Genomic DNA, 144179 nt, shown 5'->3' on the forward strand with positions numbered 1-144179 from the left:
GCCAATCACGCTAACCATCAAAGGAAAACAATACATCGGTGACTTTTCTCAACATAACCTAAGCGAAACACCGAAATTAAGCTATGGTGAGAAACTGATGCATTCGGATGACCACCTAGAAGAGTGAAACCAAAAGACGCGGTGAAGAAGCCGTGAATCACCAATGACACCAACCAAACAATGAAAACCATTCGGGCCATCCCACCACCAAAAATCCCTTATGTCAACCAAACATCAATATACCCTAAATCTATCAAAAAGAAACCTCGAACCTGTGACCAAATCAATTTAAACATGTCCCCAATACCTTACGGTGCTCGCCTCATAAAATGCAACCCAAGCAAACCAACTACTAAACCCGAAGTAGTGCTTACCTGTAATTATGAGCAACCCTGACGGAAAGGAGCATCTAGCCCAAATTCTAAAACCGTCATACCACGGTGACTGAAACTTGAAAAAGCCCATCGGTCTAAGGGATAAGACAAAGCTACAAATAGGAAGACCAGCATAATGAAGAGTTCGTAGGAGCTCATGTTATGTTGAAGCCTCTAAAGGAAGAAGGAAAAACCACATCGAAGATGCTGACAATCATTACGGGAAAGCGAAGGAAAGGCCGGAGATGTAGACAGTGACACTGGAGAAGATAACAAAGTAGATACGTCAAGAAAGGAAGAAGGAGAAGAACAATCGAACGAAAGAAAGCCTCGGCAAAGCAGCTAAAGACGACCATCAGACCAAAAGCAAAAACAAACAAAAAAAATTAAAATAAAAAATAAAAATACCGGAGTCTAATCACAACGAGAACAAAAGCTGGCAAGATGAAGAACTAGCTTATTAATTATTAGTGATTTATTAATTTATTAAGTTTAAGATAAGGCCTAACACACTTTACAGTTATACATAAATACAAAAGTTTTAAGGTTTTTTCTGTTCGGGTTACTCGGGAGGGCAAGTAATCCAACCTCATACTCTATTGTACGCAGCCAATGAGGATTACTCCTTGGTTATTTTCAAACCTTTCCTGACCATCACAAGATTCGAGCTTGAGACCTCTTGTAAGGATGTCAGGACCCTAACTACTGGGCTACCTTGTGATGTTTATAATTTCTAGGGGTTTTTCTCTTTGGGTTACCCAGGAGGGCAAGTAACCCAACCCCATACTCTACTGTCTGCGATCCATCATGATTACTCCATTGCCATTTCCAATCATTCGGTGACCACCCAAAAATTCGAACATGATTCGGTTAAAGTTCTAAGATTTTTTCAAGTTCAGGTTATACATAAATAGTTGAGAAACTAAGATTTTGATGTTATGTATGCTAGTATATAGATTTACTCAATAAGTGTAGTTTGCATGTTGAGTACAACCAAGGAAAAAAAACTAAGTGTAGTTTCCTTTGCTCTTTTTCTTATTGCCGTTATTTTCGTTATGTTGTAGTGTTATCGTTATGTTGAAGTAGTGAACTCTCGTTTTGGAATTTTTTATAGTTGGGCTCGAGTGTTTCGGTGTTTTGTATGTTTCAGGACTTATTTTTTGATAAAGTTTCCCTCATGGTTAACCTAAGCAAAAAAAGCTTGTATTCCACATTAAGAAATACTAAAAAAGGAAAACAAATGAATAAAAGTTGATGAAGGTTTAAAAAAGAAAGTGACGTTATTTAAAAAAATTATATCGCGTCGGCATGATGTTGGCATGACATGTTGAACATGGCCGTCTCAACAATTTAGAAGGCACTTGACGAAAATAAAAATGGACCATTATACATGTTAAATTTTGTTAATTCAGATTAAAATATTATATTAAATTTGAACAATACGAAAGAAATTTTTCAAGACAGCCGTATCAAATTGTTTTATAATCAAATATTTATTAGACAATTTTTTATTTAATTTACTTAACTATTCGGCAATTGTTTATTATCAAATAAAAATTCAAAATTTTCGACCATTCTAAATTTTTAGGGCTTGAGCGGTTGCTCATATTACTCATATCCAAAGACGCCTCTGATGTTGAAAAGTCAAAAAATATAAAATATTCATGCCGGCCTATTTGTTTGTGTAATACAACAGATAGCAACAATATATAAAACAATAGAAAAGAGGTAAAACTTAACTACTCTTCTCAAACCTATGAGACTTCAAATGAAAAATATCCATATATAATAATATAAAGCCCATCTTTCCATTCTTGATCAAAAGCTCAAAACACCAAAAAGTAGCCAACCTATTATCGCATCTCATGATGGAGCTAAGTCTAAGCTGGACCATAATATGTGGTGTATGGATGGTTGTGATGATCTATGCATTGAAGTTATTGGATTGGGTTTGGTTGAAACCAAAGAAGATAGAAAAGTGTCTAAGAGATCAAGGACTAAAGGGAACTACTTACAGGTTGTTATATGGAGATGTAAAGGATATGGTGAAAATGATAACGGAATCAAACGTTATACCAATAAATTTGACAGATGATATCGTGCCACGTGTTTTATCGTTCGCTCATGTTATGGTTACTACTCATGGTATGTACGTTTGATCCCATCTTATATTTTTTTGGAAACGTCCACTGACAAAGTAATTGTGTGAGTAACGGGTGGTTATTATCTTATCCTATACTAAAAGTCATGAGCTTTTGTGACAAGGCAAAAATTTGGTCAAAAAACGTTATTGACCAAAACTTGCATCCAAAATCTTCAAAAAAAAAACCCCTCAGCTATAAACAGTTTACAAAAACTACCCCAAACTCCAGTGGTGTAAACTGTCAATTTTCTAAATTAAAATACAAACTCCACCCAACCCCTTCAACAGTCCGTATCTTCCTCCTCGAGCAGAATTAAATTTCACCGACCATACCGTTAAACTCGAAATAATTTTGCGAACAAAACAAAACTAGGTACGTTCGAAACGGACACTTTTTAAAAATGCTAAACACAACGACAACCCGTATCTTCCCGCTCGCCGCGAATTAAATTTTTCCGACAGCAGCGTCTTACTCGAAATAATTTTATGAACAAAAAGATAAAAAGTACGTTCGAAACGGACACTTTTTAAAAAAACGCTAAACGCAACGACAACATGTATCTTTCTGCTCGCCGCGAGTTAAATTTTTCCCCAGCACCGTTAGACTCGAAATAATTTTCTCAACAAAACGAAATAACTACGTTCAAACCGGACCAAGAGCTCCCGCCGCATCGTGCGGGCCGGACCCGAACTAATATATATGAATTATACAATTAATAATAAATAACACAAAAAGAAGAAACAAGTTATACCTCTTTATGAAGACCCCATATTTGGTAGAGAATAATTTAATTATCAAAATTTGATGGAGATAAATCTACGATTAAGAATACGGCTAACTCTAAAATTGATCCACACTAATACACTAATAGGATGCTAGTATAAACAACAGTAATAAAATTAATCATCCATTGATTAATTAATGAAACTTAAATACTCAGTACCTAGTACCTAATATTGCTATGATTGTAAGATGTATAAAATTAAAATTATTTTGTTTTTATCGGTATTGTATCGGTTTGTTTCTCTCGCCAACGATCAGAAAAAAAAAAAAAAAAAAAAAAAAAAAAAAAAAAAAAATCCATATTCACCTTTATGGGTTTTTAGTTGTTGACTATATCCCTTGACCAGGATTTGATAAATATTTATTTAGGTTCCGATGTTCATTCAAAGTGAGGGTTTTATCATACATACATACATACATACATACATACATACATACATACATACATACAAGGGCGGATCTTAGAATAACTCAAAGAGGGTACCCGTCCCACCTGGATTTAACGGATAAAAAAAATTTACACTACATTTTTATTTTTTTTACTAAAATAAGGTTTTTATTAGTGTTTACCCCCGCTGAAAATGAAAAATTTATTAAATCTTTGCATCCGCCCCATCTGTCTTTTCCGCCACTACGTACATACACACACACACACACTCACACACACACTCACACACACACACACACACACACACACACACACACATATATATATATATATATATATATATATATATAGTCAAAACTTCAAACAAACAAAAAAAAAAGACGAAACTGCGAGAACCATTAAATTACAAGGACTTTTACATGTGAATATGTTAAATTACATATAAATGTTGATGAATAATAAGATTTTTTTGGTAAAGAATTTTCCCGATGAATATTATTAAAAAATAATAAAGAATTAGTTACAAGTGAAGCACAATGGCAACAGGAAAGCCCTGAAGCCCTCAAAAAACAACCAACGACAACAAGCGACAACACCCACGCAAACCTAACGACCTAAAACACAGCCGAAAGATTTACAAAACATGAAGTTTCCAAGTATCTCTAATTCCAGCCACAGTAGGAGACTGTTTGAACAGAATCGTAATAAGCTTTAACCGAACATTGGAAACAATAGCATCGAACACCTGTTTTTCCGTCCTAAACACCTTTTTGAAAATCCTGCAATTTCGGTCTTGCCACAAACCATAAATTGTTGCGGCTAAACACAACTTAAACACCAAAATATGAGCCAGGTTACGAGATGCCAACGGAGAAATATGATCCACTATCACATGCCAGTCATTACTACGAACATTCAGCAAAGCCATCTGTTGCATCATGTTCCAGACCGAAGCAGAGAATGGGCAAATAAAAGATAAATGTGAATCCGAGTCCGGGCACCCCTTACAAAAAGCACATAACGGGTTTGATCCATCTCTAACATCCCATGGTTTCAATTTGTCCTGCGTTTTTAATCTCTCACCCATAACAAGCCATAATAAAAATGAGTGTTTAGGGATACCTTGCGAAAATCACACCACATCATACCACGACACCTTTGAAATGTCCCGTTCTTATTGATTAAAAACGTTCCATATTAATTGATTTCGTTGCGAGGTTTTGACCTCTATATGAGACGTTTTTCAAAGACTGCATTCATTTTTAAAACAAACCATAACCTTTATTTCATAAATAAAGGTTTAAAAAGCTTTACGTAGATTATCAAATAATGATAATCTAAAATATCCTGTTTACACACGACCATTACATAATGGTTTACAATACAAATATGATACATCGAAATCAGTTTCTTGAATGCAGTTTTTACACAATATCATACAAACATGGACTCCAAATCTTGTCCTTATTTTAGTATGCAACAGCGGAAGCTCTTAGTATTCGCCTGAGAATAAACATGCTTTAAACGTCAACAAAAATGTTGGTGAGTTATAGGTTTAACCTATATATATCAAATCGTAACAATAGACCACAAGATTTCATATTTCAATACACATCCCATACATAGAGATAAAAATCATTCATATGGTGAACACCTGGTAACCGACATTAACAAGATGTATATATATAAGAATATCCCCATCATTCCGGGACACCCTTCGGATATGATATAAATTTCGAAGTACTAAAGCATCCGGTACTTTAGATGGGGTTTGTTAGGCCCAATAGATCTATCTTTAGGATTCGCGTCAATTAGGGTGTCTGTTCCCTAATTCTTAGATTACCAGACTTAATAAAAAGGGGCATATTCGATTTCGATAATTCAACCATAGAATGTAGTTTCACGTACTTGTGTCTATTTTGTAAATCATTTATAAAACCTGCATGTATTCTCATCCCAAAAATATTAGATTTTAAAAGTGGGACTATAACTCACTTTCACAGATTTTTACTTCGTCGGGAAGTAAGACTTGGCCACTGGTTGATTCACGAACCTATAACAATATATACATATATATCAAAGTATGTTCAAAATATATTTACAACACTTTTAATATATTTTGATGTTTTAAGTTTATTAAGTCAGCTGTCCTTGTTAGTAACCTACAACTAGTTGTCCACAGTTAGATATACAGAAATAAATCGATAAATATTATCTTGAATCAATCCACGACCCAGTGTATACGTATCTCAGTATTGATCACAACTCAAACTATACATATTTTGGAATCAACCTCAACCCTGTATAGCTAACTCCAACATTCACATATAGAGTGTCTATGGTTGTTCCGAAATATATATAGATGTGTCGACATGATAGGTCGAAACATTGTATACGTGTCTATGGTATCTCAAGATTACATAATATACAATACAAGTTGATTAAGTTATGGTTGGAATAGATTTGTTACCAATTTTCACGTAGCTAAAATGAGAAAAATTATCCAATCTTGTTTTACCCATAACTTCTTCATTTTAAATCCGTTTTGAGTGAATCAAATTGCTATGGTTTCATATTGAACTCTATTTTATGAATCTAAACAGAAAAAGTATAGGTTTATAGTCGGAAAAATAAGTTACAAGTCGTTTTTGTAAAGGTAGTCATTTCAGTCGAAAGAACGATGTCTAGATGACCATTTTAGAAAACATACTTCCACTTTGAGTTTAACCATAATTTTTGGATATAGTTTCATGTTCATAATAAAAATCATTTTCTCAGAATAACAACTTTTAAATCAAAGTTTATCATAGTTTTTAATTAACTAACCCAAAACAGCCCGCGGTGTTACTAGGACGGCGTAAATCCGGTTTTACGGTGTTTTTCGTGTTTCCATGTTTTAAATCATTAAGTTAGCATATCATATAGATATAGAACATGTGTTTAGTTAATTTTAAAAGTCAAGTTAGAAGGATTAACTTTTGTTTGCGAACAAGTTTAGAATTAACTAAACTATGTTCTAGTGATTACGAGTTTAAACCTTCGAATAAGATAGTTTTATATATATGAATCGAATGATGCTATGAACATCATTACTACCTCAAGTTTAGTAGGTAAACCTACTGGAAGTGACAAGAAATGATCTAGCTTCAAAGGATCTTGGATGGCTTGAAAGTTCTTGAAGTAGGATCATGACACAAAAACAAGTTCAAGTAAGATTTTTACTCGAATTAAGATAGTTTATAGTTATAGAAATTGAATCAAAGTTTGAATATGAATATTATCTTGAATAAGAAAGATAACCTACTGTATATAACAAAGGTTTCTTGATCTTAGATGATTACTTGGAATGGATTAGAAAGCTTGGAAGTAAATTAGTAAACTTGAAGGGATTTTTGAAGTGTTCTTGAAGTGTTCTTCCTATGATGATTATAGCTTGATTCTTGAAGTGATTTTTGATGAAGATGATAATTAACTACTGGAAAAATACGTTCATAATAGTGTGTGTGTGTTGAGAGAGAATTAGAAGTGAAATGGAGTGAATGATGAGTGGTAATTGGTGAGTGGTGAGTGGGGTTAAAAGGAGTTCTAGTTAGTTGACTAGCTCATGGTAGAAGTTAAAATTGATTAGTCATACATGACATAATCAAGAGTGGAATCCCATGCTAGTTCCTATTGGTATATACCCATAGTAAGTACGTTTTGAAGCTGTGTATAATACGGGTAAGAATACGACTAGAATTCTTGATGAAAGAAAAGAATGGGAAAGTAACTGTAACCATTTTCGTTAAGTATGAGTGTTTTGATATATGTCTTGAAGTCTTCCAAAAGTATTTTAATACATCTAAATACACTACATGTATATACATTTTAACTGAGTCGTTAAGTCATCGTTAGTCGTTACATGTAAGTGTTGTTTTGAAACGTTTAAGTTAACGATCTCAATTAATGTTGTTAACCCATTGTTTATTATATCTAATGAGATGTTAAATTATTATATTATCATGATATTATGATATATTAATATATCTTAATATGATATATATACATTTAAATGTCGTTACAACGATAATCGTTACATATATGTCTCGTTTCGAAATCCTTAAGTTAGTAGTCTTGTTTATATGTATATAACTCATTGTTAATATACTTATGGAGATACTTACTTATCATAATCTCATGTTAACCATATGTATATCCATATATATATCGTCATGTCATTTTTACAAGTTTTAACGTTCGTGAATCGCCGGTCAACTTGGGTGGTCAATTGTCTATATGAAACATATTTCAATTAATCAAGTCTTAACAAGTTTGATTGCTTAACATGTTGGAAACATTTAATCATGTAATTATCAATCTCAATTAATATATATAAACATGGAAAAGTTCGGGTCACTACAGTACCTACCCGTTAAATAAATTTCGTCCCGAAATTTTAAGCTGTTGAAGGTGTTGACGAATCTTCTGGAAATAGATGCGAGTATTTCTTCTTCATCTGATCTTCACGCTCCCAGGTGAACTCGGGTCCTCTACGAGCATTCCATCGAACCTTAACAATTGGTATCTTGTTTTGTTTAAGTCTTTTAACCTCACGATCCATTATTTCGACGGGTTCTTCGATGAATTGAAGTTTTTCGTTGATTTGGATTTCATCTAACGGAATAGTGAGATCTTCTTTAGCAAAACATTTCTTCAAATTCGAGACGTGGAAAGTGTTATGTACAGCCGCGAGTTGTTGAGGTAACTCAAGTCGGTAAGCTACTGGTCCAACACGATCAATAATCTTGAATGGTCCAATATACCTTGGATTTAATTTCCCTCGTTTACCAAATCGAACAACGCCTTTCCAAGGTGCAACTTTAAGCATGACCATCTCTCCAATTTCAAATTCTATATCTTTTCTTTTAATGTCAGCGTAGCTCTTTTGTCGACTTTGGGCGGTTTTCAACCGTTGTTGAATTTGGATGATCTTCTCGGTAGTTTCTTGTATAATCTCTGGACCCGTAATCTGTCTATCCCCCACTTCACTCCAACAAATCGGAGACCTGCACTTTCTACCATAAAGTGCTTCAAACGGCGCCATCTCAATGCTTGAATGGTAGCTGTTGTTGTAGGAAAATTCTGCTAACGGTAGATGTCGATCCCAACTGTTTCCGAAATCAATAACACATGCTCGTAGCATGTCTTCAAGCGTTTGTATCATCCTTTCGTTCTGCCCATCAGTTTGTGGATGATAGGCAGTACTCATGTCTAGACGAGTTCCTAATGCTTGCTGTAATGTTTGCCAGAATCTTGAAATAAATCTGCCATCCCTATCAGAGATAATAGAGATTGGTATTCCATGTCTGGAGACGACTTCCTTCAAATACAGTCGTGCTAACTTCTCCATCTTGTCATCTTCTCTTATTGGTAGGAAGTGTGCTGATTTGGTGAGACGATCAACTATTACCCAAATAGTATCAAAACCACTTGCAGTCCTTGGCAATTTAGTGATGAAATCCATGGTAATGTTTTCCCATTTCCATTCCGGGATTTCGGGTTGTTGAAGTAGACCTGATGGTTTCTGATGCTCAGCTTTGACCTTAGAACACGTCAAACATTCTCCTACGTATTTAGCAACATCGGCTTTCATACCCGGCCACCAAAAATGTTTCTTGAGATCCTTGTACATCTTCCCCGTTCCAGGATGTATTGAGTATCTGGTTTTATGAGCTTCTCTAAGTACCATTTCTCTCATATCTCCAAATTTTGGTACTCAAATCCTTTCAGCCCTATACCGGGTTCCGTCTTCCCGAATATTAAGATGCTTCTCCGATCCTTTGGGTATTTCATCCTTTAAATTTCCCTCTTTTAAAACTCCTTGTTGTGCCTCCTTTATTTGAGTAGTAATGTTATTATGAATCATTATATTCATAGATTTTACTCGAATGAGTTCTCTGTCCTTCCTGCTCAAGGCATCGGCTACCACATTTGCCTTCTCCGGGTGGTAACGAATCTCAAAGTCGTAATCATTCAATAATTCAATCCACCTACGCTGCCTCATATTCAGTTGTTTCTGATTAAATATGTGTTGAAGACTTTTGTGGTCGGTATATATAATACTTTTGACCCCATATAAGTAGTGCCTCCAAGTCTTTAATGAAAAAACAACCGCGCCTAATTCCAAATCATGCGTCGTATAATTTTGTTCGTGAATCTTCAATTGTCTAGACGCATAAGCAATCACCTTTGTTCGTTGCATTAATACACAACCGAGACCTTGCTTTGATGCATCACAATAAATCACAAAATCATCATTCCCTTCAGGCAATGACAATATAGGTGCCGTAGTTAGCTTTTTCTTCAATAACTGAAACGCTTTCTCTTGTTCATCATTCCATTCAAATTTCTTCCCTTTATGCGTTAATGCAGTCATGGGTTTTGCTATTCTGGAAAAGTCTTGGATGAACCTTTTGTAGTAACCAGCTAGTCCTAAAAACTGGCGTATGTGTTTCGGAGTTTTCGGGGTTTCCCACTTTTCAACAGTTTCTATCTTTGCCGGATCCACCTTAATACCTTATTTGTTCACTATGTGACCGAGGAATTGAACTTCTTCCAACCAGAATGCACACTTTGAAAACTTAGCGTACAATTCTTCCTTCCTCAATACTTCTAACACCTTTCTCAAATGTTCACCGTGTTCTTGGTCATTCTTTGAGTAAATAAGTATGTCATCAATGAAAACAATGACAAACTTGTCAAGGTATGGTCCACACACTCGGTTCATAAGGTCCATGAACACAGCTGGTGCATTAGTTAAACCAAACGGCATGACCATAAACTCGTAATGACCGTAACGTGTTCTGAAAGCAGTCTTTGGAATATCATCTTCTTTCACCCGCATTTGATGATACCCGAAACGTAAGTCAATCTTTGAATAAATAGACGAGCCTTGTAGTTGATCAAATAAGTCGTCGATTCTCGGTAGTGGGTAGCGGTTCTTGATGGTAAGTTTGTTCAACTCTCGGTAGTCGATACACAACCTGAATGTACCATCTTTCTTCTTGACAAACAAAACAGGAGCTCCCCACGGTGATGTGCTTGGTCGAATGAAACCACGCTCTAAAAGTTCTTGTAATTGGCTTTGCAGTTCTTTCATCTCACTGGGTGCGAGTCTGTAAGGAGCATGAGCTATTGGTGCAGCTCCTGGTACAAGATCTATTTGAAATTCAACGGATCGATGTGGGGGTAATCCCGGTAATTCTTTCGGAAATACATCGGGAAATTCTTTTGCAATGGGAACATCATTGATGCTCTTTTCTTCAGTTTGTACTTTTTCGACGTGTGCTAGAACAGCATAGCAACCTTTTCTTATTAGTTTTTGTGCCTTCAAATTACTAATAAGATGTAGCTTCGTGTTGCCCTTTTCTCCCTACACCATTAAGGGTTTTCCTTTTTCTCGTATAATGCGAATTGCATTTTTGTAACAAACGATCTCTGCTTTCACTTCTTTCAACCAGTCCATACCGATTATCACATCAAAACTCCCTAACTCTACAGGTATCAAATCAATCTTAAATGTTTCGCTAACCAGTTTAATTTCTCGATTCCGACATATATTATCTGCTGAAATTAATTTACCATTTGCTAATTCGAGTAAAAATTTACTATCCAAAGGCGTGAATGGACAACTTAATTTAGCACAAAAATCTCTACTCATATAGCTTCTATCCGCACCCGAATCAAATAAAACGTAAGCAGATTTATTGTCAATAAGAAACGTACCCGAAACAAGCTCCGGGTCTTCCTGTGCCTCTGCCGCATTAATATTGAAAACTCTTCCGCGGCCTTGTCCATTCGTGTTCTCCTGGTTCGGGCAATTTCTAATAATGTGGCCCGGTTTTCCACATTTATAACAAACTACATTGGCATAACTTGCTCCGACACTACTTGCTCCGCCATTACTCGTTCCGACTCCATTTGTTCCTTTCGTTCTATTAACCCCTGGTCCGTAGACCTCACACTTCGCCGCGCTATGACCATTTCTTTTACACTTGTTGCAAAATTTGGTGCAGAACCCCGAGTGATACTTTTCACACCTTTGGCATAGCTGCTTCTGATTGTTGTTGTTGTTGCGGTTATTATTGTTGTTGGGATGATTGTTGTAGTTGCTGTTGTTGTTGTTGTTGTTGTTGGGCCGTATGTTGTAGTTGCGATTGATGTTGCGATTGTTGGGATAATTGTTGCGATTATTGTTGTAATTGCTGTTGTTGTTGTATTGGTGATTCTTATCACCGTTTTCCTCCCACTTTCTTTTGACTTGCTTCACATTGGCCTCTTCAGCAGTCTGTTCTTTAACTCTTTCTTCAATCTGGTTCACTAGTTTGTGAGCCATTCTACATGCCTGTTGTATGGAGGCGGGCTCGTGTGAACTTATATCTTCTTGGATTCTTTCCGGTAATCCTTTCACAAACGCGTCGATCTTCTCTTCCTCATCTTCGAATGCTCCCGGACACAATAGGCACAATTCTGTGAATCGTCTTTCGTACGTGGTAATATCAAATCCTTGGGTTCGTAACCCTCTAAGTTCTGTCTTGAGCTTATTGACCTCGGTTCTGGGACGGTACTTCTCGTTCATCAAGTGCTTGAATACTGACCACGGTAGTGCGTACGCATCGTCTTGTCCCACCTGCTCTAGATAGGTATTCCACCATGTTAACGCAGAACCTGTGAAGGTATGCGTAGCGTACTTCACTTTGTCCTCTTCAGTACACTTACTTATGGCAAACACCGATTCGACCTTCTCGGTCCACTGTTTCAATCCGATCGGTCCTTCGGTTCCATCAAATTCCAAAGGTTTGCACGCAATGAATTCTTTGTAGGTGCATCCTACACAATTTCCTGTACTGCTAGATCCAAGGTTATTGTTGGTATGTAGTGCAGCCTGTACTGCGGCTATGTTTGAAGCTAGAAAAGTACGAAATTCCTCTTCATTCATATTCACGGTGTGTCGAGTAGTCGGTGCCATTTCCTTCAAAATAGTCAAATAGTACAAGTTAATCATACAGAATATTAAGAGTAGTTAATAGTATTTCGTAGCATAATATGAACTCATTTATAAAAGCTTTTTCTTCATATTAGCATTTTATAAGTTTAAATTCGGGTAGTACCTACCCGTTAAGTTCATACTTAGTAGCTAATATACAATTCAACTACTACAATTCTATATGAAAAATTGATTATAATAATATTTCGCGTTCAAACTTTTACACAATATTTTACAAACTTACAATACCGCTTATTTTAGATATAGCATGAAATATAGCACACAATAAATTTGATACAAGATGGTTGTGAAGATAATTCTAGCTAGTACACAAGTCGTTCAGCAAAGGCAATAAAGACACGTAATTCATACGTCCAGAAACAAGTCATGCATTCTGGTTTTACTAGGATTACTTCCCATCCTTGGTCTTGTGGAACATAACCGTTATGGCCGTTGATAAGACAGCGTGTTGTAACGTCGTCAAAGGGACGAGGGTTAGGTAATGTCTAACAGTCCCGTAACAATCTAAAAACCTCATTTCTTACCCCAATTACCGACTCCGTCACTGATAATGCTAAAAACGAACATATATTTCATAGCATTATTTCTCAAGAAAGACAAGCTTTTAGTTGCAATTGTTCTATTTACAAGTGATATTCGTTTAAATAATAAAAGGTGAAGAAAAAAGACAGATTCGACGAATTGAAGACGCAAACGACCAAAAAGCTCAAAAGTACAAAAGACAATCAAAAAGGTTCCAATTATTGATAAGAAACGTCTCGAAATTACAAGAGTACAAGATTCAAAACGCAAAGTACAAGATATTAAATTGTACGCAAGGACATTCGAAAATCCGGAACCGGGACCAGAGTCAACTCTTAACGCTCGACGCAACGGACTAAAAATTACAAGTTAACTATGTATATAAATATAATATAATATATAATTAATTATATTAATTATATATATATTATATTTATAAATAAAAACCGTCGGCAGAGAAAGACTCCAAGGGACTGAGCTGTAATTTCATTCTCCGCGACTCGCGGAGTTTGAAGGCAAAAATGCCGCGAGTCGCGGAGCCCCAAAAGTCGACTTTTCCTATAAAAGCAACCGAATTCTGATCGCAAAATATAATCTTTTTCTTCTTCTCTCATATATACGTAAAATATATATATATAATTTATATTTTAATTTTAATTTTAATTATAATTCTAATAATAAGGGTATGTTAGCGAATGTTGTAAGGGTGTAAGTCGAAATTTTGTCCGTGTAACGCTACGCTATTTTTAATCATTGTAAGTTATGTTCAACTTTTTACATTAATGTCTCGTAGCTAAGTTATTATTATGCTTATTTAAAACGAAGTAATCATGATGTTGGGCTAATTACTAAAATTGGGTAATTGGGCTTTGTACCATAATTGGGGTTTGGACAAAAGAACGACACTTGTGGAAATTAGACTATGGGCTATTAATGGGATTTATATTTGTTTAACTAAATGATAGTTTGTTAATGTTAATATAAAGATTTACAATTGGGCGTCCCTATAAATTACCATATACACTCGATCGGACACGATGGGCGGGGTATTTATATGTACGAATAATCGTTCATTTAACCGGACACGGAAATGGATTAATAGTTAATAAACTTGTTGAAACAGGGGTGAATTACATTCAAGGGTAATTGGTGTAATTGTTAACAAAGTAGTAAAACCTTGGTTTACACGCAGTCGATAACCTGGTGTATTCATTAAACAAAGTATTAAAACCTTGTTACAATTCGAATCCCCAATTAGTTGGAATATTTAACTTCGGGTATAAGGATAATTTGACGAGGACACTCGCATTTTATATTTATGACTGATGGACTGTTATGGACAAAAACCAGACGGACATATTAAATAATCCAGGACAAAGGACAATTAACCCATGAGCATAAAACTAAAATCAACACGTCAACACATCATGATTACGGAAGTTTAAATAAGCATAATTCTTTTATTTCATATTTAATTTCCTTTATTTTATATTTAATTGCACTTCTAATTATCGCATTTTTATTGTTATTTTATTTAATTGCATTTTTAATTATCGTATTTTTTAATTATCGCAAGTTTATTTTATCGCACTTTTATTATTCGCAATTTCATTATCGTTATTTACTTTATGCTTTAATTTAAGTCTTGTATTTATTTTTAATATTTTACATTTGGTTTTAACTGCGACTAAAGTTTTAAAATCGACAAACCGGTCATTAAACGGTAAAACCCCCCCTTTATAATAATAATATTACTTATATATATATATTTGTATTTTTATATAGCGTTAAGCTTTGTTTAAAGATTTCCCTGTGGAACGAACCGGACTTACTAAAAACTACACTACTTTACGATTAGGTACACTGCCTATAAGTGTTGTAGCAAGGTTTAAGTATATCCATTCTATAAATAAATAAATATCTTGTGTAAAAATGTATCGTATTTAATAGTATTTCTTGCAAAAATTTAATACTATTTTGTATACACCCCCTACGACATCAAGTATTTTTGGCGCCGCTGCCGGGGACACTCTTAAACGCCGGAAGCGCAACGCTAATATAAAAAAAGAAAATTTTTTTTTTACTTTTATTAAAATTCGTTTTTATAAAAATACGTTTTAAATATTTGAAAATATAAAAAGAAAAATTTATATATTTTTAAAATTTTGTTAAATATTTAAGTTTTAGAAAGTTTCTTTATTTTTATTTTATAAGTTTTATTTAAGTATTTTTAAAACATAAAATCAAAAACCGAAAAAAAAAAAATATATATAATTCTAGTTTTACGATTTTTATTTATAAAATTATAAAATATTTCTATTTTAGTTTTTAGATATAAGTTTTTATTATATAAATACTTTGATTAAAACAGAAAACTAAAAACAGAAATTAAAAAAAAAAAAAAACGCGTAATTTTTAAACTGTTTCAGATCTGAAATTCTGAACCCCGCGACTCGCGGGGTTTGCTGCATCAATTATCGCGACTCGCGGAGTAAACCTGACACACGAACAGGAAGCCCTAATCCTGCATTTATTACGGATTATTATTAATTATTATTATTATTAACCCTAATTATTATTATTATTATTAAGTTTATTTTTAATTTAAGTTTTATTTAATTTATATTTAGTTTAATTAGTTTAATTAAATTATAAAATTAGTAGTTTTAATAAATAAATAATATAAAAATTATATTTTTATAAAAATTGTACTTTTTACAACTTTTTGTATATTTTTATATTTTGTCCCTTTTTAATCGTTGTAGCGTAATATTTGTATTTTTTCGCTCATATTTAATTTTAAACTTAGTCTTTGCCAAAGTCATTTTTACTCCTAGATTTTTAGGCTTTGCCGTAGAATTCCTTAAGTGCTTTTTCTTTAGACTAAGATTTAGGTACTTTAGAATTTTGCGACGCCTTTTTAAGTTTTAGTTTCTTTTTAAGTTATTTCCATTTGGGATATAGTTTTTCCTGTAAGCTTTAATATTTTTAGACACTTTTTACTATGTATCAATTATCATTCCAATTAGTAATATCAATTTGCGATTATAATTTTAAGTTAGTTGTAGTAATAAGGTTAGGTTAGTCAAGTATTTTTAAGTTTTATAAGTTTCTTTTATTTTTTCGTCACCTTTTATTTTTCAACCATTTTTCTTTTTCGACCTTTTTCGACGAACTCTTTTTCTTTCTTATTTCTCGCTATTCTAGTTTTTTGGACATAGATTTTTATTCTACTTCTTATCTAAATTTCTTAAAATTACGAAAATTTATTTTAAGTAGTTAAATTGATAGACATCAAATTTTTCTGGTTCGTAGTAATAGTTGGATTTGTACGTGGACCGGGTTATTGGAGCCAAACAGTCCTCAATTATATTGAGACCAAACGAATCCTGCCCCTCTGCTGCATCTTTTGGCTATTCGAAACGTGGGCAAAATCAGAAAAGTCTATTGATTGGATAACTTATTATAATTTTTCTTTCCTTTTAAAAACTAATAGGATATTCAGTGAATGCACCGAGCAAGACGTTCACCACCTTTTGTACGTTCACCACCTGTAACTAGATCAAGACATTTAGCAAATATAACCGCCGTTGATTTTTCTTTAGAATCGTCATCCAGTCGACCAAGTACTTCAGTTCAAATTTCAGATAATCCATTTTTTGAACCCGACCTCACAATTGAGAATCCGGAAAATATTCAGGAACGGTTCGTAGATCCTGAACCATTAAACTTTCCTCCGGAGCCACCAATCATTCAAACAAAGATTGTTGAGGAACGAACCATTAAATCAGAATCATCTAGTGATACCGATTCAACAAATTCAATTATGGAGAATCTGGAACCTTTAAGTATGGAAGACCGAATGAGAGCTAAACGCACTGGCCAAGGTCACGCAATTACTCATCCAGACATTAATGCACCAGATTATGAAATCAAAGGACAAATTCTACACATGGTGACTAATCAATGCCAATTTAGTGGTGCGCCGAAGGAAGATCCAAATGAACATCTACGTACCTTTAATAGGATCTGCACACTATTTAAAATCCGAGAAGTGGAGGATGAACAGATATATCTCATGTTATTTCCCTGGACTTTAAAGGGAGAAGCCAAAGATTGGTTGGAATCGTTACCTGAAGGGGCGATCGATACATGGGATGTTTTAGTTGACAAATTTCTTAAACAATTCTTTCCTGCATCTAAAGCCGTAAGACTTCAAGCAGAAATTGTTACGTTCACACAAAAACCAAATGAAACTCTATATGAGGCGTGGACTAGATATGGAAAGTTGTTAAGAGGATGTCCGCAACATGGTTTAGACACCTGTCAAATAGTACAAATATTCTACCAAGGATGCGACATCACTACAAGGAAAGACATAGATATAGCAGCTGGTGGTTCTATTATGAAGAAAACCGAAACTGATGCTTACAAAATTATTGATAACACTGCTTCCCACTCACATGAGTGGCACCAAGAAAAAGATATCATTAGATCATCTAAAGCAGCTAGAGCCGATTCTAGCCATGACTTAGATTCCATTTCCGCAAAGATAGATGCTGTGGAGAGACGAATAGAAAAGATGACTAAAGATATTCACTCAATACGAATTAGTTGTGAGCAGTGTGGAGGACCACATTTGACAAAAGATTGTCTCAGTATTGAATTAACAATGGAACAAAGAGAGAATATTTCATACATAAACCAAAGGCCTGAAAATAATTATCAGAATAATTATCAACCGCCAAGACCGATTTACAATCAAAACCAGAATTATAACAGAAATATTCCATACAACAACCAACAAGGTCCTAGCAATCAACAAGTATCCAATAATACTTATAATCAGCAAAGACCTAATTTTCAAAACAAACCACCACAACAAACCGATGATAAAAAACCGAATTTAGAAGATATGATGACGAAGCTAGTTGAAACTCAAACACAGTTTTTCACATCTCAGAAACAAACCAATGAATAAAATGCTCAAGCATTTAGAAATCAACAAGCTTCTATTCAAAATCTAGAACAAGAAGTAAGTAACCTAGCAAGGTTAATAGGTGAAAGAAAACCGGGAAGTCTACCTAGTGATACAAATTCTAACCCCCGGAATGAAACAGCTAAAGCCATTACCACAAGAAGTGGTACAACACTTAAACCACCTGAAATACCTGTAACTTCTGATGAAGCCATTCCTACTCCACAAGAACCACAACCTGATCAAGATAAGGAAAAAGAACCGGTAGTTGAAAAGGTTAATGAAGATAACACAGTTAAGGATAAACCTTATGTTAAACCATATCAACCACCACTTCCTTACCCGAGTAAAATGAAGAAAGAGAAACTTGAAGCCGAGCAATCCAAATTCTTGGATATGTTTAAACAGATAAATGTAAATCTTCCTTTCATTGATGTGATTTCAGGAATGCCTAGATATGCTAAATTCTTGAAAGATCTAATCTCAAATAGAAAGAAAATGGAAGAACTCTCGGCTGTTACTATGAATGCTAATTGTTCAGCAGTGCTGTTGAATAAGATACCAGAAAAATTATCTGATCCAGGAAGTTTCACAATTCCATGTTTTCTGGGTAGTCTTAGTTCAATAGAAGCATTGGCAGACTTAGGTGCTAGTATAAATCTAATGCCGTATTCACTATACACTAAACTAGACCTTGGAGAATTGAAACTAACCAGAATAAGCATACAACTAGCCGATAGATCAATAAAATATCCTAGAGGGATAATGGAGAACATGCTAGTTAAAGTTGGTACTTTAGTATTTCCAGTAGATTTTGTTGTTTTGGACATGGAAGAAGATTCTCAAGTTCCTCTCATATTAGGAAGACCATTCTTAAACACGGCTAAAGCAATGATAGACGTGTTCGGTAAGAAATTGACCCTAAGTATAGAGGATGAGAGTGTTACCTTTTCAGTTGATAGAGCAATGCAACAACCACAATCTGCAGATGATACATGTTATTATATTCAAACTATAGATGCACATGCAGAATTATTAGAAGAATTTCCAAAATTACAAGGAACAGGAGAATGTTCTTTAGGAGAAGGTAATGAACCAATTGATGAAGCTGAAATGTTAGCTACACTTATAGCTAATGGATATGAACCAACAACAGAAGAAATTCAAATGCTAAAAGAAGAAGACAGATATCGATACAAATCATCGATAGAAGAACCTCCGAAATTAGAGTTAAAGCCACTTCCAAACCATTTGGAATACGCTTATTTACATGGTGAATCTGAATTACCTGTAATAATATCGTCTTCTCTTACTGAAAATGAGAAATCACAACTCATTTCTGTGTTGAAAGCTCATAAACCAGCCATTGCATGGAAGATTCATGATATTAAAGGAATAAGTCCTTCGTATTGCACACATAAAATCCTTATGGAAGAAGGTCATAAAACGTATGTGCAACGCCAACGAAGACTAAATCCTAATATGCAAGATGTAGTTAAGAAAGAGATTATTAAACTGCTAGATGCAGGTTTAATTTATCCAATCTCTGATAGTCCATGGGTAAGCCCAGTTCAATGCGTGCCTAAGAAGGGTGGCATGACTGTCATTACAAATGAGAAAAATGAGCTTATTCCTACTAGGACTGTAACAGGATGGCGTGTATGTATTGATTATAGAAAATTAAATGACGCCACCAGAAAAGATCACTTTCCCTTACCTTTCATAGATCAAATGTTGGAAAGATTACCCGGAAATAGTTACTATTGTTTTCTAGATGGATTTTCCGGATATTTTCAAATTCCAATAGTACCCGAAGATCAAGAGAAAACCACATTCACGTGCCCTTATGGTACTTTTGCTTACAAACACATGCCATTTGGACTTTGCAACGCCCCTGCAACCTTTCAAAGGTGTATGATGGCGATTTTTCACGACATGATAGAAGAATGCATGGAAGTATTCATGGATGACTTTTCAGTCTTCGGTGATACATTTGAATCATGTCTAGTTAATCTGGAACGAATGCTAATTAGATGTGAAAAATCAAATCTAGTACTTAATTGGGAGAAATGCCATTTCATGGTTAAAGAAGGCATCGTTCTTGGACATAAAATTTCAAAAGAAGGAATTGAAGTGGATAGAGCTAAAGTAGATGTAATTGCTAAACTTCCACATCCCACCAATGTTAGAGGAGTTAGGAGTTTTCTAGGGCATGCCGGTTTTTACCGACGTTTCATAAAAGATTTTTCTAAAATTGCCACTCCTATGAATAAACTCCTAGAAAAGGATGCGCCATTCATCTTTTCAGATGAGTGTATCAAATCTTTTAATATTCTTAAAGAGAAACTCACTAATGCGCCGATCATGATAACACCAAATTGGAATCTACCATTTGAACTAATGTGCGATGCAAGTGATTTTGCAATGGGAGCCGTTTTAGGACAAAGGATTGAAAAATGATTTCAACCTATATATTATGCTTGTAAGACGTTACAAGGAGCACAAACGAACTATACAACTACTGAAAAAGAACTCCTTGCTATTGTCTTTGCTTTTGACAAATTTCGATCATATCTCGTTCTAGCAAAAACGATGGTCTATACCGACCATTCTGCTCTTAGATACCTATTTTCAAAACAAGATGCTAAACCAAGATTAATCCGTTGGATCTTACTCTTACAAGAGTTTGATATTGAAATCCGAGATAAAAGAGGAGCAGAAAATCTCGCCGCTGATCATCTTTCTCGTCTTGAAAATCCTGAATTAGAAGTTCTAAATGAATCGGCCATACAAGACAATTTTCCTGATGAATATCTATTGAAGATAGATTATAAAGAAATCCCATGGTTTGCAGACTATGCAAACTACTTAGTTTGTGGATTCCTTGAAAAAGGATTATCGTACCAAAGACGAAAGAAATTCTTCAGTGATATAAAACACTATTTCTGGGAAGATCCACATCTGTTTAAAAGTTGTCCCGATGGAATAATACGCCGATGTGTATTTGGAGATGAAGCTAGTAAAATATTAAACCATTGTCACACAGGACCAACAGGAGGGCATTATGGGCCTCAACTAACAGCAAGAAAAGTTTATGAAGCTGGATTCTATTGGCCTACAATTTACAAAGACGCACACCTTCTTTGCAAATCCTGTGATGCATGTCAAAGGGCCGGAAAAATAAGTCAACGTGATGAAATGCCACAAAATATCATCCAAGTATGTGAAGTATTTGACATTTGGGGTATTGACTTTATGGGTCCATTTCCAAAATCTCATAATAATCTATATATACTCGTAGCCATTGATTATGTATCTAAATGGGCGGAAGCACAAGCTCTCCCAACTAACGATGCACGAGTTGTAGTCAATTTTTTAAAACGTCTTTTTGCAAGGTTTGGAACACCGAAAGCTTTAATAAGTGATCGGGGTACTCATTTCTGTAATAAACAACTTGAGAAAGTTCTTAAAAGATATGGAGTAACTCATAAAATCTCCACCGCATATCATCCACAAACAAGTGGACAAGTTGAAAATACTAACCGAGCTTTAAAACGTATTCTAGAGAAAACCGTAGGATCAAATCCGAAGGAATGGTCCATTAAATTGGAGGATGCACTCTGGGCTTTTAGAACAGCCTACAAAACTCCAATTGGAACCACACCTTTTAGACTTGTTTATGGAAAAGCATGTCATCTTCCAGTAGAAATTGAACACAAAGCATTTTGGGCTTTGAAGACATGTAATCTTGATTTACATGAAGCCGGACGTCTACGATTAAGTCAACTAAACGAATTAGAAGAATTAAGACATGAAGCATACGATAATTCGTTAATCTATAAAGAAAGAACGAAGAAATGGCATGATAAAAGAATCAGAAGTTCAAAAGAATTTAAAGAAGGAGACAGAGTTCTTCTTTTCAATTCACGATTCAAGCTATTTCCTGGAAAATTGAAATCAAGATGGTCTGGACCATTCATAGTCAAAAGAGTTTTCCCATACGGAACGATAGAATTAATAAATTCAAATGGGATTGAATTTAAAGTTAATGGTCACAGACTTAAACATTACATACATGGTCCGATGGAAGTCGACAACGAAGTTAATCACAATTTCGATACCACAGCTAACTAAGTGTGGGGAGAATCAAGTCTTTAAAGGATAATATGTATTTCTGTTAGAGTTAGATTGTCTGTTTTCATGTAGTTCTCGAAAATGGAACCCGAATGGTCTTTCCCTAGCAGACCTTAAAGAACTAGTCTTCTCCCCCCATTCTGAATTTTTATTTTTTTTTAGGTTTTTACAAAATGATGACTGCCTGTGAACTAAACCATGGTCTAATGCTACACGCTTTGATCACTAAAAGAAATAATGACATACTACCGAGTGAATTAGTATCAGTAATCAGAGAAAGAATGGACGGAGTTAGAAAAGAATCCAGATGCGAAGATAATAAGTTTCAATTTGGTAAAGGAAACTCAAAATCCGCAGCAAAAAGAAGAGCACGACACCTAGAAAGATGTCACAAATGCGGAAAATGGTCACATGGAGGTAAATGTTCAAATAATCAAACCTATTCAAATACCGAATTTGTTACTTTATGCAGAGACGGACCGTTCATATGTTTAGAAGAAAAGACACTGAATGCTCGAGGTTACGCCTATGTAGCCATGGAAAACTAATTAAACCGACTATCTTATGAATGGGATAGATCATATAACTAAGAAATGTATTTCACAGGTATGTCTGTACAGTTTTTATTTTTATTTTTAACCTTTTGATAATAAACGCTAATTTGTTCGCTAAAAAGTATTAAATTGGTATTGAATAAAATTAGGTTTGGCGACCGAAATTATTGATATCATTCAAAAATTTATTACATCACTGCGAAATTTAACGTTTATTCTTAAGGTATAAATATCTTTAATCAATCAACACAAAATATTTCAAAAATTCGTCATGAGTTAAATTAGGTCTTGGAACCGAAATTACTTTACCGAAAAGAGGGGCGCATATTTTTGATAATATTTGATTGATTAAAGTGGGATAAAAAGACAAAAAGATTTTTAATTTTATTTTTACCATGTTTTTAAAATTAATATTTAAATCTTAAATTAATATTGTAAACTTTGTAAAAACAATATATTTAAAATTGTAAATATTTGAAAAATTAATATAAGTTTGGTGTGAATTTATAATATGAATTTTTAAATTAAGTTTGGTGTGAATTTTTAAAATATAAAATTTTAATTTTATGAATTTTAAATTTTAAGTTTAGTGTGAATTTTTATTATTAATTTTGAATTTTATATTTAAGTTGTGTGAATTTAAAAACAAAAATTTACTTTATCTCATTAAGTTAAGAATATGATTTTTAAAATTCGTCGTAAGTTGAAGACTAGGTCTTTGAACCGAAATTGCTTTACCTGAGGGAGGGACGAGAACTTTTATTATCATTATTTTTAATCTTATTGAATTAAAGTATGCCAAAAACATTAAAAAACCAAAAATCTTAGCTTTTAAAACAATCGCTACAAAAAGACAAATTTTAAAATTTTGTCGAGGGACGGACTAGGACATCAATTCGAAACGACCTCGTCCTAAATAACAAGGGAAACAAAATTTTAAAATTAATTACTTAATTGTTTTAATAAGTTAAAGTTTATAAAAAAAAAATAAAAAATTACCAAACTCTGCGAGTCGCGGAGTTTGGAGGGTTAATCCCCGCGACTCGCGGGAGGACCGGATTACAGAAAAAAAATAAGAGCTGAACCAGCTCATTCCACACAAAACCCAAAGAAAAAACTGCGAACATACTGCCGCAAAAACACGAAAAACACCCCCAAAAATCACAATTTTTAACCGTTAATCACCAAATTTTTTACTAAAATTATGTTGAGAAGGATGCTATCTAGGAATTACTCAAGAAAAACGGTAAATTTCTACACCTAAACACAATTTAATCCGAAATTAGTGTTCTTGAGCCATTTTTTTTCCTAATTTGATTTGATGCTTTTTAGTGTAATTATGCTTAAATTGTTTATGTATTATGCTTGTATAACCTAGATTGATGCTGTTTAACATGATTAGAAGCCTTAAACTTCAAATTTTGAGTAATATAGGGTTTGTGTTCTTGATCAAATTTGGGGCTTTTTGATATAAACAGGTTATGGCCGATTTTTGTCATGAATTGTTGCTAAAATAAGTAGTGTAACATGTTTAAGTAGTTAAATGATCCAAACTTTGAGCCTAAATATGATTTTGAGAATTAAAGTGGACTTTTTCAAGTCTAAAATTCATGAACTTGATTTTTGAAAGATAATGCCATTTGAGACTTGTTTAATTGCTAGTAATGATTATTTTGACATGTTATTTGAGTTAAATGCTTATGAACTTGGCAAACATTTTCGTATATGCTTATTTGAAAAAGTGTAGATTTGATGAAAATGTGAAAATGAGCTTAAGTTTGATATAAATTGATCATGTCATTGTAATTATTTTGATTGATGATTTTGCTGACACTAATGCATATTTGGATGCACAAAAATTGTGTTTGATGTGTTTTGCAGACTGAAAGGGGTGAATCTTCATCCCAAGCCCGCAATGCTCCTGCTGAGAATATGGAACAACAGGAGGTGGATAACTACTACAAGCAGGATATACCTCATCCAGTCATGACCTTTTCTGATATGCACTTGGAAGAGTTGCACCCGAACCTGAGATTTGACAGACTTTGGATAGATTATCCAAAATATCAAATGGGTTTGCATACTCTTCATTCTAAGGTTGTTGAGGTACCGAGGGTCATAGAATGGGGACCCTTAGAAGCTGTAGAATTGACCGGGCCAATTAGGGAATTACTTGTACAGAGGTATGGTAATTCTTCTTTTAATGACTGGGTACATTTATTCACCATGCGTAGACCTGTATATAAAGTATGGTGTGAAGAATTGTTATGTAGTATAGAGTTGAATGATCGGGTAGCTAGTTTAACCGATCGTTCTTTTATTAGATTTTTGTTAGGCGGTTCGATGCGCCACATGTCTTTACTGGACATGGCTCAGGCTTTACGTATATATACGCCTGAGGAGTTAGCGTCTGCCGATTGTAGAGGATTGATACTAAACGGTAGAAAGATAGATGAAAATTTTGATACACACGGTGTGTGGAGTCAAATGACAAGCCATCACCGTTTCAAAGGGGGAAATTACTCTTATTTGGATATAGATAGAGCCGAATTAAGAGTGATTCATAGGTTTTTAGCCAATTCGATTACACAAAGGGGTAAGAACAAGGAAAAAGTAAATGAACAGGATTTGTTTTACCATATGTGTATTCGAGACCTACAAAGCGCTGTAAGTATACCATATTGTGTGGGTTATTATTTATCAGCTATGGTTCGGGGGATGCGACCGCATAGCATAATAGGAGGTGGTATTTTTATTACTTTGATTGGTGAATATCTCGGTGTGGATATAAGTCGGGGGGGATTATTAGTAGAAGAACTGGAACCCCGCGATACTATAGGTTTAAATGTATACCATGGTGCGAAAGTTTAGAAGAACTGTATACCATGGAACCCCGCAGTACAATACCATGGTAGACATCCACAGGTGGAGAGAAACCAACAGCAAGGTAATGTAGGAGGGGGGAATGAGATGCAAGAAATGAAAAGGTTTATAGCTTCTCAGGAATACGAAAATGCTAGACAGAGAGCATTTGAAGATTGGCAAGTTCATCAGAACCAAATCATAGCTCATTGCCAACATATAGGTAGAAACTATATTCCTACACCGAAACCCATCTTCCCTCCCTGGTCTATAGAGATGCAGCCACCGTATCCTATGTATGACCCTGCCGAAGCATTCTATAGCACCTATGGTTATGCCTGGAACCCCTATTGGTACCAGTATCATCCCTAGTATACTTATTTTTTTCTTTTTGTAATTTGTAATTATTGATACGTTTAATACTTTTGTTAATATTGTAATCATTTTTATAATTATCTAACTTTTATTCTTAGATTTTAATAATTTTTGAATGTGGGGTAATATACCAAACTTCAAAAATATGTATATATGTTTGCAGTTTATCTTATGTACACAACAGGGTAAAACAACGCATTTTCAAAGACTGGCATTAAGTTCAGCAAAAGCAACTAATTTTGACGACAAGATGCAAAATATATGTGAAATAACAACAAGACGGAATGAACAAATGATGTGCACCATTTATCATTCAGCAAACAAACGCCAATATATTTGGAAAATTTGGTAAAAATTTAATCATTTTCACACAAATCACCCTCAATAATTTAAATTGTTACTGATTTCTTGCAAATGAGGGCATTGCAAGATCTTAAGTGTGGGAAGGGGTTAAATTCTTTCGGATTTTAAAAATTTTTACTTTATACACTTGGTTACCATTAAAAATACTAGTAAAGCAGTAGTTGTATTAGAATCTAGTGCTCTCTGATAATAAAGAACAGCCCTGGTCTTATATACTGACTACCCAATTCTAGTAAAATTTTTCAAAATTTTCAATTAAATGAACTAAAAATCATGTTTATACATATTTATGAACGATAAAACTAGGTTTTAACACCGAAATTATTGTTACCTCAAAAAGGACATAAATTAAGAAACAAACCAAAATGTTAAAATTCATTTAAAATGGAATAGAGGACGATAAAAAGGAAAATAAAAGCCAAGTGTGGGAAAATTTACCAAGTTATCTTAAACATATGTCACATATATCTGTAACAAATAACTGAAAATACTTTTCCTTTGGACTAAACTAAACTGTTTTACCCGATGAAAGAAAAGAAGAGATGGATCTACACGATGAATCAATTCCATCATTAAAAGGAAGTAAAAGTCTTCCGAAAAAGACACGCGCTTCTTGATTTAGGTCATGAAGTTGTCGTCCAGACCAGCTGTAGGTTGACGAAAAATCTAGAAAAGTCATCACTAAAATCAGCAGGAAATCCACGGACCTCAGCATCAAACAGGGTCGCCAAGTGGTCAGATTTATCCTAACCATGAGAAGGATTTATCTCGTACAATGGGGGGGGGGGCACCGTTCAAATTAGCTTGCTAAGACTAATGAATCAGATCCCCAGAAAGGATAATCTCCTTAAAGATCAAAAATCAGCTTTTAAGCCTGATATTACTCAATCCTTGAGATTGACCTTAAAGATTGAGAATTACAAACTCATGGAATTCAATGATATCTAAACTCGAGCTTGAACGAGAAAATATTTTGATCAAAATTACAAACCAATTTGTTTTCTGAAAACCCTATTTTCAATGCGTTCATTACCATTGAACGTAAAATCCTAGGAATTCACCTGGAATTCATTAGGTCACCTGAACTAAATCGGGTGTCAACCGTAAGAACGGTGGTTGCATAGTGGTCAAAGACAGGACCTTGTGCCATACCGAAAAATCATAAGGGTGAACTTTACTATTGCACCTACCAAGGATAGTAATTGCGTCCGACACGTTATAGACCATAATTAAAAGCATGTCAGGGGACATTGCCTTAACAGTTGCTTGTTCAACGCTTTCCTTTACAACCGGACGGTAGTTTACCGAAAGGTAATATACGGGACAAGTAAACTGGACGTGTTGCTTTCCAAATACAAGGTTAGCAAGTGGGTGACACAAAACCGCAAGTTTTGAGCTAAAATTTTCAAATCTGAAACCCACCAAACCCACAAAAATATTTTGCAAACACCGGTAAAGGGTTATCCCGGAAAACTTATCTAGGGTAAAAACTAGATTTAATTTTCAAAAGATCAAATGTTTTCATAAAGATCCAATTTCCTTAATGGATCTAAATTTTTATAGTCATGTGGGACTGTAAACCATATCGTTACTACCATTGTTCATACCACCGTATAGAAATCACTGATGTACAAAGTGTGAAGAATAAAGAAGTGATTCTAGTATTTCAAGACGATATTGCTTGAGGACAAGTAACGCTCAAGTGTGGGAATATTTGATAATGCTAAAAACGAACATATATTTCATAGCATTATTTCTCAAGAAAGACAAGCTTTTAGTTGCAATTGTTCTATTTACAAGTGATATTCGTTTAAATAATAAAAGGTGAAGAAAAAAGACAGATTCGACGAATTGAAGACGCAAACGACCAAAAAGCTCAAAAGTACAAAAGACAATCAAAAAGGTTCCAATTATTGATAAGAAACGTCTCGAAATTACAAGAGTACAAGATTCAAAACGTAAAGTACAAGATATTAAATTGTACGCAAGGACGTTCGAAAATCCGGAACCGGGACCAGAGTCAACTCTTAACGCTCGACGCAACGGACTAAAAATTACAAGTTAACTATGTATATAAATATAATATAATATAATATAATATATAATTAATTATATTAATTATATATATATTATATTTATAAATAAAAACCGTCGGCAGAGAAAGACTCCAAGGGACTGAGCTGTAATTTCATTCTCCGCGACTCGCGGAGTTTGAAGGCAAAAATGCCGCGAGTCGCGGAGCCCCAAAAGTCGACTTTTCCTATAAAAGCAACCGAATTCTGATCGCAAAATATAATCTTTTTCTTCTTCTCTCATATATACGTAAAATATATATATATAATTTATATTTTAATTTTAATTTTAATTATAATTCTAATAATAAGGGTATGTTAGCGAATGTTGTAAGGGTGTAAGTCGAAATTCTGTCCGTGTAACGCTACGCTATTTTTAATCATTGTAAGTTATGTTCAACCTTTTTACATTAATGTCTCGTAGCTAAGTTATTATTATGCTTATTTAAAACGAAGTAATCATGATGTTGGGCTAATTACTAAAATTGGGTAATTGGGCTTTGTACCATAATTGGGGTTTGGACAAAAGAACGACACTTGTGGAAATTAGACTATGGGCTATTAATGGGATTTATATTTGTTTAACTAAATGATAGTTTGTTAATGTTAATATAAAGATTTACAATTGGGCGTCCCTATAAATTACCATATACACTCGATCGGACACGATGGGCGGGGTATTTATATGTACGAATAATCGTTCATTTAACCGGACACGGAAATGGATTAATAGTTAATAAACTTGTTGAAACAGGGGTGAATTACATTCAAGGGTAATTGGTGTAATTGTTAACAAAGTAGTAAAACCTTGGTTTACACGCAGTCGATAACCTGGTGTATTCATTAAACAAAGTATTAAAACCTTGTTACAATTCGAATCCCCAATTAGTTGGAATATTTAACTTCGGGTATAAGGATAATTTGACGAGGACACTCGCATTTTATATTTATGACTGATGGACTGTTATGGACAAAAACCAGACGGACATATTAAATAATCCAGGACAAAGGACAATTAACCCATGAGCATAAAACTAAAATCAACACGTCAACACATCATGATTACGGAAGTTTAAATAAGCATAATTCTTTTATTTCATATTTAATTTCCTTTATTTTATATTTAATTGCACTTCTAATTATCGCATTTTTATTGTTATTTTATTTAATTGCATTTTTAATTATCGTATTTTTTAATTATCGCAAGTTTATTTTATCGCACTTTTATTATTCGCAATTTCATTATCGTTATTTACTTTATGCTTTAATTTAAGTCTTGTATTTATTTTTAATATTTTACATTTGGTTTTAACTGCGACTAAAGTTTTAAAATTGACAAACCGGTCATTAAACGGTAAAAACCCCCCCTTTATAATAATAATATTACTTATATATATATATTTGTATTTTTATATAGCGTTAAGCTTTGTTTAAAGATTTCCCTGTGGAACGAACCGGACTTACTAAAAACTACACTACTTTACGATTAGGTACACTGCCTATAAGTGTTGTAGCAAGGTTTAAGTATATCCATTCTATAAATAAATAAATATCTTGTGTAAAAATGTATCGTATTTAATAGTATTTCCTGCAAAAATTTAATACTATTTTGTATACACCCCCTACGACATCAGTCACTTCTGGGAACGTTTTGTTTAATAGTTGTAGCCCGATGTTCTTGTTCTCACTTTGGTGAGATGCGAACATTACTAATCCGTAAGCATAACATGCTTCTTTATGTTGCATGTTAGCCGCTTTTTCTAAATCACGAAGTCCAATATTCGGATATATTGAGTCAAAATAATTTCTTAACCCATTGCGTAAAATAGCATTTGGGTTCCCCGCAATATATGCGTCAAAGTAAACACATCGTAACTTATGGATTTCCCAATGTGATATCCCCCATCTTTCGAACGAAAGCCTTTTATAAACCAAGGCATTCTTAGAACGTTCTTCGAATGTCTTACAAACTGATCTCGCCTTAAATAGTTGTGCCGAAGAATTCTGACCGACTCTAGACAAGATTTCATCAATCATGTCTCCGGGTAGGTCTCTTAAAATATTGGGTTGTCTATCCATTTTGTGTTTTTATACTGTAAAATAGACAAGAGTTAGATTCATAAAAAAAATACTTATTAATACAAACAATTTTTACATATATCATAAAGCATAAGCACACTATATTACTTATATTACACCACACGAATACAACTATCTTATTCCGACTCGCTTGTTTCTTCTTCTTCGGTTTTGGTTCGTTTTGCCAAGTTTCTAGGGATATATGATGTTCCCCTAATACGAGCCGTCGTTATCCACATTGGTTTAGAAAAACCTGGTGGTTTAGAGGTTCCCGGGTCATTGTTACAACTTAAGGACTTCGGGGGTTGATGATACATATAAAGTTCATCGGGGTTGGAATTAGATTTCTCTATTTTTATGCCATTTCCCTTATTATTTTCCTTTGCCTTTTTAAATTCAGTTGGGGTAATTTCTATAACATCATCGGAATTCTCGTCGGAATCCGATTCATTGGAGAATTGGTAATCCTCCCAATATTTTGCTTCCTTGGCGGAAACACCATTGACCATAATTAACCTTGGTCGGTTGGTTGAGGATTTTCTTTTACTTAACCGTTTTATTATTTCCCCTACCGGTTCTATTTCTTCATCCGGTTCCTCCTCTTCCGGTTCTGATTCTTCTTCCGGTTCCGACTCTTCTTCCGGTTCCTCTTCGGGAACTTGTGAATCAGTCCACGAATCATTCCAATTTACATTTGACTCTTCATTATTATTAGGTGAGTCAATGGGACTTGTTCTAGAGGTAGACATCTATCACATAATATTCACATGTTAAAAATATATAGTTTCCAACAAAATTTGTTAAGCAATCATTTTTCAAGTAAACACGGTCGAAGTCCAGACTCACTAATGCATCCTAACAAACTCGATAAGACACACTAATGCAAAATTCTGGTTCTCTAAGACCAACGCTCGGATACCAACTGAAATGTCCCGTTCTTATTGATTAAAAACGTTCCATATTAATTGATTTCGTTGCGAGGTTTTGACCTCTATATGAGACGTTTTTCAAAGACTGCATTCATTTTTAAAACAAACCATAACCTTTATTTCATAAATAAAGGTTTAAAAAGCTTTACGTAGATTATCAAATAATGATAATCTAAAATATCCTGTTTACACACGACCATTACATAATGGTTTACAATACAAATATGATACATCGAAATCAGTTTCTTGAATGCAGTTTTTACACAATATCATACAAACATGGACTCCAAATCTTGTCCTTATTTTAGTATGCAACAGCGGAAGCTCTTAGTATTCACCTGAGAATAAACATGCTTTAAACGTCAACAAAAATGTTGGTGAGTTATAGGTTTAACCTATATATATCAAATCGTAACAATAGACCACAAGATTTCATATTTCAATACACATCCCATACATAGAGATAAAAATCATTCATATGGTGAACACCTGGTAACCGACATTAACAAGATGCATATATATAAGAATATCCCCATCATTCCGGGATACCCTTCGGATATGATATAAATTTCGAAGTACTAAAGCATCCGGTACTTTGGATGGGGTTTGTTAGGCCCAATAGATATATCTTTAGGATTCGCGTCAATTAGGGTGTCTGTTCCCTAATTCTTAGATTACCAGACTTAATAAAAAGGGGCATATTCGATTTCGATAATTCAACCATAGAATGTAGTTTCACGTACTTGTGTCTATTTTGTAAATCATTTATAAAACCTGCATATATTCTCATCCCAAAAATATTAGATTTTAAAAGTGGGACTATAACTCACTTTCACAGATTTTTACTTCGTCGGGAAGTAAGACTTGGCCACTGGTTGATTCACGAACCTATAACAATATATACATATATATCAAAGTATGTTCAAAATATATTTACAACACTTTTAATATATTTTGATGTTTTAAGTTTATTAAGTCAGCTGTCCTTGTTAGTAACCTATAACTAGTTGTCCACAGTTAGATATACAGAAATAAATCGATAAATATTATCTTGAATCAATCCACGACTGATAATGCTAAAAACGAACATATATTTCATAGCATTATTCCTCAAGAAAGACAAGCTTTTAGTTGAAATTGTTCTATTTACAAGTGATATTCGTTTAAATAATAAAAGGTGAAGACAAAAGACAGATTCGACGAATTGAAGACGCAAACGACCAAAAAGCTCAAAAGTACAAAAGCCAATCAAAGAGGTTCCAATTATTGATAAGAAACGTCTCGAAATTACAAGAGTACAAGATTCAAAACGCAAAGTACAAGATATTAAATTGTACGCAAGGACGTTCGAAAATCCGGAACCGGGACCAGAGTCAACTCTTAACGCTCGACGCAACGGACTAAAAATTAGAAGTTAACTATGTATATAAATATAATATAATATATAATTGATTATATTAATTATATATATATATATTATATATATAAAATAAATCGTCGGCAAGAAAGACTCCAAACATGGGTGAGCTGTAAAAGTAAACTCCGCGACTCGCGGAGTTTGAAGGCAAAATTGGCCGCGAGTCGCGGAGCCCCAAAAGTCGAAAATCCCTATAAAAGCAAACGAATTCTGATCGCAAAAATCACCAAAAATCCATCCATCTCTCTATCTATATCGTATATATTTATGTTTATATTTTAATTTTAATTTTAATTTTAATTTTAATTTTAATCCTAATAATAAGGGTATGTTAGCGAATGTTATAAGGGTGTAAGTCGAAATTCTGTCCGTGTAACGCTACGCTATTTTTAATCATTGTAAGTTATGTTTAACCTTTTTATATTAATGTCTCGTAGCTAAGTTATTATTATGCTTATTTAATCCGAAGTAATCATGATGTTGGGCTAATTACTAAAATTGGGTAATTGGGCTTTGTACCATAATTGGGGTTTGGACAAAAGAACGACACTTGTGGAAATTAGACTAGGGGCTATTAATGGGTTTTATATTAACTAAACAATACCTTGTTAATTTAATATACAAACTTATAATTTGACGTATTTATATATAACCACATACGCTTGACTGGGTACGGTGGGCGGGATATCTATAAATACCGATAATTATTCATTTTACCGGATACGGAACTGGATTAATAGTTAATAAACTTGTTGAAACAGGGGTGAATTACATTCAAGGGTAATTGGTGTAATTGTTAACAAAGTAGTAAAACCTTGGTTTACACGCAGTCGATAACCTGGTGTATTCATTAAACAAAGTATTAAAACCTTGTTACAATTCGAATCCCCAATTAGTTGGAATATTTGACTTCGGGAATAAGAATAATTTGACGAAGGCTTTCGCTCTTTATATTTATGACTGATGGACTATTATGGACAAATCCGTATGGACATATTAAATAATCCAGGACAAAGGACAATTAACCCATGGGCATAAAACTAAAATCTACACGTCAAACATCATGATTACAGAAGTTTAAATAAGCATAATTCTTTTATTTCATATTTAATTTCCTTTATTTTATATTTAATTGCACTTCTAATTATCGCATTTTTATTGTTATTGTATTTAATTGCACTTTCAATTATCGTACTTTTTAATTATCGCAAGTTTTTTTCATCGCACTTTTATTATTCGCAATTTCATTATCGTTATTTACTTTATGCTTTAATTTAAGTCTTGTATTTATTTTTAATATTTTACATTTGGTTTTAACTGCGACTAAAGTTTTAAAATCGACAAACCGGTCATTAAACGGTAAAAACCCCCCTTTATAATAATAATATTACTTATATATATATATGTATTTCTATAAAAGTAAACTAATATAGCGTTAAGCTTTGTTTAAAAAAGATTCCCTGTGGAACGAACCGGACTTACTAAAAACTACACTACTGTACGATTAGGTACACTGCCTATAAGTGTTGTAGCAAGGTTTAAGTATATCCGTTCTCTAAATAAATAAATATCTTGTGTAAAATTGTATCGAATTTAATAGTATTTTCCTGCAAAAATATAAGCTATTTTATATACTACTCTGCTAAAACATCAAGTATTTTTGGCGCCGCTGCCGGGGAGTCTCTTAAAAGCCGGAAGCGCAACGCTAATATAAAAAAAAATTTATGTATTTTTAAGATTTTGTTAAATATATAAGTTTTATAAAGTTTCTTTATTTTTATTTTATAAAAACATAAATTTTATTTAAGTATTTTGTTTTTATTTAAAAACATAAAAAATATATATATATATATATATATAAATCTAGTTTTAAGCATTTTATTTATTAAAATTATAAAGTAGTTCTATTTTATTTAAGTTTTTAAAATATAAGTTTTTATTATACACATATTTTTTTTAAATATATAAACAGAAAAATTAAAAACAGAAGAAAAAAAATTAAAAAAGAAAAAAACGCGTCAAATTCAAACTGTACCAGAGTTGAATTTTTGAACCCGCGACTCGCGGGGTTTGATGCATTAAATACCGCAACTCGCGGAGAAAACCTGACACGCGACAGAAGCCCTAATCAGGCATTAATCACGGTGTAATTATTATTATTATTATTATTTAATTAAAAACCCTAAATAGGTTTTATTTATTTATTAATTAGTTTAGTTTATTAATTTAATTTGTTTTATTTGTTAAATTAGTTTAATTAAATTATAAAATTAGTAGTTTTATTAAATAAATAATATAAAAATAATATTTTTATAAAAATTGTACTTTTTACAACTTTTGGTATATTTTTATATTTTGACCCTTTTTAATCGTTTTAGCGTAATATTTGTATATTTAGCTCATATTTAGTTTTAAACTTAGTTTTTGCCATAGTTATTTTTTTACTTCTAGATTTTTAGGCTTTGCCGTAGAATTCCTTAAGTGCTTTTTCTTTAGAATAAGATTTAGGTGCTTTAGAATTTTGCGACGCTTTTTTTTAAGTTTTAGTTTCTTTTTAAGTTATTTACATTTGGGATATAGTTTTACTTGTAAGCTTTAATATTTTTAGACACCTTTTACTATGTACCAATTATCATTCCAATTAGTAATCTCAATTTGCGATTATAATTTTAAGTTAGTTGTAGTAATAAGGTTAGGTTAGTCAAGTATTTTTAATTTTTATAAGTTTCTTTTATTTTTCCGTCACCTTTTATTTTTCCGTCACCTTTTATTTTTCAACCATTTTTCTTTTTCAATTCTTTTTCGACGAACTCTTTTTCTTTCTTATTTCTCGCTATTCTAGTTTTAGGACATAGATTTTTATTCTACTTCTTATCTAAATTTTCTTAAAATTACGAAAATTTATTTTACGTGGTTAAATTGATAGACATCAAAATTTTCTGGTTCGTAGTAATAGTTGGATTTGTACGTGGACCGGGTTATTGGAGCCAAACAGTCCTCAATTATATTGAGACCAAACGAATCCTGCCCCTCTGCTGCATCTTTTGGCTATTCGAAACGTGGGCAAAATCAGAAAAGTCTATTGATTGGATAACTTATTATAATTTTTCTTTCCTTTTAAAAACTAATAGGATATTCAGTGAATGCACCGAGCAAGACGATCACCACCTTTTGTACGTTCACCACCTGTAACTAGATCAAGACATTTAGCAAATATTACTGCCGTTGATTTCTCTTTAGAATCGTCATCCAGTCAACCAAGTACTTCAGTTCAAATTTTCGATAATCCATTTTTTGAACCCGACCTCACAATTGAGAATCCGGAGAATATTCAGGAACGGTTCGTAGATCCTGAACCACTAAACTTTCCTCTGGAACCACCAATCATTCAAATAGAGATTGTTGAGGAACGAACCATTAAATCAGAATCCTCTAGTGATTCCGATTCAACAAATTCAATTATGGAGAATCTGGAACCTTTAAGTATGGAAGACCGAATGAGAGCTAAACGCACTGGCCAAGGTCACGTAATTACTCATCCAGACATTAATGCGCCAGATTATGAAATCAAAGGACAAATTCTACACATGGTGAATAATCAATGCCAATTTAGTGGTGCGCCAAAGGAAGATCCAAATGAACATCTACGTACCTTTAATAGGATCTGCACACTATTTAAAATCCGAGAAGTGGAGGATGAACAGATATATCTCATGTTATTTCCCTGGACTTTAAAGGGAGAAGCCAAAGATTGGTTGGAATCGTTACCTGAAGGGGCGATTGATACATGGGATGTTTTAGTTGACAAATTTCTTAAACAATTTTTTCCGGCATCTAAAGCCGTAAGACTTCAAGCAGAAATTGTTACGTTCACACAGAATCCGAATGAAACTCTATATGAGGCGTGGACAAGATATGGAAAGTTGTTAAGAAGATGTCCGCAACATGGTTTAGACACCTATCAAATAGTACAAATATTCTACCAAGGATGCGACATCACTACAAGGAAAGACATAGATATAGCAGCTGGTGGTTCTATTATGAAGAAAACCGAAACTGATGCTTACAAAATTATTGATAACACTGCTTCCCACTCACATGAGTGGCACCAAGAAAAAGACATCGTTAGATCATCTAAAGCAGCTAGAGCCGATTCTATCCATGACTTAGATTCCATTTCCGCAAAGATAGATGCTGTGGAGAGACCACATTTGACAAAAGATTGTCTCAGTATTGAATTAACAATGGAACAAAGAGAGAATATTTCATACATAAACCAAAGGCCTGGAAATAATTATCAGAATAATTATCAACCGCCAAGACCGATTTACAATCAAAACCAGAATTATAACCAAAATATTCCATACAACAACCAACAAGGTCCTAGCAATCAACAAGTATCCAATAATACTTACAATCAGCAAAGACCTAATTTTCAAAACAAGCCACCACAACAAACCGATGATAAAAAGCCGAATTTAGAAGATATGATGACGAAGCTAGTTGAAACTCAAACGCAGTTTTTCACATCTCAGAAACAAACCAATGAACAAAATGCTCAAGCATTTAGAAATCAACAAGCTTCTATTCAAAATCTGGAACAAGAAGTAAGTAACCTAGCAAGGTTAATAGGTGAAAGAAAACCGGGAAGTCTACCTAGTGATACAAATGCTAACCCCCGGAATGAAACAGCTAAAGCTATTACCACAAGAAGTGGTACAATGCTTAAACCACCGGAAATACCTGTAACTTCTGATGAAGCTATTCCTACTCCACAAGAACCACAACCTGATCAAGATAAGGAAAAAGAACCGGTAGTTGAAAAGGTTAATGAAGATAACACAGTTAAGGCTAAACCTTATGTTAAACCATACCAACCACCACTTCCTTACCCGAGTAAAATGAAGAAAGAGAAACTTGAAGCCGAGCAATCCAAATTCTTGGATATGTTTAAACAGATAAATGTAAATCTTCCTTTCATTGATGTGATTTCAGGAATGCCTAGATATGCTAAATTCTTGAAAGATCTAATCTCAAATAGAAAGAAAATGGAAGAACTCTCGGCTGTTACTATGAATGCTAATTGTTCAGCAGTGCTGTTGAATAAGATACCAGAAAAATTATCTGATCTAGGAAGTTTCACAATTCCATGTTTTCTGGGTAGTCTTAGTTCAATAGAAGCATTGGCAGACTTAGGCGCTAGTATAAATCTAATGCCGTATTCACTATACGCTAAACTAGACCTTGGAGAATTGAAACCAACCAGAATAAGCATACAACTAGCCGATAGATCAATAAAATATCCTAGAGGGATAATGGAGAACATGCCAGTTAAAGTTGGTACTTTAGTATTTCCAGTAGATTTTGTTGTTCTGGACATGGAAGAAGATTCTCAAGTTCCTCTCATATTAGGAAGACCATTCTTAAACACGGCTAAAGCAATGATAGACGTGTTCGGTAAGAAACTGACCCTAAGTATAGAGGATGAGAGTGTTACCTTTTCAGTTGATAGAGCAATGCAACAACCACAATCTGCAGATGATACATGTTATTATATTCAAACTATAGATGCACATGCAGAATTATTAGAAGAATTTCCAGAATTACAAGGAACAGGAGAATGTTCTTTAGGAGAAGGTAATGAACCAATTGATGAAGCTGAAATGTTAGCTACACTTATAGCTAATGGATATGAACCAACAACAGAAGAAATTCAAATGTTAAAAGAAGAAGATAGATATCGATACAAATCATCGATAGAAGAACCTCCGAAATTAGAGTTAAAGCCACTTCCAAACCATTTGGAATGCGCTTATTTACATGGTGAATCTGAATTACCTGTAATAATATCGTCTTCTCTTACTGAAAATGAGAAATCACAACTCATTTCTGTGTTGAAATCTCATAAACCAGCCATTGCATGGAAGATTCATAATATTAAAGGAATAAGTCCTTCGTATTGCACACATAAAATCCTTATGGAAGAAGGTCATAAAACATATGTGCAACGCCAACGAAGACTAAATCCTAATATGCAAGATGTAGTTAAGAAAGAGATTATTAAACTGCTAGATGCAGGTTTAATTTATCCAATTTCTGATAGTCCATGGGTAAGCCCAGTTCAATGCGTGCCTAAGAAGGGTGGCATGACTGTCATTACAAATGAGAAAAATGAGCTTATTCCTACTAGGACTGTAACAGGATGGCGTGTATGTATTGATTATAGAAAATTAAATGACGCCACCAGAAAAGATCACTTTCCCTTACCTTTCATAGATCAAATGTTGGAAAGATTAGCCGGAAATAGTTACTATTGTTTTCTAGATGAATTTTCCGGATATTTTCAAATTCCAATAGCACCCGAAGATCAAGAGAAAACCACATTCACGTGCCCTTATGGTACTTTTGCTTACAAACGCATGCCATTTGGACTTTGTAACGCCCCTGCAACCTTTCAAAGGTGTATGATGGCGATTTTTCACGACATGATAGAAGAATGCATGGAAGTATTCATGGATGACTTTTCAGTCTTCGGTGATACATTTGAAACATGTCTAGTTAATCTGGAACGAATGCTAATTAGATGCGAACAATCAAATCTAGTACTTAATTGGGAGAAATGCCATTTCATGGTTAAAGAAGGCATCGTTCTTGGACATAAAATTTCAAAAGAAGGAATTGAAGTGGATAGAGCTAAAGTAGATATAATTGCTAAACTTCCACATCCCACCAATGTTAGAGGAGTTAGGAGTTTTCTAGGGCATGCCGGTTTTTACCGACGTTTCATAAAAGACTTTTCTAAAATTGCCACTCCTATGAATAAACTCCTAGAAAAGGATGCTCCATTCATCTTTTCAGATGAGTGTATCAAATCTTTTAATATTCTTAAAGAGAAACTCACTAATGCGCCGATCATGATAACACCAAATTGGAATCTACCATTTGAACTAATGTGTGATGCAAGTGATTTTGCAATGGGAGCCGTTTTAGGACAAAGGATTGAAAAACGATTTCAACCTATATATTATGCTAGTAAGACGTTACAAGGAGCACAAACGAACTATACAACTACTGAAAAAGAACTCCTTGCTATTGTCTTTGCTTTTGACAAATTTCGATCATATCTCGTTCTAGCAAAAACGGTGGTCTATACCGACCATTCTACTCTTAGATACCTATTTTCAAAACAAGATGCTAAACCAAGATTAATCCGTTGGATCTTACTCTTACAAGAGTTTGATATTGAAATCCGAGATAAAAGAGGAGCAGAAAATCTCGCCGCTGATCATCTTTCTCGTCTTGAAAATCCCGAATTAGAAGTTCTAAATGAATCAGCCATACAAGACAACTTTCCTGATGAATATCTATTGAAGATAGATTATAAAGAAATACCATGGTTTGCAGACTATGCAAACTATTTAGTATGTGGATTCCTTGAAAAAGGATTATCATACCAAAGACGAAAGAAATTCTTCAGTAATATAAAACACTATTTTTGGGAAGATCCACATCTATTTAAAAGTTGTCCAGATGGAATAATACGCCGATGTGTATTTGGAGATGAAGCTAGTAAAATTTTAAACCATTGTCACACAGGACCAACAGGAGGGCATTATGGGCCTCAACTAACAACAAGAAAAGTTTATGATGCTGGATTCAATTGGCCTACAATTTACAAAGACGCACACCTTCTTTGCAAATCCTGTGATGCTTGTCAAAGGGCCGGAAAAATAAGTCAACGTGATGAAATGCCACAAAATGTCATCCAAGTATGTGAAGTATTTGACATTTGGGGTATTGACTTTATGGGTCCATTTCCAAAATCTCATAATAATCTATATATACTCGTAGCCATTGATTATGTATCTAAATGGGCGGAAGCACAAGCTCTCCCAACTAACGATGCACGAGTTGTAGTCAACTTTTTAAAACGACTTTTTGCAAGGTTTGGAACACCGAAAGCTTTGATAAGTGATCGGGGTACTCATTTCTGTAATAATCAACTTGAGAAAGTTCTTAAAAGATATGGAGTAACTCATAAAATCTCCACCGCATATCATCCACAAACAAGTGGACAAGTTGAAAATACCAACCGAGCTTTAAAACATATTCTAGAGAAAACCGTAGGATCAAATCCAAAGGAATGGTCCATTAAATTGGAGGATGCACTCTGGGCTTTTAGAACAGCCTACAAAACTCCAATTGGAACCACACCTTTTAGACTTGTTTATGGAAAAGCATGTCATCTTCAAGTAGAAATTGAACACAAAGCATTTTGGGCTTTGAAGACATGTAATCTTGATTTACAAGAAGCCGGACGTCTACGATTAAGTCAACTAAACGAATTAGAAGAATTAAGACATGAAGCATACGAAAATTCGTTAATCTATAAAGAAAGAATGAAGAAATGGCATGATAAAAGAATCAGAAGTTCAAAAGAATTTAAAGAAGGAGACAGAGTTCTTCTTTTCAATTCACGATTCAAGCTATTTCCTGGAAAATTGAAATCAAGATGGTCTGGACCATTCATAGTCAAAAGAGTTTTCCCATACGGAACGATAGAATTAATAAATTCAAATGGGATTGAATTTAAAGTTAATGGTCACAGAGTTAAACATTACATACATGGTCCGATGGAAGTCGACAACAAAGTTAATCACAATTTCGACACCACAGCTAACTAAGTGTGGGGAAAATCAAGTCTTTAAAGGATAATATGTATTTCTGTTAGAGTTAGATTGTTTGTTTTCGTGTAGTTCTTAAAAATGGAACCTGAATGGTCTTTCCCTAGCAGACCCTAAAGAACTAGTCTTCTCCCCCCATTCTGAATTTTTATTTTTTTAGGTTTTTACGAAATGAAGACTGCTTGTGAACTAAACCATGGTCTAATGCTACACGCTTTGATCACTAAACGTAATAATGACATACTACCGAGTGAACTAGTATCAGTAATCAGAGAAAGAATGGACGGAGTTAGAAAAGAATCCAGATGCGAAGATAATAAGTTACAATTTGGTAAAGGAAAATCAAAATCCGCAGCGAAAAGAAGAGCACGACACCTAGAAAGATGTCACAAATGCGGAAAATGGTCACATGGAGGTAAATGTTCAATTAATCAAACCTATTCAAATACCGAATTTGTTACTTTATGCAGAGACGGACCGTTCATATGTTTAGAAGAAAAGACACTGAATGCTCGAGGTTACGCCTATGTAGCTATGGAAAACCAATTAAACCGACTATCTTATGAATGGGATAGATCATATAACTAAGAAATCTATTTCACAGGTATGTCTGTACAGTTTTAATTTTTATTTTTATTTTTAACCTTTTGATAATAAACGCTAATTTGTTCGCTAAAAAGTATTAAATTGGTATTGAATAAAATTAGGTTTGGCGACCGAAATTATTGATATCATACAAAAATTTATTACATCACTGCGAAATTTAACGTTTATTCTTAAGGTATAAATATCTTTAATCAATCAACACAAAATATTTCAAAAATTCGTCATGAGTTAAATTAGGTTTTGAAACCGAAATTACTTTACCGAAAAGAGGGGCGCATATTTTTTATAATATTTGATTGATTAAAGTGAAAAAAAAGCCAAAAAGATTTTTAATTTTATTTTTTTTACCATGTTTTTAAAATTAATATATAAATTCTAAATTAATATTGTAAACTTTGTAAAAACAATATTTTTAAAATTGTAAATATTTGAAAAAAAAAATTAATATAAGTTTGGTGTGAATTTATAATATGAATTTTTAAAATTAAGTTTGGTGTGAATTTTTAATTTTTAAAATATGAATTTTTAATTTTATGCATTTCAAATTTTAAGTTTAGTGTGAATTTTTAATATTAATTTTGAATTTTATATTTAAATTGTGTGAATTTAAAAACAAAAATTTACTTTATCTCATTAAGTTAAAAATATGATTTTTAAAATTCGTCGTAAGTTGAAGACTAGGTCTTTGAACCGAAATTGCTTTACCCAAGGGAGGGACGAGAACTTTTATTATCATTATTTTTAATCTTATTGATTTAAAGTATGCCAAAAACATTAAAAAACCCAAAAATCTTAGCTTTTAAAACAATCGCTACAAAAAGACAAATTTTAAAATTTTGTCGAGGGACGGACTAGGACATCGATCCGAAACGACCTCGTCCTAAATAACAAGGGAAACAAAATTTTAAAATTAAGTACTTAATTGTTTTATAAGTTAATGATTATAAAAAAAAAAAAAAAAAAAAGCAAACTCCGCGACTCGCGGAGTTTGAAGGGTAATTCACCGCGAGTCGTGGAGGGATGAAAAATCAGAAAAAATAAAATCGAGCAGAACAGCTCAGAACACACACAAAACTAAAAAAAATACTGCGAAAACTGTCGAAAAAACCACCAAAAATACCCCCAAAATCACAATTTTTAACCGTTAATCATCAAATCTTTCACTAAAATCATGTTGAGAAGGATGCTATCAAGGAATTACTCAAGAAAAACGGTAAATTTCTACACCTAAACACCATTTAATCCGAAATTAGTGTTCTTGAGCAATTTTTTTCCCCAATTTGATTTTGATGCTTTTTAGTGTAATTAGGCTTAAATTGTTTATGTATTATGCTTGTATAACCTAGATTGATGCTATTTAACATGATTAGAAGCCTTAAACTTCAAATTTTGAGTAATCTAGGGTTTGTGTTCTTGAGCAAATTTGGGGCTTTTTGATATAAACAGGTTATGGCCGATTTTTGTCATGAATTGTTGCTAAATTAAGTAGTGTAACATGTTTAGGTAGTTAAATGATCCAAACTTTGAGCCTAAACATGATTTTGAGAATTAAAGTGGACTTTTTCAAGTCTAAAATTCATGAACTTGATTTTTGAGAGATAATGCCATTTGAAACTTGTTTAATTGCTAGTAATGATTATTTTGACATGTTATTTGAATTGAATGCTTATGAACTTGGCGAACATTTTCGTATATGCTTATTTGAAAAAGTGTAGATTTGATGAAAATATGAAAATAAGCTTAAGTTTGATATAAATTGATCATGTCATTGTAATTATTTTGATTGATGATTTTGCTGACACTAATGCATATTTGGATGCACAAAAATTGTGTTTGATGTGTTTTGCAGACTGAAAGGGGTGAATCTTCATCCCAAGCTCGCAATGCTCCTGCTGAGAATGCAGAACAACAGGAGGTGGATAACTACTACAAGCAGGATATACCGCATCCAGTCATGACCTTTTCTGATATGCACTTGGAAGAGTTGCACCCGAACCTGAGATTTGACAGACTTTGGATAGATTATCAAAATACCAAAGGGGTTTGCATACTCTTCATTCTAAGGTTGTTGAGGTACCGAGGGTCATAGAATGGGGACCCTTAGAAGCTGTAGAATTGGCCGGGCCAATTAGGGAATTACTTGTACAGAGGTATGGTAATTCTACTTTTAATGACTGGGTACGTCTATTCACCATGCGTAGACCTGTATATAAAGTATGGTGTGAAGAATTGTTGTGTAGTATAGAGTTGAATGATCGGGTAGCTAGTTTAACCGATCGTTCTTTTATTAGATTTTTGTTAGGCGGTTCGATGCGCCACATGTCTTTACTAGACATGGCTCAGGCTTTACGTATATATACGCCTGAGGAGTTAGCATCTGCCGATTGTAGAGGGTTGATACTAAACGGTAGAAAGATAGATGAAAATTTTGATACACACGGTGTGTGGAGTCAAATGATAAGCCATCACCGTTTCAAAGGGGGAAATTACTCTTATTTGGATATAGATAGAGCCGAATTAAGAGTGATTCATAGGTTTTTAGCTAATTCGATTACACAAAGAGGTAAGAACAAGGAAAAGGTAAATGAACAGGATTTGTTTTACCATATGTGTATTCGAGACCCACAAAGCACTGTAAGTATACCGTATTGTGTGGGTTATTATTTATCAGCTATGGTTCGGGGGATGCGACCGCATAGCATAATAGGAGGTGGTATTTTTATTACTTTGATTGGTGAATATCTCGGTGTGGATATAAGTCGGGGGGGGATTATTAGTAGAAGAACCAGAACCCCGCGATACTATAGGTTTAAATGTATACCATGGTGCGAAAGTTTTGAAGAGGCGAAATAACGCCGCAGTACCATACCATGGTAGACATCCACAGGTTGAGAGAAACCAACAGCAAGGTAATGTAGGAGGGGGGAAGGAGATGCAAGAAATGCAAAGGTTTATAGCTTCTCAGGAGTACGAAAATGCTAGACAGAGAGCATTTGAAGATTGGCAAGTTCATCAGAACCAAATCATAGCTCATTGCCAACATATAGGTAGAAACTATATTCCTACACCGAAACCCATCTTCCCTCCCTGGTCTATAGAGATGCAGCCACCGTATCCTACGTATAACCCTGCCGAAGCATTCTATAGCACCTATGGTTATGCCTGGAACCCCTATTGGTACCAGTATCATCCCTAGTCTACTTAGTTTTATTTATTTTGTAATTTGTAATGATTGATACGTTTAATACTTTTTTTTAAATATTGTAATAGTTTTTATAATTGTCTAACTTTTATTCTTAGATTTTAATAATTTTTGAATGTGGGGTAATATACCAAACTTCAAAAATATGTATATATGTTTGCAGTTTATCTTATGTACACAACAGGGTAAAACAACGCATTTTCAAAGACTGGCATTAAGTTCAGCAAAAGCAACTAATTTTGACGACAAGAGGCAAAATATATGTGAAATAACAACAAGACGGAATGAACAAATGATGTGCACCATTTATCATTCAGCAAACAAACGCCAATATATTTGGAAACTTTGGTAAAAATTTAATCATTTTCACACAAATCAACCTCAATAATTTAAATTATTACTGATTTCTTGCAAATGAGGACATTGCAAGATCTTAAGTGTGGGAAGGGGTTAAATTCTTTCGGATTTTAAAATTTTTTACTTTATACACTTGGTTACCATTAAAAATACTAGTAAAGCAGTAGTTGTATTAGAATCTAGTGCTCTCTGATAATAAAGAACAGCCCTAGTCTTATATACTGACTACCCAATTCTAGTAAAATTTTTCAAAATTTTCAATTAAATGAACTCAAAATCATGTTTATACATATTTATGAACGATAAAACTAGGTTTTGACACCGAAATTATTGTTACCTCGGAAAGGACATAAATTGAGAAACAAACCAAAATGTTAAAATTCATTTAAAATGGAATAAAAGACGATAAAAAGGAAAATAAAAGCCAAGTGTGGGAAAATTTACCAAGTTATCTTAAACATATGTCACATATATCTGTAACAAATAACTGAAAATACTTTTGCTTTGGACTAAACTAAACTGTTTTACCCGATGAAAGAAAAGAAGAGATGGATCTACACGATGAATCAATTCCATCATTAAAAGGAAGTAAAGTCTTCCGAAAAAGAAACGCGCTTCTTGATTTAGGTCATGAAGTTGTCGTCCAGACCAGCTGTAGGTTGACGAAAAATCTAGAAAAGTCATCATAAAATCAGCAGGAAATCCACGGACCTCAGCATTAAACAGGGTCGCCAAGTGGTTAGATTTATCCTAACCATGAGAAGGATTTATCTCGTACAATGGGGGGGCACCATGCAAATTAGCTGGATAAGACTAATGAATCAGATCCCCAGAAAGGATAATCTCCTTAAAGATTAAAAATCAGCTTTTAAGACTGATATTACTCAATCCTAGAGATTGACCTTAAAGATTGAGAATTACAAACTCATGGAATTCAATGATATCTAAACTCGAGCTTGAACGAGAAAATATTTTGATCAAAATTACAAACCGATTTGTTTTCTGAAAACCCTATTTTCAATGCGTTCATTACCATTGAACGTAAAATCCTAGGAATTCACCTGGAATTCATTAGGTCACCTGAACCAAATCGGGTGTCAACCGTAAGAACGGTGGTTGCATAGTGGTCAAAGACAGGACCTTGTGCCAGACCGAAAAATTATAAGGGTGAGCCTTACTATTGCTCCTACCAAGGATAGTAATTGCATCCGATACGTTATAGACCATAATTAAAAGCATGTCAGGGGACATTGCCTTAACAGTTGCTTGTTCAACGCTTTCCTTTACAACCGGAGTAGTTTACCGAAAAGCAATATACGGGACAAGTAAACTGGACGTGTTGTTTTCCAAATACAAGGTTAGCAAGTGGGTGACACAAAACCATAAGTTTTGAGCTAAAATTTTCAAATCTGAAATCCACCAAACCCACAAAAATATTTTTCAAACACCGGTAAAGGGTTATCCCGGAAAACTTATCTAGGGTAAAAACTAGATTTAATTTTCAAAAGATCAAATGTTTTCATAAAGATTCAATTTCCTTAATGGATCTAAATTTTTATAGTCATGTGGGACTGTAAACCATATCGTTACTACCATTGTTTATATCACCGTATAGAAATCACTGATGTACAAAGTGTGAAGAATAAAGAAGTGATTCTAGTATTTCAAGACGATATTGCTTGAGGACAAGCAACGCTTAAGTGTGGGAATATTTGATAATGCTAAAAACGAACATATATTTCATAGCATTATTCCTCAAGAAAGACAAGCTTTTAGTTGAAATTGTTCTATTTACAAGTGATATTCGTTTAAATAATAAAAGGTGAAGACAAAAGACAGATTCGACGAATTGAAGACGCAAACGACCAAAAAGCTCAAAAGTACAAAAGACAATCAAAGAGGTTCCAATTATTGATAAGAAATGTCTCGAAATTACAAGAGTACAAGATTCAAAACGCAAAGTACAAGATATTAAATTTTACGCAAGGACGTTCGAAAATCCGGAACCGGGACCATAGTCAACTCTTAACGCTCGACGCAACGGACTAAAAATTACAAGTTAACTATGTATATAAATATAATATAATATATAATTAATTATATTAATTATATATATATATTATATATATAAAATAAATCGTCGGCAAGAAAGACTCCAAACATGGGTGAGCTGTAAAAGTAAACTCCGCGACTCGCGGAGTTTGAAGGCAAAATTGGTCGCGAGTCGCGGAGCCCCAAAAGTCGAAAATCCCTATAAAAGCAAACGAATTCTGATCGCAAAAATCACCAAAAATTCATCCATCTCTCTATCTATATCGTATATATTTATATTTATATTTTAATTTTAATTTTAATTTTAATTTTAATCCTAATAATAAGGGTATGTTAGCGAATGTTATAAGGGTGTAAGTCGAAATTCTGTCCGTGTAACGCTACGCTATTTTTAATCATTGTAAGTTATGTTCAACCTTTTTATATTAATGTCTCGTAGCTAAGTTATTATTATGCTTATTTAATCCGAAGTAATCATGATGTTGGGCTAATTACTAAAATTGGGTAATTGGGCTTTGTACCATAATTGGGGTTTGGACAAAAGAACGACACTTGTGGAAATTAGACTAGGGGCTATTAATGGGTTTTATATTAACTAAACAATACTTTGTTAATTTAATATACAAACTTATAATTTGACATATTTATATATAACCACATACGCTTGACTGGGTACGGTGGGCGGGATATCTATAAATACCAATAATTATTCATTTTACCGGATACGGAACTGTATTAATAGTTAATAAACTTGTTGAAACAGGGGTGAATTACATTCAAGGGTAATTGGTGTAATTGTTAACAAAGTAGTAAAACCTTGGTTTACACGCAGTCGATAACCTGGTGTATTCATTAAACAAAGTATTAAAACCTTGTTACAATTCGAATCCCCAATTAGTTGGAATATTTGACTTCGGGAATAAGAATAATTTGACGAAGGCTTTCGTTCTTTATATTTATAACTGATGGACTATTATGGACAAATCCCTATGGACATATTAAATAATCCAGGACAAAGGACAATTAACCCATGGGCATAAAACTAAAATCAACACGTCAAACATCATGATTACAGAAGTTTAAATAAGCATAATTCTTTTATTTCATATTTAATTTCCTTTATTTTATATTTAATTGCACTTCTAATTATCGCATTTTTATTGTTATTGTATTTAATTGCACTTTCAATTATCGTACTTTTTAATTATCGCAAGTTTATTTCATCGCACTTTTATTATTCGCAATTTCATTATCGTTATTTACTTTATGCTTTATTTTAAGTCTTGTATTTATTTTTAATATTTTACATTTGGTTTTAACTGCGACTAAAGTTTTAAAATCGACAAACCGGTCATTAAACGGTAAAAACCCCCCTTTATAATAATAATATTACTTATATATATATATGTATTTCTATAAAAGTAAACTAATATAGCGTTAAGCTTTGTTTAAAAAAGATTCCCTGTGGAACGAACCGGACTTACTAAAAACTACACTACTGTACGATTAGGTACACTGCCTATAAGTGTTGTAGCAAGGTTTAAGTATATCCGTTCTCTAAATAAATAAATATCTTGTGTAAAATTGTATCGTATTTAATAGTATTTTCCTGCAAAAATATAAGCTATTTTATATACTACTCTGCTAAAACATCAACGACCCAGTGTATACGTATCTCAGTATTGATCACAACTCAAACTATACATATTTTGGAATCAACCTCAACCCTGTATAGCTAACTCCAACATTCACATATAGAGTGTCTATGGTTGTTCCGAAATATATATAGATGTGTCGACATGATAGGTCGAAACATTGTATACGTGTCTATGGTATCTCAAGATTACATAATATACAATACAAGTTGATTAAGTTATGGTTGGAATAGATTTGTTACCAATTTTCACGTAGCTAAAATGAGAAAAATTATCCAATCTTGTTTTACCCATAACTTCTTCATTTTAAATCCGTTTTGAGTGAATCAAATTGCTATGGTTTCATATTGAACTCTATTTTATAAATCTAAACAGCAAAAGTATAGGTTTATAGTCGGAAAAATAAGTTACAAGTCATTTTTGTAAAGGTAGTCATTTAAGTCGAAAGAACGACGTCTAGATGACCATTTTAGAAAACATACTTCCACTTTGAGTTTAACCATAAGTTTTGGATATAGTTTCATGTTCATAATAAAAATCATTTTCTCAGAATAACAACTTTTAAATCAAAGTTTATCATAATTTTTAATTAACTAACCCAAAACAGCCCGCGGTGTTACTACGACGGCGTAAATCCGGTTTTACGGTGTTTTTCGTGTTTCCAGGTTTTAAATCATTAAGTTAGCATATCATATAGATATAGAACATGTGTTTAGTTAATTTTAAAAGTCAAGTTAGAAGGATTAACTTTTGTTTGCGAACAAGTTTAGAATTAACTAAACTATGTTCTAGTGATTACGAGTTTAAACCTTCGAATAAGATAGTTTTATATATATGAATCGAATGATGCTATGAACATCATTACTACCTCAAGTTTAGTAGGTAAACCTACTGGAAGTGACAAGAAATGATCTAGCTTCAAAGGATCTTGGATGGCTTGAAAGTTCTTGAAGTAGGATCATGACACAAAAACAAGTTCAAGTAAGATTTTTACTCGAATTAAGATAGTTTATAGTTATAGAAATTGAATCAAAGTTTGAATATGAATATTACCTTGAATAAGAAAGATAACCTACTGTATATAACAAAGGTTTCTTGATCTTAGATGATTACTTGGAATGGATTAGAAAGCTTGGAAGTAAATTAGTAAACTTGAAGGGATTTTTGAAGTGTTCTTGAAGTGTTCTTCCTATGATGATTATAGCTTGATTCTTGAAGTGATTTTTGATGAAGATGATAATTAACTACTGGAAAAATACGTTCATAATAGTGTATGTGTGTTGAGAGAGAATTAGAAAGAGAATTGGAAGTGAAATGGAGTGAATGATGAGTGGTAATTGGTGAGTGGTGAGTGGGGTTAAAAGGAGTTCTAGTTAGTTGACTAGCTCATGGTAGAAGTTAAAATTGATTAGTCATACATGACATAATCAAGAGTGGAATCCCATGCTAGTTCCTATTGGTATATACCCATAGTAAGTACGTTTTGAAGCTGTGTATAATACGGGTAAGAATACGACTAGAATTCTTGATGAAAGAAAAGAATGGAAAAGTAACTGTAACCATTTTCGTTAAGTATGAGTGTTTTGATATATGTCTTGAAGTCTTCCAAAAGTATTTTAATACATCTAAATACACTACATGTATATACATTTTAACTGAGTCGTTAAGTCATCGTTAGTCGTTACATGTAAGTGTTGTTTTGAAACGTTTAAGTTAACGATCTCAATTAATGTTGTTAACCCATTGTTTATTATATCTAATGAGATGTTAAATTATTATATTATCATGATATTATGATATATTAATATATCTTAATATGATATATATACATTTAAATGTCGTTACAACGATAATCGTTACATATATGTCTCGTTTTGAAATCCTTAAGTTAGTAGTCTTGTTTATATGTATATAACTCATTGTTAATATACTTATGGAGATACTTACTTATCATAATCTCATGTTAACCATATGTATATCCATATATATATCGTCATGTCGTTTTTACAAGTTTTAACGTTCGTGAATCGCCGGTCAACTTGGGTGGTCAATTGTCTATATGAAACATATTTCAATTAATCAAGTCTTAACAAGTTTGATTGCTTAACATGTTGGAAACATTTAATCATGTAATTATCAATCTCAATTAATATATATAAACATGGAAAAGTTCGGGTCACTACAACCTTAACACTTCTCGGCCGAAAAGAATCCCACGCATTATGAACATAGAAACCCAACATAGCCTCATATTCTATCTTCCAGCCATACTGATTAGGCATATCACCAAGCAGTGGGAGCTGAATTGAATTAATAGCGTGGTACTTTTCATACCAATTTTTTTTTTTTTGAAAAAGACTATAATTTAACTATATAATTTCTTATTCACATGTGAAGATGTGTTTATGAACATGCACACTTTTCATATAATTCACAATTGAACATATAATTTGTGGTTATGAACATTTGTTTGTTAATGATATAAACATTAGATTACAGTTATATATAATTTTTTGAATATAAATGCATATAAACCATGTAATTTAATGGTTCTCGCAGTTGTCACCCTTTTTGTGGTTCTCGTTTGAACATGCATATATATAATTAATTAATTCAAATTAATTACAAAATGACAAGTTAACAAAACCCTTTTTGATTTATATATATGTATGTATGTATGTATGTATGTATGTATGTGTGTGTGTGTATATGTATATGTATATGTATATGTATATGTATATGTATATATATATATATATATATTCTGTTGGGTCAAACCTTGACTTAGTATGCATTTGAACGAGTTATATGGAAGTGATTTGGAGATTGCATAATAAAAGGAAATGTGGGTATAACGTGAAGTAATGCTCCACTATTTCTGTAGGGTAGTTATTTTATTTCCAGTTTAAATAGATGTAATCATTTACTCATTTAGTTAAGAGTTTTGTAATCCGTTTTTCATTCAAGAAATAAACAGAAAATTGCCCCAACTTTGTCTATTATTCTATCGTATATTTTGGTTTCTCTGCATTCCATCCTACATTTGGTATCTAGAGCACAACCTGGTTCATACCAAAATATATCCGATCAGAAGATATGTCAATTGTATCTCATACAGGAAAGGAGGGCAATGTACCGTTCCAGTGCCCAACATTAACCGCCACAAACTACACCACTTGGGCAATCCGTGTAGAAGCTATCTTGGATGCCCATGGACTTTGGGAATCCATTGAAACACCAGTCGGGGTGACGGTGGATGAGAAAAAGAGTAAGTTAGCGAGAGCCTTTCTCTTTCAAACGGTTCCTGAAGACGTTCTATTGCAGGTGGCAAAGAACAAGACGGCTAAGGAGGTGTGGGAGTCATTGAAGACGCGTTATTTGGGTGCTGATCGTGTACAAAAGGCGAGATTACATACTCTTAAAAGTGAGTTCGAAGGGCTGCGAATGAAAGACAGTGAGTCTATAGATGAGTTCGCTGGCAAGCTAAGCGGGATGCTCTCTAAATACACCAGCCTTGGAGCCACCCTTGAAGATAGTGTACTTGTAAGAAAGCTACTCGATTCTGTCCCTGATAGATATCTTCAGTTGGTGGCGTCCATAGAACAATATGCAGATGTCGATATAATGCCGTTTGAGGAAGAAATCAGTAGATTAAAGGCTTACTAAGATAGATTGAACCTTCGAAGCAGTAATAGTAATGGAGAAAACAGTCTGTTATTGGCAAAGTCAGACACGTCCACTCAAAAGAACTCAAAGAGTGACACGAGCTCAGGAGGTAGAGGTCGTGGTTCCACCAACAATGATCCGGGTGGTCGAAATGGTGGGTGTGGGAGAGGACGTGGCAGAGGTGGTAGTAACTACCAGAAACCGAAGGATAAAAGGCATATAAAGTGTTTTAATTGCGAAAATTACGGACACTACGCTTTTGAGTGCAAAACTCAGGAAGAGGAGAATGATGAGGCCAATCTAAGTGCAACACAGGAGGAAGAACATGCATTGTTGCTCAGTGTATGTGGAGAGAAATCAAATTCAATGGTTATGTTGAATGAAGAAAAGGTGTTCCCAAGCAAATATGAAAACGAAGGAGAGGCGAAGAAAGACGTTTGGTACCTAGATAACGGAGCAAGTAACCACATGACAGGTATGAAACGCGCGTTTTCTGAGCTTGATGAAAGAACAACAGGTCATGTATGTTTTGGAGACGGGTCAAGCGTTAAAATTGCTGGAAAAGGGTCTATTTTATTCCCTTGCAAGAATGGTGATCAGTTGCTTGTTATGGATGTTTATTATATCCCAGCCTTGAATAGCAATATAGTGAGCCTCGGTCAATTGACCGAACTGGGATATAAGATTGAGATGATGCATGAATTTCTCAGAATTCATGATGATGCTAACGAACTGATACTAAAAGTCAGGAGGTCTCAAAACAGATTGTACAAGATCAGTTTGAACCGACTAAACCAATTTGCTTAATGGCAAACATAGAAGAAGAAGCGTGGATATGGCACGCTAATTTGGGGCATGTCAACTTTCGTATTATTGAGTCCATGGTGCGAAAGGATATGGTGCGGGGTGTACCAAAATTGAAACATCCAACTCAAGTTTGCGAAGGATGTATGGTGGGAAAACTAGCAAGGTGTCCATTCCCTAAGGTAGCTAACTGGCATGCAAGTCGTCTACTCGAACGATTGTATGCTGATCTTTGTGGTTCGATAATACCACCGACGTTGGGAGGTAATCGACATTTACTATTAATTGTCGATGATTATAGTCGTTATATGTGGGTGTATGTGCTGAAATCAAAAGATGAGGCGTTTGAAAAATTTGTGTTGTTCAAACAGCAAGTCGAAATGGAATTGTCACTCAAACTGTCCGTGCTTCGAACTGACCGTGGAGGGGAGTTTACCTCCAAAATATTTTCTGATTTTTGTGAACAGGAGGGGATAATGAGACAACTGACAGCCCCCTACTCGCCTCAACAAAACGGTGTAGTAGAGCGAAGAAATCACACACTTGTTCGTAACCGACAACGTCCTCGTTGGTTGGAAGATTATGTTGATGGTGAAGGGTTATATGAAGACGAGCTGATGTTTATAGGTGAAGAATCAACAAATTATCTTGAGGCAGCAAATGATAACGCATGGGTGGAAGCAATGGAAGCCCAATTAAAATCGATCGAGAATAATGGCACGTGGCAACTTACTGAACTACCAAAAGGTCATAGGGCTGAAATGGGTCCTCAAAGTTAGAGAGGCAGATTGAAAGATCTTAAGGTGACAAGTCAAGTTTGAGGAGGTGATTGTTGGGTCAAACCTTGACTTAGTATGCATTTGAACGAGTTATATGGAAGTGATTTGGAGATCGCATAATAAAAGGAAACGTGGGTATAACGTGAAGTAATGCTCCACAATTTCTGTAGGGTAGTTATTTTATTTCCAGTTTAAATAGATGTAATCATTTACTCATTTAGTTAAGAGTTTTGTAATCCGTTTTTCATTCAAGAAATAAACAGAAAATTGCCCCAACTTTGTCTATTATTCTATCGTATATTTTGGTTTCTCTGCATTCCATCCTACATATTCGACATTTCTTTTCTTTTTTTGTTATTTTCTTAAAATTTACAATTTACTTTCCTCTTTTAGTTCGACTCGAGTTGCGCTTCAACGATATGATCGTTAGCCACGAAATAATTTTACAAACTAAACACAATAAAATACATTGAAAACCGAACCCCCGGCGCGAAGCGAGGGTTCGAAAACTAGTTTTATCCATTAGAAAATAAAACTCTTATTTAATTATTTAAATCATGATCTTGTGGTCGTCATATTATTTACCATCAGATTTCTTATTATTAGAATTAGAATATACTTTATATTTTAATAACCATAATAATAATAATAATAATTAATTTACTTCAAAAGTTAATTATGTTTCATTACTAGAATAATCTATACGATATGTATATATTATTAATTAACGTCTAAACGTATAAGAGTGTGATTCTAAAGACTCATATAAATTTAGCCATATAAATTATATATTGTACCATGCACTTAAATTTTTCAAGTTTGTCTAAGTTCTCGAGGCAACTATCAATGGCAGTCCTTTTTATATGTGCTCTAAGATCAATGAGAAAAATTAGTTAATAAATTTCATAGTCTAATTGAAATTTTAATCATCAATAAATGATGATGGATTATCGATAGGTAAGAATTGCTTTACATGGGTGGGACCAAAACCGATATTACACATAACAGATCCAACAATGATAAAGGAGATATTAGGAAATTACGAAGACTTTCAGAAGTTAAGAGGAGGAAACCCGTTAGCGAGGTTGCTAGCACGAGGGCTTGTGGATGTCGAAGGTGATCAATGGGTGAAACATAGAAAGATAATAAATCCCGCTTTTCACGTCGAGAAGCTTAAGGTTGTCGTTCTTTTAATATGTATGCATTAGTTAGTATTTACATGTGATATTTTTAACAAGTTGTGTCAATGTTTTGATGTTTTAACTTTGTAAAGACGCTGTCTGTTTTTGTAGCATATGGTACCTGCTTTTTATGATAGTTGTAATGAGATGATCAACAAATGGGAAGAGATATTTAAGGAAGATAGCTCATGTGAAATCGATGTGTGGCCTTATCTTCAAACCATGACTAGTGACGTAATTTCACGCACAGCGTTTGGTAGCAGCTATAAGGAAGGAAAAAAGATATTTGAACTTCAAGGGGAACAAGCTGAACTAATAATAACAGCTTCTCGATCCATCTACATTCCAGGATCACGGTCAGTACATCTTTTTAGTATTATCTTATGTATCAGTGCCTTATTTAAAGTTCAATACCACACTTTTTTTTTTTTTTTTTTTTAGAACAGCTTGGTTGGTCCCCCTCCCATTACCCCCCACTGGAAACCCACTTTCGAAACATCGCACTAACGTGAACCCGCTCGATTTTATTGTGTACTGCTCCCGCCATAGGACAAGAACACAGGACCCCCACCAACCTGACGGCTAATGGGTTTTATGCACAATATGTGGGAAAACCAGCCCCATTCGAGAATCGAACCTGTGACCAGGCGGATCTCTACTAAGGAATTGTACCACTCAGCCAGAAGCTCGGTGGTTCAATACCACACTTTTACCGTAAAGTTCATGATTCTTGGTTTATTGTTACCCTTTTTTAAGATTTCTGCCAACAAAAAGCAACAAGAGGATAAAAGCAATTTACAAAGAGGTAAAGGGTATGGTAAGTAATATTATTGACAAACGAATAAAAGAAATGAAATCGGAGAAAAGTAGCAAGGATGACCTCCTCGGAATACTATTGGATTCTAATTTTAAAGAGATGAAAAAACATGGCAACAACAAATTTGGACTTAGTATAGACGACATCATAGAAGAGTGCAAGCTATTCTACTTTGCAGGCCAAGAGACTGTATCAGATTTGCTTGTTTGGACTATGATTTTATTGAGTCAACACATAGAATGGCAAAACCGTGCAAGAGACGAAGTTTTAAAGGTCTTTGGTGATAAAAAGCCAGACATTGAAGGGTTAAGTCAGCTAAAAATCGTATGTTTTCTAACTTTTGCACTTATGTTTTCTACCTATTGCATTTGCATAAAAAATTTATTCGGCGTTTAACATTTTTGTTTTTGGTTCACAGATTAGTAATATCATCCTCGAGGTTCTTAGGCTATACCCTCCGGTGGTAGGAATGACACGAATGGTTCACAAAGAAACAAAATTAGGAAATATAACATTGCCTGCAGGAACACTCATTCAGTTGCATACAATGCTTTCACATCATGATCCTAATATATGGGGTGATGATGTGAAACAGTTTAACCCGGAGAGGTTCTCACAAGGGACGTCAAACGTAACAAAGGGACAAACCATATATTTCCCTTTTGGTGGCGGTCCACGTATATGTATTGGACAAAACTTTGCTATGTTGGAAGCAAAGTTGACGCTTAGTATGATTCTATTACGCTTCTCTTTTGAGATTTCCCCGTCATATACACATGCTCCGCGTACTATTGTCACACTCGCACCTCAATTTGGCGGACACTTAATCTTGCTTAAACGCTAATGACTTGTGATGGTTATGTTGCATTAGGTGCCATCAAGCCTCAAATCCTCTCTTAAGATCATTGCAGAATGGTTGAGTATGATACTCTCAAGATCATTGCAGCGTTGTTGGATATAATATCAAGTTGTATCGTCTTCCAAGTTTGATATGGTTTATCTTTTCATGTAAAAAATGCAATTGTTTAATAATATTTGTTTGAATAAAACTAAAGTCAGGAAACTTATATAGGCTGTCATTAAATGTGACAAAATTCAAAATTGAATTAAATGATAACTTTTCATCGTGCAAAACTTCGTGATTGATCAAACATATTTTCACAGGGTTAGGGTGAACCTACGCTTGAGTGCAATAACTAAGGTTTAAGGAAAAACAATATTCGAACCTTCGACGATAGTCGTGAATAACCCGCACCGGAGCTAGTATAATCCCGGTGGGGTGGCTGATCGTGAGTTCTCCAACAACCTAGCATACAAGGTTGAGTGACCCTGAAGACATGAAGGATTCATAGTTCGATAAACTTACCTGAAAGTCTTTAACTGATGATGAAGATCGTACAAATGTAATTCGTACGTGAGAGTATGCTTATGTTACGTAGAGTGTAACGTTTACCTCTTAGGGTTTTAGAGCCATATATTTATAGGCTAACGATTAGGGTTTGAATAGGATTCCATCCCCTTATAGTCGTGAATAGGCTAACGAATAAAGGTTGGTCTTATCGTTTAGCTTAGCGTGCAAGGTAAACATTTGACCAAGTCATTAGAGACCGCATCCATTGGTATATGTGCATAAGGAGTGCGGCTATACCTTGGTTTTGTACTTAGCGTACGTGGTTGGTGGCATCCAGTACATAGATTAGGACTTGGATGCGTATACCGCATAAGCATGTGAATATGCGTATCATTAAGTCCCCCAGTTCGATGTCATATATAGTGGCAACAAATGTATGGCATCGAATTTTTAAAATAATAAAATAGTTCATTCAAATGCGACTAAAAAAGTAAATAATACTTGGAACGAACTAGAGTTGCAATATTTTATAATTTATTACGGAACCGTATCAATCGGTGTATTTAATGTAATGTATCCACACAGTCGCAAAAACGTCCTTTCGCAATTGTCTGGGTAGCATCTAGTCAAAATTGTTAACACGGGATTGTTACACTTATACGTTCTAGATTGCAACCCGGTGAGTATTCAACCCGTATTATTGGGCTATAAATAGCATTTCTATATTTTTATTCCATACAAGCTATCAAATTCAAATTTATTCACCCATTTCTTGCTTTATTTCTGGCAACCGTTGTAATTTTCTCCCAAATTATGATTAAGACCCGTATTATCTCTTACCATTTCTTGATTTGTACTTATCATCTTACTCAATGGCGTCAGATAAACATGTAAAAGATGTCCAGTCTTCCACCACTCCCCAGTATATTCGCTACATTATTCAGTGGTAACCGCCGATTGAAAATCTAGAACCAATTGCTCCTTTTTAAGAGCAAAGGGCGAATGGCCCACCGAAAAATAAGGTTGCCGTCTATGATGACTTCATGAATCACGAAAACATATGTATTCCCCCAACTAACTTTTATATGCAAGTACTATTTCATTACAGCATTGGTATCGTATAATTGCATCCTTATGGCGCAATAAAAGTCTCTATTTTTGGTGAACATTTCTAAAATTTACAAGCATGTGCTCCTACCAATCTTCTTGGAAAGTTTCAGGATATTTCCCCGGAGGAGGATCTTTTTATTGATACGCAGGGAACTATTTTTAACCTTGCTAAGGATCTTAACCATTTGCGGGAGAAATCAAACTCCCTTGTGATTGGTGGTAAATAAGCCTACCGGGAAAACAAAGAGTTTCCCAAGCTAGAAAAAGAAAAGTAAGAGTGGAAGGATCAACTGAAATCTGCAGTTACCGCGCAATTGAATGTGGAGCAAAAAAAATTTCCTTCCTTTGTGGTGAGAACCAAAGGCTATTAAATGAAAGCAAATGGTTTGATGTGGTGCGTAAGCAGTTGGAGATGCATGTGGAAGATTTATCGTCGAATCTTGGTACTGCTCAATCTGAAGTTAACCAATTGCACGACCATGTTGACGATTGGAATGCCAAGTATGAGACTTTGTTAGCTGAACGCAATGATATCCAATCTGAATACAACACGCTAAGGAATGGTATTCCTTCCATTGTGCAACATGCCTTAGGATGTACGGCAGTTACCAAACAATTTGGTAAAGACATGCTTGCTGCTCAAGATTATCAATGCATGTTGTTTTGGGAGGTCGTTCAGGAGAATTTGCCTGTTCCAGATATCATTTCGGAGAAAATTTCAGATCAACTTATTGAGGGTGCATAATAGAAATGCCATTTGGGCGTGCGATGCATTGAAACAAATTGTTATTCCTCGTCTTGAGAAGATTGTTAAGGATGGGGACTACAACTCCGAGGAAATTGTTAATGACAAGCTCTACTGGGCTTGTCATGTGGCCTGGACTGGAGGGGTGATGGTTACCTGCTTCCAGGCTGCATCTCTTTTGGAGTGAGGGATGGGCCCGTAGTTTTAGGGTTTTTTATCCCTATACTTATATTTTATTTTCTGTTCAAAGCAGGGTGTGTGTCTGATCGCTGCGGGCGAGGATTGCACATTCTCCTTAGTGTAGGGAACCGTACCAGCCAAGCCACCCCCTTTCTTTATTTTTAGTGTAATGTAGTTATAGAAGTTTATTCTCCTAATCCCTCCCGACGAGGGTAGAATTTAACTTCTTAGGTAGTGGCACGTTCCCTATAAGTCGACGTAGGTTTTTTCTTTTTTATGCCTTTGCTTACCTATTTATAATGGTCATGCATACTTGTAAGCATTTAGACCTTAATTTATGCTGTTTGAACACTTTTAGTCATTCGTCGAATGAAATTTTGGGTATTTTGTGTTCTATCATTTTGTTATGTGTATTTGCCATGTTGTAAATCTGTCAAGACAGTTTTGACGACTCGTATTTGTATATGTAATGGCACAATAGTATGTTATATGACGGGAGCGACCCGTCTATATAAGCATAATAATTTTATTCTTGCGGCAACAAGCCAATGTTCTCCGCTTAAAAGCAAACCAGTGCTTACAAGTCGAAGGGCACTAAAGGAAGAGAATGTGAGGGATGAATCTATCAAGGGATTGAATAAGCAATTCGAAGTTAAAAGAGATGGGGCCCCATGTTTCACTGGACGAATTTGGGTACCAAGATTTTAGAAGATTGAGAAAGCTCGTGCTTGATGAAGCAAATAAGACAAGATATTCGATTCACCCAGGTGCCGACAATATGTATCATGATTTAAAAATGTTATATTGGTGTCCTGGAATGAAGGCGGATATTGCTACTTATGTCAGAGCGTGCTTGACTTGTTCTGAAGTCAAGGCCGAGCATCAAAGACCATTAGGATTATTGCAACAACCGGAGATTCCCAAGTGGAAATGGGAACGTATTACCATGGATTTCATCACAAAGTTACCAAAGACTAAGAGCGGTTATGATACAATTTGGGTGATAATTGATCATCTCACCAATCTACTCATCTCTTACCAATTAAGGACACCAACAAGATGGAGAAACTTGTGCATATATACTTGAAGGAAGTTGTGTCAAGGCATGGAGTGCCTATATTAATCATATCAGATCGTGATAGTCAATTTACATCGAGATTTTGGAAATCCTTCCAAGAAGCTTTGATGGACAAAGTGAAAGAACAATACAAATGTTGGAAGACATGTTGTGAGCATGTGTGATTGATTTTGGCAAAGGATGGGATCGATTTTTACCACTAGCTGAATTCTCCTACAATAATAGTTATCACTCAAGCATTAATGATGCAACATTTGAAGCACTTTATGGAAGAAAGTGAAGATCACCAATCTGTTGGAGTGAAGTAGGTGACCGATAACTGACTGGTCCTGAGATCATTCACGAGACTACCGAGAAGTTTGTGAAAATCACGAAAAGATGAAAGACGACCCGAAGTCGTCAAAAGAGCTATGCCGATGTCTGAAGAAATCTGTTAGAATTTCAAATCGGTGACATGGTCATGCTAAAGGTGAGATATCACCAAAATGGATGGTTTTATTTATGCGGTGTCATTAAGGTTGCAAAATGTCAGGATCATTTACCAAAAAGGAGTAATGGTTTTATTATTTATATTTAGCTGGGTTTCCTAGCTATATTTCACATACTTGTCTTCCTTTTAATGAGTAAGTGGTAAGTATAAATTAGGATCGTATTTTTGTATGTTTGCTCAGTAATGTGGGATAAAAGTGCCTATAAAGTTAACTCTAGTGACAGTGGTGATAGATTAAACTTTAACTGAGGTAGTATGAATTATAAAGTTAAAAGGGATATGTATGGAGAATAGGATACTGATGGAGAGATTTTAAAAGAGTTTAACTTCCTAGAATGAACATTAAACCGCAATCAATCAGGTTAAGAACCTAATCAATTTGTCACTAAGAGTTTAGGCTTTGAAGATTCTATCTAAGACGGATATCTCTACTCCCAACGTTTACCTTAAAGGGTTTAAACGACCTTGAGGATGGAATCCTAGGTACATGAATAAAGTGGTATATCGTTAAAGGAAAGTCTTAGCTTTTCTTAATCCTAATTGGTTTAACTACAGTAACATTCCTCCACCTAATACTAAGATATTCCTTAACATTAACAGATGTGCAATCTTAGATATCCTAAGGTACTGATAATTGGGTTAAAGGTCTCTCCTTTGCGAACACTTACTTAACTCCGGATCATCTTACAACATCTCAAGAACATTGCTTCTGACGTGAATCATGCTTTTTCATAAGCCAGTATTCACTGAACTCTATGTTTCCTACTCTAATCACAACCTAAATGGGCTGCGGATAAGTGATTAACCGTACATAGGTACTATTTCCCTATTGTGACGTTAAGCACACATAACTACTTAACTTATATCCTAGGGTTGATCAAGTCCAAATACTATATTATAGCCACGTGAGTAAATGGAAAGGATGGTCCATGAATTAGACTTCCAAACCGGTGAGAGAGTGTGAGAGAAAGTGTATTCTAGTGAGAGAGTGTGAAGAGGTGTGTAGAAAATGGATACAAAGTGGTGTTTAAACAGTGTAGTTTTGGCTGGGGCCAGCGTGGCAGGCCGGCGTCACAGGCCGGTGCCAGAAGTCGGTGCCTGGGCAGCCCGTTGTAGCCATTTCTTGTAGCCGGTGGCCAAGCCAATTAGTAATCTAGATCCATATGGCAGGCCGGTGGACAGGCCGGCGTGGCAGACAAGTTTTTCCCCTGGTCTTTGCTGTTTGCTTGGATCATTTTGCTCGTTCCCGGGATTGTAACTTGGTTTTCGGGGTCGTAACTTATCTTTCACCGTTTTTGCTCTAGAATCTTCGTTTTAGCTCCATTTCGCTTGATTGTTTTTGCATCGTCTTTATAATTACTAAATATACAAAATTAACCGACAAAGTGATTATTTTGGAGATAAAGCTTGGAACTTTATTATTTTTGGGCCCTAATATCGAGGTAAAAATGTGACTTTTGAGTCGATATCAAATATCCCACACTTAGACTTTGCTTGTCCTCAAGCAATCCTTCGGTCTTTTAGACACATAAGATTCCTATTTGTAGTGATCAAGCAATCTTTATTTCGCAAGACTCAAAAGTGAAAATTTGGTTTTATCCTTTTTGGACGTTTGGGTTGTGAAGGGTTTTTAGATAGATAGGAGTTCTTTAAGGATCAAATATGATAATATTTCAGCTTTTATCGGGAATTTCAAAATGAGCATCCTTCTTTTTAACTGCTAGGAGTACTTTTCTCGAATCTTTGGGTTCTGCTCCTTTTGTCAGAACCTATTGTTTTTTATTGGGCAAGCATCTTTTAATTTTCTCTTCGAGGTCTCCTTTTTATCGACGGTCTTCTTGATCTTGATGCGGATGCTCGCATTTTCTAATGCGGTTTTATAGAGGATTTCCTGAAAGTTATGATTTCCTCGTGATTTTATTTCTTTGTTTATGAGGTGAATGAAAAGAATGGACAGTGGTAGATGGTTTCATGGTGGATTGGAGTGAAAATGGAAATGGAAGTATGTAATGGGGGTGTTTTGTCTTCACGAGTAGCTGAGGTTTCTAACTTAGTAATTCTCATCAAAAGGGGTGATTTCGAAATACAGATCAAGAGCAAGTTCTGATTCAGAGATGCCAACACCGGCGCACTCAACAGAAGCAAAGTGAAGCACTACAAATGAGTGCTTGTTGGGCCTTATTTGTGGTACCTCACAGCTCTTATAATGGGTCGAAATATGCCTTTGGTTATGCGATGCTTTTTTCGAGTATCGGTTCGGTTTTCGCAAAAAGTTTCAACTTAGTTTTACTCTTTTGTCTATTTTGTAACAAAAACTTTTTGATCATTTATAAAATATGGAATCCTATGTGTTTTCTATAGCTCGAAAAGTTTTATATTTTATGAAAATTTCAGTTTATTAAACACTTGAGGATTTTGCGAGAATCTTTATGTGCAATATATTGCTATCCTACACTTTAAAATAACATTGTCCTCAATGTTAGGGATACAAAGTATCCCACACTTTTAGATTTGAAAAATTATTTTTGTTGTTTAAAGTTTATGTTGGTTGGGTTGCTAATCTCACACTCAGTGTTTAAAGTGGTCTAGTATATTGTGTATATTCTATTGAAAAAGCGATGAAGACGTAGTACTCCCCTATGGTTGCAAGGTGTGTATGGATGGTTCGCCTTTTGTGGTTTCTTCTAATCTTGTAGTGGCGCCATTCTTGTTTGTTGGTTGAATGTTGGTTAATGAACTAAACGACAAAGTTAAGTATGATGCTTAACCAAATAATATGTTTTGATGATGACACATACATATGCATAAGTGATGATCGACATCTTAACATAAAACACACAAGGTCACTAATCCATACTTGATCTTGCAAATGACCAAGTCAAACAAAACTTAAAGAATGAAAATAAAGGTCAGTAAAATACACGGTCATGGTACAGTCGACCGCATACCCAGTCGTAGAAGCCAAGACTGAATTGCAACGCAGTTTTGTGAAAACAAGTTGCACGGTCGCCACCACGGTCAACCGCAGTGCGACCGCAGTTTTCTCTTTCACCATTTTTTACCAAATTTAGTTTGACTAGTTCTCAACATCTATAATTCATGAAACCTTTTTCAATACGCTTAGAATAGATGTCCTTTCCATATTCAATTAAGTTTTGGTCATAAAAACACTAATATTGGTTAATTACGCTTAATTACATCTTAATGACAAATTAACCATGATTAGGCATAACATATAAGTGTTAATCAACAACTTGTGATATTAAAACTTATCTAGATATCTTTAGTATGATCACCAAGTACCAACACACTTAAGCTAATGTCACTAGAATATTAATTACAATTAAATTTGACTTAGTGATTAATTAAGGCTAAATGAAGAACAATGATTTCAAGTGTAACTAGTAAAGACTTGTAATCCTAAAATACACTTAGATACATTTAGGATGGTCACCAAGTCCCAACTAGAGATTGCTCTTCCCTTGTGCATGTGTTGGACATTAATGTGTGCTTACACATTAATCATGCAATATGTTATATTGGAAGTAAGCTTGCTAAAAGCTTAAACTATAATGTTGTGCAAATATCTATATGATTGATTTTAGAATAACTCTCTCTTTCTATGTGTGAGTATTACTTGCTACTTGCTAATATGTTTAATACTCATTAATTTGCCAACTTGATTAACATGCTTGCAATGTGCTACTAGTTAGAATACTAGGATTCAAGTAACTAGTTTACTCCAATAAATTAAGTGTAAAATGGTTCACAAAGGAATAATGGTCAATTGTCTATTTGGTCTTGTCTAAGTAACAAGTTGTGATTACTTATCCAAGTATGACTTAACATTGATGTCTTTACACACTTAATGATTATTTTAGAAAGACATCATTCATTAAATCTCTACTAAATCTTAAAATGAATATGACGTGTGATTAATTAAAACTAGGAAGTTAATGACATATTGACTAAGTCTTTAAAGTGGTGAGCAGTTCATAAATGACATCATCTAAGTTCATTAAATCTCTACTAAATCTTAAAATGAATATGACTTGGGAATTTAATGCACACAACTTGATTAACATGCTTGCTATGTGCTACTAGTTAGAATACTTAAATTCCGAATCATCTAAGTGTATTTATGAACTTGAAAACATTTATGGTAAGCATTTAACGAGCTTTCAATTTGATTTTGATTATTTTAAGTGATGATTTTGGTTGATGGAATGTGGTTAGTTGTGTTCCTTGTCAAAATACCTTTCCAACGATATAAGATACATGTTTTAGATGTTTACGGATCATAAATTGCGTTAAATTGAAGTTTGGTTCGAGACTTGTTATGTTTTAAGGCAGTTTCATTGAAACAGATACAGATGCGGTGCATCTGCCTTAGATGCAGTGCATCTGCTGCAGATGCGGTGCATCACTTGCAGATGCGGCGCATCTGAAGGCTGCTGTCCAAATTTTTTATTTTTTTTTCGTTTAATTCCCGCTATGCTATACATGTCCGATTAACATGAAACTTGGCCAACATACTTATATATGCTTATCTTTCATAGAAAAATTGTCGGATACCCGACCCGACCCCGTTGACTTTGAATTTGACTTTGACCAAGTTTGACCAAGTTTGACTTTTAATCAAATTTAACCAAATACTTATGCGATCGTTTCTAACATACTTTTATACTTGAATCTTGCATGAAACTTGACAATTTGATTCTTGAGTCGTAACGAGCCATAGGACTAACTGAACATCTTTGACCAACCGTGTTTACCGTTATTGATACAACCTACTTGTTTAGGTCAAGACTAGCAATTATCCTTGCACACGTTTACTTGTGAAGTACTTTATTACTCGTGCACTCAAGGTGAGATCATAGTCCCACTTTTACTCTTTTAAACTTACATTTGGGATGATAAAACATAAACGTTTCATTTTGCAAAGTGAACACAAGTACGAAAACAAACATTCTGCATATGAGTTAGAACAAAATTCTCAATTCGATTATCATTAGTTACACTTGCCGGGTGTAAGCGAGAACTTATGTTGTATGGCCATATGGGTTTGACAAACCCTCATTCGGACGATTCGCTACCGTTATTCGGATGAAATATATTTTCGAGAAACAGTGTATGTTCTAACACTATTGTGATGGGGTTCTTGGTACGTTAAGCCTTGATAATTGGGTGCTCGTGACAACTTTTAGAATGGTTTACTATTATTTCAAAGTTATAAATCTTGTGGTTCATTTGTACTTACTTACTTACTTAAACCTATGATTTCACCAATGTTTTCATTGACAGATTCTCTATGTTTTTCTCAGGTCTTTGAACGATATGTGATACATGCTTCCGATCATTATTTTGATACTTGCATTGGATGTCGAGTATATACGCATACATGGAGCGTCTTTTGGCTACTTTTAGATTGTGCCGCATAGGTTTCACTTGTACTTATAACTTTGTAACATAACTAATGGTTGAACCATTCTTGTAAACTTTGAAACAACCTTTACATTTGAAATGAATGCGACATAATTTGGTCAAACATTATTTTAAAGACTTATGACCACGTAACGGGACCTAAGTAGTCGGCGCCGTCAATGACGATTTTGATGGGTCGCTAGAAAGATTAGGTTTGTTGTCTACCAAAGAAGTTGAAGACTTGTAAATCGGATCTCCACCGGGTTTGGAGAAAAGTGCTTTGTGAAGCAAGAAATCCCGATTAGTGTAATCGGGGAGTGGATTAAAGTGGATTAGTTAACATCCACCCGAACCACTATAAATCCTTATGTCTATGTTCTTTACATTACTTTATTCATCGTTTTGAACATACACACCACACACATCAAGTTTGAATTGAGTTGGTTGATCATAGTTAATCGAATTTGGTGATCAATCGAAAAAGTGTTAAAAACGTATTAAGTAACTACTCAACCCCCTAGTTACTTACATCGTTCAATGCGTTCTTGCTCCAAGTCATTTTTTCATCTTGTTGTGTGGTCTCGATCGTCGTTTTTTGTGACGTTTATTCATGCATACTTATTTAACTAAAAATATCATACAAACTAAAAGGAAAATATAGTTTTGCCCAAAATTGGGCGTGCAGTAATGAAAATAATAATGTTACGACTAATGTATCACATATAATCATAAAAAGTGGTAGAGAGTAAACTCACTGTTGATCTAGAATGTTAGGAGGGATAGAGTATGATACGCTGGTCTGGGGCTGTCGTGGTGTCCTTAAGTCTGACTGGCCCTCATCAAGCATCTCCTCATCGGTAGCTAATCTTCATGCCCACTCTGAAGTGTTGGTGCCAGAGGATACCACGATACGAAATTCGTCTGATCGTATAATCAGTCCAGTAAGAGATGAGGTGCTGGTGTGAATCATCGGCCCCGTATGCCAACTCGCTCCTTCTTGCAAATATCTTCCCCATCCATGTGTCATATCCAGATCTTCAAAACCCTAGGTTACACCCTCAGTCATACCTTGGCTAACAGCCTGAAAACATGCTGAAATGTGAGCACCATCAGATGTGTCTATGTGCGTACTGACGATGGGTGTCCCGAAAATGCTGGCGGCCAACCCATCGAACCCTGTGCTCTGTTCTTGCGGTGGAGAAGGAATAACTGTATGATGCGTGTAATGATGTTGAGGAGGAGGAGGTGGTGGACGCTGATAATTGGTGCTAGCGTCTCTGGGCTCTCTGTGGGGAACAATCAAAGGATGGGGCCAAGGATATGATCTGATGTTAAAATGCTCTCCTGTGTGATGTGTGAAATGCTGAAAGTTCTGGAGCATCGCGGACTCAACATACCACTTTTTGGGCCCAGGAATATCTCCCATATGATGATGATATGGATCGTAGTATGGTGGGGCCCCATGGTGCACGGGTGAGTGTCTCTGTGCACCGCTGTCGGTGGACTCACCATGTAAAGTGGGATCATCCTCATCCCTCGGTTCCTGTGAACCCTGAGCTCTCCTCCTACCATCCCTAGTCCTAGGATAGGGCCTAAAGTCTCTAATCACCACATTAGGTACAGTCCAATCGACTGAACCTGCAACCCATGGGTTAGCTAAAACTATCAGCTGCCTATTATGTATCTGAATAAGCTGCCACGTGTGCAGCAGCTTATACCCAATCTCCTTCGACTCAGATTCCCTCCGATAACCCATTTCTTTTACGTCACCCAAAATGTGCATCCTCTTATGTAACTTCATGGCAACAGCTCCTAAAAGTGGCTCAACGGTGTATGCTGATAATTTCTTGACAGTGATTGCCTGAGCCAAAAGGTATGTAACTTGCATGTTCTGGTTTCGGAACATGGAGTGCATAAGCTCTATGTCAGAAAGTGTGATGTTCCCATGATATGGCTAAAACGGACGGTTTTATTTGTGCGATGTCGTCAGGTCACAACACGTCAGCTTTGACTATCAAAAGTGGATACTAGTTTTAAATTTATATTTAGCGGGGCCTAAATCGTACTACTCCTTATTATGAGTAAGGGAAGTATGACCTAGAGTCGTATTTTTGAGATATCAGTAGAATCGAACCTATATCTAAAACTTAAGATAATTGTAAGGTGCAGGAGTAGTGGTTGATTACCTAATTTTGGGTTTTCTAGATTAAGTAAAGCAAAGTAAATATGATAAAATTTGTAATTCAGATAAGGCTAAAACAAGTGCATGCTATGATTTCATCAGTTACTTTTCCGGTATTATGGAATGCTGACTCATGGATAGGCAGTGACCTTATATTTACTACACTGGTCCTAAACGCCCCTGTCATAAGACATGTCACTAGGTAATGCGATAGGCTTGAAGATTTTGAATAGACAGCAACGTCCCTTACCCCCGACGCCCGTGTAGTCTGACTACAGGCGTACACGTTCAGACGGCTCATCCAATTGAGCGACTCGGGTGGGTGACGTATTAACATTCCGAAATGGTCTAATTCTTAAGTATAATAGAACACATGGTTTTTCATATCCGAGAGACGCGATGTGCCTTGATGCTTTCGTTAATGATTTGTTTAAAAGATAGTTAGGCCCTTAAAAGAGTTCAACCATAAAGAACACCATGGCCAAGTCAGGCTGACTTCCATGAATACGTTCGGTTATCCTAACGGTCCAATCCTTTATGTGTTTGAACAAACAGTTCCTTAATTAACTAAGAATCCCTCAAGTGGGGTGCAATGCTTGAGACCGCATTATGGTGAAGTGTACTAGTCAACACTAACCGTGTTCCATGGCCTTACTTAGCAGAGGTACAGCTTACAACAACCATTGTGCTTCAGCGTGCACGTACAAAGTTTATATGCTTGGTGACTACACTAGCATGGTCTAGGACCGACAATGTACTAGGGGTCTAGTTAGATGTTTCACTATGAAAGAGTCCTTAGTCGAAATCCAAGGCTCGGTGGACTTACTACAACCGGTGTGCCTCAGTCAAACTCACGTTGTATCTGATAAACTTCTCTTACCAAGGGGTGACACAGATAGTGTACTCTGAATTGGGGTTGACGACTTTCCAATAACAGAGCCAATAACTACGTTCTATTAGTTGGAAAAGCAATTGAGTTCAAAGCATAATCGGAAAACATTTACAAACCATAATATAGTTTTGGCATTATAACTGATTACGTCATATCATACACTAAAGATAACTACTCACTAATCATGGCAACAGTATCACAAAGCATAATAATGGAAGACATTATATAAAGACAAGGGGATAGAAGTACCAGTAGATTAACCGAGTTCTGAATACAAAAGTGACAACTTAAAGACTCCAGACCGCTCCTAATACAATCTTCGGCGTTCTTCTCCAGGTACTAGGTTTCCCGCACGGAGTCGAAGACCTTAAAGGTATGACTAATATTGTACAAGAGAGAGAAAGAAGTGAATTGAAGTGTGTGTTGGAATGATTGACAAATGCCTTTTAAATAAACCAAAAATTTCCCTGCAAACGGCTGGCAGGCCGTTTGCAGGGGCCGTTTGCCAGACCAGCCGGTTTGATGAGGCCGTTTGCTGAGGGCGTATGACAGGCCATTTGCCATACTGGCAGGCTGTTTGGCAGCCCGTTTGGAAAGCCGTTTGGCTTTCTGATTTGCTGGATCATAACTTGATTTCTTGTCTTTCACTATTTTCGCTCTAGAATCTTCGTTTTAGCTCCGTATCTCTTGATTCTTTTTGCACCGTCTTCGTAATTACTTGTTCTTCAATATTGATAGACGAAGAAGTTTGAAACTTTATTGTTTTTAGGCCTTAATACCGGGGTGAAAACTTGACTTTTTAGCCGATATCAAATATCCTACACTTAGACTTTGCTTGTCCTTAAGCAAACTTCTCGTTTTTACTTCAAGAAATATTTTCGGAGTTTCTTTTATAATAGCCTAAGCGGTTTGCTTTTTATTATAAGAGTGAAAGATAAGGTGAGTTGTGAAGACCCGTCCTAATCCATCCGGACGAAGTCCATATCGATTATAAACGATTCACAACAGTTGATTACATCGCGAGGTACTTGACCTCTATATGATACATTTTACAAACATTGCATTCGTTTTTGAAAAGACAAACTTTCATTACATCGAAAGTTGACAGGCATGCATACCATTTCATAATATATCCAACTATAATTGACTTGATAATAATCTTGATGAACTCGACGACTCGAATGCAACGTCTTTTGAAATATGCCATGCATGATTCCAAGTAATATCTATAAAATGAGCAAATACACAGCGGAAGATTTCTTTCGTACCTGAGAATAAACATGCTTTAAAGTGTCAACCAAAAGGTTGGTGAGTTCATTAGTTTAACTTAAACAATCGTTTCCATCATTTTAATAGACCACAAGATTTCAGATTTCCATTTCTCATAAACATACGTCCCATGCATAGAGACAAAAATATCATTCATATGGATTGAACACCTGGTAACCGACATTAACAATATGCATATATAAGAATATCCCCATCATTCCGGGATCCTCCTTCGGACATGATATAAATTTCGAAGTACTAAAACATCCGGTACTTTGGATGGGGCTTGTTGGGCCCGATAGATCTATCTTTAGGATTCGCGTCAATTAGGGTGTCTGTTCCCTAATTCTTAGATTACCAGACTTAATAAAAAGGGGCATATTCGACTTCGATAATCCAACCATAGAATGTAGTTTCACGTACTTGTGTCAATTTCGTAAAACAGTTATAAAAGTTGCGCATGTATTCTCAGCCCAAAAATATAAAGGGTAAAAAGGCAAATGAAACTCACGATACTGTATTTTGTAGTAAAAATACATATGACGTCATTGAACAATGCAGGGTTGGCCTCGGATTCACGAACCTATATCAATTGTGTATATATTAATACGTATAATGTAAGTTACAAAATTTCATTTATTAATATGTATTATTTATATATTATAGTTTTGTAGAATTTATTCTAACCTTTATTTTAAAACGTATACTTATATTATATTTTAAGTTATATTTTATATATATATCTATTTTATGTATATATATCTATAATGATTTACGTTTATATAAATAGTGACATTAATATATTTATATACATATATTTGTGGTTAGTATTGTATTTATGAAATTTTATTAGTTTGTTATGTGAATTATTAATACAATCCTAGTATATACCATAAGTATATATATAGTGTACAAAAGATTTATTTGTTAAAATAATAATTTAGATAATAATGATTTACTAATAATAATAATACTTTTATTAATAATGATAATACTAATAGCAAAAAAAATGAAAATGATAACTGTTAATGATACTAATAATAATAACTCTAAAATAATATTAATACTAATACCATACTTATGTTAATAATAAGGGTTCTAATATTTATAAAATGATAAATGATAATCATAATAATACTAGTAAATATTAATGAGGATACTGATAAATATGATATTATTAATTGTAAATGTACTGATGATACTATTATTTATAAACCGGTACAAATTCTAATATTGATGATAATAATATATTTTTATTTCCTTCATAATAATAATAATGATAATCATAATCATAATCCTAATGATGATAAAATACTAAAATGATAAGTTTATTACTAATAATAATATTATTAATACCTATCATAATAATAATAGTAATGTCTATAATACTTTCAAATATGATAACAAGTATGATACTAATAATAACAATAACAATAACAATCAAAACAATCACAATAATAATAATAATACTAATAATAATTCATATATAATAACAATAATAAAATTAGAAAAGAAAACTACCTCACATGAAAAGAGTTTCAAAAAAAAAAAAAGAAACTACCGTCCTCTGGACTCGATCTCGTGACCACATGCTCACACGCAAACACTCTCGACCATCCCACCAATTCTGATTCTCTGTACTAATATCGAATTTAAATTTTATATATAAACTGTTTTTCTTCTATTCCTCTTCTTCTCCACAAGTCTCATGGATTCAACAAAACATCAATAACCAAAAAAAAAAAAAAAATTGGGGTTCCCTTTAAAGCTTCAAAACATTACAGAAAAAAAAATAATTTGGGTTCTAAAATAAAAAAAAAATACTAAAGGCCTACTGCAGCGTCGGTTCTTGGAACAAAACAAAAAAAATTGATTTCGTAATAGATAACATTATAGATAATGTTTATAACACGAAATAGTTTTCTAAACATGTATAAAAACTACTGGAATCGTCAATTTGATCAGAAACATATACACGAACGCGAATTTGTCTCAAGAACAATTGTTGACTTTTTTTAAACTAAACTTTGACTTCAAAATTCAAGATCGATATAAAGATTTGAGAGTTGAGATTTTGCAGATAGATTCAAAGATAGATTTCTAACCTTTCTGCATTTTTAGATTTTGAAACTTTATTCGAAATTGAATTAAGAGAAAAAAAAATTGGAGCGTGCAGAGAAGAAGAAAAAAAAAATATCGCTGTGCTCTTTAATCCCATTGGATTTCCTTTTTATTTGATTTGCAATTATACATAATCATGTTGTAATAATAGAGATCGGTTGATAAAAAATGGAGAAAATGTCAACACAGGTTCACGAGTTGGGAGCAGGAAAGAAACAAAAAAAATAATAATAATAGAGATAAAGGATACAGAGGTCACGCGTATAATATAGATCCCTACTGTTTTTTTTAATTAATAATAATAATATATAATAACAATACTATTAATATCTAATAATATTAATAAAATTAATAATAATGATAAATATAATATTAATGATAATGATAATAATAATTGTAAAAATGATAATAATAATAATAATAATAATACCATACTAATTATGATAATATTAATATTTTATCGATAATAATAATATTAGTAATAATAATCTATTTTATACATCCAATTTCATCTTTATATAATATAAAGTGATATTATGAATACAAATATTGATATTTGACGATACAAATAACATTACTACAACAACTATATTTGTATTTAAATTTAATTTATTAATATCATCTATTATTATGTAATATTTAATAATTATGTAATATGTATTGTAACATATACTGAATATTATATATTTATGCATTTTAATATAAATATATTATAATATTTATTTACATACTAATTATATTATACTTATGTATGTAATTATGAAAAATATAAATGTTTTATATATGTAAGTATTATATATATTTATTAAAATAGTACATTATTTCATCATAGATATATTATAAATTTCTACATATACATAATATAATAATTATGTATAAAATCATATATATATAGTTATATTTATGTATATATGTATACTACCATATATATAAAATCATGTTTTAAATGTTGAGTAGATGATTAATTATGTATATTAAACAATTAACTACAAAGTATAACATTGTACATTTAATATTTTGATAACGTTGGTAAAATATGTTTGAATCATTTATATACAATATACTATATATATTCAAAATGAAAATCTTTAGTTATTAAATGTTATCTTTTATAATAACAAAATTACTTAATAGTTCATTAATACTAATATAATTAGTTTTATATATAATTATTTATATTTACATTCTTAGTTACAATTAAAGGTTCGTGAATCGTCGGAAATAGTTAAAGGTCAAATGTTATCATGAAATAGTTCAAACATAATGAGACTCGGTTTAATAGACTTTGCTTATCGAGTCGAATCATATAAGATTATGTTTAAATATGGTCGGAAATTCCTGGGTCATCACAGTACCTACCCGTTAAAGAAATTTCGTCCCGAAATTTGAGTGAGGTCGTCATAGCTAACAATAAATATGTTTTCCTGACGAATATGAGTTGATAACTTGAGTTTTATCATCATTGAGTAATATGGATAAAAATAATTCGATTATTCGAAGAGTGCGAATGAAGCTATTCACAAAAGGATGAAATGAGAAACAAAGATTTGTTTTTAACTTTTGACGTAGTCAGGTTTGAATTTAGAAAATAAGGCGCGTCTTAACTTTTGACATTGCCATGGTTGAATTCCGGAATTTAAGGGATTTAAAGAAAATCTTGAAGATCTATAAAATCTGATTCTTCGGGATTTATGGAAATTAAGATCTCTTTAATTAAATACGGTGATCTGCCCCGATTACTACGTCTGATATTTCCAGTATAAATTAAGCTCTTCCTTTCCATTATTCTCACCATTCTTATACTTTCTTTCTTAGTTCATACATCCAAAAGATTCTGAAAATGATTAATCCAGTTCTGATCCTTGTCCTCATCCTTACTATCGCAACAATCATTCTCCTTTTCCAACTTCCACCAGAGGAATCTGCTTTCTTCTACTTCGCCCTCGAGATTATAATGTTTTTAATTCTCCCGTGTCTTTATGTTGCGATAAACATTGATATACACGGTTTGTAATTTATGTGTTGTTATCGGACTTTATATTCTCCCTTATATTTCAAAGCTCTATGCTTTTGTTTTCTCTTCCCGACTTCAAGTCAAGCGAATAATGGTCCAGAATTTATAGATATAGAGTTTCGAATGATTATAATGTTCTAAGCATGAAGGAACGTGATAGCACGATTTGATTTTCAAATTTATCAACATCACGGAAGATAGAACCATCAAGAATACATTTTCTTGATTTGTTACGGAGTTAAGTAGGATGAAAGAGTTATGTAACATGGCACATGATGACGTTATGATCTGTGAATCATCACGTTTCATTGAGAAACACAGCATGACTTACTGTAATATAATCACGTTGATCAAGTGTCATTATATTATACTAACTCATGCATCAGTTCCCATCATTACTACAATAACATTCATATTTTAAGCTTGAAAATTTACAGAATATAGAAACTAACAGTTTCTATATGATGTAATACTGATAGCACGAAAAGATTAATGATTTCAGATAAGAATAGTTATAAAAATATCTCCAGAAATATGGAGGATATTTATAATGAAAGGTACGATAATATCTCAGAATATCTAAGATCAGAGGATGATAGAAACTATTGTCTGCAAGGGTTTAGAGTAAGGAGCAAGTTATTCACTATAGACTTTAGCAGACATTGAATTATTTGGATTCTTTGAAGTCAAACTTATTCTTTGTGATTTATCCACGGCTTTCTTCATAGTTTCGCATAATCTGCTTTTCGGTACTATATTTTCTATTGAATGTTTCCAATATATTGATACACAGGAAGCACGAAGAGGTATATAATTTCGGACGAGAATATTTATGAAAATATCCGCAGAAATATCAAAGATATTGATGATGATATTTTGGAATTTCTAAGTTCGACGGTTGATGGAGAAAGATTTTCCGCAAGATTTTAACATGACTTCGGAGCAAGATATTCTCTAAAGATTTCAACGGATCCAGAATTACCTGAATCCTTTGAATATAGGATTTGGTCCTTGTATTTGTCCTTGGTCTCCTTCATGGGTAACTCAATCTGTTTTTCAATACCCAATTTTCTATCGAGCGTTCCTAACACTCCTTTCTTTATCATCAAACTTTTGTCCGTTTAGACCATCTACCATTTTTCTGTTTCCTCTGCATTTAATGCTATGATATCTGAATCATCGGTTATTAATCCGAGGTGGTTTCAGGAGAATTGTGTTTTTAGATGATTAAACGCTGATGGTAATATGATGGAATATGAAAGGTTACCTGGTAACAATAAAAGAGCACGCGTATATATAAACGTTATAATAAGGTTGTTTCGTACGAAAAGTCGAAGTTGACTTGTTGGAGCTGTGTAACGACCCGTCAAAATCGCTATTGACGCGGCACGTTAATCATTGATTCCACAGTGAGGTTTTGACCTCTATATGATACGTTTTGATAAAATATTGCATTCATTAAAATAAGTGACTTTCTAAACATAGAAAGTTATAAACATGTGGGCAAGTGCTTAGGTATAAGCAAAACCCCGAAATACATAAGTCTTTAATTTACAGGTTGACATCACAGTCCAATTATTTATTACACAACGCAGTTTTATTTTGAATGCAATAAACTTTGTACAAAGCATGAGAGACTCCATGCAGGCAACAAGCACATCATAGCGGAAGCATTCTAAGGACCTGAGAATAAAACATGCTAAAAAGTCAACACGAATGTTGGTGAGTTATAGGTTTAATTTCTCGAGTCATAAACATATATAAAGATAGACCACAAGATTTCATCAAAAGTTAATAGATTCTACGTAACAGAGCACCCTGGTAACTAAACTTAACGCTATAGTGATAATTACCCCATTCGTTTTAATACACGCAAACCAACGTGTCTTAAACTCAAATAACATACGTCCGTTAAAAGGCTAGCGCTCTAGCTCGGACGGGGATGTCAAGCCCTATGGATCCATATACAATTATTCGCGCCCACCAGTCCATATCCTATGTACTGGCAGCTACTAGTTACCAAAGCTAAGGGATTTTCGGTTTAACTCAGTGTAGAATTTAGTATGTACTTGTGTCTTATCGCGTTTAAAATAAATTGCATATATTCTCAGCCCAAAAATATTTAAAGTATTTAAAAAGGGAGACTATAAACTCACAGTTCAATATTGAGACTCAATATTGCAGGAAAATTGCGTAGACGTAATGATGGTAGACGACTGTATGGTTGGCCTTGGATTCAAGAACAATACCCCGAACAATACCCAATATTTCCTTATTTTAAAACGGTTTGAAACCCGAATTAAAAATACCCTCGAATATACTTTATTATTATTAAACTTAAATTATAATTATAATTATAATTATAAATTAAAACTTATTACAGATATATTTATGAAAAATATCGTCGAGCAAAACTGACCTTTTATAGTACTTTTCGATTTACTGTAGCTCATGCGATCGCATGAGTTTTCAGTGTTTTTGCCATGCGATCGCATGGCCGCCTTTTCTGTTTTTGTTTGCTAGTTCGTCGACATCAAATAGTGTTTACTGTAGCAAATAGTGTTTACTGTAGCAAATAGTGTTCACTGTAGCAAATAGTGTTTTACTGTAGCAAATAGTGTTTCACTGTAGCAAATCACTGTAGCAAACTCGTTTTCACTGTAGCACTGTAGCAAAATACGGGTTCACTGTAGCAAATAGTGTTTTACTGTAGCAAATTGTGTTTTACTGTAGCAAAGTAATTTTTACTGTAACAAATAGGGTTTTACTGTAGGAAAGTCGTTTTTACTTGTACATATATATATACATACATATAATTGTTCATGAATCGTCGAGAGTAATCAAAGGTAATTGTATATATGAAACAGTTCTAAAATTTTGAGACTCAATCTAACAGACTTTGTTTAGCGTGTTAAAATAATAAACCGTATAGAGAATTGGTTTAAATAAGTCAAAAAATTTTGGGTCATCACAGTACCTCCCCCTTAAAGAAAATTTCGTCCCGAAATTTTGAGTAGTACCTGTTTCATGAGCGATATCAGTGAACAAATGTGGATACTTTTGCTTCATTTGATCCCCACGTTCCCAAGTAAACTCGGGTCCTCGTCTAGCGTTCCAACGAACTCTAACTATCGGTATTTTGCTTTGTTTTAATTGTTTGACCTCACGGTCCATGATTTCAACAGGTTCTTCGACAAAATGGAGTTTATCATTGATTCGTATTTCGTCAAGAGGAATTATGACATCCTCTTCAGCTAAACATTTCTTCAAATTTGACACGTGAAATGTGTCGTGAACACTACTAAGTTCTTGTGGTAGCCTTAATCGATAAGCAACTGCTCCAATTCTTTCGGTGATTTCAAAGGGTCCTACGTACATAGGACTTAGCTTTCCTCGTTTACCGAATCGTACAACGCCTTTCCAGGGTGACACTTTCAACATGACTTTGTCGCCCACTTGAAATTCTAGCGGTTTTCTTCTTACATCAGCATAACTCTTTTGGCAACTCATGGCCGTTTTCAATCGCTGTTGTATTTGAATGATCTTTTCGGTGGTTTCGTGAATAATTTCTGGTCCAGTAAGTTGTCTTTCTCCTACTTCACTCCAACAGATAGGAGATCTGCACTTTCTACCGTAAAGTGCTTCAAATGGCGCTGCGTTGATGCTCGTATGATAGCTGTTATTGTATGAAAATTCTGCCAACGGTAAGTGTCGATCCCAACTGGTTCCGAAGTCAATCACGCATGCCCGTAACATGTCTTCCAATGTTTGTATTGTTCTTTCACTTTGACCATCTGTCTGTGGGTGATAAGCGGTGCTCATATCTAATCGAGTTCCCAATGCTTTTTGTAATGACTGCCAGAAACATGATGTGAATCGGGTGTCACGATCAGATATGATGGAGATAGGTACACCATGCCTGGAAACTACTTCCTTCAAATATAGGTGTGCTAATTTCTCCATACTGTCTGTCTCCTTTATTGGTAGAAAGTGAGCTGATTTAGTTAGGCGATCAACTATCACCCAAATAGTATCATGACTACTTGTAGTCCTTGGCAATTTCGTAATGAAATCCATGGTTATTCTTTCCCATTTCCACTGCGGAATTTCTGGTTGTTGCAGTAATCCTGACGGCTTTTGGTGCTCAGCTTTGACCTTTGCACACGTCAAACATTTGCTTACATAAGTAGCAATTTCTTTCTTCATATTAGGCCACCAATAAAACTTCTTGAGATCGTGGTACATTTTCCCATTTCCTGGGTGAATTGAGTACCTCGTTTTGTGTGCTTCATCTAGTACTAGTTGCCTTAGGTTACCATGTCTTGGTACCCATATCCTACCAGCAAAATACAGGGTTCCATCGGCTTTTACTTCAAGTTGTTTTTCTAACCCTCTGCTCATTTCGCCTTTTTCATTTTCTTCTTTTAAAGCCTCTAATTGTGCTGCTTGAATTTGCTTTGTGAGATCAGTATGAATTGTAATATTCAAAGCTCGGACCCTAAGAGGTTTTACTCTTTCTTTTCGACTTAGGGCATCAGCTACAACATTAGCCTTTCCGGGGTGGTAACGGATTTCACAATCGTAATTGATAATGCTAAAAACGAACATATATTTCATAGCATTATTCCTCAAGAAAGACAAGCTTTTAGTTGAAATTGTTCTATTTACAAGTGATATTCGTTTAAATAATAAAAGGTGAAGACAAAAGACAGATTCGACGAATTGAAGACGCAAACGACCAAAAAGCTCAAAAGAACAAAAGACAATCAAAAAGGTTCCAATTATTGATAAGAAACGTCTCGAAATTACAAGAGTACAAGATTCAAAACGCAAAGTACAAGATATTAAATTATACGCGAGGACGTTCGAAAATCCGGAACCGGGACTAGAGTCAACTCTTAACGCTCGACGCAACGGACTAAAAATTACAAGTTAACTATATATATAAATATAATATAATATATAATTAATTATATTAATTATATATATATTATATATATATAATAAAAACCGTCGGCAGCCAGAAACTCCAAGGGAGTAAATTGAAAATACCTCTCCGCGACTCGCGGAGTTTGAAGGGCTTTTTGCCGCGAGTCGCGGAGCCCCAAATTTCATTCCAGGCTATAAATCAACCCGAATTCTGATCAAAATATATCACATTTTTTCATCTCTCTCTCAATATATACGAGTAATATATATTTATATTTATAATTTATATTTTAATTTTAATTATAATTCTAATAATAAGGGTATGTTAGCGAATGTTGTAAGGGTGTAAGTCGAAATTCTGTCCGTGTAACGCTACGCTATTTTTAATCATTGTAAGTTATGTTCAACCTTTTTATATTAATGTCTCGTAGCTAAGTTATTATTATGCTTGTTTAAAACGAAGTAATCATGATGTTGGGCTAATTACTAAAATTGGGTAATTGGGCTTTGTACCATAATTGGGGTTTGGACAAAAGAACGACACTTGTGGAAACTAGACTATGGGCTAATAATGGGCTTTATATTTGTTTAACTAAATGAAAGTTTGTTAATGTTAATATAAAGATTTACAATTGGGCGTCCCTATAAATTACCATATACACTCGATCGGACACGATGGGCGGGGTATTTATATGTACGAATAATCGTTCATTTAACCGGACACGGGAATGGATTAATAGCCACTAGAATAATCAAAACAGGGGTGAAATTACATTCAAGGGTAATTGGTGTAATTGTTAACAAAGTAGTAAAACCTTGGTTTACACGCAGTCGATAACCTGGTGTATTCATTAAACAAAGTATTAAAACCTTGTTACAATTCGAATCCCCAATTAGTTGGAATATTTATCTTCGGGTATAATAATAATTTGACAAGGACACTTGCAATTTATATTTATGACTGATGGACTGTTATGGACAAAAACCAGACGGACATATTGAATAATCCAGGACAAAGGACAATTAACCCATGGGCATAAAACTAAAATCAACACGTCAAACATCATGATTACGGAAGTTTAAATAAGCATAATTCTTTTATTTCATATTTAATTTCCTTTATTTTATATTTAATTGCACTTCTAATTATCGCACTTTTATTTATTGTTATTTTATTTTATCGCACTTTTAATTATCGTACTTTTAATTATCGCAATTTTATTTTATCGCATTTTTATTATTCGCAATTTCATTATCGTTATTTACTTTACGCTTTAATTTGAAGTCTTGTATTTATTTTATATTTTACATTAGGTTTTAACTGCGACTAAAGTTTTAAAATCGACAAACCGGTCATTAAACGGTAAAAACCCCCCTTTATAATAATAATATTACTTATATATATATTTGTACTTTTATAAAAGTAAACTAATATAGCGTTGAGCTTTGCTTAAAGATTTCCCTGTGGAACGAACCGGACTTACTAAAAACTACACTACTGTACGATTAGGTACACTGCCTATAAGTGTTGTAGCAAGGTTTAAGTATATCCATTCTATAAATAAATAAATATCTTGTGTAAAATTGTATCGTATTTAATAGTATTTTCTGCTAAAATTTAATAGTATTTTATACCCCCCTGCTTTGACATCAAGTATTTTTGGCGCCGCTGCCGGGGAACTTACATCTTAAAAGCCGGAAGCGCAACGCTAATATAAAAAAAAAAAAAAAAAAGGATTTTTATCTACTTTTATTAAAAGTCGTTTTTGTAAAAATTACGTTTTAATTATTCAAAAATATAAAAAGAAAAACAAAAATATAAGTATTTTTAGGATTTTGTTAAATATTTAAGTTTTATAAGTTTCTTTATCTTTATTTTAATTTATAAAAATATAAATTTTATAAAAAATCGTTTATTTAAATTAAAAACAGAAAACACAAAATAAAAAAAAAAAAAAAAAAATAAAGAAAAAACGCGTAAAAACAAAACCTGTCAACTGAATTCCTGAACCCCGCGACTCGCGGGGTTTTCCTCTTTATTCACCGCAACTCGCGGAGGTATTCTGACACACGGACAAAACCCTAATCACGGGTTTTAATTTATTATTATTATTATTAATTACTTAATTATTATTATTATTATTAATTTTAGTTTTATTTTTACTTTTTACTTTATATTTATGTATTTTGTTTAATTAGTTTTATTAAAATTGTAAAATTAGTAGTTTTAATTAAATAAATAATATAAAAATAATATTTTTATAAAAATTGTACTTTTTACAACTTTTTGTATATTTTTATATTTTGTACCTTTTTAATCGTTGTAGCGTAATATTTATATTTTTAGCTCATATTTAATTTTAAACTTAGTTTTAGCTATAATTATTTTTACTCCTATATTTTTAGGCTTTGCCGTAGAATTCCTTAAGTGCTTTTTCTTTAGACTAAGATTTAGGTGCTTTAGAATTTTGCGACGCCTTTTTAAGTTTTAGTTTCTTTTTAAGTTATTTCCATTTGGGATTTAGTTTTTCCTATAAGCTTTAATATTTTTAGACCTTTTTACTATGTATCAATTATCATTTCAATTAGTAATATCAATTTGCGATTATAATTTTAAGTTAGTTATAGTAATAAGGTTAAATTAGTTAAGTATTTTTAAGTTTTTATAAGTTTCTTTTATTTTTCCGTCACCTTTTATTTTTTTAACCATTTTTCTTTTTCGACCTTTTGCGACGAACTCTTTTTCTCTCTTATTTCTCGCTATTCTAGTTTTTAGGACTTAGAATTTTTTCTACTTCTTATCTAAATTTCTTAAAATTACGAAAATTTATTTTAAGTGGTTAAATTGATAGACATCAAAATTTTCTGGTTCGTAGTAATAGTTGGATTTGTACGTGGACCGGGTTATTGGAGCCAAACAGTCCTCAATTATATTGAGACCAAACGAATCCTGCCCCTCTGCTGCATCTTTTGGCTATTCGAAACGTGGGCAAAATCAGAAAAGTCTATTGGTTGGATAACTTATTATAATTTTTCTTTCCTTTTTAAAACTAATAGGATATTCTGTGAATGCACCGAGCAAGACGTTCACCACCTTTTGTACGTTCACCACCTGTAACTAGATCAAGACATCGTTTAACAAATATAACCGCCGTTGATTTTTCTTTAGAATCGTCATCCAGTCAACCAAGTACTTCAGTTCAAATTTCCGATAATCCAGTTTTTGAAACAAACCTCACAATTGAGAATCCAGAAAATATTCAGGAACGGTTCGTAGATCCTGAACCATTAAACTTTCCTCCGGAACCACCAATCATTCAAACAGAGATTGTTGAGGAACGAACTATTAAATCAGAATCATCTAGTGATACCGATTCAACAAATTCAATTATGGAGAATCTGGAACCTTTAAGTATGGAAGACCGAATGAGAGCTAAACGCACTGGCCAAGGTCACGCAATTACCCATCCAGACATTAATGCGCCAGATTATGAAATCAAAGGACAAATTTTACACATGGTGACTAATCAATGCCAATTTAGTGGTGCGCCGAAGGAAGATCCAAATGAACATCTACGTACCTTTAATAGGATCTGCACACTATTTAAAATACGAGAAGTAGAGGATGAACAAATATATCTCATGTTATTTCCCTGGACTTTAAAGGGAGAAGCCAAAGATTGGTTGGAATCGTTACCTGAAGGGGCGATCGATACATGGGATGTTTTAGTTGACAAATTTCTTAAACAATTCTTTCCTGCATCTAAAGCCGTAAGACTTCAAGCAGAAATTGTCACGTTCACACAGAAACCAAATGAAACTCTATATGAGGCGTGGACAAGATATGGAAAGTTATTAAGAGGATGTCCGCAACATGGTTTAGACACCTGTCAAATAGTACAAATATTTTACCGAGGATGCGACATCACTACAAGAAAAGACATAGATATAGCAGCTGGTGGCTCTATTATGAAGAAAACCGAAACTGATGCTTACAAAATTATTGATAACACTGCTTCCCACTCACATGAGTGGCACCAAGAAAAAGACATCATTAGATCATCTAAAGCAGCTAGAGCCGATTCTAGCCATGACTTAGATTCCATTTCCGCAAAGATAGATGCTTTCGAGAGACGAATGGAAAAGATGACTAAGGATATTCATGCTATACGAATTAGTTGTGAGCAGTGTGGAGGACCACATTTGACAAAAGATTGTCTCAGTATTGAATTAACAATGGAACAAAGAGAGAATATTTCATACATAAACCAAAGGCCTGGAAATAATTATCAGAATAATTATCAACCGCCAAGACCGATTTACAATCAAAACCAGAATTATAACCGAAATATTCCATACAACAACCAACAAGGTCCTAGCAATCAACAATTATCCAATAATACTTACAATCAGCAAAGACCGAATTTTCAAAATAAACCACCACAACAAACCGATGATAAAAAGCCGAATTTAGAAGATATGATGACGAAGCTAGTTGAAACTCAAACGCAGTTTTTCACATCTCAAAAACAAACAAATGAACAAAATGCTCAAGCATTTAGAAATCAACAAGCTTCTATTCAAAATCTGGAACAAGAAGTAAGTAACCTAGCAAGGTTAATAGGTGAAAGAAAACCGGGAAGTTTACCTAGTGATACAAATGCTAACCCCCGGAATGAAACAGCTAAAGCTATTACCACAAGAAGTGGTACAACACTTAAACCACCTGAAATACCTGTAACTTCTGATGAAACTATTCCTACTACACAAGAACCACAACCTGATCAAGATAAGGAAAAAGAACCGGTAGTTGAAAAGGTTAATGAAGATAACACAGTTAAGGCTAAACCTTATGTTAAACCATACCAACCACCTCTTCCTTATCCAAGTAAAATGAAGAAAGAGAAACTTGAAGCCGAGCAATCCAAATTCCTGGATATGTTTAAACAGATAAATGTAAATCTTCCTTTCATTGATGTGATTTCAGGAATGCCAAGGTATGCTAAATTCTTGAAAGATCTAATTACGAATAGAAAGAAAATGGAAGAACTCTCGGCTGTTACTATGAATGCTAATTGTTCAGCAGTGCTGTTGAATAAGATACCAGAAAAACTATCTGATCCAGGAAGTTTCACAATTCCATGTTTTCTGGGTAGTCTTAGTTCAATAGAAGCATTAGCAGATTTAGGTGCTAGTATAAATTTAATGCCGTATTCACTATACGCTAAACTAGACCTTGGAGAATTGAAACCAACCAGAATAAGCATACAACTAGCCGATAGATCAATAAAATATCCTAGAGGGATAATGGAGAACATGCTAGTTAAAGTTGGTACTTTAGTATTTCCAGTAGATTTTGTTGTTCTAGACATGGAAGAAGATTCTCAAGTTCCTCTCATATTAGGAAGACCATTCTTAAACACGGCTAAAGCAATGATAGACGTGTTCGGTAAGAAACTGACCCTAAGTATAGAGGATGAGAGTGTTACCTTTTCAGTGGATAGAGCAATGCAACAACCACAATCTGCAGATGATACATGTTATTATATTCAAACTATAGATGCACATGCAGAATTATTAGAAGAATTTCCAGAATTACAAGGAACAGGAGAATGTTCTTTAGGAGAAGGAAATGAACCAATTGATGAAGCTGAAATGTTAGCTACACTTATAGCTAATGGATATGAACCAACAACAGAAGAAATTCAAATGCTAAAAGAAGAAGACAGATATCGATATAAATCATCGATAGAAGAACCTCCGAAATTAGAGTTAAAGCCACTTCCAAACCATTTGGAATACGCTTATTTACATGGTGAATCTGAATTACCTGTAATAATATCGTCTTCTCTTACTGAAAATGAGAAATCACAACTCATTTCTGTGTTGAAAGCTCATAAACCAGCCATTGCATGGAAGATTCATGATATTAAAGGAATAAGTCCTTCGTATTGCACACATAAAATCCTTATGGAAGAAGGTCATAAAACGTATGTGCAACGCCAACGAAGACTAAATCCTAATATGCAAGATGTAGTTAAGAAAGAGATTATTAAACTGCTAGATGCAGGTTTGATATATCCAATTTCTGATAGTCCATGGGTAAGCCCAGTTCAATGCGTGCCTAAGAAGGGTGGCATGACTGTTATCACAAATGAGAAAAATGAGCTTATTCCTACTAGGACTGTAACAGGATGGCGTGTATGTATTGATTATAGAAAATTAAATGACGCCACCAGAAAAGATCACTTTCCCTTACCTTTCATAGATCAAATGTTGGAAAGATTAGCCGGAAATAGTTACTATTGTTTTCTAGATGGATTTTCCGGATATTTTCAAATTCCAATAGCACCCGAGGACCAAGAGAAAACCACATTCACGTGCCCTTATGGTACTTTTGCTTACAAACGCATGCCATTTGGACTTTGTAACGCCCCTGCAACCTTTCAAAGGTGTATGATGGCGATTTTTCACGACATGATAGAAGAATGCATGGAAGTATTCATGGATGACTTTTCAGTCTTCGGTGATACATTTAAATCATGTCTAGTTAATCTGGAACGAATGCTAATTAGATGCGAAAAATCAAATCTAGTACTTAATTGGGAGAAATGCCATTTCATGGTTAAAGAAGGCATCGTTCTTGGACATAAAATTTCAAAAGAAGGAATTGAAGTGGATAGAGCTAAAGTAGATGTAATTGCTAAACTTCCACATCCCACCAATGTTAGAGGAGTTAGGAGTTTTCTAGGGCATGCCGGTTTTTACCGACGTTTCATAAAAGATTTTTCTAAAATTGCCACTCCTATGAATAAACTCCTAGAAAAGGATGCGCCATTCATCTTTTCAGATGAATGTATCAAATCTTTTAATATTCTTAAAGAAAAACTCACTAATGCGCCGATCATGATAACACCAAATTGGAATCTACCATTTGAACTAATGTGCGATGCAAGTGATTTTGCAATGGGAGCCGTTTTAGGACAAAGGATTGAAAAACGATTTCAACCTATATATTATGCTAGTAAGACATTACAAGGAGCACAAACGAACTATACAACTACTGAAAAAGAACTCCTTGCTATTGTCTTTGCTTTTGACAAATTTCGATCATATCTAGTTCTAGCAAAAACGGTGGTCTATACCGACCATTCTGCTCTTAGATACCTATTTTCAAAACAAGATGCTAAACCAAGATTAATCCGTTGGATCTTACTCTTACAAGAGTTTGATATTGAAATCCGAGATAAAAAAGGAGCAGAAAATCTCGCCGCTGATCATCTTTCTCGTCTTGAAAATCCCGAATTAGAAGTTTTGAATGAATCAGCCATACAAGACAACTTTCCTGATGAATATCTATTGAAGATAGATTATAAAGAAATCCCATGGTTTGCAGACTATGCAAACTACTTAGTTTGTGGATTCCTTGAAAAAGGATTATCGTACCAAAGACGAAAGAAATTCTTCAGTGATATAAAACACTATTTCTGGGAAGATCCACATCTGTTTAAAAGTTGTCCCGATGGAATAATACGCCGATGCGTGTTTGGAGATGAAGCTAGTAAAATTTTAAACCATTGTCACACAGGACCAACAGGAGGGCATTATGGGCCTCAACTAACAGCAAGAAAAGTTTATGAAGCTGGATTCTATTGGCCTACAATTTACAAAGACGCACACCTTCTTTGCAAATCCTGTGATGCATGTCAAAGGGCCGGAAAAATAAGTCAACGTGATGAAATGCCACAAAATGTCATCCAAGTATGTGAAGTATTTGACATTTGGGGTATTGACTTTATGGGTCCATTTCCAAAATCTCATAATAATCTATATATACTCGTAGCCATTGATTATGTATCTAAATGGGCGGAAGCACAAGCTCTCCCAACTAACGATGCACGAGTTGTAGTCAACTTTTTAAAACGTCTTTTTGCAAGGTTTGGAACACCGAAAGCTTTAATAAGTGATCGGGGTACTCATTTCTGTAATAATCAACTTGAGAAAGTTCTTAAAAGATATGGAGTAACTCATAAAATCTCCACCGCATATCATCCACAAACAAGTGGACAAGTTGAAAATACAAACCGAGCTTTAAAACGTATTCTTGAAAAAACCGTAGGATCAAATCCGAAGGAATGGTCCATTAAATTGGAGGATGCACTCTGGGCTTTTAGAACAGCCTACAAAACTCCAATTGGAACCACACCTTTTAGACTAGTTTATGGAAAAGCATGTCATCTTCCAGTAGAAATTGAACACAAAGCATTTTGGGCTTTGAAGACATGTAATCTTGATTTACATGAAGCCGGACGTCTACGATTAAGTCAACTAAACGAATTAGAAGAATTAAGACATGAAGCATACGAAAATTCGTTAATCTATAAAGAAAGAACGAAGAAATGGCATGATAAAAGAATCAGAAGTTCAAAAGAATTCAAAGAAGGAGACAGAGTTCTTCTTTTCAATTCACGATTCAAGCTATTTCCTGGAAAATTGAAATCAAGATGGTCTGGACCATTCATAGTCAAAAGAGTTTTCCCATACGGAACGATAGAATTGATAAATTCAAATGGGATTGAATTTAAAGTTAATGGTCACAGAATTAAACATTACATACATGGTCCGATGGAAGTCGACAACGAAGTTAATCACAATTTCGACACCACAGCTAACTAAGTGTGGGGAGAATCAAGTCTTTAAAGAATAATATGAATTTCTGTTAGAGTTAGATTGTCTGTTTTCGTGTAGTTCTCGAAAATGGAACACGTATGGTCTTTCCCTAGCAGACCCTAAAGAACTAGTCTTCTCCCCCCATTCTGAATTTTTATAGGTTTTTACAAAATGAAGACTGCCTGTGAACTAAACCATGGTCTAATGCTACACGCTTTGATCACTAAAAGAAATAATGACATACTACCGAGTGAATTAGTATCAGTAATCAGAGAAAGAATGGACGGAGTTAGAAAAGGATCCAGATGCGAAGATAATAAGTTACAATTTGGTAAAGGAAAATCAAAATCCGCAGTGAAAAGAAGAGCACGACACCTAGAAAAATGTCACAAATGCGGAAAATGGTCACATGGAGGTAAATGTTCAAATAATCAAACCTATTCAAATACCGAATTTGTTACTTTATGCAGAGACGGACCGTTCATATGTTTAGAAGAAAAGACAATGAATGCTCGAGGTTACGCCTATGCAGCCATGGAAGACCAATTAAACCGACTATCTTATGAATATAATAGATCATATAACTAAGAAATCTATTTCACAGGTATGTCTGTACAGTTTTTATTTTTATTTTTATTTTTAACCTTTTGATAATAAACGCTAATTTGTTCGCTAAAAAGTATTAAATTGGTATTAAATAAAATTAGGTTTGGCGACCGAAATTATTGATATCGTTCAAAAATTTATTACATCACTGCGAAATTTAACGTTTATTCTTAAGGTATAAATATCTTTAATCAATCAACGCAAAATATTTCAAAAATTCGTCATGAGTTAAATTAGGTCTTGGAACCGAAATTACTTTACCGAAAAGAGGGGCGCATATTTTTGATAATATTTGATTGATTAAAGTGGGATAAAAAGACAAAAAGATTTTTAAATTTATTTTTACCATATTTTTAAAATTAATATTTAAATCTTAAATTAATATTATAAACTTTGTAAAAACAATATTTTTAAAAATTGTAAATATTTGAAAAATTAATATAAGTTTGGTGTAAATTTATAATATGAATTTTTAAATTAAGTTTGGTTTGAATTTTTAATTTTTAAAATATGAATTTTAATTTTATGCATTTCAAATTTTAAGTTTGGTGTGAATTTTGAATTTTTAATATTAATTTTGAATTTTATATTTATGTTGTGTGAATTTAAAAACAAAAATTTACTTTATCTCATTAAGTTAAAAATATGATTTTAAAATTCGTCGTAAGTTGAAGACTAGGTCTTTGAACCGAAATTGCTTTACCCGAGGGAGGGACGAGAACTTTTATTATCATTATTTTTAATCTTATTGATTTAAAGTATGCCAAAAACATTGAAAAAACCCAAAAATCTTAGCTTTTAAAACAATCGCTACAAAAAGACAAATTTTAAAATTTTGTCGAGGGACGGACTAGGACATCGATCCGAAACAACCTCGTCCTAAATAACAAGGGAAACAAAATTTTAAAATTAATTTCTTAATTGTTTTATAAGTTTAGTTTAAAAAAAAAAAAAAAAAAAAAAAAAAAAAAAAGTAACTCCGCGACTCGCGGAGTTTTAAGTTAAAACCTCCGCGACTCGCGGAGGGACAAAATTACAGAAAAAAAATAAAACTAGCTGCTCGATCAGATAACTCACACACACACATAAACACCCGAAATAGCTGCGAAAAAACCCGAGAAAACCCACAAAAATCATCCCAAAAACTCGATTTTTCACCGTTAATCTTCAAATTTTTCACTACAATCATGTTGAGAAGGATGATATCTAGGAACTACTCAAGAAAACAGGTACAATTACACCCCAAATCACCTTTAAATCCGAATTTTAGTGTGTTCTTGAGCATATTTTCATAATTTGAATTTTGTTAATTTTTAGTGTAATTAGTGTTAAATTGTTAGTATATTATGCATATATAACCTAGATTGATGCTTGTTAACATGATTTGAAGCCAAAAACTTCAAAATCTTTAGAATCTAGGGTTTGTGTTCTTGAGCAAATTTGGGGCTTTTTGATATAAACAGGTTATGGCCGATTTTTGTCATGAATTGTTGCTAAATTAAGTAGTGTAACATGTCTAGGTAGTTAAATGATCCAAACTTTGAGCCTAAACATGATTTTGAGAATTAAAGTGGACTTTTTCAAGTCCAAAATTCATGAACTTGATTTTTGAAAGATAATGCCATTTGAGACTTGTTTATTTGCTAGTAATGATTATTTTGACATGTTATTTGAGTTGAATGCTTATGAACTTGGCGAAAATTTTCGTATATGCTTATTTGAAAAAGTGTAGATTTGATAAAAATGTGAAAATAAGCTTAAGTTTGATATAAATTGATAATGTCATTGTAATTATTTTGATTGATGATTTTGCTGACACTAATGCATATTTGGATGCACAAAATTTGTGTTTGATGTGTTTTGCAGAATGAAAGGGGTGAATCTTCATCCCAAGCCCGCCATGCTCCTGCTGAGAACTTGGAACAACAGGAGGTAGATAACTACTACAAGCAGGATGTACCTCATCCAGTCATGACCTTTTCAGATATGCATTTGGAACAGTTACACCCGAACCTGCGATTTGACAGACTTTGGATAGATTATCCAAAATATCAACGGGGTTTGCATACTCTTCACTCTAAGGTTGTTGAGGTACCAAGGGTCATAGAATGGGGACCCTTGGAAGCTGTAGAATTGGCCGGGCCAATTAGGGAATTACTGGTACAGAGGTATGGTAATTCTTATTTTAATGACTGGATATGTTTATTCACCATACGCAGACCTGTATATAAAGTATGGTGTGAAGAGTTGTTATGTAGTATAGAGTTGAATGATCGGGTAGCTAGTTTAACCGATCGTTCTTTTATTAGATTTTTGTTAGGCGGTTCGATGCGCCACATGTCTTTACTGGACATGGCTCAGGCTTTACGTATATATACGCCTGAGGAATTAGCGTCTGCCGATTGTAGAGGATTGATACTAAACGGTAGGAAAATAGATGAGAATTTTGATACACACGGTGTGTGGAGTCAAATGACAAGCCACCACCGTTTTAAAGGGGGAAACTACTCTTATTTGGATATAGATAGAGCCGAATTAAGAGTAATACATAGGTTTTTAGCTAACTCGATTACACAAAGGGGTAAAAACAAAGAAAAGGTAAATGAACAAGATTTGTTTTACCATATGTGTATTCGAGACCCACACAGCGCTGTAAGTATACCATATTGCGTGGGTTATTATTTATCAGCTATGGTTCGAGGGATGCGTCCACATAGCATAATAGGAGGTGGTATTTTTATTACTTTGATTGGTGAATATCTCGGTGTGGATATAAGTCGGGGGGGATTATTAGTAGAAGAGCCGGAACCCCGCGACACTATAGGTTTAAATGTATACCATGGTGCGAAAGTGTTGAAGCGGCGAAATAACGCCGCAGTACGATACAATGGTAGACATCCACAGGTAGAGAGAAACCAGGAACAAGGTAATGTAGGAGGGGGGAACCAGATGCAAGAAATGCAAAGGTTTATAGCTTCTCAGGAATACGAAAATGCTAGACAGAGAGCATTTGAAGATTGGCAAGTTCATCAGAACCAGATCATAGCGCATTGCCAACATATAGGTAGAAACTATATTCCTACACCGAAACCCGTCTTCCCTCCTTGGTCGATAGAGATGCAGCCACCATATCCTACGTATGACCCTGCCGAGGCATTCTATAGCACTTATGGTTATGCGTGGAACCCCTATTGGTACCAATATCATCCTTAGTTTACTTATTTTTATTTTTATTTTGTAATTTGTAATTATTGATATGTTTAATATTTTTTGTTAATATTGTAATCATTTTTATATTTATCTAACTTTTATTCTTAGATTTTAATAATTTTTGAATGTGGGGTAATATACCAAACTTCAAAAATATGTATATATGTTTGCAGTTTATCTTATGTACACAACAGGGTAAAACAACGCATTTTCAAAGACTGGCATTAAGTTCAGCAAAAGCAAGTAATTTTGGCGACAATGATGCAAAATACATGTGAAATAACAACAAGACGGAATGAACAAATGACGTGCACCATTTATCATTCAGCAAACAAACGCCAATATATTTGGAAACTTTGGTAAAAATTTAATCATTTTCACACAAATCACCCTCAATAATTTAAATTGTTACTGATTTCTTGCAAATGAGGGCATTGCAAGATCTTAAGTGTGGGAAGGGGTTAAATTCTTTCGGATTTTAAAAATTTTTATATTAAACACTTGGTTACCATTAAAAATACTAGTAAAGCAGTAGTTGTATTAGAATCTAGTGCTCTCTGATAAAAAAGAACAGCCCTAGTCTTATATACTGACTACCCAATTCTAGTAAAATTTTTCAAAATTTTCAATTAAATGAATTCAAAATCATGTTTATACATATTTATGAACGATAAAACTAGGTGTCAAACACCGAAATTATTGTTACCTCGGAAAGGACATAAATTGAGAAACAAACTAAAATGTTAAAATTCATTTAAAAATGGAATAGAGGACGATAAAAAGAAAAATAAAAAGCCAAGTGTGGGAAAATTTACCAAGTTATTTTAAACATATGCCACATATATTTGTAACAAATAACTGAAAATACTTTTGCTTTGGACTAAACTAAACTGTTTTACCCGATGAAAGAAAAGAAGAGATGGATCTACACGATGAATCAATTCCATCATTAAAAGGAAGTAAAGTCTTCCGAAAAAGACACGCGCTTCTTGATTTAGGTCATGAAGTTGTCGTCCAGACCAGCTGTAGGTTGACGAAAAATCTAGAAAAGTCATCACTAAAATCAGCAGGAAATCCACGGACCTCAGCATTAAACAGGGTCGCCAAGTGGTCAGATTTATCCTAACCATGAGAAGGATTTATCTCGTACAATGGGGAGGCACCATGCAAAATTAGCTGGATAAGACTAATGAATCAGATCCCCAGAAAGGATAATCTCCTTAAAGATTAAAAATCAGCTTTTAAGACTGATATTACTCAATCCTAGAGATTGACCTTAAAGATTGAGAATTCAAACTCATGGAATTCAATGATATCTAAACTCGAGCTTGAACGAGAAAATATTTTGATCAAAAATACAAACCGATTTGTTTTCTGAAAACCCTATTTTCAATGCGTTCATTACCATTGAACGTAAAATCCTAGGAATTCACTTGGAATTCATTAGGTCACCTGAACTAAATCGGGTGTCAACCGTAAGAACGGTGGTTGCATAGCATGGTCAAAGACAGGACCTTGTGCCAGACCGAAAAATTATAAGGGTGAGCTTTACTATTGCTCCTACCAAGGATAGTAATTGCGTCCGACACGTTATAGACCATAATCAAAAGCATGTCACGGGACATTGCCTTAAACAGTTGCTTGTTCAACGCTTTCCTTTACAACCGGACGGTAGTTTGCCGAAAGGTAATATACGGAACAAGTAAACTGGACGTGTTGCTTTCCAAATACAAGGTTAGCAAGTGGGTGACACAAAACCGCAAGTTTTGAGCTAAAATTTTCAAATCTGAAACCCACCAAACCCACAAATATTTTGCAAACACCGGTAAAGGGTTATTCCGGAAAACTTATCTAGGGTAAAAACTAGATTTAATTTTCAAAAGATCAAATGTTTTCATAAAGATCCAATTTCCTTAATGGATCTAAATTTTTATAGTCATGTGGGACTGTAAACCATATCGTTACTACCATTGTTTATACCGCCGTATAGAAATCACTGATGTACAAAGTGTGAAGAATAAAAAAGTGATTCTAGTATTTCAAGACGATATTGCTTGAGGACAAGCAACGCTCAAGTGTGGGAATATTTGATAATGCTAAAAACGAACATATATTTCATAGCATTATTCCTCAAGAAAGACAAGCTTTTAGTTGAAATTGTTCTATTTACAAGTGATATTCGTTTAAATAATAAAAGGTGAAGACAAAAGACAGATTCGACGAATTGAAGACGCAAACGACCAAAAAGCTCAAAAGAACAAAAGACAATCAAAAAGGTTCCAATTATTGATAAGAAACGTCTCGAAATTACAAGAGTACAAGATTCAAAACGCAAAGTACAAGATATTAAATTATACGCGAGGACGTTCGAAAATCCGGAACCGGGACTAGAGTCAACTCTTAACGCTCGACGCAACGGACTAAAAATTACAAGTTAACTATATATATAAATATAATATAATATATAATTAATTATATTAATTATATATATATTATATATATATAATAAAAACCGTCGGCAGCCAGAAACTCCAAGGGAGTAAATTGAAAATACCTCTCCGCGACTCGCGGAGTTTGAAGGGCTTTTTGCCGCGAGTCGCGGAGCCCCAAATTTCATTCCAGGCTATAAATCAACCCGAATTCTGATCAAAATATATCACATTTTTTCATCTCTCTCTCAATATATACGAGTAATATATATTTATATTTATAATTTATATTTTAATTTTAATTATAATTCTAATAATAAGGGTATGTTAGCGAATGTTGTAAGGGTGTAAGTCGAAATTCTGTCCGTGTAACGCTACGCTATTTTTAATCATTGTAAGTTATGTTCAACCTTTTTATATTAATGTCTCGTAGCTAAGTTATTATTATGCTTGTTTAAAACGAAGTAATCATGATGTTGGGCTAATTACTAAAATTGGGTAATTGGGCTTTGTACCATAATTGGGGTTTGGACAAAAGAACGACACTTGTGGAAACTAGACTATGGGCTAATAATGGGCTTTATATTTGTTTAACTAAATGAAAGTTTGTTAATGTTAATATAAAGATTTACAATTGGGCGTCCCTATAAATTACCATATACACTCGATCGGACACGATGGGCGGGGTATTTATATGTACGAATAATCGTTCATTTAACCGGACACGGGAATGGATTAATAGCCACTAGAATAATCAAAACAGGGGTGAAATTACATTCAAGGGTAATTGGTGTAATTGTTAACAAAGTAGTAAAACCTTGGTTTACACGCAGTCGATAACCTGGTGTATTCATTAAACAAAGTATTAAAACCTTGTTACAATTCGAATCCCCAATTAGTTGGAATATTTATCTTCGGGTATAATAATAATTTGACAAGGACACTTGCAATTTATATTTATGACTGATGGACTGTTATGGACAAAAACCAGACGGACATATTGAATAATCCAGGACAAAGGACAATTAACCCATGGGCATAAAACTAAAATCAACACGTCAAACATCATGATTACGGAAGTTTAAATAAGCATAATTCTTTTATTTCATATTTAATTTCCTTTATTTTATATTTAATTGCACTTCTAATTATCGCACTTTTATTTATTGTTATTTTATTTTATCGCACTTTTAATTATCGTACTTTTAATTATCGCAATTTTATTTTATCGCATTTTTATTATTCGCAATTTCATTATCGTTATTTACTTTACGCTTTAATTTGAAGTCTTGTATTTATTTTATATTTTACATTAGGTTTTAACTGCGACTAAAGTTTTAAAATCGACAAACCGGTCATTAAACGGTAAAAACCCCCCTTTATAATAATAATATTACTTATATATATATTTGTACTTTTATAAAAGTAAACTAATATAGCGTTGAGCTTTGCTTAAAGATTTCCCTGTGGAACGAACCGGACTTACTAAAAACTACACTACTGTACGATTAGGTACACTGCCTATAAGTGTTGTAGCAAGGTTTAAGTATATCCATTCTATAAATAAATAAATATCTTGTGTAAAATTGTATCGTATTTAATAGTATTTTCTGCTAAAATTTAATAGTATTTTATACCCCCCTGCTTTGACATCAGTAATCGTTTAACAACTCTACCCAGCGACGTTGCCTCATATTGAGTTGTTTTTGATCAAAAATATGCTGAAGACTCTTATGGTCGGTGTACACTGTACACTTGGTGCCATATAGATAGTGTCTCCATATTTTGAGTGCAAAAACTACTGCTCCAAGTTCCAAATCGTGCGTCGTATAGTTCTTTTCATGAATTTTTAGTTGTCGTGAGGCATATGCAATGACTTTTGTGCGTTGCATTAATACACATCCTAAACCTTGGCGTGAAGCATCACAATAGATCACGAAATCATCATTTCCTTCCGGTAATGACAAAATGGGTGCAGACGTTAACTTCTTCTTTAATAACTGGAATGAGGATTCCTGTTCCGTGGACCAATCATACTTCTTTCCTTTTTGAGTCAATGCAGTTAAGGGTTTGGCGATTCTAGAGAAATCTTGAATGAATCTTCGGTAGTAACCAGCAAGACCTAAGAATTGGCGGATTTGTGTTGGAGTCTTCGGTGTTTCCCATTTACTAATGGCTTCGATCTTGGCGGGGTCAACTTTAATTCCATGTTTACTGACAACATGGCCCAAAAATTGTACTTCTTGTAACCAGAAATCACACTTCGAAAATTTTGCGTACAATTCTTCTTTCTTGAGTATCTCTAGTACCAGTCTTAAGTGTTGCTCATGTTCTTCCTTGTTCTTCGAGTAAATCAATATGTCGTCGATAAAAACAATGACAAATTTGTCTAAATACGGTCTACAGATGCGATTCATTAGATCCATGAATACTGCTGGAGCATTAGTCAATCCAAAAGGCATGACTAAAAATTCATAGTGACCGTAACGGGTTCTGAACGCTGTTTTAGGAACATCTTCTTCCTTCACTCTCAGCTGATGATATCCGGAGCGTAGATCAATCTTAGAATAAACACTTGATCCTTGCAATTGATCAAACAAATCATCAATCCTCGGTAATGGGTACCGATTCTTGATCGTTAATTTATTTAATTCTCGGTAATCTATGCACATTCTCATAGATCCATCCTTCTTCTTGACGAACAGAATAGGAGCACCCCAAGGTGAAAAACTAGGACGAATAAATCCACGGTCCGATAATTCTTGCAACTGGTCTTGTAATTCTTGCATTTCTGAAGGTGCAAGTCTATATGGAGATCGGGCTACAGGTGCAGCTCCTGGTATGAGATCAATCTGGAATTCTACACATCTGTGTGGAGGTAGCCCCGGTAATTCTTCTGGAAATACTCCGGGATATTCTCTTACAACCGGCATGTCATTAATGCTTCTTTCTTCAGTATCGATCTTCTTTACGTGTGCCAGAATAGCATAACAACCTTTTCTTATAAGTTTCTGGGCCTTCATACAGCTGATAAAGTTCAGCTTTGAGTTGCTCTTCTCCCCATAAATCATTAATGACGTTTCATCCTTACGAGGGATGCGGATTGCTTTCTCAGCGCAAACAACTTCCGCTCTTGTTTTGGACATCCAGTCCATGCCAACGATTATGTCAAAACTTACTAGTTCTACGGGTATCAAATCAATTTTGAAGGTTTCACCAGCGAGATTCATTTCGCAACCATGGCAAATTTTATCGGCTTTTATCAGTTTACCATTAGCTAATTCAATAGTATATTTATCGTCTAGAGGTAATGATGCACATTTTAGTTTAAAACTAAAGTCTTTACACATATAACTTCTATCAGCACCCGTATCAAACATAATAGAAGCTAGTTGATTATTAACGGTAAACGTACCCGTGACAAGATTAGGATCCTCACGTGCTTTACTGGCACTAACATTAAATGCCCTCCCACGTGCGGGTTCTTTGTTCTTCTCCTTATCAGGGCATTGATTTATAAAGTGACCAGACTTCCCGCATCCAAAACATTTCTTGACATCGGTCAGTTTTGTCTTTACTTCAGAAACGGTGGCATAACAATCTTTCGCCACATGTCCTTTCTTGTTGCACTTATCACAGACCACTTGACAATAACCTGCATGATGTGTGTAACATCTTTTGCAGAACGGATGTGGTCCCTTATAGTTTGGACTTGCAGTTGCCCCATCTTGTTTACCTTTAAAAGTTTCTTGTTTCTTCAGGTGAGTACTTTTGCCCTTATAGTCTTCCCATTTCCTCTTTCCTTCAGTTGTCTTGACTTCGGTAATTGGTGCCTTAATCGAACTCTCTGTGATCTGGTCCATGAGTTGGTGTGCCATTGTCATGGCTTCCTGCATCGTATTCGGTTTGGACGATGTAACATTTCCTTTGATATTGATCGATAAACCGTCAATATACATTTCTATCTTTCGTTTCTCGTTTGGCACCAATTCGGGACACAACAAGGCTAGTTCCATGAAACGCTTTTCATAGTTATTGAGATTCGTGCCGATAACCTTCAGATTACGTAACTCAGATTCCATTTTTCTGATCTCGTTTCGAGGACAGTACTCCTCGATTAGCATCTTTTTCAGTTCTTCCCAAGAGATATCATATGCCGTATCTATTCCTTCTGCTTTAGCATAATTGTTCCACCAAGTAAGTGCACCGTCTTGCAACGTGCACGAAGCATACTTTGACTTGTCTCCGTTCGCACAATTACTGATTTTGAAAACGGACTCCATCTTTTCAAACCATCGGGTTAGACCGACTGGTCCCTCAGTTCCACTAAACGTCTGTGGTTTGCATCCTTGAAAAGTTTTGTATGAGCATCCGTTTCGTGAATTTGTGTTTACAGCTGCTGCTTTAGCTGCTGCTTCGGCTGTTGCTTTTGCTGCTTCGGTTGCAGCAATTCTTTCATTCACACGTTTCTCGACTAGTTGCTCAAACTCAGCATCCGACATTTGAGACATGTTTCTTCAATAAACACAACAGATATAATTTAATCATATAGAATATTATAGGTAAAATGAGTTGTCAATAGTTAATCGTAGCATATAAATAATATGAACCGATTATTATAAAAGCCTTTTCTTCTTATTAGCATTTTATAATTATTTCTAGGGTATTACCTACCCGTTAAGTTCATACATAATAGCTAGTACAAGGAATTAACTACTAAAATCCTAATAATATTCCACTATAAAAAATTATAGCGAGTTACTACATTATTATGTAATAATAATAATAATAAGAAGTAGTAATAATACAAATAATCATTCCATGCATTTATTATTAATAAACCAAAATAATACAATACCATACAATACTGATATTTTACATATGCTTATTTTACATAACAAGATAAAGTAGCACACATAAGCAATAAAATAGCGCATGGAAGATTTATGGTTGCGAGGTCGTTTATTCAGAACTATCAGAAACTTCTTCCCATTTGGTTCTCTCTGCCAATTGTTTGTGTGCACATGGTCCGACAGACATTCTGGCAGTGTATTTTATTTTTGGTTGGGGTTTTGAGGTACCCGTTACCTCAGTGGGTTTAATACAATAAGGGTGGTTACGGATCGAATGGTCATGTTCCTTTTTAATAATTAAGGACTTTTTATTATTGTGGTTGTTTTTATTATCTATAGCAAGTTGGAATTTCTCCTTAGTGATCTCTTTTATTTCATTAGCGAAATCCTCCTCCTTACTGATCTCGTCTGATGACGAACTGTCTGAGTCATGTGTAGGAGAATATGATGACGAACTGCAAGAATATGTACCGGTGGTCATGAACCGAAATCTGCCAGGCGTAATCGGCACAACCCGCCCGTCGGCGGTATATCTGGACCAATGTCCATATTTGTTTAGAAATGGACGATCCTCGTTTACTCCAGGGATCATGGGTCCATGCCAACGATACTGTGGCTCCGAAAAACTAAAGCTGGGAGGAGCTGGAACCTCCTCTGGGTTTACCGGGAGTTGAGATTCCCCGGCTAACACAATTTCTTCTTTAATAGGTATTGGAACGCCCTTTTCAGTTGTGGATATAATAGATTCAGTGTCCGATTCCGAGTCGTACAAAATGATAGGATTAGAGGAAGTCATCTATCACATAATTGAAACAACAATTACGTTAGCATATAAATATATCACAAATAATGTTTTTGACCAAATAATAAGCAAAAATCAGTAAAAACAGATATGGTCATAGTCCAGACTCACTAATGCATCCTAACAATTACCAGTTAAACACACTAATGTAATTTCTAGTTCCCTATGACCTCAAGCTCGGATACCAACTGTAACGACCCGTCAAAATCGCTATTGACGCGGCACGTTAATCATTGATTCCACAGTGAGGTTTTGACCTCTATATGATACGTTTTGATAAAATATTGCATTCATTAAAATAAGTGACTTTCTAAACATAGAAAGTTATAAACATGTGGGCAAGTGCTTAGGTATAAGCAAAACCCCGAAATACATAAGTCTTTAATTTACAGGTTGACATCACAGTCCAATTATTTATTACACAACGCAGTTTTATTTTGAATGCAATAAACTTTGTACAAAGCATGAGAGACTCCATGCAGGCAACAAGCACATCACAGCGGAAGCATTCTAAGGACCTGAGAATAAAACATGCTAAAAAGTCAACACGAATGTTGGTGAGTTATAGGTTTAATTTCTCGAGTCATAAACATATATAAAGATAGACCACAAGATTTCATCAAAAGTTAATAGATTCTACGTAACAGAGCACCCTGGTAACTAAACTTAACGCTATAGTGATAATTACCCCATTCGTTTTAATACACGCAAACCAACGTGTCTTAAACTCAAATAACATACGTCCGTTAAAAGGCTAGCGCTCTAGCTCGGACGGGGATGTCAAGCCCTATGGATCCATATACAATTATTCGCGCCCACCAGTCCATATCCTATGTACTGGCAGCTACTAGTTACCAAAGCTAAGGGATTTTCGGTTTAACTCAGTGTAGAATTTAGTATGTACTTGTGTCTTATCGCGTTTAAAATAAATTGCATATATTCTCAGCCCAAAAATATTTAAAGTATTTAAAAAGGGAGACTATAAACTCACAGTTCAATATTGAGACTCAATATTGCAGGCAAATTGCGTAGACGTAATGATGGTAGACGACTGTATGGTTGGCCTTGGATTCAAGAACAATACCCCGAACAATACCCAATATTTCCTTATTTTAAAACGGTTTGAAACCCGAATTAAAAATACCCTCGAATATACTTTATTATTATTAAACTTAAATTATAATTATAATTATAATTATAAATTAAAACTTATTACAGATATATTTATGAAAAATATCGTCGAGCAAAACTGACCTTTTATAGTACTTTTCGATTTACTGTAGCTCATGCGATCGCATGAGTTTTCAGTGTTTTTGCCATGCGATCGCATGGCCGCCTTTTCTGTTTTTGTTTGCTAGTTCGTCGACATCAAATAGTGTTTACTGTAGCAAATAGTGTTTACTGTAGCAAATAGTGTTCACTGTAGCAAATAGTGTTTTACTGTAGCAAATAGTGTTTCACTGTAGCAAATCACTGTAGCAAACTCGTTTTCACTGTAGCACTGTAGCAAAATACGGGTTCACTGTAGCAAATAGTGTTTTACTGTAGCAAATTGTGTTTTACTGTAGCAAAGTAATTTTTACTGTAACAAATAGGGTTTTACTGTAGGAAAGTCGTTTTTACTTGTACATATATATATACATACATATAATTGTTCATGAATCGTCGAGAGTAATCAAAGGTAATTGTATATATGAAACAGTTCTAAAATTTTGAGACTCAATCTAACAGACTTTGTTTAGCGTGTTAAAATAATAAACCGTATAGAGAATTGGTTTAAATAAGTCAAAAATTTTCGGGTCATCACAGTACCTCCCCCTTAAAGAAAATTTCGTCCCGAAATTTTGAGTAGTACCTGTTTCATGAGCGATATCAGTGAACAAATGTGGATACTTTTGCTTCATTTGATCCTCACGTTCCCAAGTAAACTCGGGTCCTCGTCTAGCGTTCCAACGAACTCTAACTATCGGTATTTTGCTTTGTTTTAATTGTTTGACCTCACGGTCCATGATTTCAACAGGTTCTTCGACAAAATGGAGTTTATCATTGATTCGTATTTCGTCAAGAGGAATTATGACATCCTCTTCAGCTAAACATTTCTTCAAATTTGACACGTGAAATGTGTCGTGAACACTACTAAGTTCTTGTGGTAGCCTTAATCGATAAGCAACTGCTCCAATTCTTTCGATGATTTTAAAGGGTCCTACGTACATAGGACTTAGCTTTCCTCGTTTACCGAATCGTACAACGCCTTTCCAGGGTGACACTTTCAACATGACTTTGTCGCCCACTTGAAATTCTAGCGGTTTTCTTCTTACATCAGCATAACTCTTTTGGCGACTCATGGCCGTTTTCAATCGCTGTTGTATTTGAATGATCTTTTCGGTGGTTTCGTGAATAATTTCTGGTCCAGTAAGTTGTCTTTCTCCTACTTCACTCCAACAGATAGGAGATCTGCACTTTCTACCGTAAAGTGCTTCAAATGGCGCTGCGTTGATGCTCGTATGATAGCTGTTATTGTATGAAAATTCTGCCAACGGTAAGTGTCGATCCCAACTGGTTCCGAAGTCAATCACGCATGCCCGTAACATGTCTTCCAATGTTTGTATTGTTCTTTCACTTTGACCATCTGTCTGTGGGTGATAAGCGGTGCTCATATCTAATCGAGTTCCCAATGCTTTTTGTAATGACTGCCAGAAACGTGATGTGAATCGGGTGTCACGATCAGATATGATGGAGATAGGTACACCATGCCTGGAAACTACTTCCTTCAAATATAGGTGTGCTAATTTCTCCATACTGTCTGTCTCCTTTATTGGTAGAAAGTGAGCTGATTTAGTTAGGCGATCAACTATCACCCAAATAGTATCATGACTACTTGTAGTCCTTGGCAATTTCGTAATGAAATCCATGGTTATTCTTTCCCATTTCCACTGCGGAATTTCTGGTTGTTGCAGTAATCCTGACGGCTTTTGGTGCTCAGCTTTGACCTTTGCACACGTCAAACATTTGCTTACATAAGTAGCAATTTCTTTCTTCATATTAGGCCACCAATAAAACTTCTTGAGATCGTGGTACATTTTCCCATTTCCTGGGTGAATTGAGTACCTCGTTTTGTGTGCTTCATCTAGTACTAGTTGCCTTAGGTTACCATGTCTTGGTACCCATATCCTACCAGCAAAATACAGGGTTCCATCGGCTTTTACTTCAAGTTGTTTTTCTAACCCTCTGCTCATTTCGCCTTTTTCATTTTCTTCTTTTAAAGCCTCTAATTGTGCTGCTTGAATTTGCTTTGTGAGATCAGTATGAATTGTAATATTCAAAGCTCGGACCCTAAGAGGTTTTACTCTTTCTTTTCGACTTAGGGCATCAGCTACAACATTAGCCTTTCCGGGGTGGTAACGGATTTCACAATCGTAATCGTTTAACAACTCTACCCAGCGACGTTGCCTCATATTGAGTTGTTTTTGATCAAAAATATGCTGAAGACTCTTATGGTCGGTGTACACTGTACACTTGGTGCCATATAGATAGTGTCTCCATATTTTGAGTGCAAAAACTACTGCTCCAAGTTCCAAATCGTGCATCGTATAGTTCTTTTCATGAATTTTTAGTTGTCGTGAGGCATATGCGATGACTTTTGTACGTTGCATTAATACACATCCTAAACCTTGGCGTGAAGCATCACAATAGATCACGAAATCATCATTTCCTTCCGGTAATGACAAAATGGGTGCAGACGTTAACTTCTTCTTTAATAACTGGAATGAGGATTCCTGTTCCGTGGACCAATCATACTTCTTTCCTTTTTGAGTCAATGCAGTTAAGGGTTTGGCGATTCTAGAGAAATCTTGAATGAATCTTCGGTAGTAACCAGCAAGACCTAAGAATTGGCGGATTTGTGTTGGAGTCTTCGGTGTTTCCCATTTACTAATGGCTTCGATCTTGGCGGGGTCAACTTTAATTCCATGTTTACTGACAACATGGCCCAAAAATTGTACTTCTTGTAGCAAATAGTGTTTTACTGTAGCAAATTGTGTTTTACTGTAGCAAAGTAATTTTTACTGTAACAAATAGGGTTTTACTGTAGGAAAGTCATTTTTACTTGTACATATATATATACATACATATAATTGTTCATGAATCGTCGAGAGTAATCAAAGGTAATTGTATATATGAAACAGTTCTAAAATTTTGAGACTCAATCTAACAGACTTTGTTTAGCGTGTTAAAATAATAAACTGTATAGAGAATTGGTTTAAATAAGTCAAAAAATTTCGGGTCATCACAAGCTGTGACAAAATTGGCTAATTTTGAAAAGGGATCGCAAAGTTGTTTTTGTTAATAAATGCCAAAGGATCTGACGCGGCTACGTGTTGAACTTTTACTCAATTGCCGAGAGTTTCTCAGGTGCATAACTATATGCATAAATCTTTCCTTCCGTAGATGAAGTGCGGTTGATTCATCCTATCGATTGAGGTGTTTTCAAGAATCATGAAAGGTTTGAACGCAGAATGTAATCGTGAAGATACAAATGAGGTTTAAGACGAAATCAAGTGGCAAACTTGAAGAATTGTTTAGTTTCATATGTTATATTCAATATTTTAATTCATTTTAATTGTCCAATGTTATTAGTCCACAGTCGATAGTCCACAGTTGACAGTGCAATCATTCATATATAGTTTAATATATAATATTTGAATTAATTAATACGTATCGTGACCCATGTACATGTCTCAGACTCGATCACAACTCAAAGTATATATATTATTATAGAAACAACCTCAACCCTGTATAGAGAACTCGATCATTACTGCATATAGAGTGTCTATGGTGATTCCAAATAATATATATAGATGTGTCGATATGATATGTCAAAACCTTGTATACGTGTCCCGATATTTAAAGTGCGTAAAATAAATAACAGAAATTAAATGACGATAAATAAAGTGCGTAAAGTAAATAACAGAAATTAAATGACAATAAATAAAATTGCGAGAATATAAATTGCGATAAAATAAATTGCGATAAATAAATTGCGATAAATAAAATGTAATACGAAATTAACAGTTAGCTAGGAACAGTTAGCTAGGATTTTGTTAGCATGGTTTCTTAATAAAATTTAATATTGTTAATTAGTCTGTTTCTAATCAATTTTTATTGTGTCCATTATTTCTTCATTATGCCACTTGTTGGATTCTGATAGGTCAAAATTCAAATATGAAATTGAATTTGAATGAAAATAGTTATTCTTTGGTGAATGGATAAGTATCCCGGTGGTTGTAAATAGGATAGTGAATAACTGTTGAATCAGATTCGAAGAATATACAGTGTAACTTATTAATGTGAAATTTAAATATTCCTCGGGTATTACCTACCCGTTAAAATATTTTTATTATTAACAGTTTGTACAAAAGAATTTTTAATTACAATCTTTATGAAAACATATATACATATATATTTTCTTCAAATGTAATCATGAATTTAATGAGTTAACATGATATTAAACTCATTTAGTTTTCAGTTGGAACTAGAATAAATAATCTCTAAAATATTAGAGATTACATAATCACCATGTCGAACGAAGATAACTGATGTAGAATGTCATGTAGAATGATGATTATACTCGAGGTATAGATTGAGATGTTGAGGCATGTTATATTGAAATTTGGGTTGTTGGTGGTACTGTTGGTGCCGGTGATTTGGATGAAGCTGGTACGTTTTGCACCATATTTTCCAAGACTACAACTTATGCGCGAAGTTCGTTAACTTCTTCTATTACACCGGGATGATTGTCGGTTCGGACGAGCGGATGAATGAGGTTTAGAATCTGAGATAGTATATGATCGTGATGAGATACTTTAGAAATGAGAGAGAAAATGGTGTCTCGAACAGGTTCGCCGGTAAACGTTTTAGGTTCATTGTCAAGAGGTGAATTTGGTTAGTGGAAATGATCGCCTTCTTCGCGTTTCCATTGATTAAGTCGACTACGAACCCATCTCCAATTCATTCAGAATAGATGATGGCTAATTGATCGATTCATTCCGGTTACTCTGCTTTCGGAGCTCGAGTGGAAATCCATATCGAAATAGCTGTCGGAATACTATCGAAATAGCTATCGAAATCTGATGGACTCGAACTGGTTGAGGGATTCATATCGTACGATCAGATGAAGGATTTTCGATAAGAAATAGATTATAGGATGTAGATTAGTACCCTGCAATACATAATTTACATATGCATATATAATACTAAAATCCCATAAGCTACAGAGGAATCTACGGAAGCTGTCAGGCAAAGGTAACAATAACAGATACGCTAAGATATGAATTTAACTATACACTGTCTATGCAATAAAGGCAGTAAGACGTGTCTTAGACTTTAAGGATGATAAGCAAATAATTTTTCGATACTAAATGATAAGCAAAACTTTTGACATGCAAACACGGTCGAAGTCCAAACTCATTAATGCATTCTAACGACTATCAGTTAGACTCACTAATGCAAGACCTGGTTCGCTAAGACCACCGCTCTGATACCAACTGTGAAGACCCGTCCTAATCCATCCGGACGAAGTCCATATCGATTATAAACGATTCACAACAGTTGATTACATCGCGAGGTACTTGACCTCTATATGATACATTTTACAAACATTGCATTCGTTTTTGAAAAGACAAACTTTCATTACATCGAAAGTTGACAGGCATGCATACCATTTCATAATATATCCAACTATAATTGACTTGATAATAATCTTGATGAACTCGACGACTCGAATGCAACGTCTTTTGAAATATGCCATGCATGACTCCAAGTAATATCTATAAAATGAGCAAATACACAGCGGAAGATTTCTTTCGTACCTGAGAATAAACATGCTTTAAAGTGTCAACCAAAAGGTTGGTGAGTTCATTAGTTTAACTTAAACAATCGTTTCCATCATTTTAATAGACCACAAGATTTCAGATTTCCATTTCTCATAAACATACGTCCCATGCATAGAGACAAAAATATCATTCATATGGATTGAACACCTGGTAACCGACATTAACAATATGCATATATAAGAATATCCCCATCATTCCGGGATCCTCCTTCGGACATGATATAAATTTCGAAGTACTAAAACATCCGGTACTTTGGATGGGGCTTGTTGGGCCCGATAGATCTATCTTTAGGATTCGCGTCAATTAGGGTGTATGTTCCCTAATTCTTAGATTACCAGACCTAATAAAAAGGGGCATATTCGACTTCGATAATCCAACCATAGAATGTAGTTTCACGTACTTGTGTCAATTTCGTAAAACAGTTATAAAAGTTGCGCATGTATTCTCAGCCCAAAAATATAAAGGGTAAAAAGGCAAATGAAACTCACGATACTGTATTTTGTAGTAAAAATACATATGACGTCATTGAACAATGCAGGGTTGGCCTCGGATTCACGAACCTATATCAATTGTGTATATATTAATACGTATAATGTAAGTTACAAAATTTCATTTATTAATATGTATTATTTATATATTATAGTTTTGTAGAATTTATTCTAACCTTTATTTTAAAACGTATACTTATATTATATTTTAAGTTATATTTTATATATATATATCTATTTTATGTATATATATCTATAATGATTTACGTTTATATAAATAGTGACATTAATATATTTATATACATATATTTGTGGTTAGTATTGTATTTATGAAATTTTATTAGTTTGTTATGTGAATTATTAATACAATCCTAGTATATACCATAAGTATATATATAGTGTACAAAAGATTTATTTGTTAAAATAATAATTTAGATAATAATGATTTACTAATAATAATAATAATTTTATTAATAATGATAATACTAATAGCAAAAAAAATGAAAATGATAACTGTTAATGATACTAATAATAATAACTCTAAAATAATATTAATACTAATACCATACTTATGTTAATAATAAGGGTTCTAATATTTATAAAATGATAAATGATAATCATAATAATACTAGTAAATATTAATGATGATACTGATAAATATGATATTATTAATTGTAAATGTACTGATGATACTATTATTTATAAACCGGTACAAATTCTAATATTGATGATAATAATATATTTTTATTTCCTTCATAATAATAATAATGATAATCATAATCATAATCCTAATGATGATAAAATACTAAAATGATAAGTTTATTACTAATAATAATATTATTAATACCTATCATAATAATAATAGTAATGTCTATAATACTTTCAAATATGATAACAAGTATGATACTAATAATAACAATAACAATAACAATCAAAACAATCACAATAATAATAATAATACTAATAATAATTAATATATAATAACAATAATAAAATTAGAAAAGAAAACTACCTCACATGAAAAGAGTTTCAAAAAAAAAAAAAGAAACTACCATCCTCTGGACTCGATCTCGTGACCACATGCTCACACGCAAACACTCTCGACCATCCCACCAATTCTGATTCTCTGTACTAATATCGAATTTAAATTTTATATATAAACTGTTTTTCTTCTATTCCTCTTCTTCTCCACAAGTCTCATGGATTCAACAAAACATCAATAACCAAAAAAAAAAAAAAAACGGGGTTCCCTTTAAAGCTTCAAAACATTACAGAAAAAAAAATAATTTGGGTTCTAAAATAAAAAAAAATACTAAAGGCCTACAGCAGCGTCGTGTAACATCCCGCCTTTTTCCATTTACTTTTCCGTTATACTAATATAAAGTCCGTTATATGTTTATAACATCTCCCGTTGATAAGCGTTTTAAATTATCTCGTTTAGGTAATTCCCGCACCCGAACGAAAGTTGAGGGACTAAATTTGACAAGGGATCAAACCCTTGACTAGGTCAAAGGGTCAAACCCCTTTCACCCATTCATTACCATCTCCCTCTCTCTCTCTCTTTCTCTCTAGCAAGAACACACCCAATTTCCTTTCTCATTCATTCATCATCTAAATCCGGATTAGGGAGCTAGCAACCAAATAAATTACATATTCGTGATCCTCTCTTCATCCTCTTCATTTTGGTACCAACTTCATCTCATTTGGGTAACTTTCTAAAATCACTAGATTTTGTGTTCTTGATGTTTTTAACTTATAAAAGTGTTAATTAGTGTCTATGGCTCAAGTCTAACATGAATATATGATTTATATGCTCGATCTCGTTGTTTTAGTGTAACTAGCATGAACTTAAATTTTGGTGTGTTGTTCTTGAATTTTGGATGATCATATGTTGTTAGATGTTGAAAGTTGATGTTTTAATTGTGTTACTAGCATCACTAGCTTCAATTTAATGTGTAGGTTGCCTTAGAAAACTTCATAAACGCGATTATTGATTTTGTGAACTTTTGGTTAGGGTTGACAACTCTTAAAACGAACTTTTGATGCGTTTAATGCTTGTTAATGTTATTGATAATTGTTTAGTTGTATTACATGTTTCATTACCTTCAAAACGGCATATCATATGTATAAATTGGATTCCCGAAACTTAAATTGCAATTGATAAACTTGAAACTTGGAAATAAACCTCTATTGATCACTTGACGGGATTTCGGTTATAGTATATGATGTTTTTGCTTGATGAAAAGTGCTTAGTTGCGTTCCTTGTCGAAAGAGCTTTCCGATGATATAAAATACATGTTCTAATTGTTTGCGGATCATAAAATGTGATTGTTTGTGTTTTGGTTCGTCCATTTGAGGAATACAGCAAACAGGGCCTGGGAAAAGATCAGGACGCCGTCCAGATACTTGGGACGCCGTCCCACCTTTTGAACCGGGACGCCGTCTAGCTTCTCGGGACGCCGTCCCAACCTTAAAACCGGGACGCCGTCTAGCCAATTGGGACGCCGTCCCGTTTGCCTAAAACTGGCTGTTACTTTGGTCATTTGACATAAAAATGTTTGCTATGCTACGGACCTCCGATTAACATGAAACTTTGCCAACATGCTCATATATGATTACATAACTTAGAAAAAAATTGTCGGATACCCAACCCGACCCCGTTGACTTTTCTGTTGACTTTGACCCGACCAAGTTGACTTTTAATCAAACTTAACTAAATAATTGTGCAATCGTTCTAACATGTTTTTATACTTGTACCTTGCATGAAACATGACAACTTGATTCACATGCTACATTATTGAGTCGTAACGAGCCATAGGACTAATTGAACATCTTTGACCTTTCGTGCTTACCGTTATTGATACAACCTATTGTTTAGGTCAAGACTAGCATTGTTCTTTGCACACGTTTACTTGTCGAAGTACTTTACTACTCGTGCACTCAAGGTGAGATCATAGTCCCACTTTTACTCTTTTTGAACTTACATTTGGGATGAGAAAACATAAACATTTCTTTTACTAAGTGAACACAAGTACAGGAAAACAAACATTCTACATACGAGTTTAGAACAAAATCCTCAATTCGATTATCATTAGTTACACTTGCCGGGTGTAAGCGAGAACTTATGTTGTATGGATCCATATGGGTTTGACAAACCCTCATTCAAACGGTTCGCTACCGTTTACGAATGAAATATATTTTCGAGAAACAGTGTATGTTCTAGCACTAAGTGATGGGGTTCAATGGAAGGAAACGTTAAGCATTGATAATTGGGTGCTCGTGAAACAAACTTTTGGAATGTATTACTTTTATTCATTGATGCAAATCTTGTGGTTCACTTGTACTTACTTACTTAAACCTATGATTTCACCAACGTTTTCGTTGACAGATTTCTATGTTTTTCTCAGGTCCTTGAAGGATACATGATACGTGCTTCCGCTCATTATTTTGATACTTGCATTGGATGTCGAGTATATATGCATACATGGAGCGTCTTTTGGATACTTTTAAATTGTGTCGCATAAGTTTCATTTGTACTTAAAACTTTGTATCGTAACTTGTGGTGGAACTATTCTTGTAAACTTGAACAACCTTTACATTTGAAATAAATGCGACATATCTTTTGGTCAAACGTTGTTTTAAAGACTTATGACCACGTAACGGGACCTAAGTAGACGGCGCCGTCAATGACGATTTGGTTGGGTCGCTACAGATGGTATCAGAGCGTTGGTTGTAGGGATTTAGAGTTCATTGGTGTCGACCCCGAGTCATAGGGTACATTGGTGAGTCTAGACTACAACCGGCATATAGACTTGAAGTAGGAATTACTTGACTACTTGTGCATTTATACTCGAACGCTTCTACTCATATCTACTCTTAGTTCATCTTAATCTCACGTTGTTTAATTTGATTGACACGCCACCTTGACTATATGAAATGATGTCGAATGCACATATGAATCAGGGTAATATAATTTCCGGGATTATATTACGGTGACTCATATGAACGTTCCGACATTATGACATAAAGAATTTAAGGCGAGTCGAGGAAAAACTTCTCTTTATCTTTATTCTATATCACGGTTAGTATTATTGAGAATACTAATCAATGATATTCTTGTGTCTTGAAGGAACAATGGCTCCTCGTCGTGTACGCCGCAATGAAACTCCCGAACAAGCTCTCGAACGGATGATAGCTACCGCCGTAGATGCGGCCATGGCCGGTCACTCATCCAACAACAATAATAATAACAACCACAACAACAACAACAACAACAACAACAACAACAACAATGGAGCCGGAAACTCAAACGAGGGATGCTCCTATAAAGCTTTCATGGGGTGCAAACCTCACACTTTTGACGGAACCGGGGGACCGGTCGTGCTCACCCGATGGTTTGAGCAAACGGAAGCCGTCTTTAGCATAAGAGGTTGTCGGGACCAAGACAAGGTCAAATACTCCACTCACACTTTCTCCGGAATTGCTCTAACATGGTGGAACACCTATGTTCAATCGGTGGGTACCGATGAGGCTCATGCCCTCTCTTGGGCCGATCTAAAGGAAAAGATGATTGTTGAATATTTTCCGCGCGAAGAAACCCGAAAGCTTGAGGAAGAACTAAGAGCTTTGAAAGCGGTCGGAAACGATCTTAAAGCTTATAATCAACGCTTCGCCGAACTATCCTTGATGTGTCCTAATCTTGTTAACCCCGAATCTCAAAGGATTGAGCTCTACATGCTCGGTCTTCCAAAAAGCATCAAACAAGGGGTGATGTCATCCAAACCCACTACTCATCAAGCCGCTATGAACATGGCTCGCCAACTAATTGAAACGGTTGACGAAATCGTAGTTCCGGCACCTAAGGCCGAGGATAAATCGGGCGGCAACAAAAGAAAGTGGGAACCCTCCCAATCAAGCAACAACAACTTTGCCAAGAAATCTTTCACTTCCGACGGCAAGAAGGGTTATGCCGGGAATCTACCTCTTTGCAACAAATGCAACAAACATCACTTTGGTGAATGTGGCAAGTTAATTTGCCACCGGTGCCAAGGAGTTGGTCATAAGGCCAACGATTGTAAAAGTGCCACTCCCGTTGCTCGAAAGTGGCCCAATGCACCAAAGACGGGCACTTGTTACGAATGTGGTCAAACGGGTCATTATAGAAATGCATGCCCGAAAAGGAAAGATAACACCAATACGCGCGGCCGAGCTTTCAACATCAACACCGAGGAAGCCCGGGATGACACTGAACTAGTCACGGGTACGTTTCTTCTCAACAATTCTTATGTCTCTTGCTTATTCGATTCGGGTGCCGATAAATGCTTTGTATCCAAGACTTTGACTCATTCTTTTAGCACTCCACCTCTTCCATTAGATACCCCTTATACCATTGAAGTGGCTAACGGGAAACTATTAAGTGCCGACACATATTACCGGGGGTGTGCGTTAAACATTTTGGGTAAAGAATTTGAAATTGACTTGATACCCATGGAACTAGGAAGCTTTGATGTAATAATCGGTATGAATTGGTTAGTCAACACGAAATCTCACATCCTTTGTGATCTTAACGCAATCCGAATTCCTATCGAGAATGGTGAACCTTTGATTGTTTATGGCGATAAGAGTTGCACCAGACTCAACCTCGTTTCGTGCCTTAAAGTTAGAAAACTACTCCGTAAGGGTTGTTTTGCGATCCTTGCCCACGTTAAGAAAGTCGAGTCCGATGAGAAGCATATCGATGATGTGCCAATTGTTAGTGACTTTTTCGATGTATTTCCCGACGAATTGCCGGGTCTTCCACCTCATCGACCGGTTGAATTCCAAATCGATCTTATTCCGGGAGCCGCACCCGTAGCACGTGCACCATATAGACTCGCTCCATCCGAAATGCAAGAATTGCAAAGTCAAATCCAAGAACTACTTGACCGTGGTTTTATCCAACCTAGCCATTCACCTTGGGGCGCTCCGATTTTGTTTGTTAAAAAGAAAGACGGATCCCTACGAATGTGCATTGATTATCGTGAACTAAATAAATTGACGGTTAAGAACCGATATCCTCTTCCTCGCATCGATGACCTCTTTGATCAACTACAAGGGTCTTGTGTATATTCGAAAATCGATCTCCGCTCGGGTTATCATCAATTAAGGGTTAAGGGGGAAGATGTCTCCAAAACCGCTTTCCGGACTCGCTATGGTAGTTATGAATTCCTCGTCATGCCATTTGGTCTCACTAACGCACCGGCGGTGTTCATGGATCTTATGAACCGCGTGTGCAAACCGTATCTCGATAAATTCGTTATTGTGTTCATCGATGATATATTGATCTATTCTAAAAATGAAGAAGAGCACGAACAACATCTCCGACTTGTGCTTGAACTCTTGAGACAAGAACGACTTTATGCCAAATTCTCCAAGTGTGAATTTTGGTTGAAGGAAGTTCAATTTCTTGGTCATGTTGTAAGTGATCAAGGCATTAAAGTCGATCCCACGAAGATCGAAGCCATTAGTAAATGGGAGACTCCTACTACTCCTACTCACATTCGTCAATTTTTGGGTCTCGCCGGGTACTATCGTAGATTCATCGAAAATTTCTCTTTGGTTGCACGTCCTCTAACCGCATTGACTCACAAGGGAAAGAAATTCATTTGGGCGACCGAACATGAATCCGCATTCCAAATCTTGAAAACGAAGCTAACCACCGCTCCTATCTTGTCACTTCCCGAAGGCAATGATGACTTTGTTGTATATTGCGATGCCTCAAAACATGGTTTTGGGTGTGTATTGATGCAACGAACGAAAGTCATTGCTTATGCTTCTCGACAACTCAAAATTCATGAACGAAACTATACGACACATGATCTCGAACTCGGAGCCGTTGTCTTTGCACTTAAAATGTGGAGACACTATCTTTATGGAACCAAGAGTACTATCTTCACCGATCACAAAAGCCTTCAACACATTTTCGATCAAAAGCAACTAAACATGAGACAACGAAGGTGGATTGAAACCTTAAACGATTACGATTGCGAGCTTCGTTACCATCCCGGGAAGGCAAATGTAGTAGCCGATGCCTTAAGTCGAAAAGAAAGAGCGGTGCCTCTCCGTGTCCGAGCTTTAAACATCACCATTCACACCAACCTTAATAGCCAAATTCGGGTAGCCCAAGATGAGGCTCTCAAGGATGAAAACATCTCTCTCGAACACTTGAACGTCCTCACCTCTCGATTCGAAGTTAAAGAAACCGGACTCCGATATTTTGCCGGAAGAATTTGGGTGCCTAGTTATGGGGATCTACGAAGCCTTATTTTAGATGAAGCCCATAAGTCACGATACTCGATTCACCCCGGTGCCAATAAGATGTACCACGACCTTAAACAACTATATTGGTGGCCGAACATCAAAAGGGACGTAGCTACTTATGTTTCCAAGTGTTTGACATGTTCCAAAGTCAAAGCCGAACACCAAAGACCGTCCGGATTACTTCAACAACCCGAGATCCCGCAATGGAAGTGGGAAAGGATAACGATGGATTTTATCACCAAGCTACCAAAAACGACGGGCGGTTTTGATACCATTTGGGTTATTATTGACCGTCTCACCAAATCCGCACACTTCCTTGCCATGAAAGAAACGGACAAAATGGAGAAACTTGCACAACTTTACATTAAGGAGATCGTAGCCCGACACGGTGTACCATTATCGATTATCTCCGACCGAGATGGCCGTTTCGTTTCTAGATTTTGGCGTACATTGCAAGAAGCGTTGGGAACGCGTTTAGACATGAGCACCGCATATCATCCTCAAACCGATGGACAAAGCGAACGTACAATTCAAACCTTAGAGGACATGTTACGAGCTTGCGTGGTTGATTTCGGAAAAGCTTGGGACAAGCACTTACCTCTCGCCGAGTTCTCTTACAACAATAGTTATCACGCGAGTATTAAAGCCGCACCTTTTGAAGCGCTATATGGCCGCAAATGTCGTTCACCTCTTTGTTGGGCCGAGGTAGGCGACGTGCAAATCACCGGACCCGAACTCATTCACGAAACCACCGAGAAAATCGTTCAAATCCGAGATAGGCTTAGGACGGCCCGAAGTCGTCAAAAGAGCTATACCGATAAACGACGCAACGATCTTGAATTTCAAGTCGGTGACCGAGTAATGTTAAAAGTCGCACCTTGGAAGGGTGTAATCCGTTTTGGGAAACGCGGGAAGCTAAATCCGCGGTATATTGGTCCTTTCGAAATCTTGGAGCGTATTGGAACCGTTGCTTATCGTTTAGATCTTCCGCCTCAATTGAACTCCGTTCATCCTACCTTCCATGTATCTAACTTGAAAAAGTGTCTTGCCGAACCCGATATCGTCATCCCTCTCGAAGAACTTACTATTGATGACAAACTTCATTTTGTGGAGGAACCGGTTGAAATTGTGGACACCTCCGTCAAGACCTTGAAACAAAGCCGAATTCCGATTGTCAAGGTTCGTTGGAATGCCAAAAGAGGACCCGAGTTTACTTGGGAAAGACAAGACCAAATGCAAAGGAAGTATCCTCATCTATTCGTGAATTCGGAAACGCAAGATCTCGAGGAAGAAACAACGACTACTACGCCTACTTAAATTTCGGGACGAAATTTCTTTTAAGGAGTAGGTAATGTAACATCCCGCCTTTTTCCATTTACTTTTCCGTTATACTAATATAAAGTCCGTTATATGTTTATAACATCTCCCGTTGATAAGCGTTTTAAATTATCTCGTTTAGGTAATTCCCGCACCCGAACGAAAGTTAAGGGACTAAATTTGACAAGGGATCAAACCCTTGACTAGGTCAAAGGGTCAAACCCCTTTCACCCATTCATTACCATCTCCCTCTCTCTCTCTCTTTCTCTCTAGCAAGAACACACCCAATTTCCTTTCTCATTCATTCATCATCTAAATCCGGATTAGGGAGCTAGCAACCAAATAAATTACATATTCGTGATCCTCTCTTCATCCTCTTCATTTTGGTACCAACTTCATCTCATTTGGGTAACTTTCTAAAATCACTAGATTTTGTGTTCTTGATGTTTTTAACTTATAAAAGTGTTAATTAGTGTCTATGGCTCAAGTCTAACATGAATATATGATTTATATGCTCGATCTCGTTGTTTTAGTGTAACTAGCATGAACTTAAATTTTGGTGTGTTGTTCTTGAATTTTGGATGATCATATGTTGTTAGATGTTGAAAGTTGATGTTTTAATTGTGTTACTAGCATCACTAGCTTCAATTTGATGTGTAGGTTGCCTTAGAAAACTTCATAAACGCGATTATTGATTTTGTGAACTTTTGGTTAGGGTTGACAACTCTTAAAACGAACTTTTGATGCGTTTAATGCTTGTTAATGTTATTGATAATTGTTTAGTTGTATTACATGTTTCATTACCTTCAAAACGGCATATCATATGTATAAATTGGATTCCCGAAACTTAAATTGCAATTGATAAACTTGAAACTTGGAAATAAACCTCTATTGATCACTTGACGGGATTTCGGTTATAGTATATGATGTTTTTGCTTGATGAAAAGTGCTTAGTTGCGTTCCTTGTCGAAAGAGCTTTCCGATGATATAAAATACATGTTCTAATTGTTTGCGGATCATAAAATGTGATTGTTTGTGTTTTGGTTCGTCCATTTGAGGAATACAGCAAACAGGGCCTGGGAAAAGATCAGGACGCCGTCCAGATACTTGGGACGCCGTCCCACCTTTTGAACCGGGACGCCGTCTAGCTTCTCGGGACGCCGTCCCAACCTTAAAACCAGGACGCCGTCTAGCCAATTGGGACGCCGTCCCGTTTGCCTAAAACTGGCTGTTACTTTGGTCATTTGACATAAAAATGTTTGCTATGCTACGGACCTCCGATTAACATGAAACTTTGCCAACATGCTCATATATGATTACATAACTTAGAAAAAAATTGTCGGATACCCAACCCGACCCCGTTGACTTTTCTGTTGACTTTGACCCGACCAAGTTGACTTTTAATCAAACTTAACTAAATAATTGTGCAATCGTTCTAACATGTTTTTATACTTGTACCTTGCATGAAACATGACAACTTGATTCACATGCTACATTATTGAGTCGTAACGAGCCATAGGACTAATTGAACATCTTTGACCTTTCGTGCTTACCGTTATTGATACAACCTATTGTTTAGGTCAAGACTAGCATTGTTCTTTGCACACGTTTACTTGTCGAAGTACTTTACTACTCGTGCACTCAAGGTGAGATCATAGTCCCACTTTTACTCTTTTTGAACTTACATTTGGGATGAGAAAACATAAACATTTCTTTTACTAAGTGAACACAAGTACAGGAAAACAAACATTCTACATACGAGTTTAGAACAAAATCCTCAATTCGATTATCATTAGTTACACTTGCCGGGTGTAAGCGAGAACTTATGTTGTATGGATCCATATGGGTTTGACAAACCCTCATTCAAACGGTTCGCTACCGTTTACGAATGAAATATATTTTCGAGAAACAGTGTATGTTCTAGCACTAAGTGATGGGGTTCAATGGAAGGAAACGTTAAGCATTGATAATTGGGTGCTCGTGAAACAAACTTTTGGAATGTATTACTTTTATTCATTGATGCAAATCTTGTGGTTCACTTGTACTTACTTACTTAAACCTATGATTTCACCAACGTTTTCATTGACAGATTTCTATGTTTTTCTCAGGTCCTTGAACGATACATGATACGTGCTTCCGCTCATTATTTTGATACTTGCATTGGATGTCGAGTATATATGCATACATGGAGCGTCTTTTGGATACTTTTAAATTGTGTCGCATAAGTTTCATTTGTACTTAAAACTTTGTATCGTAACTTGTGGTGGAACTATTCTTGTAAACTTGAACAACCTTTACATTTGAAATAAATGCGACATATCTTTTGGTCAAACGTTGTTTTAAAGACTTATGACCACGTAACGGGACCTAAGTAGACGGCGCCGTCAATGACGATTTGGTCGGGTCGCTACACGTCGGTTCTTGGAACAAAACAAAAAAAATTGATTTCGTAATAGATAACATTATAGATAATGTTTATAACACGAAATAGTTTTCTAAACATGTATAAAAACTACTGGAATCGTCAATTTGATCAGAAACATATACACGAACGCGAATTTGTCTCAAGAACAATTGTTGACTTTTTTTAAACTAAACTTTGACTTCAAAATTCAAGATCGATATAAAGATTTGAGAGTTGAGATTTTGCAGATAGATTCAAAGAAAGATTTCTAACCTTTCTGCATTTTTAGATTTTGAAACTTTATTCGAAATTGAATTAAGAGAAAAAAAAATTGGAGCGTGCAGAGAAGAAGAAAAAAAAATATCGCTGTGCTCTTTAATCCCATTGGATTTCCTTTTTATTTGATTTGCAATTATACATAATCATGTTGTAATAATAGAGATCGGTTGATAAAAAATGGAGAAAATGTCAACACAGGTTCACGAGTTGGGAGCAGGAAAGAAACAAAAAAAATAATAATAATAGAGATAAAGGATACAGAGGTCACGCGTATAATATAGATCCCTACTGTTTTTTTTAATTAATAATAATAATATATAATAACAATACTATTAATATCTAATAATATTAATAAAATTAATAATAATGATAAATATAATATTAATGATAATGATAATAATAATTGTAAAAATGATAATAATAATAATAATAATAATAATACCATACTAATTATGATAATATTAATATTTTATCGATAATAATAATATTAGTAATAATAATCTAATTTATACATCCAATTTCATCTTTATATGATATAAAGTGATATTATGAATACAAATATTGATATTTGATGATACAAATAACATTACTACAACAACTATATTTGTATTTAAATTTAATTTATTAATATCATCTATTATTATGTAATATTTAATAATTATGTAATATGTATTGTAACATATACTGAATATTATATATTTATGCATTTTAATATAAATATATTATAATATTTATTTACATACTAATTATATTATACTTATGTATGTAATTATGAAAAATATAAATGTTTTATATATGTAAGTATTATATATATTTATTAAAATAGTACATTATTTCATCATAGATATATTATAAATTTCTACATATACATAATATAATAATTATGTATAAAATCATATATATATAGTTATATTTATGTATATATGTATACTACCATATATATAAAATCATGTTTTAAATGTTGAGTAGATGATTAATTATGTATATTAAACAATTAATTACAAAGTATAACATTGTACATTTAATATTTTGATAACGTTGGTAAAATATGTTTGAATCATTTATATACAATATACTATATATATTCAAAATGAAAATCTTTAGTTATTAAATGTTATCTTTTATAATAACAAAATTACTTAATAGTTCATTAATACTAATATAATTAGTTTTATATATAATTATTTATATTTACATTCTTAGTTACAATTAAAGGTTCGTGAATCGTCGGAAATAGTTAAAGGTCAAATGTTATCATGAAATAGTTCAAACATAATGAGACTCGGTTTAATAGACTTTGCTTATCGAGTCGAATCATATAAGATTATGTTTAAATTTGGTCGGAAATTCCCGGGTCATCACATGAGTCATCTATGTTAGGGTTGAAACTATCTCTGCAAGCACGCGAGGAGGTTACATGACTTAGGCTAGCTTTCACAGGTCACTCAAATCATTCAAGTGTTTAAGGTTTCCTATAAATCTAAGAAATGAATTTCACTCATTGCAGTCATGTTGTACTCATCGTCATAGGCTTGAAAAAGACTCAAATCCTTGCTACTAGTGTGAAAATGGTAGTAACCATAGCTTCTAGGTCATTTGTCAATGATGGGAAGGAATTTTGGAGTGGTGGTGAAGTTGTTTTAAGGGGTGAAAAAGGGTAACATAGTCTTAAAAGACTTTTATTTCGAAAGATTTAAGATAGATAGGAGTGCTGGTGTTTTTGAGAAGCACTTTTGAACTATTCCTCTTTTTAAAGTGGTAGGTATTTGCGGTCAAGTTCTTCTTCGGCGTTTCTCTTTATAAGTTATGCTCCTCTTCGCAGAACTTTGAAATTTTTTTTTTTTTTTTTTTTGAGATTTCATCTCGAGAAACTTTTTGCCGGTAAACTTTTTCAAGACCTTTGCCGTGATACTTGAGAAGTTCATAACATTGGGTTTACGGAAGGAATCTCATTTTCTAGATTTTCGAGTGATAGTAAAGATGATGTGGATGAGGTGGTGTGGTAGAAGTAGCGGAAGTGTGAGAGGGTTGTTTGACAAATGGCTAGCTCTTCTGATTATAACCGAATCACATTTTGTTACTTAGAAATGCAGATCTAAAGCAAGTTCTGATTCCGAGCACAAACATCAGCACTCTCAACTGAAAATAGTGAAGCATTAAAGATGAATGCTAGTCTTATTTGTGGTGCCTCACCATAATCAATTTAGGTCGATAATGCCTAGTCATGCAATGCTCTTTTAGAGATTCGGTTCATCCTAACAAGATTTCTACCTTATTTAAGCCTTATTTTTATTTACAAACGTTTCAGGTTTTCAAAAATACTTTTTCGAAAAGGCTTTCTTTCGTTAAAAAGTTAAAATTTGGCTTTAAAAAAACTTGAAATCTTTGTAATGGGTTATTTTAATACAACATAAAAAGGATTATACCAACATTCCACACTTAAACGAACATTGTCCTCAATGTTCCTAGTGTATCCCACACTTAGGAGTTTTAGTTGAAGAATTGGGATTATTCGTTTAGTCATTAGTGTTTATTTGGGTTGGGATCCCACACTTAGTGATAAGCTTAGGATGTGGCATAAAAATTTGAGCTAGTAGTGGAAAGAATGGGTACCCCCCAGCAGACGTGGTTGCTTGTGAAGAGTTGGCTGGCCTGGAAGTTTCGTCCTTCATTCATCGGCTCACTTGTCATCCTTTATTCTTCTACTTTACTTTATTGCACGGGTTGCCTTCAGAGAAGCGCTTTTGTTTAAGGTCGTTGGCTCGACCTTAGTGATGCTCAAAAAGTCGTCATTCCCCTCTGGTAGTTGTGATCTTGGTCTTCTCGAGGGAATGTGAGTCTTGGTGGATAAATCCTGAGAAAGTGTAGGACTAAAAGTGGTAACAGGTCCGGTACTTCTCTTGAAGATCTTCTGAAAGAAAGATAATGCGCAGTTTCGGCTCGTGACAAATCTTGAAGTCCGATAAGAATATGATCCACTGCTCTGCTGATTGACCCATGAATGTCGGTCATTGATGCAGTGCTGGTGGTGATTATCTCTCTATTAGGATGCTCGTTTTGGAGATCTTCAAATATTGTCAGAAATTGTATCTTTAGTATTTCAAAATCTTCTGATCGATGGTCTCCACAGTAGGAGTCCGTAGTTTTGCACAGAGTAGTCAAAAGGTGAAGCTGAAAAGAAGTAAAGAGCAGCCCTGACCTAAGCATTAATGTCACCGTCTATGAGTATATCTCCCTACATCCGGCCTTGAATGTGAAACTAGGATCCGTGGATTCTTGGAAGATACGTGCTACTTGCTTCGTAACGTAGGTGGTAATGTTGACTCGGTCTGGTTCAAGATGAGAAAACAGATTGTTGCATCTTACTTCCTCTGTGACTGCGTCTTGTAACTCTTTGATAATTAGATCAGCGTGGTGATCAATTTTTACGTAAATTACTAGCCTCTCTGGTGTGCTTTCAAAATTATCCCTCTCTAAGAGAGCGAAAAAGCTGTGAATATCCTCGATCATTTGCAAGTCGGAGTGATAAGTCGAGCGTCTGGTGGAAAGATCCATATGCTTCCAGATGAGAGTCAGTAGTGCTCGTTGGTTTGCTGAGAACGGAAGTGCAGATCCGGCTAAGATGTTGTAAACCTTAGAGTAAATGATCTTCTGATCTCGACAAAATCTCGTCTCTAGAATAGTACGAACTACTGAGTCGTGCTCTCGTTGCCTTTCTTCGCGGTAGATATGATCGTGAAGGGTATTGATAAAGTCTTGAATGCGTTCTTCTAGGATTTCAGCATTATTGTCTTCTCTCTGGAGATAACGGCCGTATTCGTTCTTGATAGCCGTCATTATTTCGGTCAAGCGTGGGGTGTAATCAATTGTTGACTTATGGATGGCTTCGAGAATCTCTTCAAATTCATCGGTGTCATTGATGAAGGTTATCATGTCGGCGTCAGTGGATATGATCGGAATCCGATTTGAAGAAGAGTTCGGCTCCTCTTGATCTGATTTGGATGGAGAATATGAGTTATCTTGAATGTCTTCATGTGGCTCTTCCTCGTTATCATCGGTAGAATAATCGTATGAAGATTTGTCTGAAGAACGGGTTTCTTCAGCATTTTGGTTCTTCGCCTTGACACTTTCGGGATCAATTTCTATGTCTTTAACGTCAACCTTATATGTCTTCTTCTTGAAGCGAATTATTAAACTGTGATCCTTAGTCTCAAGCCTCATTATTTCTTCGTGACGCTCCGGGCTTGGTATTTTCGCAGTTTCTTTTGCGTCTTCCATTTCCTCTTCCTCCTCAGGTTCTTCCTCTTCCTCTATATCTTCGCAGAGATCCTCTTCTTCTATTTCTGGGTCGTCAACAGACTTTGACTTGACACCCATCTCGATATCTTTGGCTGGTGGTGGAGACTCATCATCGGAAGTGATCCGTCTGGTGGAAATAGCAAACATCTCTGCCTATCCAGAAAGATCAGTAGGTTGGTCAATTTTGAAGGTAACGCTCTCCCCATGTGATCGTAAGATCAAGGTTTGATTGTACACATTAATGATTATCCTAGCCGTATTCATGAAAGGTCTTCCTAACACTATTGGTGTGTGTAGGTCTTGCTGAATGTCCATCACTACGAAATCCGTAGGATACAATAATTTGTCGACTTTCACCAAGTCGCTTTCAACTATGCCCTTAGAATATCGAATTATGTGATTGGCAAGTTGGATTGTCATTTTGGTTGGTGACAAGTCTCATAACTCTAATCTCTTGTAAAGAGAGTAGAGAATTAGGTTGATACTTGCTCCTAAATCTGCTAGCGCATGAATGGTTCCAGATTAGTAGATTGAACACGGAAAAATGAAGCAGCCCGTATCTCCTAGCTTCTGTGGTAGAGAGTTTCTGAGTACTACTGAGCAGTCTTCATTCAGTGGAATTTTGTTAGAATCTGGTATCTTTTCCTTTGTAGAAAGAAGCCTTCGGATATATCTCTTTTGATTAGGCACTTTAGACACGGTGTCCAGGAATCTTCCATCAAGTTTGAAGGAATCAAGCTTAGACGGTTCCTCCTGTAACCTTCCAGGATAGGGTACACGAACTGGAGTTACGGTGGACAACTGCTGAGTATACGTTAATTTGTTCTTGATTCTAGCTGACCTTCTCCATGGCTCTTCTCCTAGGATTACTGAGTCCATTTGCTTAGCTTCCTCTACGTGGGGATTTTGGATAGTATTACTAGGTAACCTTCCCTGGGGTCGGGTTTCAAGGCATTGTAATAATTATTCGGGCTGCGTTTCTAGACTTTTGAGAAGAGCCAGTTGATTTCTCATTAGTATCTCTGTCTGGTCTTGCCTAGATGCAGTTCTCTGATTTAGCTGTTGTTGTCCTTAAATGAACTGTGTCAACTGATCATCAGTTCCGATAGTGGGGTTGGTTACTTTTGTAATTTGGGTGGTTGGGGAATTTTCCTCAGCTGGTGGACCAGTGAGTGGAAGGGGTTGATCGTAGGTCAATTGAGATTGTTGGGGTGGATAAGGTGGGTAACGATAGCGAAAAGGTTGGTTGTTTCTTTGGAATTGGTTAACCCTAGGTTGTTGATTGAATCCGAGATTCGATTAACGAGCTGGGTATTTAACGTAATAGATTGAACCGTCAGGGTTTTCGTACTTAACTTGATATTCTTCAGTGGGTTTCGGGTTGGTACAATTAACACAGGCCTGAACCTGGTTAACTTGCTGCGGCTGGTCTTCAATTCTCCGAGTTGTTTGGCAAGAGACTTCATCTTATCTGTGAGGGATTTGATGGCCTCTGTTTGATAATTAAGTGCGGAGAGTGGTGCAGATGATGAAGTTGTTTCACCACTGTTCCAGTCATGATGATGCTTTGTCATGTTCTCGAGCAACTCCCATGCTTCGTCTGCGGTTTGGTTCATCAGATTTCCTTGAGCGGCGGCATCGATCTTCGTCCTATGATTTACCATAAGACCATTGTAGAAGGTGCAAATTTGGACTGACCGTTCTAACTGGTTATTAGGGCATTTCTTCAGCAGGGTTTTGAATCGCTCCCATGCAGTGTAAAGAGATTCATCATAACTTTGTTTGAAGTTAATGATGTCATTCTTAAGCTTGGTTTGTTTAGAAGGAGGGAAATATTTGGTTAGGAATTTAGTAGCCATCTCCGTCCAAGACGTGATGGAATCTTTTTCCAGTCCTTCGAACCATGTCTATGCATGATGAGTGAGAGAATAGGGGAACAAGTATAGCCGGACTATATTTTGTCCTATCCCTAGCTGCTTGTAGGAATTCGAAAGAGATATGAATTTATCGAGGTGAGAATTAGGACCGTCATTCGGTAATCCATGGAATTGATAGCCATTTTGGATGAGTTGTATGATGTGATGTTTTAACTCGAACGAGTGTCCTTGAATCTCTGGAAATCTGATTGGTCCTCCTCGACCTTCAATCGAGGGTTTAGTGTTTTCTGCTAAAGTAACGCATAACGCCATTTGTTTTCTGATTCTTGCTTCTTTGCGTGCTTTAGAGATTATGGCGTCTGGATCAGGTACGAATAACAACGGCCCTGGTCAAGATCGGGTTTGGGTCATACACTGGGTATGCCTCTTTTTGTTGTTTTAAATTTTAAACAGCTAAATTAGGTTCCTAATTTAGTCTAAGGCGATCTAATGATTAATCTAAAGTAATCTAAGGTAATATAAGGTATTCTAAGCTAAAGTATTCTAATTATCCTAATTATAGATATGCTTTTGGTTCTTGCTACTGATTCCCTGATATTTCGATAACAGAGCTTCGCACGAACTATTCAACAAACCAAGTGGCCAGTCTGACTACGGAGAGGCAGGATCCTTTTGGTTCCAATATAATTGGAGACTGTTCGGAAAATCCAACAACCAAGTCCGTGTATGATTGTCTTTCTTAGACACCACTTAAATGCTTGTGAATGAGTTTGATAGAGAGCAGTATTGTCTGATACCAGTTCATCGGCAGCGGCGATAAAAACTTTATGTTTCACAGTGATATGGCCAAAACGAACGGTTTTATTTGTGCGATGTCGTCAGGTCGCAAAACGTCAGCTTTGACTATCAAAAGTGGATACTAGTTTTAAATTTATATTTAGCGGGGCCTAAATCGTACTACTCCTTATTATGAGTAAGGGAAGTATGACCTAGAGTCCTACTTTTGAGATATCAGTAGAATCGAACCTATATCTAAAACTTAAGATAATTCTAAGGTGCAGGAGTAGTGGTTGATTACCTAATTTTGGGTTTTCTAGATTAAGTAAGTAAAGCAAAGTAAATATGATAAAATTTGTAATTCAGATAAGGCTAAAACAAGTGCATGCTATGATTTAATCAGTTACTTTGCCGGTATTATGGAATCCTGGCTCATGGATAGGCAGTGACCTTATATTAACTACACTGGTCCTAAACGCCCCTGTCATAAGACATGTCACTGGGTAATGTGATAGGCTTGAAGATTCTGAATAGGCAGCAACGTCCCTTACCCCCGACGCCCTTGCAGTCTGACTACAGGCATACACGTTCAGACGGCTCATCCAATTGAGTGACTCGGTTGGGTGACGTATTAACATTCCAAAATGTTCTAAACTTTCTTAAGTATAATAGAACACATGGTTTTCCATATTCGAGAGACGCGATGTGCCTTAATGCTTTCGTTAATGATTGGTTTAAAAGATAGTTAGGCCCTTAAAAGAGTTCAACCATAAAGAACACTATGGCCAAGTCAGTCTGACTTCCATGAATACGTTCGGTTATCCTAACAGTCCAATCCTTTATGTGTTCGAACAAACAGTTCCTTAATTAACTAAGAATCCCTCAAGCGAGGTGCAATGCTTAAGACCGCGTTATGGTGAAGTGTACTAGTCAACACTAACCGTGTTCCATGGCCTTACTTAGCAGAGGTACAGCTTACAACAACCGTTGTGCTTCAGCGTGCACGTACGAAGTTTATATGCTTGGTGACTACACTAGCATGGTCTAGGACCGACAACGTACTTGGGGTCTAGTTAGATGTTTCACTATGAAAGAGTCCTCAGTCGGAATCCAAGGCTCGGTGGACTTACTATAACTGGTGTGCCTCAATCAAACTCACGTTGTATTCGATAGACTTCTCTTACCAAAGGGTGACACAGATAGCGTACTCTGAATCGGGGCCATTTGCTGAGGGCATATGGCAGGCCGTTTACCATACTGGCAGGCTGTTTGGCAGCCCGTTTGGCTTGCTGATTTGCTGGATCGTAACTTGATTTCTTGTCTTTCACCGTTTTCATTCTAGAATCTTCGTTTTAGCTCCGTTTCTCTTGATTCTTTTTGCACCGTCTTCGTAATTAGTTGTTCTTCAATATTGACCGACGAAGCAGGTATTTTGGCTATAAAGTTTGGAACTTTATTGTTTTTGGGCCTTAATACCGGGGTGAAAACGTGACTTTTTAGCCGATATCATTCCACTATGATGGGTCTTTGGGTGGATTGTCTTTGCCAAAAGGTGATGAAGGATGCGGTGAACTAGGTTGCTGAAAAGGGAGGCCTTTTTCCCAGACCTACAACCCGCTTGATCAATAGTGTATGTTCGCCAGAAAACCTGATTATCGATTGATGGATCCAGAGAAGTGTACCCTCGCTTAAATACTGAGTGTTCCAAGTGAGTGCTCTTGTATAGTTCCAGATGATAGGCGAACCGTGCAAGAGTAAGATGGTGAGTGATGTTTTAATGACGAAATTAGATGCAATTACGAGTGTTATACTCGTCAGGATCAATATTCACTTCAAACTCCCAAGTAGCCATAAACTCTGCATATGGCTCTTGATATACACGCTCATTAATCTCAAATAATTTCAGCCAAGCATTGTGTTCTTTCCCATTTGCCAGAAAACACAAAATATTTCTGGACTCATCTGCCCAACCACACTGCTCCATTATTTTTCCAATTGATGTACTTATTATGCCATTTTTTCTTCTTTCTATCCAATTCCTCATAAACGATTCATACATCCCCAGGTTGTCATGCCCGCGAATAGAATTGGGAAACTCGTACTCGTTCGGAAGCTGAAGTCTACGTGCCAGCTACAATAATCAAGCAATATTGGTTATGTTCCAAAACGATAACAAGACTTCTTATAACTGTAAGATACGAAAAGTGTATATAATTTTTCGAAAAAAATTTGAAATTGAGGCTTTAAAAATGCCACTTTCCATATCCATGTTATCGACAAATATAGCCAAAATTACCGCAAACAATATCTAAACTAACTATAAACATATTTTAAGCAAAAATCAAAGCGTACCCGTGATTGCAACAAATAATGCTTAAAATAATAATTATAGCGAGTTAGTCTTAATAAGCAATTTTATTCAAATTATGATGATTTTTAAGCATACAACAATCATAATGATCATTTTTAATTACCTCAAATATTTTTGAACATCAAACTTTTCCTATAATGACTTCAAGTTATGGTTTAAAACCTTTTTTATCGAAAAATATTCATTTTAACAAAAACGTACATAATAAGAAAAATCAAAGACTAGGTTCTAAAATTGTTTTTAAGTCAATGATATCTTAATTTTTACTAGTTTCCAAGTCATCCTAAGTTTTAAAAACGTTTTAATATTAGGAAAAATCGAAAGTCTAATTTTGTACATTTTTTCTCAAGATTGTAATTTTCAACAAAATGATCCTAAGTTATTTCAAAACTTGTTCCTAAGTGTTTTAGGTGAATCACTAAGCCTAAATTAGCTAGCAAAACATCAAAATCCCAAAAATTTCATCAATTTCTCTCCTAGAACACAAATTCACGAATCGTAGGCCAAAAGTGAACCAAAATGCCTCAATCGAACCTAAAAACTAGCATACAACAATAATATTGTCTAACTAAGCATGCAAGGAACCATAATCAAGCACAAAACACAAATGTTTTCAAAAGTTAATTTTTTTTTTGCGAAATTGACAATGCAAACGTGTTTAGGATGAATGAGAGACTTGGTTTGGAGCTTTGAATCGCGAAATTTGGTTAAGATTTGATGATGGTGGTGTAGTTTTGGGTCGTCCACCGACCGAAGAAGAGAAGGGGAGGAGGAAAAAAAAGAAAGAAAAAAGAAGAAGAAGAAAGAAGAAAAGGAAAAGAAAAATGGGCCCGTGTGGCGCACGGGCTTATTTTCTCGGCCCGTCTCGCGATTTTTTTTTTGTATTTTTAAAATTTTAAATTTTATCACTAAGTTTATAAAAGATTTATAAAATTTTGCTTTGGATTTTAATCCGGTTATTTTATCCATTTAATCTAAACAAAATTTAAAGAAAATGGACGGAGTAATAAAATTAGAACAATTCTTATTTTATTAAAAACACAAATTGATTACACAGGTTCCGCAACTAAGTTTCAGAAATGATGCGGAAAGAAAGATAAGTGTCACACCCCCAAAATGGACCAGGGGTAATTGTGACCAATCATATCATAACATAGTTGTATAAGCGAGAACGACTCTAAATGAGACGTTTTATTTATTAAATAAACAGCAGAAGCATTATTCAAAGTTTTACATCATAGGAGTAGAGTAAATGGAAAATGTCTTAAACAAAATGATAAATATGAATGATGGACTCCATGCAAGCAGCAAAGCATACATCAATCATCTAATAGCAAGTAGCAGCTAGCTCAATCATCACCTGAGACAAAACACTCTTAAAGTGTCAACCAAAAAGGTTGAGTGAAATTCATAGGTTTATAAATAATATCCAAAGTTTTAGACCGCAAGATTTAGTTTAAAGTTGATCAATATAGATATATCAATCTAAAAGTGTTGCTGCAGTTTGTAATATCGCTACTAAACAATTTACCCTATGACACCTTGTACTGTCAGTGTCGTGGAATCATTATTATGTAACCAAAGACCAACGGTCGAATGGTTAGAGACGTTACTCTCAATAGGCCTACTCACAATAATTAAGTTTTCATTTAAACGTAGCAATTGACGATATTACGATAGGGATTTAGCATGAATCAAAGCATGACAGCATAGTTAACAATTTAGTACTTGTGTCTAAGCGTAAAATAGTTATAAAGTAAGCATGTGTCTCACCCCAAAAGTTATAAAACAGTTATGAAACAGTAAAAAGTGGGGCTATGAAGTTCACCTTAGTAGCACAAAAGAGTATTCCACGAAAGAATTGAACGGAAGGACGTGACCGAGATCTCAACCTAGAGATAGAACGTATGATCAGACATTGCCTAACAGACAATAGTATATAGTACTATATTGATAGTAATGGTTCACTAAAGAATTTCCATTCTCGGAAGGTTACTATTTATGGAAAGTTTCCACTTATAGTAATTTTCCAATTTTAGAAAGTTCGGGTTAATCTTTAGCAAGACGTTGTACAACTTTACTCAAACTTCGTTGCTATAAAATAAGTCAGGAATGACCAGATGTAACCGGGGGCTCAGGACTCTTGACCAGAATCTAAGTCATGGCATTCGAGATCCACAAGCTTACCCATAAATGGCAACCTATACATCATTCACTTACGACCGTGAGTAGCGATGAAGTTCACATGAATTATACATTATCTTTGATTAACCTTCACTTTAGGTGTATACACACAACGAATTATTAATGTACTTAATAATTATATATGTGATAATATAACCTAAGTATTATTTAATATTTAGTTATTATACCTTAGTATGTCTTATATATATTAAATATAATTACCTTTAAATAAATACCTAAATTACTTCAAAAATAATAGTGTTTTATTAATCGAACATTATTCAAAAATGTCTAAATAATAAATTAAATATCTAAAAATTACATACATAATTTTTATAGTCTTAGTTAATCATATAGATTAGTAGAAAAATTTAAGAAAACGTTTTTATTATATTTTTGTATTTATTTTTGTTTTTACCCTTAATGTATTCACAAAACAATTTTAATTCTACATAATTGCTAAATAGACCCAAATAATTATTTTTATAATTTTTATAAGTTTCTATCAGTCTAATAACCTATAGAAAATATTTAAAAAAATATTTTTTATTATTTTATATTTATTCTTAATTTACCTTCGAATTACATAATAATAGAGTTTAATTATATAATAAATACCAATTTGACCCAAGTAATTATTTTTATAATTTTTTCAGATCTATATAAGTTTTAAAAACTCAGAAAAAAATTATATATATTTTATTTTTGGTTAAAAGTATTTATTACGAATTTTACATTGTTTTTACGTTTAAACACTACATAATTCGTATTTAATTATAAATAATATTCCATAAATTATCAAAATTATTTTTATGCATAATAACACTTATAATACTAATTATAACATATAAACATAATTAATTTCGAATTTTACAAAGAATATACAATAAATATAAATATAAATGACAATATTGAAAAAATTTAATAAAAATAGAAAGTACCTCAAATTTTCTTCAAGGTTTTGAGAGAATAACTTAAGTTTTTGTGTTTGGCAAGAAAAAATGAATGAGAAGCCATGTATTTATAGGTAAAAAATGGTTGGTGAAAAGAAAAAAAATAATAAAATAAAGGTGCCAATTTTGACAAAATAATAAAAACATGTTAAAAATGTTTTTAATAAGTTTTTGTTTTTGAAAATATTTAGTCAAAATTCATGGGCTCATTATTTAATTTATAAAAAAAATCTTATTTCTTTTTATTTTTATTTTTTTTATAAGCTAAAAATATATATAATGATTAAAATAACTTATCATTTAATTAATAATTATGTTACATATAGTTTTAAATATAATACACATTAATATTAACTAAAGTTATTTTATATAATTAGTGTAAACTTTAGTTAACAGAACGTGTCGACTAAAAATAAATATTTGATCAACGTCGAATTTAATTATATATTAGGTATGGATAACAACCCTATAGGCAAATTAGTCAATTCAAGTATGAAAATGTGAGGGTTGTTATAGTACCTCCCCGTTAAAGAAAACTTCGTCCCGAAGTTTCAAGTAGACTTCTCGGATGCATCGGCGGTTGAGAAGAGGTGGGGATATTTCCGTTTCATTTGGTCTTCACGTTCCCAGGTATACTCGGGGCCACGTCGTGAATTCCAACGGATCTTAACAATGGGAATGTTGCTTTGTTTCAAGCGTTTAATCTCACGATCCATAACTTCAATAGGTTCTTCGATGAAGTGCATTTTATCATCAATGCGGAGATCATCCAAAGGAATAACAAGTGGGTCATCAGCAAGACACTTTTTCAGGTTCGAGATGTGAAATACGTCGTGTACTCTACTAAGCTCAGCAGGTAGTTCTAATCGATACGCCGCGGGACCAATTCTCTCAGTAATCTTGAAAGGTCCAACAAAACGCGGACTTAGTTTGCTTCGTTTACCAAAATTAATGACGCCTTTCCAAGGGGATACTTTCAACATGACTTTATCACCAACATGGAATTTCAAATCCTTTCGACGTTTATCAGCATAGCTCTTCTGTCGGCTACGGGAAGTTTCCAATCCTTTCTTAATCTGTACGATCTTTTCGGTAGTTTCATGTATGATTTCAGGACCAGTCAATTGTCTGTCCTCTAGTTCATCCCAACATAGGGGTGATCTACATTTTCGTCCGTATAAGGCTTCAAAAGGTGCAACCTTAATACTTGAGTGGTAACTGTTGTAAGAAAATTCAGCCAAGGGCAGATGTCTGTCCCAACCTTTGCCGAAGTCGATAACACAAGCACGAAGCATATCTTCAAATGTTTGAATGGTTTGTTCAGTTTGGCCATTAGTTTGCGGATGATAAGCGGTACTCATGTCGAGTTTAGTTCCAAGAGCAGATTGTAAAGTTTTCCAGAATCTAGAAGTGAATCGACTATCGCGATCAGAAATGATAGAAATAGGGACTCCATGTCGTGAGACAATCTCTTTGATGTAAAGTTGTGAAAATTTCTCCATCTTATCAGTTTCCTTGATCGGTAAAAAGTGTGCAGATTTAGTAAGGCGATCCACTATGACCCAAATAGTATCATTGTCACTAGAAGTCTTGGGCAATTTAGTAATAAAGTCCATAGTGATACATTCCCACTTCCACTGCGGAATATCTGGCTGTTGAAGTAAACCAGACGGCTTTTGATGCTCGGCCTTAACTTTCAAACAAGTAAGACACTTACTCACATACTCAGCAATATCAGATTTCAGATTAGGCCACCAATAAAACTCTTTCACATCATGATACATTTTACTAGAGCCTGGGTGAATAGAATACCTAGTCTTATGTGCTTCATCCAAGACTAGTTCTCGAAGATTTCCAAAGGTTGGGACCCAGATTCGGTTATTAAAATACCGTGTTCCATTTCCCTTGAGTTCAAGTTGCTTTTCAAGACCTTTTAGTCCCTCGAGTTGAACATTTTCTTCCTTCAATGCTTCAAGTTGTGCTTCACGGATTCGAGTTGTAAGATTAATCTGAATAACCATGTTCAAAGCTCAGACTCGAATAGGTTTATTACGCTCCTTTCGACTGAGAGCATCGGCAACAACATTTCCCTTACCGGAATGGTACTTAATCTCACAATAATAGTCGTTTAGTAGTTCAACCCATCGTCGTTGCCTCATGTTTAGTTGTTTCTGATCGAAGATATGTTGAAGACTTTTATGATCGGTAAACACCGTGAATTTAATTCTGTAAAGGTAATGTCTCTATATCTTCAAAGCGAATACTACAGCTCCTAACTCCAGGTCATGTGTGGTATAATTCTTCTCATGTTTCTTAAGTTGTCTAGATGCGTATGCAATAACTTTTTGACGTTGCATCAATACACAACCGAAACCTTGATTCGAGGCATCACAATAAACTATGAAATCCTCGTTTCCTTCAGGTAAAGATAGAATCGGGGCTGTGGTCAATTTCTCCTTTAAAATCTTAAACGCAGATTCTTGTTCTTCAGACCATTCAAACTTCTTCCCCTTATGAGTTAACTTAGTAAGAGGTTTTGCCAGAATAGAAAATCCTTCGATAAATCTTCGGTAATAACCAGCAAGTCCCAAAAATTGGCGAATATGCTTCGCATTCTTAGGCGCTTCCCAGTTCTGAATAGCAGTGATTTTTGCTGGATCGACATGTATTCCTTCACTATTAACCACATGTCCGAGAAATTGAACTGTTCGTAACCAAAATTCACATTTGGAGAACTTGGCATACAATTGTTCATTCTTTAGCAATTCTAAGATCAAACGTAAATGTCGTTCATGCTCTTGCTTGTTCTTGGAATAGATTAAGATATCGTCGATGAAAACAATCACGAATTTGTCAAGATAAGGTTTTCATACACGGTTCATAAGATCCATGAATACAGCTGGTGCGTTTGTTAAACCAAAAGGCATAATAAGAAATTCGTAATGTCCGTAACGAGTTCGGAAGGCAGTCTTGGGAACATCAGTTTCCTTGACTCTCAACTGATGATACCCTGACCTAAGATCAATCTTCGAATAGATACTTGACCCTTGCAGTTGGTCAAATAGGTCATCAATACGCGAAAGTGGATAACGGTTCTTGATAGTTAACTTGTTGAGTTCTCGGTAATCAATACACATTCTCAACGTGCCATCTTTCTTCTTAACAAAAAGAACAGGTGCTCCCCATGGAGATGAGCTAGGATGAATGAATCCTTTTTCTAAGAGTTCTTGTAGTTGGATGGATAATTCTTTCATTTTGGATGGAGCTAGTCGATATGGTGCCTTTGCAATAGGTGCAGCACAGGGAGTTAGATCGATTTGAAACTTGACTTGTCTTTGAGGTGGGAGACCAGGGAGTTCTTCAGGAAAAACTTCATGAAATTCTCTAACCACCGGAAATCTTCAATTCGTTTCTCTTCCGGTTCGACTTTCTTAACATTAGCTAAGATGGCTTGATACCCCTTCATCAGGTATTTACGGGTTTTTATACAAGAGATGATATTAAGTTTAGAACCACTCTTTTCTCCTTGTATGATTAGGGTTTCACCATTCTCAAGAGGAATATTAATAGTTTTATCATAACACATGATTGCAGCTCTCAACGGGGTTAGCCAATCCATCCCTACAACTACATCAAAGCTTCCTAATTCGATTGGCAGTAAGTTGATCTTAAAGTTTTTGTCAGCTAGAATCAGATCACAATTTTTATAAATATTGTCTACTTTCATAACCTTACCGTTTGCTACTTCTACAAGGCGCTTGATTTCTAAGGCTTGTGGGTTTTCAGTGAATAAGGCATAAAATTCCGTAGACACATAACTTCTATCAGCACCGGAATCGAATAAAACAGTAGCATAGCAATTGTTAACAAGGAACGTACCCGTTATAACTTCATCTTCTTCACGGGCCTCTTCGGTAGTCATGAAAAATGCTCTACCCTTAGCATTACCCGCTGTTGCAGTCTTGTTCTTAGGGCACTGGTTTCTAAAATGCCCAACTTCCCCACAACCGTAACAAGTAGGCACGGTTGGATCAGTCTTTGCAGCTGGAGTGTTGGTTGCAGGCAGCACAACCTTACAGTTCTTGGCTAAGTGACCAATCTTCTTACACCTACTGCACTCAACAGTGCCCCTCCCATGATGATGCTTATCACAGCGATTACATAACGGCTTTGTTCCAATATAACCACTTTTTGTAGCATCACTAACCCTTTTGTTTGAACCCTGACCCGAACTCTGAGCAGGCTCATACTTCCTTTTATTATCAGCAGCTTTTACTTCAGTTTGCTTATTAGTGGCGAGCTTCCTTCTTTTCGCCATTACCAAATTTTGAGCCATCAATATCACACCATCGACGGTCTCTTTACCAGCAGCTATCACATTACCCTGAATCTCATCAGGCAGACCTTCTACATAACGTTCAATCTTCTTGTGTTCCGTAGGTACCATGTCAGGGCACAATGTAACCAACTCTAAGAAACGGTTGGTATAAGCCTCAATGTCAGTACCCTTTACCTTGAGTTCCCAGAACTCACTTTCCATTTTCTGGACCTGATTTCTTGGACAATACTTGTCCGTCATCATTTTTTTTAGGACAGTCCATGGGATGGCATTTGCAGCATCAAGTCCCACAGTTTGAGAGTATGCGGTCCACCAAGTCAATGCACCGCCAGATAAAGATCCTGTAGCAAACTTAACGCGATCAACATCAGCACAATTGCACATCCTGAAAATAGACTCAAGTTTTTCGAACCACCGGGTTAGTTCAACCGGTCCCTCAGTTCCTTTATAGCTTGGAGGTTTGCAATTTGAGAAATCCTTGTATGAACAAGTTTTGGGGAGATTCTGTTGACCGTTGTTGCCATTGCTGTGGTTGCCCTGGGCGGTAGCTAAAAGTATCTGAAATTGCTCGGCAGAGAGAGTGATGTTGGGAATAGTGTTGTTGTCATTTGTTTGCGCACCACTAGTTATTTTCTTCAATACATAAATAAAGTATTAATTGAAGAGTTATGGTGCTATAAATATAAGTTTGCAATTATGATTCATAATAATCACAAAACACACACATATAGATATGATGAGATAAGACAAAATTTTTAAAAACAAACACTTGACTTATATTAATAACGAATGGATAAATTATCCTTATTACACAGAAAATGATGAGTAGGCAAAGCCTTTTATATGAAAAACACTTGACTTTTTTTTTATAACTAAATTAGTTGTGTTTAAGTCTCTTGGAGGGACTAGGGGTTTCAACAATAGGTGTCTCAGGTTCCTTCCTCTTCTGAGAGGGAGCTAAGACAACAGTGGGCTCAGACTCCTTCTCGGGTTCTGATTCTTCTTCTTCAATGATTTCCTCCATGATTTCTTCTTCATCATCATCCCCATCATAGTCAGCATCAATTTGGGATTCTCCAGCAGGTGGTGAATATGGTGGAGTAGAGGGCATATAGACTGGTGGTGCAGGTGGTGCAGGCGGTGTAGTCGGAACATAAACTGGTGATGCAAGTGGAGTAGCAGGTGCGTAAGTTGGTGAGTTGCCTGATCCTTCAGTTTTAGAATCGGAGATGATGATCGGATTACGTTTGACTGATCCTTCAGTTTCGGAGTCAGAGATGATGATCGGATTATGGTTAGACATCCTAAAAAATAGAAGGAAAGAGAACTAGAATGATTCTAAGGATGACATAAAAGCACGAGGTAAGATATAAGGAAAAAGCACTTAAAACTAAGGCAGGAAAGGTTATAGTCCTAAAGATTGCTAAGGTACCCTAACTAGCACATAAGGTACACATAAAATGCAATCCTGGTTCTCTATAACAAACATACTCTGATACCAATCTGTCACACCCCCCAAAATGGACCAGGGGTAATTGTGACCAATCATATCATAACATAGTTGTATAAGCGAGAACGACTCTAAATGAGACGTTTTATTTATTAAATAAACAGCGGAAGCATTATTCAAAGTTTTACATCATAGGAGTACAGTAAATGGAAAATGTCTTAAACAAAAAGATAAATATGAATGATGGACTCCATGCAAGCAGCAAAGCATACATCAATCATCTAGTAGCAAGTAGCAGCTAGCTCAATCATCACCTGAGACAAAAACACGCTTAAAGTGTCAACCAAAAAGGTTGAGTGAAATTCATAGGTTTATAAATAATATCCAAAGTTTTAGACCATAAGATTTAGTTTAAAGTTGATCAATATAGATATATCAATCTAAAAGTGTTGCTGCAGTTTGTAATATCACTACTAAACAATTTACCCTATGACACCTTGTACTGTCAGTGTCGTGAAATCATTATTATGTAACCAAAGACCAACGGTCGAATGGTTAGAGACGTTATTCTCAATAGGCCTACTCACAATAATTAAGTTTGCATTTAAACGTAGCAATTGACGATATTACGGTAGGGATTTAGCATGAATCAAAGCATGACAGCATAGTTAACAATTTAGTACTTGTGTCTAAGCGTAAAACAGTTATAAAGCAAGCATGTGTCTCACCCCAAAAGTTATAAAACAGTTATGAAACAGTAAAAAGTGGGGCTATGAAGTTCACCTTAGTAGCACAAAAGAGTATTCCACGAAAGAATTGAACGGAAGGACGTGACCGAGATCTCAAAACGTATGATCAGACATTGCCTAACAGACAATAGTATATAGTACTATATTGATAGTAATGGTTCACTAAAGAATTTCCATTCTCGGAAGGTTACTATTTATGGAAAGTTTCCACTTATAGTAATTTTCCAATTTTAGAAATTTCGGGTTAATCTTTAGCAAGACGTTGTACAACTTTACTCAAACTTCGTTGCTATAAAATAAGTCAGGAATGACCAGATGTAACCGGGGGCCCAGGACTCTTGACCAGAATCTAAGTCATGGCATTCGAGATCCAAAAGCTTACCCATAAATGGCAACCTAGACATCATTCACTTATGACCGTGAGTAGCGATGAAGTTCACATGAATTATACATTATCTTTGATTAACCTTCACTTTAGGTGTATACACACAACGAATTATTAATGTACTTAATAATTATATATGTGATAATATAACCTAAGTATTATTTAATATTTAGTTATTATACCTTAGTATGTCTTATATATATTAAATATAATTACCTTTAAATAAATAACTAAATTACTTCAAAAATAATAGTGTTTTATTAATCGAACATTATTCAAAAATGTCTAAATAATAAATTAAATATCTAAAAATTACATACATAATTTTTATAGTCTTAGTTAATCATATAGATTAGTAGAAAAATTTAAGAAAATGTTTTTATTATATTTTTGTATTTATTTTTGTTTTTACCCTTAATGTATTCACAAAACAATTTTAATTCTACATAATTACAAAATAGACCCAAATAATTATTTTTATAAGTTTCTATCAGTCTAATAACCTGTAGAAAATATTTAAAAAAATATTTTTTATTATTTTATATTTATTCTTAATTTACCTTCGAATTACATAATAATAGAGTTTAATTATATAATAAATACCAATTCGACCCAAGTAATTATTTTTATAATTTTTTCAGATCTATATAAGTTTTAAAAACTTAGAAAAAAATTATATATATTTGATTTTTGGTTAAAATTATTTATTACGAATTTTACATTGTTTTTATGTTTAAACACTACATAATACGTATTTAATTATAAATAATATTCCATAAATTATCAAAATTATTTTTATGCATCATAACACTTATAATACTAATTATAACATATAAACATAATTAATTTCGAATTTTACAAAGAATATACAATAAATATAAATATAAATGACAATATTGAAAAAATTTAATAAAAATAGAAAGTACCTCAAATTTTCTTCAAGGTTTTGAGAGAATAACTTAAGTTTTTGTGTTTGGCAAGAAAAAATGAATGAGGAGCCATGTATTTATAGGTAAAAAATGGTTGGTGAAAAGAAAAAAAAATAATAAAATAAAGGTGCCAATTTTGACAAAATAATAAAAACATGTTAAAAATGTTTTTAATAAGTTTTTGTTTTTGAAAATATTTAGTCAAAATTCATGGGCTCATTATTTAATTTATAAAAAAATCTTATTTCTTTTTATTTTTATTTTTTTATAAGCTAAAAATATATATATAATGATTAAAATAACTTATCATTTAATTAATAATTATGTTACATATAGTTTTAAATATAATACGCATTAATATTAACTAAAGTTATTTTATATAATTAGTGTAAACTTTAGTTAACAGAACGTGTCGACAAAAAATAAATATTTGATCAACGTCGAATTTAGTTATATATTACGTATGGATAACAACCCTATAGGCAAATTAGTCAATTCAAATATGAAAATGTGAGGGTTGTTATAATAAGTTTAAAGCTTCTTTGACCATCCAGAGTAAATCAACAGAGTGTACTGAAAATATTTCAAAATCACTTAACATTTTGTGCTCACGCTTTTGTAAATCCCCGATGTCATCCATTAATTAAACCAAAGTCCTTCTAACTTTCTTAGTGTTTGAAATTCCATCCCTTGGTCCAGTATCTCGATAATTAAGTTCGAAAAGAAGTTTTGACACTATGTCTTGAAATAGAAGATCTTCCGCGGAGTAGGGATCCCCGATAGTAAATATAAAATTTTCAGATATTTCTCAGATGACCTTTCTTTGAGGAGTTGTAAATGGAAATTTTGACGCAGTGAGAATTTCCACGAGTTCAGAATGTATATTCTTTCTTTTTGCGAAGAAATTCTGATTTATTCTTTCCTCGGTAGAATTCGAAAAAACTTCGATTAATCTTTTAATGAAAAATGATGCTGGATCAAAGTAGAAGAAATCTCGATATTCATATTTTGAAATAGGGTTAGGTTTTTTACTTTGAAATCATTGCTGCAACATAACAGTTGATACGAATTTGGGAAAACTCTTTATCATTGATATGAGGCAGAAAACTAACAGATGATTCTAAATCAGATTTTAGGTCAATTTCTTCATCCCATACTTGACAAAAATATCTTCCCCACATTCCTTTGACAGTTTGTGAAGAGAACGACCTTGATTACGTAGCTCTTTTAATAGATTCATTTGAAATTACGAAAACGGAAAATCTGAGGAATAGAGGTGCCTAATGAATTCTCTATAGACGTCTAACCATTGTTAGGATTTAACAAATTTCCAGTAAATGGAGTAATCGAGTTATCGACGTGTCGTTTCCTTTTTGGAATATATTCAAACAAGTTTGGATATTTGAAAATAGTTGGGTATTCTTCCAGTGTTTCATCTTCCATAATGAGGAGTTCATTAAGACTGAGTCTCCCTTTTGGATCGTGAAGAGGGTCGAATCCTGGCTCATTTGAGTAAAACTTATCTAAAAGCAATGAAATCTCTAAGTCGGATGAACTTATCCGGCTTCTTGGACTACAAGGATCAAGAAGTAATTCTTGATGATATTCATCAAGGTTTAGACTCATTTCATTTTTACTTTTATAAAGGAAAACTTCTCCGGTTTGCGAAATTGTAGGAGAGCAACTATCTTTCGCACTTTCTTCGTAATCGGTTAAGTTTGAACTGACATCTACAGAAATTAATACCATAATTAATATTTTGTTTTTATGTTTTATAAAGGGTTTACTATAATGTCAAATTTTATCCTATACCGACAAACTCTCTGTTTATTAAGCATGTATATTTCTTATCAATTTATCATTCGAAACAAGTGGCCAGATCGATAACAGAGAGGAAGGATCCTTTTGGTTCCAATATAATTTGAGACTGTTTGGAAAATCCAACAACCAAGTCTATGTATAATTGTCTTTCTTAGACACCACTCAAGAATCTCAGATATCTTGGCAGAATCAACGGTTACCTTAACAAACAGAAAATTCGATCCCCGACAGCGGCGCCAAAAACTTACACCTCTCTTGATATCACCAAAACGGATGGTTATATTTATGCAGTGTCGTTAGGTTGCAAAATGTCAGGATTAGTTACCAAAAGGGAGTAATGGTTTTATTATTTATATTTAGCTGGGTTTCCTAGCTATATTTCACCTACTTGTCTTCCTTTTAACGAGTAAGTGGTAAGTATAACTTAGGTTCATATTTTTGTGTGTTTGCTCAGTAATGTGGGATAAAAGTGCCTATAAAGTTAATCCTAGTGACGAGTGGTGATAGATTAAACTTTAACTAAGGTAGTACGAATTAAAGATAAAAGGCATAGGTATGGAGAATAGGATACTAATGGAGAGCTGTTAAAAGAGTTTAACTTCCTAGAACGAACACTAAACCTCAATCAATCGGGTTAAGAACCTAATCAATTTGTCACTAAGAGTTTAGGCTTTGAAGATTCTGGCTAAGACGGATATCCCTACTCCCAACGTTAACCTTAAAGGGTTTAAATGAACTTGAGGATGGAATCACAGGTGCATGAATAAAGTGGTATATCCTTAAAGGAAAGTCTTAGCTTTTCTTAATCCTAACTGGTTTAACTACAGGAACATTCCTCCACTTAATACTAAGTTATGCCTTAACATTAACAGATGTGCAATCTTAGATATCCTAAGGTATTAATAATTGGGTTAAAGGTCTCTCCTTTGCGATCACTTACTCAACTCCGGATCATCTTACAACATCTCAAGAACATTGCTTCTGACGCGAATCATGCTTTTGAGAAAGCTAGTGTTCACTGAACTCTATGTTGTCTACTCTAATAGCAACCAAAATGGGCAACTCTTCTTTGACGGATAAGTGATTAACCGTACGTAGGTACTATTTCCCTATTGTGACGTTAAGTACACATAACTACTTACCTTATATCCTAGGATTGATCAAGTCCTAATAATAGGTTATAGCCACGTGAGTAAATGGAAAGGGTGGTCTGTGAATTAGACTTCCAAACCTTCAGGGTTTCAGCATAACAATAGCATAAGTTTCAGATAAGATATTCAACATATAATAAACATTTGTAACAGATAGTCAAGCATGCAAGATGAAAGCAACTCACAGTAACAAAGTAACTTTATTAAATTAAGGAAGTCGTTCACCGTTTAGAGATGAGATCTGGACCATTACAAGTGCTGACATCCTCTAGACCGCTCCTAGTACAATCTTTGACGTTCGCCTCCGGTGAAATGTCCCGTTCATATTGATTATAAACGTTCCATATTAATTGATTTCGTTGCGAGGTTTTGACCTCTATATGAGACGTTTTTCAAAGACTGCATTCATTTTTAAAACAACCATAACCTTTATTTTATCAATAAAGGTTTTAAAAATATTACGTAGATTATCAATAAAGGTTTTAAAAACATTACGTAGATTATCATAGATAATCTAAAATATACTGTTTACACACGATCATTACATAATAGTTTACAATAGAAATATATTACATCGACATATGTTTCTTAAATGCGGTTTTTACACAATATCATACAAACATGGACTCCAAATCTTGTCCTTATTTTAGTATGCAACAGCGGAAGCTCTTAGTATTCACCTGAGAATAAACATGCTTTAAACGTCAACAAAAATGTTGGTGAGTTATAGGTTTAACCTATATATATCAAATCATAACAATAGACCACAAGATTTCATATTTCAATACACATCCCATACATAGAGATAAAAATCATTCATATGGTGAACACCTGGTAACCGACATTAACAAGATGCATATATAAGAATATCCCCATCATTCCGGGACACCCTTCAGATATGATATAAATTTCGAAGTACTAAAGCATCCGGTACTTTGGATGGGGTTTGTTAGGCCCAATAGATCTATCTTTAGGATTCACGTCAATTAGGGTGTCTGTTCCCTAATTCTTAGATTACCAGACTTAATAAAAAGGGGCA

The 144179-nt window shown here is 34.6% G+C and overlaps 1 protein-coding gene across 2 annotated transcripts; it reads left to right on the forward strand.

Annotated features, from left to right (window-relative positions):
* The first annotated feature begins 2101 nt into the window (after positions 1-2101).
* On the forward strand, positions 2102-57892 carry LOC139857274 (cytochrome P450 CYP72A219-like). Of its 2 annotated transcripts, none has more exons than XM_071846007.1 (5): positions 2102-2519; positions 55783-56003; positions 56118-56362; positions 56763-57147; positions 57242-57892. In XM_071846007.1, the coding sequence occupies exons 1-5, from the start codon at positions 2240-2242 to the stop codon at positions 57665-57667; spliced, it is 1557 nt and encodes a 518-aa protein (XP_071702108.1). In that variant the 5' UTR covers positions 2102-2239; the 3' UTR covers positions 57668-57892. The 2 variants fall into 2 exon arrangements, with proteins under 2 accessions (XP_071702108.1, XP_071702109.1); XM_071846008.1 differs by having other exon boundaries at positions 55834-56003.
* Positions 57893-144179: the final 86287 nt, after the last annotated feature.

The sequence above is a fragment of the Rutidosis leptorrhynchoides genome, chromosome 7 (assembly GCF_046630445.1).
Source record: "Rutidosis leptorrhynchoides isolate AG116_Rl617_1_P2 chromosome 7, CSIRO_AGI_Rlap_v1, whole genome shotgun sequence".
Taxonomy (NCBI): domain Eukaryota; kingdom Viridiplantae; phylum Streptophyta; class Magnoliopsida; order Asterales; family Asteraceae; genus Rutidosis; species Rutidosis leptorrhynchoides.

Bases quoted from the DNA above. Each gene is read 5' to 3' on its own strand.
- LOC139857274 (XM_071846007.1), top strand. From the start codon at position 2,240: ATGATGGAGCTAAGTCTAAGCTGGACCATAATATGTGGTGTATGGATG. The intron at 2,520-55,782 runs GTATGTACGTTT...GATTATCGATAG, and splicing joins TGTTATGGTTACTACTCATG to GTAAGAATTGCTTTACATGG. The intron at 56,363-56,762 runs GTCAGTACATCT...CCCTTTTTTAAG, and splicing joins ATCTACATTCCAGGATCACG to ATTTCTGCCAACAAAAAGCA.